The 107,092-nt window shown below is 40.1% G+C and overlaps 5 protein-coding genes across 12 annotated transcripts in view; 2 read left to right on the top strand and 3 right to left on the bottom strand.

Annotated features, from left to right (window-relative positions):
• Positions 1-2,289: 2,289 nt before the first annotated feature.
• On the bottom strand, positions 2,290-15,917 carry LOC144520578 (protein-glutamine gamma-glutamyltransferase 5-like). 2 transcript variants are annotated; one of them, XM_078254375.1, is made up of 16 exons: positions 15,810-15,917; positions 12,941-13,135; positions 11,923-12,159; positions 11,706-11,824; positions 11,476-11,604; positions 10,604-10,781; positions 9,008-9,146; positions 8,512-8,636; positions 8,066-8,305; positions 7,903-7,959; positions 7,456-7,512; positions 7,288-7,314; positions 5,620-5,832; positions 5,249-5,409; positions 4,056-4,195; positions 2,290-2,659 (listed from the first exon to the last, which is right to left on the bottom strand). In XM_078254375.1, exons 1-16 carry the CDS (start codon positions 15,835-15,837, stop codon positions 2,503-2,505), a joined length of 2,202 nt encoding a protein of 733 aa, XP_078110501.1. In that variant the 5' UTR covers positions 15,838-15,917; the 3' UTR covers positions 2,290-2,502. The 2 variants fall into 2 exon arrangements, with proteins under 2 accessions (XP_078110501.1, XP_078110502.1); XM_078254376.1 differs by having other exon boundaries at positions 8,533-8,636.
• A 2,999-nt stretch (positions 15,918-18,916) lies between these two features.
• On the bottom strand, positions 18,917-31,842 carry e2f1 (E2F transcription factor 1). Its single transcript, XM_078254373.1, has 7 exons — positions 30,411-31,842; positions 29,990-30,089; positions 28,654-28,873; positions 28,242-28,392; positions 27,969-28,085; positions 27,590-27,872; positions 18,917-22,775 (listed from the first exon to the last, which is right to left on the bottom strand). The coding sequence occupies exons 1-7, from the start codon at positions 30,660-30,662 to the stop codon at positions 22,534-22,536; spliced, it is 1,365 nt and encodes a 454-aa protein (XP_078110499.1). The 5' UTR covers positions 30,663-31,842; the 3' UTR covers positions 18,917-22,533.
• Positions 31,843-32,406: 564 nt separating this feature from the next.
• znf341 (zinc finger protein 341) lies at positions 32,407-47,466 on the top strand. 3 transcript variants are annotated; one of them, XM_078254368.1, is made up of 16 exons: positions 32,407-32,495; positions 33,705-33,833; positions 35,060-35,250; positions 35,816-35,965; positions 36,627-37,073; positions 37,811-37,994; positions 38,395-38,485; positions 38,595-38,685; positions 40,577-40,766; positions 41,533-41,765; positions 42,552-42,760; positions 43,008-43,104; positions 44,331-44,463; positions 45,510-45,621; positions 45,856-45,926; positions 46,610-47,466. In XM_078254368.1, the coding sequence occupies exons 1-16, from the start codon at positions 32,465-32,467 to the stop codon at positions 47,188-47,190; spliced, it is 2,940 nt and encodes a 979-aa protein (XP_078110494.1). In that variant the 5' UTR covers positions 32,407-32,464; the 3' UTR covers positions 47,191-47,466. The 3 variants fall into 3 exon arrangements, with proteins under 3 accessions (XP_078110494.1, XP_078110495.1, XP_078110493.1); XM_078254369.1 differs by having other exon boundaries at positions 32,408-32,495; positions 33,705-33,815; positions 38,392-38,485; XM_078254367.1 differs by having other exon boundaries at positions 32,408-32,495; positions 38,392-38,485.
• A 585-nt stretch (positions 47,467-48,051) lies between these two features.
• On the bottom strand, positions 48,052-81,150 carry itchb (itchy E3 ubiquitin protein ligase b). 3 transcript variants are annotated; one of them, XM_078254370.1, is made up of 24 exons: positions 81,010-81,150; positions 77,285-77,376; positions 75,533-75,674; positions 73,214-73,338; positions 70,375-70,509; positions 69,979-70,027; positions 69,675-69,856; positions 67,441-67,687; positions 66,578-66,673; positions 64,658-64,832; positions 62,884-62,953; positions 61,726-61,810; positions 61,451-61,579; positions 60,363-60,435; positions 60,167-60,238; positions 59,420-59,508; positions 58,758-58,917; positions 58,507-58,640; positions 56,464-56,604; positions 55,413-55,533; positions 55,160-55,264; positions 54,038-54,134; positions 53,682-53,754; positions 48,052-53,210 (listed from the first exon to the last, which is right to left on the bottom strand). In XM_078254370.1, exons 2-24 carry the CDS (start codon positions 77,352-77,354, stop codon positions 53,111-53,113), a joined length of 2,670 nt encoding a protein of 889 aa, XP_078110496.1. In that variant the 5' UTR covers positions 77,355-77,376; positions 81,010-81,150; the 3' UTR covers positions 48,052-53,110. The 3 variants fall into 3 exon arrangements, with proteins under 3 accessions (XP_078110496.1, XP_078110497.1, XP_078110498.1); XM_078254371.1 differs by lacking the exon at positions 66,578-66,673; XM_078254372.1 differs by lacking the exons at positions 75,533-75,674; positions 81,010-81,150 and having other exon boundaries at positions 77,285-77,368.
• Positions 81,151-83,571: 2,421 nt separating this feature from the next.
• Positions 83,572-107,092, top strand: part of calcrl2 (calcitonin receptor-like 2) — a 35,703-nt gene continuing 12,182 nt past the window's right edge. The window contains exons 1-3 of one of the 3 annotated variants that reach the window (XM_078254365.1): positions 83,572-83,701; positions 106,265-106,322; positions 106,639-106,813. In XM_078254365.1, coding sequence (XP_078110491.1) covers positions 106,269-106,322; positions 106,639-106,813 — 229 coding nt within the window. In that variant the 5' untranslated portion in view covers positions 83,572-83,701; positions 106,265-106,268. Of the gene's footprint in view, positions 83,702-106,264; positions 106,323-106,620; positions 106,814-107,092 lie in introns of those variants that run through there. The other 2 variants (XM_078254364.1, XM_078254366.1) reach the window with 2 other exon arrangements.

Below are 107,092 nucleotides of genomic sequence, written 5' to 3'. Positions count from 1 at the left end.
AAAACGTGCTTTAAACCAGTTTAAACCTAGCTGTCTCAATTTATAATGCAGAGATCTGAGGAGCAGCTAACCATAGTCTTCATAAATCCACCAGAGTTTAAAATTCCAACACAAAGAAAGCAGAAGGTTTCAGACATTCGGCGGAAAAGAGTGACATCTGGCGGAATTTCAGGCGGCAACAGAGAAATCCCATAAGTGGAACGTCATGGATATAGACTGGTTTCTTTTATTAATGAACTGAACCATCAACCCCGAATTTTCATTTTGTGTTTAATTTTCATTATTATACAGGAAAAGATTGAAAGTAACATTGAATAGGTTACATTTAAACTAAACTGACTTAGTTAAAACTGTTTTACAGCAAGATGGTTAAATCAGTGGTTGCAGGTCCCTTCTTCCATCAAATAGTGTCTATATGCCTGTTTGAAATGGGTAATTGAGGTTATTGCTCTAATGTAATGTGGGATATGTCAAATGATAAGGTAGCAAATAAACTAAAACATTACACTGAAATTAAGGTTTAAGCAGACGCAATTTTTTCCTATTTTGTTGTTATTTTATATTTTACTATTTAAATGTTCAATTTTGTTATTTTATATTTCAGTATATAAATTTGATATTTCTGTTTGTCTGTGATTTAACTGTCTAATATATTGAGAGCTGCTGAACTGCGTTTCGTTGTTGAAAACAATGACGATAAAGATCTATTCTACACAAAACTTTTTGGGAACAGAGGCTAGTGAAAAGCGAGAAAGGCAGCCTCCTCTCTCTCTCTCTCTCTCACACATTTCCGTCATGACCCCCAAAAGAAACAACTATAACTTATCTTAATATGTGTTAAAGAAACATCAAGTTCCCATTCTATATGCGTTTGCTTTAAACTACAAAACAAAAGGGGTCTCTGGAGAGTTTAACTCTCAAACAATGCTAATATGCTGATCATGTTTCTTCCTAATTTAGTTTACTGATTAATTCATCTCATCATTTCAAGTTAAAAGACTTCAAGTCAGAAGAACTTATGTTTATATATAATTTATATAATGTATAACTTATGTTAATAATTTGAAGTTGAATTAACTTGAAATGAATAAAAACATATGTATTTTGTTCATGACAAAAGCTAAGTGATCCCACTAAATTCCTGCATGATTTTGCATCTTGGGCTGTTGAAGTTTTTCTGTCCACTTCTAACGTTTACATCCTTACTTGTGTCTACATTTTTTTAATGGCAAGTAAACATTGTGTTCATTTGACAAATTACAAGACCGGTGTCTTGACATCAACAATGCATACAGCAACTTTTTGAGGTTGCACTTTGTCCCCGCTTCTCTGACAGCAATTACGGAGTTTAAAAAAAAGGGCCAAAAGGACTATATGTACATTTAGTTCACACTGCATGAGAGAAAATGCTTAACTTTTGTTTAAATTGAGCCTGAGACTAAACAAGTCTAGTCTTATATCCATATTACGATCACAGAACCCAGGCAGTGCCAAATAAAAAGTGATGAAAAGAACCACAGCAGAAACATTGACATATTAAAACAGAATCATTTTCTTGGTCTCAACAGTGAGACAGCCAGAGGGAATTTCAGAGAGATAACAGACACTCCAATGCTGCCACCTAGTAGCGTAATTGAGTTACAGCAATCTAGGACAGTCCATCCTGAGCTATAAAGGGGCGATTCACAAATTGTACACGTTAAAGTCAATTTACAAATTCTGTGGAGCCTGTGAAACAATGCCTGTGCATGTTTTTTTTTAGAAAAAAAATACTCAATTGACATCAATGACTTGGAGAATACAAATTTCGAAAAGAAAGTCTGAAAACTGAGGGCACAGAGTTTGAAAGACCAGTAATTTAATAGGCATGAAGGGTCCAACAAAAGATGCTATGGTGTTACATTATGGTCAAATGTAGGATTGAAGGTTTTTGAAGCGACTCATATCAGGAAGTAAACCCAGCATATATGTGCTCTCTGGCTCAACTCTGGCTTGACTATTGTAACTTAAGGTCACAGCTGTCAATACATTGAGCCCAAATTGGCTATTTGTCAGATAACCTTCTCTAGTCCCGCCCATAGCTGTGGTTACAACCAACCAGATAAGAGACATTTAGTTTCGTGTGTAAAAGTTCTTGACCTTGGAAATAGTAGCTTGAAAAAAAAATTTACCACTTACTATCTTTTCCAGCGCTTTTCAACCTCATCTAACAGAGATGTATCATGTTTTGTATATAGTATAATATGCAGCAAGTATAAGTATAATATTTTATTAAATCTGTTTAAAAAAAAAAAGGATGTATGGTAAAATACAGGAATATTGTATGATTTTACAAAGTATATACAGTACATTCTTTTAATGTAATGTATCATCGGAGATGTGTTCTTAAAAATAAATATCAAAATACAATATTGAAAGAATGAAAACGCTTATTTCCTGCATGTCTCAGTGCAAAGAAACTTCTTGTTGCTAAAACTTCTTGGGATGACAGACTCTTCAGTGTCAGGCAGTAATGACAGAGACTTTGTGGAAGCTCCTGGAAACCATGTTGGCGCTGTTGCTGTGTGATAAAGTGGCCATCAGCAGTTTAGTGCCAGGTGAAGTTGCCATGATGGACACCGTCTTCTCTATCTTCTCGTCTGGCTGCAGGGAAATCATTCTGGGAAAGAGAGAAGAAAAACACATCATCTTTCCTTATTTCAGCTCTCACAAAGACCCACGCAGGATATTTCCAGAGCAGCCCTGAAACAGTCTGGAATTCCATTGATGGCACAAGAGTCTGTAATACTATTGGACAATGAATAAAAGGGACAATTGGCAAGATATTTGATGTTTCACAGCACAAACTACACAATCATAATATATTGTGTGTGTGTGTGTGTGTGTGTGTGTGTGTGTGTGTGTGTGTGTGTGTGTGTGCTTGTTTTACCATATTCGTGGGGTCCAAAAACCAGGGAATACAGTATACTTGTGGGGTCTGCACAGCCTTGTGGGGCCCAAAATGCTGGACCCCACAAGGTTAAAGGTCTGTTTGAGGGTTAAGACTTGGTTTTAGGATTAGGGTTAGAATGAGGTTCTGGTTAGGGAGAGGGTAAGGGTTAAGGTTAGGCATTTAGTTGTGATGGTTAAGGTTAGGGTAAGGGGTTAGGGAATGCATTATGTCAATGACAGGTCCCCACAAAGATAGTGAAACAAACGTGAGTGTGTGTGTGTGTGTGTGTGTGTGTGTGTGTGTGTGTGTGTGTGTGTGTGTGTGTGTGTGTGTGTGTGTGTGTGTGTGTGTGTGTGTGTGAGGAGCGTTGATTAATATCACCAATTATTTTACAAATCCTTTGCCAAATACAGATATTTGTCTAGCTCCCAGAACTAAAGTTCTGCCCCTTTTCAAGCCAAAAAGCAGTTTTATTGTTCCAGTACTTAGCATGGTGATGTATTAGGCTACCTCTTACAGTAACTAGATTTTTCTGCTGAATCTTTTCTCCTAATTAGCAAGCTTAGTCCTCTCTTGGGTGAAACTTGTTCTTCATTGTCTGTGCCAATAAAACGCCACCATGGCTCCAGGGGACGCAAATGAGAAAGAAATAAGACCAAACCAGGAAAAGATAATTATGAACTTTTTGTAAAATTCCATTGACAAAGGTTGTCCGGTTATAGCCATAATGGAGGTAAAGGAAGGAAACAGGAGATTAAGTCTTAACATCACAAAGGAGTGTGGGAGTAGTGTGGGAGTAACGTTAGCCAATGTCATGAGAACGTTTCCTGCTGGCTGGGTTTCTCTACCCCACAGAGTAACACAACCGCATTCGATGTAACGACATTCCTGACAGCATTCCCAAACCGCATTACTCAGAAACTTGGAATGTCATGTCAACTGGAATGGTTACACAGGTAAACCTATTGTGTCTTTTTGTTGTTAATGTTTTTACCAACAACACTTCCGTTGTCCTATGGAGCCATGAATAACCCAGAGTATCAATTGAGAATGATTATTATTATTATTATTATTATTATTATCATTGTAGTATATCTTAAGGTCCAACTGTAAATAGGCTTACCTGGCTTCCTGTTTGCCCTGTAACAAGCCAGATCCCTCTACAGTCAGCACAACTCCATTCAGAGTTTTGGAAAGTTTGTTGATGAAGGACACCTGGGCTTTGTGCTCCGTCTTTATCAGGATGCTGTCCCCTCCTTTGATCTGGGGAAAAGCCACAGTTACATGATGAGACGCTAGAAAACAAAATCCTCTATTTAGTTGATTATGAGCTCTGGTGCTCAACACTAACAATTTAGTCCACGTTGGGTTGATTGGTTTTCAATAGAGTTTAAAATGTATGTAGGTAGGTATGATACAAAATAGGGCTGCAACTAACGATTATTTTCATAGTCGATTAATCTGTTGATTTTTTTCTCGATTAATCGATTAGTTGTTTGGTCTCTAAAATGTCAAAAAAATGGTGAAAAATGTGGATCAGTGTTTCCCAAAAGCCCAAGATGACGTCCTCAAATGTCTTGTTTTGTCCACAACTCAAAGATATTCAGTTTACTGTCACAGAGGAGAGAAGAAACTAGAAAATATTCACATTTAAGAAGCTGGAATCAAAGAATTTTACTCAAACCGACTTATCGATTATCAAAATAGTTGCCGATTAATTTAAGAGTTGACAACCAATCGATTAATCTTTGCAGCTCTAATAGAAAACCTATTGTTTTGGATGAGAGGAAACTCAACTGACTGCAGTGAACAGAGCAGCCAGATAAGTGCTTTACTGTTCATTCCATGCAAATGTGTGTAAGACGCAGAAATGATTATCATGGCTAATTATTATGATTAGAATTTGATAGAGATCAGTGATGTTCTTTAGAACACAAACCAAACATTTTTTTTTTACACAGTACAATGGTTATTGAGACCTCCTCGACTGTAAGATTTAGTGTGAGGGGGGTAAGTAAATTGACTAAACGTTGTATATGACAAATTCTGTGCATCTTAAATGAAGTCATTTAAACATCGTGATATGATTAAGTGAGTGTGAAAAGTTTTAGGTCGACAAACTAAAGAGAGGGGGGATGTGAATGACATGAATTTCTGTCTCTGCTCTTTGTTAAAATGATGTTGTCTTGTCATGTACGACTGACATGAGACAGAAGATCAAAGTGAACAATGACGATAAAGAAGAAAGAGAAAGGAAGAAAAGGCTACATCGTTTTTTTGGGAGCTGAAGAAAAGATAGGCTGGATACTGCTGTACCTCTATGGTTATGTTTAGGGATCTTAAGTTGAACTCCTGCATCGCCAGGGCTCTTTCTTTGGTCCTCACGTCCTTTATCACCACTGCCATGTTCACAATGTCATCCGCTGCCAGGACCGACTCGTACTCAGAGGGGAGGATGGTGTGTTGGAGCAACAGAACTGCAGAGAATGTAAAGGATGTGGACAAATGAACATGAGGGGAAACAATAGAAGCTGCAAACAATCTCTCGTGTTTGTTTAATGTTTCAGTAGAGGTTTCAGTAATATAATTGTGACCAAGCCAATGTGTACTAAAATGAAATACTATTGAATAAGGTAATCCAACAATCATGCCAGAGACTGTACACATTTATACTGTCCTCTCCTCACCTTCACCCGGCTGTATGTGCACTTCATTGCTTGTGTTCCAGAAGCTCTCCTGTGGGTTGCTGTTGTACTCCTTAAGCTGAGCGTTGAGGTGTTCCAACAGGACCCTGGGCCTGCTTGACTGGTTTTTGACCGTCACACACATGGCGATGCTCTTCCCCACTGACGGCACCCCATCTATCCTTAGGGATACCTCCAAACCGGGTGACATTCCTCCTGCGTGGAGATTAAGGGGAGAGATGCGTACAAGTTGTTTCAAATAGCTACCGGATAAACCGATGAAGAAAAGACAAAGATTGGAAAAGGATAAGCTTGCTTTTGTTACATGTGCAACAATTAACTACTGCTATTGGTGCAAACTGGCATGTTTACATGTCAGTTTTAGTCCTTGAACACGGTGCTTTTTGTGTTCATTCAAACACTATATGGCCAAAGTATGTAAACATGCCTTTAGTGGGATCGGCTGCCTCAATTACAGGTGAGGAAAAAAGAAAAATGATGAAAATGCTTTAATCCAAAGGTCCTTATTTGCGCACACTAATATTACTGCTAATAGGCATATTTCATACATACACTACATGTTAGCATATCTTTTTAAGTAGAAATGGTGCCAGTGGGAATTGACCCTCCGACTAACAAACATCCAAAACACAAGATTCACTCTCAGTGGTTTCTGTGACACAAGAAGTACTTTCAAAATACTAATGTTTAAACGTACAAAGAGGGCGAAAAAACACAGAGCTACCTATAGCTCAGTTGTGGTGGACTAAGCCAGTGAATGATTAGGCTACGTAGTTCTGCTCACAGTTGAGTAGGTGGTCCTTAATGTGGCTCAGGACACATACTTGTACACAAGAAGGTTGCATTCCCACCTATACTTCGAGCTGTCCACTTGTGATCAGATCACTCAGATCTGATTTCAACAACAGGTGAAAACTGGGCTACAGAGCTGCTAGCAAAGCCATTGGGGTGGCATGTACACACACACACCTCTCCTTAATTACAAACAATTAAAACAATTGACTTATGTATAGGCCTAGTATAGATAGAAAGAAATATAGATAGAAATGTCTATAAAAATACAACAATTACTGCAATAAAGGCAGTCTGTTATTAATGGGTAACGTTAGTGTGCTCAAAGCGTCCTGTGTACATTCACATCTATACTTAGAGCTGTCCACTTCAAACACTTTATTGTCATTGTGTAGCACAACGAGATTACTTTGTGACAGCCCAAGGGTGCGCTAAAAAGTGATAAAATGCATGTTCGGTAGTACGGAACAATTTAAAAAGATATAAATAAATCTGTAAGTCTATCTAGAATACTATAAAATAACAACATAAGATAATAATCTAAAAATAAAATAAGCTAAAAATGTAAGTAAAAGTTAAGTAATAAAATATATAAATTTATATAAGATTTATAAATGAATAAGAGCTAAACTTATATAAATAGGAGCTAACCATAAGTGCACAAGTTGTGTTATAGCATCAGGGTTTCTTATTACCACATGGTTATGTTGCACAGTAGTATTACAGTAGTGTGATCCGAATTGGGATCGGATCGGAGGACAGATTTTAAAACCAGGTCTGAACGGGGCCTCAGACAGTGTTGTCAGTAGCAAACATCTAAATATACCCTGCGACAGTATGAGTAGAATAAAATCTTACGTGCTTCACCAACCACTTGGCACCTGGCTGTAAAAGTGTAAAAGAGGGATTTTGTCAAACAACTAAATATACACAGTTGCATAGTGAAAATGAAGGCCAAATAGGAACGTATGTAGCTGAGTGACATATGTTCTGTGATAGAATGAGTAGTAGTATTAAAAAGTGTACCTGTTCCATTTACCAATGGAGTGGACTGCAATGAAGAACCTACACAAGTGACCTCAGCTGTAAAAGTGAGAGAGATCTTGTTATGAAAAAAGCAACGGTATCAAATGTATGCTCTCACCAGACCATAAGAAGCAAACAGAAAATAAAGCAATGGCTTTTCTGGCTAACAGAAACCCCCAGTGATAATTTGCATCAAAATGTTCCCACATTGACTTTAGTTTTTATCTTCCCAGTCTTGGGACATTACCGCCACCTGTAGATTGGCATTTTGGCATGTTTGCACAAGGCAAACAGAAAAGCCCACTTGTATAAAAATGGCTCCATACTAGAGGTCAAAAACTCCACAGGGGACATTTAAGTTTCAAAATAACGTCCATTTTAAAGTATTTGTGTGCACAGATGTATGTATGTTTGCATGTGGAAAGAAGGGTGAAGATGCTTTATTACACAACCGCTGATGATCACTGCTCGCTGAGTGTCTTTGAATGGCTTTTGGTTGTCCCCCTAAAAAGGGAAAGAAAAACTTTATCACACATGTGGAGAGCAAAGACAGAAAACACCCTACTTCTACTGTCTCTACATTGTGCATTTGCATAATGCTGATTCTTACTGTTCTTGCTCTTATAAGTGAGCGTCAGATTCTCTGGACTGTCTGAGCCAATTCTCTTTGTGCAGATCAGCTGTCCCACGCACTCAGTGTCCACCATCCTCTCCACCACCAGTCCATTGCGCACAATCATCCGTATGACGTCAGCGTCAACAGAGGCATAGACGAACGAGGTGTCATAAGGGGCGCGGAGGCAACGTTGCTGGATGGCAGCTACTGGGCAGGGGCCACAGCAGAATATCCCTGCAGAGAAATATGTGTTTATTGTTGCATACTAATTAGTTATCCTTCGAAAATAAATCACATTATCCATTATGTTCCAATTCCTGTGACATTTACTCAAGAAGGAAGCTCTCACATTAAGCTTCGAACAAGCTCAATATTCCTGTCCAAATTTGAAAACGTTAAATTGAAAAATTAAAATCCAAATGACAGCTATGCAAACAAACCCACTTGGGGCAGGGCCCCACCTGCACTTCTCTCCTGGGGGGTCGGGTCCACTACCTGCCAGCCATCAAACCCTGCACCGAGGTCTGGTCTCCTCATCCAGCACTCCACCCATACATGGAAGTTCCTGCAAGAGGACACACAGGTACTGTATGGATGCACAAACACTCTCAACAAATGAGTATGCATAAACCAATAAACATGGACATGCATGCACAGAGGAATATTATACATGATCACAGGCAAATGCACTAAGGTGACTAAGGTGTTGATATCGATAATGTAGGCCCCACTTCTCTGGATTTATATGTTCATATAAAACAGTCATTAGGCAAATGTTAAAACAGACACCAATATACTGAATTATAATTTTAACAAAATTCAATACAGTGCCTCTTAAAAAATTCAGTTTGAATGTAAATTGTCAAATCGTCCTGATGGCTAAACAAGTAAAAGACCAACTGTTATCTTTGTAGTTTAACAGCAAGAAACACCAACCAAATGCTGTCGTTATTGTTGAGGTTGAGCTTTTCTCCTGTGCTGGAGTAATATTCATCAATGTTTAGGTTGCCATCTCCATCATGGGCTGCATTAAAAACTGTCACCACCCTGGAGGGAATTCCCAGCACTCTCATCACTGGGGAAAAAAAGTCAGTCGTAAGCACTAAACGAACCAAGATTCTGAAATCATTTGTACTGACAAATTAAGGCCTGAAATGTTAAGTCTGTTTAGTAAAAAAAAAAAAATGAAGTGATGATGATTGTTATGGGTCGGCATCCTCGTGTGTGTTCAATGTGTGTGTTTATTTGAGTGATTTGTGAGATGCAAAGCAGGCTGTGCCATCCCGTGCTGCAGATTGGATGGTCAAAGGAAGTCCCGCCCAGTTCCTGGAGGAGAAAGCTGATTGGTGTGGCATGCTGACCAGCCAATTGAGGAAGGCTGCCTCCAAGTTAAAAAGCCTGATTGATTGCAGCTGCCAGACTAGATTCATTTGTGAAAATTTTTGTGAGTGTGAGGAAGTGGGCCAAGGCTTGAGTTTTAAAAACTGATTCCATCTTTGCATTTAACAGGTTGATTGTTTAGTCACATTAAAGATGATGATGATGATGATGATGATGATGATTATGATTATGATGATATAATAAAGGTCAGTTCATCCAAAATAATAACAATAAAAACACATTTTCTCTGTAAAACTGTTTACATCAAGGTTTATCTGAGGTGAGTGAGAAAATAGATTTGTCTATAATTGAAGTAAACCATCCGTCCCTTTAATGGAAAAAAATATATATGCTTTAATAACACAGTTCAAATTGAGCAAGCAATATCACTATGCATCCCACAAGAAAGAGTAAAGAGAAAGAGTTAACATAATTTAAATTACCGGATGACCAGCCAGTTCACAGAAAATCAGCAGGTAATTGCCACTGTAATTATTAGGGGGGGTGAAGGTGAAAATCTATCTTCCAAACTATATTACATATTCTCATTTGTCTCCTTTAGGTGTTCAATTAGATTGACATTTGGTGACTGTGAGGACCATAGCAGATGATTCACATATTTTCCATACTCCACTTCAGTGACCCTTCATGCCCTCTATGGAATCATCGGCATTCATTACATATTGTATGTATGTATTTAGTTTTGTTGAAAATTGTAATTTTATAGTATTGTTTAATCATCCTCCTCTCCATACTTTGTTATTTTTATTAATTTAAAGTCATATTATTGTTTCTCTGGATAATTATTTTGAGTCTGTGTCTGAAATGTTGTATATTAGGATGTATTTTGTCAATAAAGTTGTGAAAAAAAATTGATTTCTGGAAGAATGAGCGATTATTAAAAAATGAGATGAAACTGATAAATAACAGACCATTGCAAGTATCAATCTTCTAGTTTAAAACATGTTTAGGTGAGTTTAGCTTATCTTATCAGCAACATTGTAAGAAACGGAAACCTTTGATAACTTTTTGACTCCAATTCCAATTCAATGAGATGTAGTACAACTGCTCGGTGTTGGAGATAGCTCAGTAACACTTGAATGTCATGGTTTTAGCATAAATACACTCGTGGGTCCTAATTGTTCAAAGTACCTGTGCAGAGGACAGCTGCAAAGACCCAACACTGTCCATAGCGCACGGGGCTGTAGTTGGACGAGACCCATTGGTGAAGGATGTCGGCGCTGCCACTCCACTCTGTAGGCACGATACCATCTTTGTAGCTGCCCTGCCACTTCCCCTCCAAGATACCCAGGTCATCATTACAGTTTACCTTGGACAGCAGGAGACACATTACTGACCTTTTTTTTCTTCATTGTGAATCTGCACAGACAATTGCTCTTCAATAAATCCCAGCCATGTAATTGATATTAGTAAAGGATGATGATGATGAATCATTTTATCTCGGTTAACACACATGAAAAAAACAATTATTTGCCACCGTAGCTAACCGAAAAAGGAATAGGCTGAAGCCAAGGCTTTTTTTTTTTTTTTTGTCTATCCTATAATCACCCAGAAATCCAACAAAGCTAAATTAAACTAAATACTTGAGTACAATAATAATATTAAATTAAAGTAGTTTTACATTTTAATCAAATTACTTCATAACCCTTCATTATTTTAGATTTTAAAGCTTTTTTGAAACTCAACAGAGATGTACACACTCTCAACTCATCATTAAGTTCATTCCATAATGTAACCCCCAAAACTGAAAGTAATCTAAATTTGACATTAGTCCTCACTTTACCAGTTTCAAAGATCGATGATCGTCTAAAATTATGACCTTCTCTTAATAAAAAAATAAAAAATGAATACAGACAGGAAGGCCATTTTTTTCACAACTCGAAAAAGTATTTCTAAAGTTTTTAAATATACAAGATCTGGAAGGATGTGGCATGAGTGGGAATGCATGTGCATGTTTTTACATATTCATCGCACGCACAGTGTTTGTGAGTGTTGTATCTTACCATAGCACAGATCACCCTACTGAGGTAAACAGGGTCTGCTCGTAGACTGTAGTCATTGTCTTTGTTCTTGAGGTGCTGTGGGCTGACCTGTAGGAGCGCCAGACATGCCTCTAAGACCCCAGGCTCATACTGCACACATGGAAACAACAAATTTAGCTGTGCTGTATTCCTATCTGCAAATAATGCTGTGATTACACATGATCCATTCACGACAGCTGAGCGTCACATACCTGACCAAAGGACCAGGGCCGCTGTCGAACGTTTAGATGGGTGCCCATAAAAACCAGCCCGTAATCACTCTTGACATACTCTTTTATTTGGGCATCCAGTGGCATGTACACTGGATCATCTGAAAGGCAAAAGCAGTGGTGTGGAATGACTTCTACAACAAGTTAAGAGCAAAAACTGTAGACAACAACAGGAAGGAGTGTTACTACATGGACCCACCTTTTAGCCAAGGGTTGCAGAGCAGCACAAATGTTCCCACTGCATAGCTACTTCTGTTCTGTATGGTCTCTATGTGGACCATAAGGTTATACAGAGCCACTGCGGATTGAACAGGGGAGCAGATGTGGATGGTGACTGACTGAGGCTGTATGTCGCCTGGGTAGACTTTGGCTGACCAGCTTTTTGGGTCGGATCGCTCGTCAGAGAACTTAACTGGGAAGCTCTCTGACAGATGGCCTGTATGGTGAAAGAAAACACTTGCAGTTTACTTAAAGTTAGATGATACTTAATGAAGTAATAACATAATAACAGTTGAATTCATGAGAAACAATTCCAAATTCAATACATTGCTATACAGCCTTACTTGGTGTGGTATGACCTTCTTTTTACAGTCACTGGGTATGACCAGCAGCTTATGGTGGCTAATGCATCATAGACATTACAGAGACAGCTGACTTGATGAATGACTGACTCTAACTGCTATTGCTACACTGTTTTAGCATTTACCTTTATAACATAATAGTCAATTTTGGCCACAGTGGCCGGTGAGTTTAAGCAAAAATTACATAGTTTCACTTTAAGCCTAATGGCATGTAAGGTAAAGTTTTGCCACTAAGCTACTGGGTCATACCAGACCAAGTAAGGCTGTAGCAACAACACCTTGTGTGTATTGGATTGAGCAAGCATGCTTTGTATTGCCTATGAATGTAATAATAATAATAATAAACTTTATTCCAGACAAAAGTCCATATAACACATCATACAGTATAAATAGTATAAAAAATGAGATAGAAGAATACATAAAAAATGTAATATTAGCCTATAGGATATACAGGCTATTACACCAATGCCGTCTTAACCTAGAAGTGTATCTATAGCAGCTTTTCAGAGGGCTGACTAGGGCTTCAATTATGTGGTTCTCTGACTTGTCCATGTGACACATGAAACTTAACATCAGTTGTCTTAAGAGTGCCTCACTGTGTTTTCATTTGTAAGATTAAAAAAAAATCTTTGATACCTATCGAAACATCCAGCACCAGCTTCTCTGAGCAAGGGTCCAATGACCGGCTGCGAAACAGCAGAGTCAGTTTGAAAGGTTTCCCTCGTCGCACCACCAGGTGCTCTTTGCTGAGCCCCTGTGTCTCATGGGAAATGTGGTTTTCATTAGCCTTAAAGTCGACTAACTTCAGTTGGCAGTGGCTATAGTGAGTGCCTGGAAAAACAGATGACGTGTTATAAAAACCACATTCATCTGAAGAGTGTAGAAACAACAATCAGTTCAATGACAGACAAACAAACTGCAGGTGTGCATCAGAAAAAGTGGACGTGCCCCATTTAATTATCACTACAACAAAGAGTAGGCTAGACTGATGTGCACCTCCACAAAATGTATCCATCCATTACTCTCCTTATAGGCTTGCCTACAACATAGCCATAAAACAATATAAAAAGATATTTAGAGGAAGTTCAAGGATGTCATAGTCCCTGTTGCAACAAATGCCCCCAGTCTATCGGTAACATCAATGTTAAAGTAGCGGGAAGTTTGCCAAAATACAGCGTTCATTTTGCTGAACTCTAGCGAACCGTTGTTAACATTCTTTCCACTGACTGTTTTGGTGACTGGGAAAACCCGTAATGTGAGCTAGCAGGTTGGTCTACTAACTACTACTGGGCTAGGCCTTGTGTCCAGCTGATCATCAATCTAAAAAAAAAAAGGCCTAAGAGTTCATGAATAATTATTTATTTGAAATGTAAACAAAACATTAAATATATTAACACAACTCTGACTACCTTACCAATTTATCTTATTTCCCTTTCGCAATTGTTTAATATATTTAATAAATACTCAACAAAATAATCAGTTCACACAGATACTTCAGGTTAATCACAAACAGCAAAGGAAACTGCCACGATGTGCATGTTTTCTATGCTACTATCCAGCTAACAATTTATGGTTCCCAGAATGTTCTGGTTTTGGTTGCGGTAACCTTTAGGGAACGTTTCCCTAACGTTGCTTTTTTACATTCCCTAACCTTTAAAAAACTTTACAACCATGGTACCAAAAATTTAAAAAGAAATATAATAATCAGAATCAGTTTTATTGGCCATATAGACACATACTGTACAATAGAGACAACAATATACATATAGGCACATATCAACACAATATACAAAAAATACAACTATACAAATAAGACATAATATCAATACAAGTACACATGGAGTGGGATATAAAGTGCAAAGTAATAGTGCAAATGTAGTGTGTGCAAGATGCATATTGGAATGATAAAGTATGTAATGTGTAGGTGAATGGCCAAAGTGGGGATGACCCCACTTATCAGCAGTTCAGGAGAGTGATGGCAGTGGGAAAGCTATAGTTTCAAGTATATATTTAGAATAAGTGACTGCACCCAGGAGAGGGAAATAGTTTTGTTTATTTTGCAAATGGCAATAAATAATTTGAAATATTTTAGTGTTTTAAAACACTGTTATTATTAGATGAGGAGCCTACGATCATAGTGATGAAGTTACTGTTTAATGCAGGACACTTTTTACATGTTGTGGTCAATTTAGAGATTTTGGTCTATTTTGCTTCCATGTCTTCTTTTACTCTAATGGATATAAAACTTCCAAAATACACATTTAGATGGTATTTGTTTTAGGCTGCATCTGTAGATTTATTCTAAATTAATCTACATATTTACACCTAACATTTAAGGGGGGTCAGTTCTGTGGTGATACGTTTTAGTTATTTTGTTTATCCTGTTCACCTGCAGTGCCTTGACAAATGAATCCTCAGCCAAACCTTAGCTAACTTATTATTACATAAGCAAGTAGCTCATGCATGTTAGCAAGACAGAAGTTAACTATTTGTTTTGTCTTTAGGCTAATTAGCTGTAAACTCGAGGCACTGGCTGCTCAGCCTTTTGTTCATCACCACTCACCTCCACACAAACCAAGAAAAATGTTCTGGGGTAGAGCTGGAAGAGAGACTGCTGTCTGCCTGCCTGTCTGCCTCTCTCTCTCTCTGTGTATGTGTGTGTGTGTGTGTGGCGCGAGGAGACTCATCGCGGAGAGAGAGAGAGAGAGAGAGAGAGAGAGAGAGAGAGAGAGAGAGAGAGAGAGAGAGATCGACAAAGTCTAATCTCCCGATCTGATATTTAGATTTTTTAATTCAAGAAATGTATTTGTTTGACAGGAAGCTGTGTGCAAACCGGAATATGTAGGCTATATTTATTGATTAAAAAATAAAAAAATAAAATAAAAAAGGCACTTTCTCTCGAGGAAGAAAAAGGACAGGTGCTCAAGCCCCTTTTGATGTCTATGTGTGCAGGTATGGCAAGCAGTTTTAACATTTAATAAAACCACATTCCCATCTGTAATTACATTTGAGATATCCATAATAGCATTTCTACTGGATAAAATTGTATTGTCACTACTACAAATGGTAATTAAAGAACTCCACAATAACATTTTTACTAGTAGAAATTGTATTTCAAGATATATACAACTTTGATTGTACTGGTCAAAACTAAATAAAAGATATCAAAAATCGTTTTAAAATTTGAATTGGCAGTTTAAACATTTAATAGCTAGACTGGATATTTATTGCAGATATCCATAATTCAACTCTTCCTAGTCAAAAAGAACAATTCAGATATCCACAATGACATTCTTCCTATCTACAATTGTCATGTCAGATATCCACAACGTCATTCTTACTAGTACATAGACGTCATGTTTCCCATTCATTCCAGATACCAAAAAGATAATAATGAATGCCAAAAGGGCTCACTTTAGTTTTGCTGAAATCTACACAAACAAAGTTACAAACAGCCAATTTAATTAAAAGTTAATTAAAAACATGATTTGCAGAGTGAACTCACCCCACATGGTGTATGTCGTCTGTTGCATGATGTCCAAGGTGTGACAACAGGTGACTGAAGCAAGTGAAGGAATGACAAGCAGGCTCCACCTTGCCACTGATAAGCGCCTCTCTCTCTCTCTCTCTCTCTCTCTCTCTCTCTCTCTCTCTCTCTCTCGTTGTGGCCATCTACCATTGGATTACTTTATATATATGGGCTGTCAATCGATTAAAAAATGTAATTTAATTAATTACATACTCTGTAATTAATTAATCAAAATTAATCGCATACATAATTAACGGTGCCTTAACCGATACTTTTTAATAAAGTAAAAAAAGAAAAGAAAAAAAAAGGGTACTAAACAACAGTTGGTGACATTAAAGAACGGCTTGTTTATTGCTAAGGCCATATGGTAAAAATGAAATGATTTAATAATAATGTATAACAATAGCAATAACTAATTTCAGTAGTAAATTGCTGTTGAACCATCAGATGGGAAAAGGACATTTACAATAACTTCAAATGCACCACGAGGCTGTAGTTTACCAGTTTCATTGAACTAGATGTTGTGTCTGTGTTGTTTCTCCGACAGCAGCTGCAGATTGTTACATACCGGTGTTGAATCCTCTACAGTAAAACACAGTCACACTTTACACCGTTTAGCGTTAGCTGTCAGCATTTTAACTGTGTTTAATCCAACTACTAGCTAGCGGTAGGCTAACGTTAGCTGCTGTCGAGTATAGTGTTAACTAGCGTCATGTGCAGCGGTGTTTGTGTTTCAGAGCATCAGAGAGAAGCGCAGACATATCAGTGGCACCAGATTTCGGTAGCCAGGGTTGGCAGGAAGAAGATTTTTACAAGTAAATGTTCCAATTAATAATCCAGGCAGAACATTCTTGTCTCCCTCCTTCATTTTACAGTCCAATGGTGGCTAGAATGGCTCCGGGTCAAAGGTCAATATGGAATGGATTAATCTGCGTTATTTATTTTAACGCGTTATTTTTTCTCAGATTAATTAATCAAAATTAACACGTTATTTTGACAGCCCTTATATATACACTCACCTAAAGGATTATTAGGAACACCTGTTAAATTTCACGTTAATGAAATTATCTAATCAACCAATCACATGGCAGCTGCTTCAATGCATTTAGGGGTGTGAGCCAGGTCTAGGCAATCTCCTGAACTCCAAACTGAACGTCAGAATGGGAAAAAATAGTGATCTAAACAACTTTGAGCAACCATATTGATAGGATAGGATAGGGTCAAACACGGTATAAATATGGTGTTCCCAGTAATCCTTTAGGTGAGTGTACACACACACACACACACACACCTATTCCAGTAATGAAATAGGTGTAAAGTCACTGCTAGGAAATTAATAACAAATGTACCCCCCCCTTGCTAAAATCAATGTGGTTGCCAAAGGCAAACACTCCTTTTCACCCCTGAAGGACACATTTATCAACAAATGATTTGCTTGGATTTACCAAGTAAAAGCAAAGAGGTTATAATAGTAAGAGGCGACACTCCAAGAACGTGAGGGTTGCCTGACAAATAAATGTATTCCTGAATTGTTTTTGTTGCATCATAAGCCAACGCAAAGGCTGCAGAAGCACAACAGGTAAGACGGGGAAATATATTCTGTATAAGGGAAATAAAAATTAAAAAAATCTCTCAATATAAATGTGCTACTGACAAAAAGCTCATTTACAAATGAAACACTCCTTTTCACCACTGAAGGACACATTTATCAACAAATGATTTGCTTGGATTTACCAAGTAAAAGCAAAGAGGTTATAATAGTAAGAGGCGACACTCCAAGAACGTGAGGGTTGCCTCTTATTATTAGTATTATCACAACCTCTTTGGTAATGGAATAGGTGGAAAGTCACTCCCAGGAAATGAATGACAAGTGTACCATTTTTTCTATTGAACCCCATTTTTTCTGAAATATATGAAATTCAACAAAACTATTTGTATTTTCAACACACATGCAACCCCCCCCCCCTCTTGCTAAAATCAATGTGGTTGCCAAAGGCAGTCTGGCACTTTCTTAGGAAACATCCCATGCACACCCAGTCCACATTAACCGGTGCCCTTTTTTCAAGAAAGATGCCGGTGGGTGTGGGCATTTTTCTAGAGAAAGATGTGGCAAGTGACTAAGAGAATGACAACCAGGATCCGTTGACTCACTGAAAAGAGAGTCAGAGATGAGAAGATGAGGAAATCGATACCACCCTAACAACAGGTGAAAGTTACATGTTACAAATTTTTGTTTTGCTTAACCAAACGCTGTAACATATTGACAATTAAAGAGTTTTCAAGGACTTTAAGGTGACTTAAGTACAACGTTCTACTGTGTTAGCTCTTTTTACCCACCAAAATTCAACAGAACGACATTTGAATTCCTTAGGATTTATAAGCCAAAAAATACACTGAGTGACTGGAAAAATAGAAACACTTGTAAAATGTGATTTTAGAGAGACTCTTTATACTACTACATGTTATGAACTACTGTCTGGTTTGCTCCACTTGTTTTCTGGCCTCTCTGTGCAGTCTTGGATGAAGGGCTCCCTCTAGCTGCACAGGTGAGATTGTACTAACTAGTATATGATGAATACCACTGGAAAATTAGTTTCTGACCTCTAAATGCATTTTTGTTCTGGTTATTTCGTTAAATTATAATCTCAGTCTCAGCCATTCATTTTTTCAAATAATGATTATTATAAGTTAGTGTGTAGTATAGGTCCTCAAATACAATTATTTTTAACTATAGGAGTGAGGTGGTGCAATAATGTTCAAAGTCAGTAAAACAAAATAAATCATTACTGACTGCTGGACAACCAATCCGCACCCTGATGCTAACGGTTCCTGGTGGTTTCTTTGCAGACAACAATAAACTTGGAACATGAACTGTAAAAATCCCTTTTGTGCGTTTACACGGCAAACCTTTCTTACAATTGTAGTACACTGCTGTGAAAATGCCTGTAAGTCCCTACAGTATTTAATTACAAACATCATTCCTACGTTATGACAAATGAATGCAAATGACTAAATGGGATACTACATTTTTGATGTTGGATTCACTTTTGTAAAACAGAAAGACAAGATGTGGTGCAAATGGGTCAAATCAAAATAGTTAATTTTTAATTTTTGTCAAAGAAAATTTGATACAAAAGGGCATATTGGGACTCATTAATTCACAAGTACAAATCTGTATTTGTTTTACCCAGTATATGTAGAGACAAACATTTCTTTTGTAGAAAACACACAAAAAACTGATTGATTGTTAAGTTGCTGGATAAGCTACAGTTTCTCTTAAAAGCACTTTGAACAGCGACTGAATCAGGGTTGAAGTCAATTCACCTTAGGTCTGTTAAACCACGATTCTGTAGCAGATTGCACTTGTAAACCTTTTGTGTACCCCGCAGTGACGTCAACACACGAAAAGTCAAAACTGAACTCGTTCGTGCATTGATTCCTACAATTCTCAATCGTATATAGTTTTCTTATAACGAGTTTAAAAATAAAATAAAAAAATTAACTGAAGGTGATTTGATTTCAACCCTGGTGCTCATCTTCTCTTAAAACTCCACAGACCACACAAAACACCTGAAAACACTGCATTCTTTCACCATGGCTGCACATAAAACAAAATCCTGATTTGACATTTAATTAATAATTAAGATTCTACCTTAACAAGGCATTGCATTTGTCCTGCAGAGAACAGAAACACGATGCAACATATGACAGGTTGACAACATGAACTCCTGACATTCAACAACAATGTCGCTCAGTTTGGAAGTTAAACGCAGAGAAAAACAAAAGAAAAAAATGTCATATACATTCTAAGGGTGACTAAAGGAGCCTAACATTTTAGTGGCTTGTAACACCGCTGTCAGTTGAAAAATGTTCAGAAGCTGTTGAAATTATGCATTATGTTATGGTTTCCACAGACCTGAAGATAAAGGAAATAAAAGATGGCTGTAGTTATAAGGTTTTCACACACTCACACGACAGTTTGAGGCACCCGAAGGCTACACTACAATACACGTCCAACCTTAGATTAGCTAGGTTGCCTGCAACATGGAGATATCTGTCATCTAAACTGATTGTAGTCGGTTCAGTCAAAATGACAAATAAATGTATTCCTGAATTGTTTTAGTTGCATCATAAGCCAACGCAAAGGCTGCAGAAGCACAACAGGTAAGACGGGGAAATATATTCTGTATAAGGGAAATAAAAATTAAAAAAATCTCTCAATATAAATGTGCTACTGACAAAAAGCTCATTTACAAATGAAACACTCCTTTTCACCACTGAAGGACACATTTATCAACAAATGATTTGCTTGGATTTACCAAGTAAAAGCAAAGAGGTTATAATAGTAAGAGGCGACACTCCAAGAACGTGAGGGTTGCCTCTTATTATTAGTATTATCACAACCTCTTTGGTAATGGAATAGGTGGAAAGTCACTCCCAGGAAATGAATGACAAGTGTACCATTTCTTCTATTGAACCCCATTTTTTCTTAAATAAATTTGAAATTCAACAAAACTATTTGTATTTTCAACACACACACACACACACACACACACACACACATCAAAACCCAATACTTTAGCTTACATAACTTAGAACAAGAAAAAAAAGTTGGATGCAGACAGTGCTAACTAAGACACTACATGACACGTAGCAGGACAGTTTTTCATCTCATACTCTGAGTGCATGATGTAAAAATGTCTTTGTTATTGCTGCTTATTTAAACTGAAAATCAATGTAGTTCCCAAAGGACCAAGACATGTACGTTTGTAGTACGTGAAGACAGCGCCTGATGTGACTATCATAGAAAAACAAGAAGGAATTGATCCTTTTGGGGCTGAGATAACATATCCCAGGTACCTCCCTTTACCTGGTAGAGGTCATTGATTTAAGGCATGAACATTAACTTTCTCAACTGATCTGAAGTGCATATAATGAAAAACAACAGCATGTCCCTGTTTTGAATTCCTATCAAAAAGTCCATCACTTCCACTTAACCCTTTCTAAAGTCATCAATGCTCTACACCGTTTAGACTGCTAAAAGAAGAGATGTAGCTTTAAAAAAAATTTAAAAAAAACACACTGAATGCTTTTTAAAAACATGCAATTAAGAGTGTATGGTCGTGAGGATCTACTGAACTTCTTTAACTGTGTGTCTGGGCTTCGGACCTGCTTGGAGCTTCTCCGCATGACAATATCAGTCGGGTGGTTTTGGGAGCATTAGTCCACGGGCATCTGGTGAACTTTTCTCACTTGAACCCTTGGCTAAAAACAAAAACCAAAAAGCATGCACTGTCTTTGACAATTTTCTGAACCTGTAAATACCTATTACCAAACCTACACAAGACCCACGAAATGCATCCAAAACAGTTACACTCTCATACATGTTTGCATCAAAAACATTGATTTAAGACTTTACTCTGCTCCGAACACCTGAGACTATGGCTAAACGCCTAGCTAACTAATAGAGAACATATTCAGTATTAGTTTTTCATCACTAGCAAACCTGTAGCAGACTATCATCACCTGGTTTCCTGCACACCGACAAAACCCATCTGGACCTTTCAGATTTCAATTGCTTATTTTTTTTCCTTCAAACCCACATTATTGGTCACACCGTGGAGTCTCTACCTCCTTTGGAAATGTCTTTCGAAAAACAGTTATGAAAATTCTAAATGTCATGGTAACCCTTTATGCTACCATTTATTTGAAGAAAGATATCAAGAGAAGTCAAGCTCTCCAAAAGCATCCAAGTTCTTGTTTGTATTCATTTTTCACATAAATATTTACAGCCTTGTAAAGACCGCCCATCTGTTGGTCAGTGGGTTTCGAGAGCAATTAAAAATTGCTAATTAGCATTTTATTACAAATCCTTGTTCATCAACTGTCGGAGACTGTAAAACGTGCAAATCTACAAATCTAGTCATTAAAAGTTGGGGGGGGGGGGCAATGATACCTTGAGTGTCACTGTCAGACACAGAGACATTAGAGGAACCATTCTGTTAGGATTCCAGTGTTTTAGATCAAACGGATTATTAATGGAGAAGCCTTTACTTTTGTGCTTATAATGACCTCTGTCATTGTGGGAAAAAAACTATTTAAAGTATGAAACTGCGCCGCAGCTCCAAGACGCTTTTGGACAGCTCAGCCGGTTTTATTGACGCAGCACAGCAGTGGGATGCAAACCTTTCCCCTTTGGAGAAAACACTGCAGACTGAGGTGTCTAAAAACCAGCATTATGAATTAGTAGCATGTAAGCTAATCAGTGTTAAGGAAACCAGCCCCATGAGTCCATACTCTACACACAAACACCTGCACAATCCACTTGGATAAAACATTATCAAAAGCAACAAAAAAAACGCACTTCGTACAAAATATCAAAATAACATTCATATAAATAATTTAAATAGCTATACTAAAGCTAAAGTCTGGATCTAAAACTTAAATGGCCAAAGAGAAGTGCTGATAATGTGCTGTACAATTTGGGGGACTGAGATGTAGTTAGGGTGGCATTTTGAGCATCACAGGCAATTACTACACAAAACATTTTCCCACACTGCACAAGTAAAACATTCAAATTGTTTTTTTTGCCCATAAAATGTTGATTTCAAGGCCTCTTTTAGAAGCGCCAGGGAACAGAGGAAAAGTCCGAAATTTAGACGCCCACACATGCTTCTCGTCTCCCCCTCGTCTTCTTCATCTAACTGTCCCCCAAAACATGCGATAGGTCACCAAAGTCACAATCAAACAGTTCACTGATGCCTTCATGGTCCTCCAGTCCAAAGTGGTAGTCGTGACTGTGGGGGGGGGACAGATTGATAAAACCGTCCAATGGAAGAGAAAGGCCATCTCCACTCAGGAAGTCCGCTGAGGAGAGGGGTGAGAGGTCAAAATCGGGCATGTCTCCGAGGTTGGAGAAGGGGTCGCCTCCCAGGAGCGATTCTGTTTTAGAAAGTAAAATTAGTGGTATTAGTATTTGTTGTTGCTGGATTTTGATCAATAACTGATCAGCAAATGAAACACACAAATATCAGCAGGCTTGTGCACCATCCATTTTGCGTTTGGGACAGTACCAATCATGTATGTACCACAGCAATACCGTTTTTTTTTTTTTTTTTTTTGTTTGTTTTTTAAAGATGATTTTTTTGGGGCATTTTAGGCCTTTATTTTTGACAGGACAGCCGAAGACATGAAAGGGGAGAGAGGGGGAACGACATGCAGCAAAGGGCCGCAGGTAGGAGACGAACCCGCGACCGCTGCATCGAGGAGTAAACCTCTATATATGGGCGCGCGCTACCAACTGAGCTACCCGGGCGCCCAGCAACACATTTTTGACATGTCATAGCAGGAAAAGCATGAGTATAACTAAAAACATCCACGATGGCTGCATGCTATTCAGGTGTGTCTGTTCCATAGGGGTTCCCAGGTATTCAGGCGCGGATTAATACACAGGCTTGCGTAGGCTGCCGCCTACGGGCCCCACGTGTGCAGGGCCCCGGGATTGGCCAGACTGTTTTTTATTATTTTAAATGTACTTCAGCGCAAACAAAATAAAGACCCTAATTGGCCCATAAGAAACGTAATAAACGTAAAAAAATAATGGCATAGTGGCAGAAAGTATGAAAGTGGAGCACAAAAACGCAAACTACAAAAGGTTAAAAGAACAACGTGACCAAGATATCCAGAAGAAAAAAAAAACCTAAATTGACTGGATACTTCAAGGCTGCTGAATCTTCCTCCAGTCGAAGACGAGGTCCACAGCAGCTAGCATCGGCTAACATCGGAGCTGGGGTTGAAACACCTGCAGCGAGATCCTTAGCTGTTGCAGCAGCTAGCTCATCATGTCATCGGTAATATTTCAGGGAATTTGGGGGTTATTCCACACACATATTACACAGGTCGGTTTTTAAAGGCTAGTTAAAAAAAAATTTCACGTTATCAGTGATAGATGTAAAGACACCAGTCAAGATGACCTCCGCGACAAAGCCGCAGCCTCACAACCATCTCACTAAGATAGGAGGGAGTCTGAGACAGAGGGACCGAGTCAGAGACTTCAGCCACCTGGGATGGGATCCCCTCGATTTTTACGAGCTGCCGCTGCCCAAATAGCCCCTTACATCTCCCATACTTTTAACCTGTCTGTTGAATCTGGTGTTTTCCCCAATGACCTCAAAAGGGCCAAGGTAGTTCCCCTTTTTAAAAAGGGAAACAGCTATGATCCTGGTAACTACAGACCGGTCTCTATTTTGTGCACAGTCTCAAAAAATGTGGTAAATGAGCAATTTAACGAATACATGAATAAAAACAACTTCATGTTCAAATTCCAATCCGGTTTCAGGAAGTCACATTCTACCGAATCATGCCTACTCTATTTATCCGACATCATACGCAGGGAAATTGATAATGGTAATCTCTGCGGAATTGTGTTATTGGATCTTCAAAAAGGCATTTGATACGGTGAATCATGACAGACTGATTGCCAAACTTGAGGCCTTGGGGGCAGACAGCTCCACCTGTAGGTAGTTTAAGTCTTACCTGTCAGGGAGGGAACAATTGGTGGTCTTAGGGGGAGTGCTGTCTTACCCTAGTGTAGTTGAATGCGGCGTTCCACAAGGAAGCATTCTCGGACCGTCCTTATTTTTAACATACATTAATGATATGGCAGTCTCCTGTTGTGAACTATTTCTGTACGATGATGACTCTGCACTTTTAATGTCTCATAAACAACAATCCATTCTAGAGAGTACCCTGAGCTCTGAGCTATCCTCTGTAAACAACTGTCTGATTGACAATATGCTGTCTCTACATTTTGACAGAGGCCATCTTGTTCGGTTCAAAATACAGATTGAATAGATGCTCGGAATTTAGGGTCATTTTGAATAATGTTGTGGTCAGTGCAAAAGCGTCCGTAAAATACCTGGGTGGCATCCTAGAAAACAACTTGGATGGCAGGAATATGGCCAACAATGTTCTGAGTAAAGTCACTGGGCTCACAAAGTTTTTAGCCAGAAATTCTAAATTTCTAGATTGGTCAACAATGATCATCTTAGCAAACGCCTTAATTTTAAATCATTTTGAATTTGCATGTACTTCCTGGTTTGAAGGCCTAACAAACCGACTTAAAGGGAGGCTGCAAACAGCACAGAATACATTAATAAGAGTAATTCTGAACTTGGGCCATAGGTCTCATATAGGTAGGTCACAATTTTTTGAGCTCAACTGGCTCTGTGTTTACTCTCGTGTTACTATGTCAAGACTGATCATGGTCCATAAAATATAGTTTGGTAGTGTCCCAATTTTTTTGTTGTGTCTTATAACTAAGGTAAAGGACACACACAATATTTACACTCGTAGCAGTATATCTGACCTGTGTCCTTATACATTTAAGACAGTGTTAGGGAAAGGAACCTTTGCCTATATAGGGGCAGTTCAGTGAAACAAGTTAGATTGGCAAATCAAAGTCCATTCCAGCCTGAATTCTTTTAAAAAGAGTATCAAGTCCTGGTTATTAAAGAGGGTTGCGGAATAGAACTAAAGGCAAGTTACCGTTTTTATTTTTATTTATTTTAGAAAATTGTTTTTATGTTTCATTATCACACACGCTGTAAGTTGTCTTGTCCTGATGTTATGTGTTGAGGACCACAATGGAAATAAGTCCTGGACTTTATTGTGTTTTTATCCTTGATTGTATTTGATGTCTTTTTTCTCATGTGTAAGGCATTCTTGATGCTATGTTTTGTCTGTAATGTTCCAATTTTTAATTTTACCTATGTGGTGTGGTGGTAATTTTCCTACTGTTGTGGTCCACCACTTGAAGGAATGTAAAGAAAACTCTGTAGTGTTGGCTGTCTCAATGTGTGTGTATGCCAGTTCACCTTATTTGCGTGTGGACCATGTATGGCACTAAAGACATTTTTCCAGTAAAGCACAATGATTAAGGGGGCTCACACAAAGAGCAGCCTAGGGGCCCCTGGCCACCTTAATCCGCCCCTGTATTGTATTGTGCAAGCTCACTCACTGGTGTGGCTTACTGGGAAACGGTGTTGTGAATCACTGGGTAAGGTACAAAGTGCTGAGGTTACAGGACAACCTGTTGCTGAGGTTACAGGACAAGCTGTTGCTGATATGAGTTTTGGCCATCGGGTCATTTGCCGTCACCACAAAATTAGACCCACGAAACAAAAAGACAGCAAATGCTTACTAGTCCCGCTCCTTCGTACAATGTGGGACAAACAACACTGAGGGTACAGGAGCTGTACAAAACTCAGCGGGTGTTTAAATAACACCAACGAAAAATGTGTGTGTTTGAAAGGGTTAACCCGGGTTGACTTGGCTTTGCGACCCATGTTGAGAAATGGGTCGGACGCATCAGTGATCAGGGTCGCCAACAACTGGGGAAGGAAAACTATGTCACTGTTGGAGTAGTTGGGAGACTTGCGGAGACCCTTGATAAGCCTTTTAGGCTTTTGGCCTCCCTTGCATATACTGCTATTATTAATATTGCTCTGTTAATGTACTTTTTTATGTGCTCTGAGATAAATGAAATCGGTCGTCGCACACTTTTGTAAATAATCTCTCTGTCCCTCTCAATTCAATGGGGCTTTATTGGCATGAAAGTTTCAATAACAAGGGTGCCAAAGCATCAAAATACAATTTGTCTAAATATTCATCAAAATTTCCGAGTGCACGTGAAGGCAGCATGTGAAGGCAGTGGAGAAAAACTAAAGAGAAAGCGAGAGTTGAAGCGACTTTGCTTTGTTGTTGCAAGACACAGTCCCCTATTGTTACACAAACTCCCCGGCGGTTTAGTGCTTGTGTTTCGTTTTACCTTCATAGTGTTTAAAACTTTGTTGCAGCGATAGAGGCAGTGATGTTTTCTGTTTACAGTAATGTTAACGGGAAGCGCACGCCGCGATACGGACAGAGGCGTCTGATCTCCGGTTACATGATTGTCCACCACAGGTTGACGTCGGATTGCTTTTCTCCAAAAGTTGAATAGGACTTAACTTTTTGCTGCAGGCATTCAAAATAAATAGAAAGACCTGCATTTTTGCCGGACTGTCTGACAAGTGATGACCGACTTAGTGTGTGTGACTTAGCCAGCGGTTCACTAGAGCATTAGCGTTCATCAAATAACCTGAAAAACGACACCACCATTAATACACCAGCAGCTAGCAGCTTAATACTGACAAAACACCACAGTAAATTTCAGCCTGCATGCACGCTTAAAAAAAAAAATTCCAAAATTGAAAATCGATTACCCACCCATTGAACAAATATTCGAATATTCGGACCCAGACCTAAATACAAACTTAACAGCACAATGGGTCATCCCAAATGACAAACGTTAAATTTACTAACTGTACATAACCAACACTATGTGAGCTTGTTGAAAAACAGGGCCAGTCTCTCATTTTTCGTTTGTTGCCGTTTTTGGCCTGTACCAAACTGGGCTTCAATGTGCACACTATCTACCTCCTTTTAGCTTTTAGTATTATGGAATTTCACTCAGGGCTGCATTGCTCCCATTACTGCAGAAGACTGTCAACTCTTTCATGTTTTTAAGTGTATTTAGCTGCATTCTGGTAAAGCTATGAATGTTTTGAGCATACTGAGCACATGGAAGTGGACTATGCAGCAGAAGTGGCTTAAGAAGTCTCTATTGATACTTTTTAATAATAATAATAATAATAATAATAATAATAATAATAATGAAGGAATTTTAAATATGATTACTGACTAATGTGAGCACTCACCTGTGTCCCCACCTAACACCAACGATGAGGGGTCCTGCTGGGAGGTTGCTGTCACTGTGGATGACGTGGACGCTGGCGATGATAAACCCACTTCCAGGGCTGTTGTGGATGTTCTGGCCTGTGATTGGTCCGTGGGTTTTGTGGGAGGCGGCACCAGGGAGGGGTCAGCATTGGGTTTAGAGGGACTATTTCCTGTCACGGGGCTGCAGACGCCAGAGTTGTCCTCTGGACAGAGGAAGACGTCAATTGGACCCCGCGTGCTCTTCAACGACACCTGGTAACTCTGGGAGATGCAGATAGATACAAACCGTCAGGTGAAAACCTCACAACGTTGCAATAAACACGTTTCAAAAACGCTGATAAAATTCAAGGCCCATACCTGGCTGGGTTCCGAAACTTGCATCTGGGTCTCTGGTGGCGCTCGGATCACCATGACCAGCTGGTCCGGGGAATCAAACGAATTTCTTAAGTCCTGGCAGCGCACGTAGCCCAACTTGATGGACACAACCATTAAGGAATTCAAAACAGCAGCAAGTGGTGTCATTCTAAGACTGGCAGAGTCCAGGACTGCAACACTGTCTTACAAAAGCTTTGCTGTCTATGCCAGCTGGCAAAATTTAACAAGTTACTCAAACGGGTCAAAAGGATATTTCTTGTTCTGTGGGTCCTCTGTGAGCAGTCTGAGCTGTAGGTTGCATTTGGAAATGAGCTCGTCCAGCTGCTCCTCCGCCTCTGTGAGGTCACACACCTCCCTCTGCAACTCCTTATGGCGGGCAACCAATGCCGCATCAACTCGGTTACCACTGCAGGGGGAAGACAGCACGGAAACATTAAATAAAGAGGTTTATGGACTCCAAACACAACATTGCAGCCACTTTTTATATTTGACTGCTGTAATAAGGCACATCCTGAGTATGGACTGTAATTCAGGTACTACAGCTACGGTTTATATTATATTTATTCTTTATCTATACTCTTCTGCTTTGCTGCTGCAACCATTCACCAGTTTCCTCACAATAGTACCATTCAGTCTGGTAACACATTCTAGGTTTTCTTATACACACAGCCATTGGATGTTGTTCTTGGACTTCTTGGAGATGAGCTGGATTCCCTCCAGGACGTTGGTTATGTCGTAGATGCGTCTCTTCTGGACATCCAGGACCTGCGAAGCCCAGTTCAGATCCACCACGCCGTCAGCCGACTGGGACAACAGGTCCAGAAAGCGCTTGGTGGTCAGGTTCAAGGAAGTGTCATACCGTGACTTCTCCGTCGTGGTTCGAGGAACTGTAGAGAAAGGGAAAAGGGAACAAATGGGTTTAAATATTCTGCTTTTAACCACACTGGATAGTTTATTTCCTTGTAAAACTACACCCTTGCTGGCCTACAGCAAAGACTGAGGCAGCAGTGAAAAAGAGCATCACATCTCTCCTAACTTAAGGATTATTGATTTGTCCTCTTTACCCAATGGAATTCTTTAATACTTCAAACCAGTTTATTCCAACATGATTTAACAATCCCACTCACCCAACAAAAACAATTCCCTTTCTCTCTCAAACCAACATGTCACAACATTCTCCTGTGTCCTGTACCATCCTGTTTTGAATTACTCAAGCCTGATACTCATTTACTCATGACTTAAACCAAATGCCCTAGTTTTGCGTTGGGGTGTCACTGTAATGTAATTTAGACTTTTTTTTAAATGTTATTATGGGACAAATAATGTGAGCTCTGATGCCAGTTTATGGCTTAATTAAACATGTTATTTTTTTCTGCTGCCAAAGCATAATGGACATATAACTTCAGACTGGAGTGTCATTTAAGACCTGACATTTGTAGTTTGTTGCACAGCGAAAGTACAATGACTACAACAAGAGTGTTTAGTCAATTAAGAACTACAAAACATGTGACCCTGTCCATCTTTAACACACACAAGTACATTTTATTTTCTGTTTGTTGTACATGTAGTGACTCCCATAAGCAACCATTCAAAGCTTTTCCTTATGTTTGAAGCCCAACGATTGATCAAGTACAATAGGAGTGAGAACACAAAATAAATCAATCAATAAATAAATAACAACAGCCATTGTCTTCCCATATGAATCTTTTTGTCATTTTAGCAGAACAATAGTTTTAATTTTATTCTGATACTAGTCCACCTGGTAAAGACAAAGACAGGTTGGCAGGCTGTTGTCTGTGCTTATAAAAGGACAGCTGTTTTTAGGACAATGATGGCTATAGTAAAAGTCAGAGTTTGTATGGATTGGATGGATGTAGTGACCATGTGCAGCTGACGTGTTGCTTCTGCTGTGAATTTTGGGTAACAATAAAAGAAAAATCAGCAGAATGAGCTGTTTGTGTGTGTGTGTGTGTGTGTGTGTGTGTGTGTGTGTGAGTGTATACCTCTGGGTGGGGCAGGTGTGGAGGGTGGTGCTTGGCCTATGGACGGTCGAGTGGTGCTGACATACTGATGGTCACTATCCAGGTCCAACTTTCTCTTTACCTGAAGGAATGGTCGTAGAAAAACACACACATTGTCAAAACTACCATAATTATACACTACATGTTGTTACAGTTGTGTACCAATTATGTATTAAGAAGAGGAAAGTAAAGGCTACTGAATGAAAAGCAAAATGTTCGTAAAGCAACAGGTGGATGGGCTTATACAGTTTTGTCACACAGGCAGAAGCATGTGTATGTAAACATTTCAACATAATATGCTGAAGGTGAACTCTTTTGCTAACCACTTCTTATTGCTTTTGTTCCCCTTTTCTTTCTTTGACCCCCGTCTCTCCCCACACCTCCCCCCCCCCCGTCTCCTCACCGGAGGTCTTCCCAGAGCCGGTCTTCTCTTATCCTGGACCCCCACATCAACAGGGCCCTGTGGCGTGGCAAACAGCAGGATTTCCCCTGTGCTGGTGGGGGCCGCGGCCGGGTGGAGTCCCTCATTGCTGGGGCTGGTGATGATCACTATCTGATGGTCCCCACCCAGTTCAATAGTCCCAGAGTTAAGCAAGGTCTCAAAGTCAGCCAACAGATCCTCCGATGTCTGCCCTGTTATCAGAGTCTCTGACATTGCAGTGTATCACTGAGTACCCCTTCACTGGACTTTAGGGGTCGCAAACTAGTTTTTGCAATTTGAATATCAACACTCACTTGGATTTTCTGTACTGTAATTTAAGGAACAATAATGAAACCTTCTTAAAGTTTGCTTGTAGGTGTTTATAGGCAGCTTGAACATTTCTTTAAAAAGTTCCCCTTTCTCTATTGCCCATCTTATTGCTTATAAACAATCTACTACAAATGCATTATGACTAACGACATTACTTAAACATATATGATAACCTATTGTTAGCTAACTACTGGAACATTATTTTAAGCTGGTGGACAAACAGCAAGACAGGCTGTTCTGTCAAACAGCAAATTTGGCAGAGAAAACAATATTGCTAAACGCATACCAACTCTGCGCCTTGAGGCGCAGCCGCTGATATATTATCCAATAAGAGTCGCAAATTGGCCGTGGCAGCAATAAACGCTGTTGGTTAGCGAGCTAGCAAGGGAGCAAGCTAATCTTTTGTTTTCATCTCTCCTGGTAGTACAGTACAGCCGCGAGGCCTGGCCACACTGCCCTTAACACAACTACCGAGACTGCTAACGTGCTAGCTTATGTCCTGACAACAAAGACAGACACAAGTTAACAAACAACCCGGCGCAGCCGAGAAACTAGCTATTTAAGTGTATAAAACAATATTATTTCTATTTACACCCAAGACGGGGCTCAGATAAATGGCTATCAAAACTTTATAGCAGCATTTCCAGAAGTGAGCTATCGAAATAAAATATCCACAATGCAAAATACATTACCATAACTTAAAAGCATTTTTGAGAGTACACGTAATAAAGCGACGGTTAGTTCAGCGGAGTATAAAGCGATATCGTTAAATTTAAAAATATAGAACAGATTAGCATGCTAGCTGAGTTATTAGCCGCAATTCTTCAACCCCCTCGTTTTGTTGGGGCACGCAGGAAGCACTCTGACAAAACTGGAAATGTAAGGAAATAAACCGGTGAAATCAAGCGAATCCTTTAAAACAGCAGTTGCTGGTCCGTCAGTTGCTCTCACCGGGCGCGGTCCATTTATAAAAGTCCCCTGCGACCCCGTCCGACCCCGTTATCGGCTATTATTGTTGTTATTGTCCCAGCTGATCTACATCTAAACAAGGCTCGGACGGTTTTCGCGCGAAATCTTTTTTGCCGCGAAACCGGCACGTGCTTCAAACCGACTGTCACCATTGGTCGAAAAGCTGCACTTTCCGGGGGCGGGACCGGACGGTCTCTGATTGGTGTAAACCATCGTCTGTCATTTTATCGAACGCAGATTCATCGCCCTGAAGGTGCGTTCAGGTTCCACAAATAAAAGGTACCAGCATCACGTTCGTTTTGTTATCTTAACATTACATGAAATTAACCTAATATTTACAGTCTATGAAATTAACGTAGGCTACCCTTGCTTACACTTTATATCAAGTTGTTCCCCATTAAAACTATTGGGCGTGACATTGCTTTACTCGAAACTCAAGTGCGTCACGTACTATGTTTAATTTTGTGTCAAGTGGGAAAATGTTGTTTGGAGCAACGAAAAACCTCAACCGTAATGTTTTGATGGCTTCAGACAAACAAACAAACTGTACTTCCAGTCTATACAAAATGTTTACCCCCCTCCACCGTCAGTCTTATTGTGAACATCAATAAGGCAATGTTTGTCTCCAAATTCTAGGTTTTAAGGTTTTCCTTGTACTTTCCTGAGTTGAGGGGAGCGTACCTCAACAGGCAGCCCCGGCGAGTCGAGCGCCTATTGCGCAACAGAGGAGCTACAAGATGGCGCAAGCAATATTTGAAGTGCTTGAAGGTATGAATTATGTGTTAATAACCACGTAATTGCAACTAGAATAAAACGTGAATGCGTATTTTAAACAACGTCAATATACTAGGACCATTTGATGTGCAGAAAACTCTAAAGCGATGGAAATTCGTCTATTTTTCTTATAACAATCAAAACATCCCATACAGGGAAGAGTGACTATGACTGTAAACAAACAGATTGATTATTGTTCAGACCTTATAGACAGCTTACGACTGTTAGTATTTTTCATCATATTGCAGTCAGGCAATAACATTATATGCTTCCCTTTTCCTGTTCAGACTGCATTTGACATTTTTGCAGCAGACTGAATTGTTGCTATAGTACTCTGGTCAAGTCAGCTTTATTGTCAATTTCTTCACATATACTAGACATGCAGAGGAATCGGAAGTTCGTTTCTCACCATCCCACCGTGAAGAAGAACAAATGCACAACAGATAAGACAAGACATTCCTACCACAAGAGTAAAAAAAAAGTGCTCAACAGACATTTTTCCTACCACTAAAACAAGAAACGGCAACAATATCACAAGACAAGATCACAAGACAAAAACACAAGAATGTCACAAGCAGCACAAATGTTTATATGATGTGTTGTGGTAGAGCAGAAAGATGTGCAAAAATGCAACAGCAGCAACTTCAGAGTCCAGAGGGTTTTTTTTTGGGGTGGGGGGGCAGAGAGAGGGGGTAGAGAGGGGAGAGAGTTCAGTTTCCTGACAGCCTGGTGGATAAAGCTGTTTGCTACTCTAAGGGCTAATAGTAGTCTGCGTTGGTCGGTAGTCCATTTACAGCGACTCTTGTGTAGTTTCCTGAGGTATCAATCTGTTGATTTGTGTACATTCTTCCCCAAAAAATAATTCTAAAATCAATATAGGGCAAGTAGAGCTGAAGAGCTGAATATACCACGATATAAAGCTGCTGATGCCTTGCCTTAAAGCATGCACCATTTTTTTATTTTTCATCTGAAGGTTTACCAGACTGTGAGTGTTTCTTTTAAAATGTATTTGAACAAAACACAGGTTCCCTTCCATCTTCAGGGCCAGACACACTTCCCTTTCAGCTTATTACCTAGACCCTTTAACATTCATACTTTCAGATCTTAGTGAAACATACAGCCATTGAGTGCCTGGAATACAATAAAGCTTTATATCATGTGACTTATTACATGTTTTTCCACCCTTCTCTTCTTCCTCTTAAGGCATGGACAACCAGACAGTTTTGGCGGTCCAGTCTCTGCTGGATGGCCAAGGTGGAGTTCCTGACCCGAACAACCAGAATGTCTCTGGGACGTCCGCTATCCAGTCTATGGGTATATACAGCAAATACAGTAAATACCAGCTGAGTGATATCCAAACAAACAGAAATAATAAAAAGCCTACGGTCAGACGCAGTACCACAAAATCAGAAAGCCACCATTATGAAGCCAGTGACCCTCTGTTATTTGTAATTGCCTTATTTATATATAGATATAGGAATACTGTCTTTATATATATGTGTGTATGTGTGTGTATATATATATATATATATATATAGGAATACTGTCTTTATATATATATGTGTATGTGTGTGTATATATATATATATACATATATATATATATATATATATATATATATAGGAATACTGTCTTTAACACAGTATCAGCTTAATTCAAAAATATAACTTCAATATGGCTTCAACAATAGCCCCACTCAGAATCAGAATCAGAATCAGAAAGGGTTTTATTGCCAAGTACGTTTTTTAACACATACAAGGAATTTGTTTTGGTGTTGTTGGTGCACGTCACACATTCTTTAGATGGAATATTAAACAATATAAGTATAGGTACAAACAATATAAGCATATGTGACATGTAAATATGTGACATTTGCTTTGTGAAATAGTGCCAGTTTGGATTCATTTATTTTATACTAGCAGCATTTACTTGTATCTCCCTGATGTTACGGCATTGCAACTTGTGCTTGTGCTAAATCAAAAAATGAATAGCTGTTTTACTGCACAAAATTAGGACAGTCCCTTTATAATTGCCACCTCTTGTGGTGAAAGGGTTTGTGTCTCCATGTGACCGTGGGAGCTGTGCATCAGGTCCATGTAGGATCTCATAAGGCAAACTGGTCCCATGTGAGTGGCAAGATTAGCGAGTGATTCAAAGACCTCTATGGAGCTCAAGGCCCTCCAGGAGCCATGTCAGTAAGGGGAGATAACAGGTGAGAGCCTAGTTGCAGAGCCTGGACCCATCAGGTCTGGTCAGGCCCAGTCTGAGAGTAACACTGGCCAGTCGCCATGTGGGCTCACTGCTGGAAAGTTTCGGTGTAGTGGGGGTCTGGTGCAGTGTCACTCAGGCTTCTTCGATGATTCAGTCACGGAGGCTTCCCCCCCCCCCCTTCTCACGATAATGACCTTGTTTGCTACTGCTTGAACTGTAAAATGCACCATCACCACATGCTGTATGGCCAAAGTGCTCTTTTGATTAGTTGTATTAATACATTAACATTTACTGCAGTTTAAAGCCCTGTAGGTGCTTGAAACCTCTTATGTTTGTCCTTCCTACAGACGACGAAGATGTGTTCCTGTGTGGGAAGTGTAAGAAACAGTTCAATTCTCTGCCAGCCTTCATGACGCACAAGAGGGAGCAGTGCGCATCTAGCGTCCCCTCCCTGTCCACAGTGTCCTTGGCCTCCACCAATGGCTACACACCAGTCCCCTCAATAAGCTCTGGACCACAGACTCCTGCCAACAGACAGGTGAAGTTAGTTAGGGTGTTTTTATGGGGTGAACGATAAAGTGTTTGTTCCATATTTTGTTGTTTTCATCTGTAACAACCAGTATATACTGTAAAAGTTGTAAAAAGAAGACTACAAATGTACCCTGTAAGCTTGTAAATCTAGATGGCAGAAAGAAGGAAGTGACTGATGTTCAAATAATAAGTACATGAATGTGTATGTTAGGACAAAGGAGCAGCAGAATACAAAAAGGGAAACTGTAAATATAACAAACAGAATAAAGATGTTTTTAGAATAGAATGTTATTTGAATTGTTGTAAAAGAGGAACAGTGAGAGCAGGACTACGAAGAGAAAAAAAAGAAAATGCTAGAATTTCTAGATCTATGTTAAGATAAAACGTGCAGTAACTTTCATTTTGTCTTCTGATACGAAGACAAATATTTATTATTTCCCATTGTGATGACGGTATTAAGCAAAGTAGTTAAAAGGGATACATTTTTACACAATTGTGCATGCTTTCCTCACTTGTGTTTGTTTATATTACTCATATTATGTTTTGTGTATTACTCCCCACTTCTACATCAGGTATCCACCTACATCACAGTCCCTCCCTCCCCTTTGACACACACTCTGGTCCAAGGCAACGTGCTGGTCAGTGACGATGTCCTCATGTCGGCTATCTCAGCCTTCACCTCCATCGACCAGCCTATGGCCACGATGCAGACGCCTATACAGGTAACACAGCACAACATTACACAGTAGATGTTTGGCCTCCTGTCACTTTTGTGTGCCTTGTGTACGAAGCATCACATCCTTGCCAGTCACTGTGTGTAATGCTTTCTGTTTAAAGCCACCAAAAGTGTGAGATGATTCGGAGAACATCAGCTAAAAAAATGTCCATTTTGAGTAGGGCTGCACGATATGAGAACAAATATGCAATAACGTTGTTGAATATTGCTTTAAAACAAAATTACTTGCGAGAAATAAACAGAACAGTTCTGCCTTTCTGCTGCTTTCAGTATTCTGCTAAAATACAACTAATTGCTTATTGAATTTAAAACAAATGAAATCATTTCCAACATTCTTTTATTGAACAAATTGAACCTTACATTGAATATAAAAGGCACCGCCAAAAAAAGAGTGACGGTTACATTTTAAAGTGCAGTTTTCTACTGATATTTTCTTTCGACATAAAAAATCACTAAGTGTCTTTTGCGATATGTTGCCACCTTTCACGATGTGATTATTGTGCCAGTTGGTATCATGATGACGATTAAAAAAAAGATATATTGTGCAGCCCTAATTTTGAGTCATTCTGAGCGTACAAATATATATATTAAAACATTTTTAAGCTGCACTATTAACGAATCAATCTGCTACCTTTGTTGTGTTGCAGAGTAACCTGAGCATGCACACAGCTGGTGTATCTTACCTGCAGCACCATCACCACCACCACCATCATCATCATCACCATCACCAACAGCAGCAGCAGCAGCAACAGCAACAGCAGCAGCAACAACAGCAACAGCAACAGCAACAGCAGCACCAACAACAGCAGCACCAACAGCAACAGCAACAGCAGCACCAACAGCAGCAGCACCAGCATCAGCATCAGCATCAGCAGCATCAGCAGCAGCAGTCCTCCCACCCGCTGCCATCTGACCAGACACCGGCCCACCCTCTGCCAGCTGGACAGCCCACCCAGCAGCCGCTCTCCTCACAGGTTCCAGTGAGCCACAGCAACTCAGTAGTCCAGGTGTACAGCACACTGCCCCATATGGCTGGGGGTGGTGGTGGTGCAGAGATCCACATGTTGGGTTTGCACCCTTTCCATCCTGTACAAGTGAGTAAAGCTGCCTGTGTGGTTACTATCTCAGTATTACATATGCTATGCACCATTTAAATCTAGACATTCTGGTATTGCACGTAAAAAAACATTTAAACAATTTCTGTCCGTAATGGCTGAAGTAAAAATATTAAAGCTATAGTGCGCCATTATTTGATATTAATGGACATCCGTTACATTCAAGCCATTGCCAAATGAGTTGATGCAATACTAGTCTCCGCTGCGGAGGAGAGTCTGGCTAGTCCACACAACATTCGGGGATGGGAGAAAAACGTGCTCTGGTTTATTGGCATTTCTTTAAACCAATCACAATCGTCTTGGGCGGTGCTAAGCGCCGGACGGAGCCATGGTGCCGCTGCAAAACAGCCAGGGGAGGGAACTTGTTTTGGTTGAACATGTGTACGCTCAAACGGTTGTTTTAGTCATGCAAAAGAAAACTCAGATCGGACAGGTAGTCTAGCTAGCTGTCTGGATTTACCCTGCAGAGATCTGAGGAGCAGTTAACCACATGCGCGATCACCGAAGGCTTGCGGCATGTGGATGCAACGACAGTGTTGTTGTCATTACTTACAATTCCTCATGGGGGAGACAGAAACTACGCACTATGGCTTTAAAGAAAACTCCAAATGAATGAATGAATATCTTGATCAGATAAGGCGTGTACTTGTATGCACAGAAGACTGAAACTGAAAAGCAGTTTAAGACAAAGCACTGAGCCCGTGTGTCTCCCTCAGGTGCCCAGTCAGTGTGTGGAGAGCCAGTCATTCAACACCCCTCCTGTCTACAGCCCCGGGAAGCAGTGCACCAAAACAAAGACCTGCAGCATCACCACCAACCTGACAGAGCTGGGCGACTTTGAAAAGGTTATCATTCCCAAACGATCAAGGAGTAGCAAAAAAAGCTCTGATGGAGCCGCAGGTATGTGAGGGGAAAACATCAAGGGACATTGCAAGTTTGACTTTTTTCGCACCATTCATAGGTGATATTCTGTGCTCTTTACATTTCACTAACTTCATACCGAATGGAAAAAAAACGACATGAAGGAAAATTCTCTGAACCAACATTTAGATCAGAGACACTTCACATCTCAATTGAAAGTTCTAGTACTACTACTGCCACTGTAACAGCTTCCACCACTGAAAAAAATGTATTCCTACATACTACTACTGCTAAATCCATTCAAAGCCAGTCAGTTATAAAACGTATAGGCTGCAGTTAATAATTAATGAAATGGCACATCATGACCCTGGATATGAACGTATGTACGATGATGACCGCAGGATAAATATTCATGCACTTAATTTCTCCACCTTAGCAGAGCAGCTGAAGGGGAAAGTTCCAAAGTTGAAGTGTAATTTCTGTGACAAAATCTTCTCGAAAAACTTTGATCTTCAGCAGCACATTCGAAGGTGAGTTACTGTGTCAGCATGGTAGACTGTCCCCATCTAAAAATAGACTTTAAGAAATGGACTCAATTTCCCTTTCTAGTAATGGCCTCTAACCTTTTTCTTTCTACAGTCACACAGGAGAGAAACCATTTCAGTGCATCGTCTGTGGCCGAGCTTTTGCCCAAAAGTCCAACGTGAAGAAACACATGCAGACACACAAGGTTCTGAATAGTTTGTGATAAATCCATACTTTTTTTCAAAAGAACTCCCCACAGAAAAACATCCTCACTAGTCATCACAATGGGGTCGATGTAATATGCTTAAAAGTCTGGATAAAATTAAGCATACAAATTCTTACAAACAACGCTAGCCCAAATATTTTCTAATTGACCATTGGCTAAGCCCGGCCACCCTTAATAACTCAAGCTACGCCTGTCAAGCTTTTCGCTCTTGTCACAGCACATACAGTATGCAGTTTACAATAAGACAGATTTACCTTGTGGAATTCCTAGCCATTTTTGAAACAACAAGTGCTTGATTTCAGACAGAGGTTGACAAAAGCAGGCTTCTCATTTCTAGCCGGTGACCCTTTATTTAGCAGACTGAAATGACAACAGCCACCAGCAGAATTTATCTGGTGTAGCTATAGTTGGCTAATTAAGCTGATGCTAGCATTAGCTCCATGAGTTAATGTAAAACGCAGTCTCCGACTGACCCACTGTATGTTTCAAGCTGACTCATTTAAAACGAGAACCGTGTAAAAGGGTCATCCATATGCAGTTGATGCAATTGATACATGCTATCATGCTAAAGAAAACTGTGGTTAAAGCTGCATGTCCAAGGCAAAAAGTAAGCATCCATGTAGAAGTCATGGAAATAAAGAAACAGCATTGTTCTTGTATTGCAGTTTAGAACTAATTAGTCCTACTATTGTAAGTACGATAAGGAAAAAAATGTAAGATCAGATAAACCCTGTTAGGACTTTTCAAGAGAAAAGGTATTCAGGATGAGGACTAACCAATGTGTTTGGTGAACGTAACATTTTGATCCGACAATGAGGAGGACAGAGCAGCTACATTAGTCTAAACTCTGATACAGTGGCATATTGGACCTCACAGGGGGGAAATACTTTCGAGAATAGACCTTTTTTCACGGACATTTTTGACATGTGACATGTCAACATTTTTCATGTTGACATGTCATAGTAGGAAAAGCACAGGTGTATTCAAAACCATTAATGATGGCTGCATTCCACTTAGGAGAGGCCCTGGTATTGTGCATGCTGACTCACTGAAATAGCTTACTGGGACACTTGATGGAATTGAGCCTTCGTTAAGGTCATCAATTTCAGCTGTGCTTCTCCTACTATGACAAGACAAAATGTCTACTGTGAAAAAAGGTGTGACCTTTAACCCCACAGAGTATGACATGCTCCCTGGCTTTAAAAGTAATGCTGGGTTACTACTGTAGGTAGTAAGCTAGTTAGCCAAACATGCTAACGTTTTAAGCTTACATTAATTAAAGGCCCTGGACACCCACACAGGTGTTTTCAGTTATTCTGGCTGATTAGCCCTCTTCCCAGGACTGTGTGGGTGTGTTTAGACTGATTGATTGACATCTTCCTGAGCCTCCTGTTAGCTTTGTTGCACCTGTTAGGACAGAACAAATAACACCTTTATCATTCGTACTGGTAGATGAAACATAGTCCATCAAAGTTCCAGCCCACCTTCGACCTGAGCAGATGTCTAATCAGCCAGAATAACTTAAAACACCTGTGGGTGTTCAGAGGCTTTAAAGGCACAGAAACGCAACGTTTGACTTTTGCACTTGCATTTTGCTCTTGTAAAGCCCACGCTCCAAACTCTCCGTAAACTGTATGTACACGTGGTAAAATCCAAAAGGTTGACAGACCTGCTGTGTCTAGTTACAGTTGCTTAGCTATGATTGGACAAAAACAATGACTGTTTGGGGGAAGGGTGTAGCGTAAAATAGTAAATTAACCAATGCCAGTAAAATGTATCGTAAAGCACATCCTTTGATTATTCCCATAAGATGTGAATGCAGCACAGTGCCAACAACACAGTCAAAATAATAACTTTCTTTATCTTAAAGGTGTGGCCTATGGGCGTGGCCAGCACAGTGTCCAGATTACCAATCACAGTAAAGGTGGTTCCAGTGTCATCCAATGAGGTTGAGGGAGTCGGGGAGCAGCAGCAGCAGCAGCAGCAGCAGGGTGAACCAGAGGAGGAGGGGTCACAGCAGCAGAACTGTCAAACACAAACAGAAGAGGGAGTTCAAACAGGTAATATCTGTTTACATCCTACTGATACATTCCAATAATCATGCATTGTATGTAAATTATATTAAAGAACACATAGACTTGGTCGTCTGTTCATTAGGTACACCTTAGTCTATATCTGTTCCACTTCCAGGATTGCTCCTAGACCCTCCTCAGCAGCGCTGTGGAGGAAGGTCTGGCAATGTGAGACAAAGTACACCTATGCTAAAAATAACATCTATATTTTATTGAGTTGTAGGTTACTTTCACTTGTGTCTTACATATTAATAACCGCTACTGATCTTTCATCAGATTTACATTTCCAGCCTTTACAGTAAATACTTCACTTCACACATTCGCTCATGGACACAGACACATTTTATAATCGAACCGCAAAAATTATTTGCTATATAACATCACATATCCATGATCGGAAAGGAGCTGAATGAAGACATCTTATTTTTCCAGCCCCTTTCTCAGATAATACAACAAACAGAAATAGATAGACTGTCGGTCAGTTAACAGTTAATTTTACATAGGAAAGCGAGAGAGAGAGAGAGAAGACCAAAAACAAAAAGAAAATAATAATAATGATAACAATAAAGAAAATAAATGTATCTGGCAACTTTAATTGTCTAATTTTTTTTTTTGTCTTATACATTTTCTTGAACTGAATGATATTGATTGACTACGCTCGAAATCATTATCCGATGAATGCCACAGTTTGACACCACATACCGAAATACACATTAGCTTTAAAGTTGTTTGTGAATACAATGCTTGATTCCAGAAGCTCCAGGAGAGTTGGAGGAGAGTGCGCCTGAGGCTGATCCGGAGGTCAGCCGAGGGGAAGCCGAGCAGAACGGGCTTCCTCAGTTACAGTCCAACCAGGAACAACAGTGCCAAGCTCCGAGCCAACAGATAGTTGTAATAGACAGCTCCTACCAGTGCCAGTTCTGCGCCAGCAAGTTTAAGACCTACTTCCAGCTCAAGTCTCACATGACCCAGCACAAAGGGGAGCAGGTGAGTACAGGGTCCATGTTTGCTTACTTTTTGTCTCATGGGATTGATTATCTAACAGAAGAGCTCCTGGCCTCTTCCAACAGTAGCAGACGTTTTAAAGCAGTTTTGACAAGAAATATCAAGTATGATCAAGTACAGTATCGTGGTGTGAATCTTCACTGGTCTCACGATTGCATTCGGGTTTTCGATTATCCTTTCAACGATTCAAATCGTTTCGATATCACGAAGCATCACAATGCGCCACCTCCTCAATATTAATACATATTGCTACACATGGTTTTCATCAACAAATTCAAGCAGTCATATATATATATATGTATATATATATATATATATATGTATATATATATATATATATATATGTATATGTGTATATATATGTATGTATATATATATATATATATATATATATATATATATATATATATATATATATTAACTCCCCTTTTTATTGTATCTGCTCTTAAAAAAGACACTTCCTGAATGTAGTGGAGTCTGAACACAGCAAACAGGCAAAAGGCAAAAACAAAAAAAGCAGCCACTGTAAAATCGACAAGTAACATCAGTAGGCAATAATCGATTATGGTCTGTCACTGCATCGATGCAGAATCATCCAGGTCCGCATCACTCATGCAAAAATACATGTAAGGGTATGCTTTAGAAAATGGTGGGCAGTAATAATGTATACGTGATTTGGATTAAATGGGATAAAACATTGAAAAAACACTGGATGATTTTAATTTATTTCTTACATGACAAGATTAATTAACCATGTTTACTTCCCAGGTTTACAAGTGTGTGTTGAAGTCCTGCTCCCAGACCTTCCAGAAGTTGGACCAGTTCCTGGAGCATATCAGGACGCACCAGGAGCAGCTGACCTACCGCTGCCACCTCTGTAACAAGGTGTTCCCATCACTGTTTGAACTGGGAGTCCACCAGTACTCCCACTGCTTCTGCCCACAACAGAGCACACACAAGGAAACCACCATCTACAGGTCAGCTCAGTCACTCTTACTTGTGCGTTGATTACATCGTAATGATAGCAGAACAGAGGGAAGAACACTGGCATCCCAAAGTCAGCTGAAATGGCCTCAGCGTCTTTGAGGTGGGGCAGGTGAGAGAAAGTCTCTCTCATAGATGAAGCTCTTGAAGAAGAGGAGACAACTGATATGTTACTGTAGTTGGGTGGTACGTTATTTTAACAAAAACATGACTTTTTTTTGTTCTTGTGTTTCATCTCAGGTGTGTGAAGTGTCAAAGCCGATATTCTACCCAGGAGGCATTGGACCAACATCTGCTGACTGCCACGCACAACTTTCCCTGCCCACACTGTCAAAAGGTAACATACTGTACACACTGCTTTGTACACATTCAAACTATACACCTTTGGAATCTGTTAAGCTGTCCTCACGTAAAGAGCCAGCATGGTTAGCTATTATTGTAATGATATTTGGACTCTAAAAGTTACAGTAGTCATACAGTAGTCCCTCTGCACTCAGTCAGCCTCACCAACAGAGCCCCGAACCCCCACTGACACTGACTACGTTTACATGCACGTAATATTCTGACTAAGCTGTTTACATGGCTAATGAAAGTGAATATTCCACTAATATTCCTGTTTACATGTAGCCGTGCAAAATACGATTATTTCACAGTTTTCCACCGGTGGCGGACTTGTTGGACCGTGCAAACACGGCGTCCCTCTTTCATTCCCTTAACCAGCTTCTTGAAAAGGTCGGCGAAGCGATATGTGCGCATGTCCAAAAACCTGTTGATATCCAAGTCTTTTGGTAATGTTTAAAAGTTTCTCCTTCTTATCGGGTCTGCAGCCTTGCATACTGTTGGCTGGTTGGTTTGTGTACAGCAACCATAGCAACGCACAAAGCTGACCATAAGCCGTAAACAGGACAAGACGCCGTAAACTGCGGTAAAAACCCAGATTGAGACGCATATTCCGAATGCGCTGTATACATGTCAAAAGAATGCTTCTAAAACCCGAATAATACCAGAATATCCCACGTCTCGGAAAATGCTATATTCGGAAAAAGGCCCTATTATAAATATCCAACCGGAATATGCTGTTTACATGACCTGTATCAAATTTGTAATATTGTCATATTCGGAATAATAGTATGATATTGGTGTGCATGTAAACCCCCCCCCATACGAAGTCACTACAATTGTCATTAACCTTCATCCTTAACTTTACATCTGCCCATTGCACATACTATATATTCTTTGCAAATTGTGCACTCAAACCATTCAGCCTCTTATGCGACAGTTTCTGTATTTATTGTTTATTTCATATTCATGTTTAATGTTTGTTTGTCTGTTTATGTATGCACCTTTCACCAAGGCATATTCCACAAAACACAAGTGTACTTAATGTAGCAGTACAACCTTTTCTGATTCTGATTTTGATAAGTCTACCATGCTTTATATCTTTGCCTTAAAATGTACAGTTCACTAGTTCAGGTTTGAGACGTTCAGGGCTTTTGTTTTTCATGTCACATTTTTAAGACCTCGGTGCCTGAGTGTCTCATCTGTTCTCTTGCTTGCCATCAGGTTTTCCCGTGTGAAAGGTACTTCAGACGCCACCTCCCCACTCATGGCGTTGGAGGGAGGTTCAAGTGTCAGATCTGCAAGAAAGCCTTCAAGACAGAGCACTACCTCAAACTGCACACACGTATTCACTCAGGTCTGAAAGACTTCCACAAAGCAGTCTCCTTGTCCATCTGACATTTATTATTTATTATTTATTTTCATATTAAGAAGACTTTAAGCCAAGCCACTAGACCAGTGGTTCTCAACCTGGGGGTCGCGAGAAACTTTTCTTGGGGTCGCCAGATGGTTGGGGAGAAAATAATGAAATAGCATATTCTAGACTTTTTTTACATTACTGTGTGAGTTTGGTACATTCCGTGTGTTATATTCAGAGCTTCACTTGTGAATCAGGAGGCCCTGGAACACAGAGGGGGAGAGGAAAAAGTCACAAACGCATCACAAGCCCACAGAGCCTGAAGCACATTGGACAAGGCTAGGTACTAGGTACTAAAACTAAACTGTCATTAAAGCAAAGCATTATTTGTTTACATGTATTAATCAGAGCATTCACAAAACTCATTCAAAACCAGCTTGGTGGAGGTCTGTAGAAACAGCTGTTTACACTGGTTTGTAGCGCTCTTTCGAGGGTGTGTGTGTGTGTGTGTGGGGGGGGGGCTGTTGAGATCCGGTGCACTAGACAATTGTGCATTATGTTGCGTAACTAAGTCAAGGGCTGATGTGTTGATATTTTTCCTGTCTCATTGCTGGAAATGCTCTATGATGTTGATGTTTGAGTTTCCTTAGGTAGCACTATTTTTAGTGTCTGCTTAGCCACTAAGGTGGCTGTCACTTCTCAGGGTCACAATCCAGTTTATTAGTTTTTATTCCTATCACACCAGAAAGCGACAGACGGAAGAACCTATTAAACCTTAAAAATTGAACCTTAACCTGTTAAAATAAACCCTTAACAATGTCTGGGTAAACTACTGATTGAACAAGTTGATGTTGATGTATCTCTGGCTAAAATGTTTGCATTTAAATGCCTTGGTAGGCTATAGAATTGGAAGAATTTTGCCAGGGCAAAGATTTAGTTTGACTTAGAGTTACGTTCACCCCTACTTGGACATGACATAATCAAAGCGAGAACTGCACATTAATGACGATCAAAGGTGTGAGTTTGATGCCGATTCCATTTTCCAGGTGAAAAGCCATACAAATGTTCCCTCTGTGAGGCGACGTTCAACAGGAAGGACAAAGTGAAGCGACACATGCTCATCCATGAACCCTTCAAGAAATACAAGTGTCCCTTTAGGTGAGGCTCTCAAATGGAAAAGCCATATTTGCTTATTTAAATCATTCTTCCCTCCTTCCCTACTTGATTCTTTCATTTTACTTTATCATTAAAGCCTTTTCAACTTTTCTTACGTCTATCTTTCTTTTCCTCCTCACTTGTGCTTTTCTGTCCCTTTTTTTTGTCTTTTTGATTCTTACTTTCCAAGTTATTTAATGTAATGCTCTCTGTAATGCTTTCTGTTTTTGTCATCAGGACACATGTAGGCTGCACCAAAGAATTCAACAGACCAGACAAACTCAAGGCCCACATTCTGTCACATTCTGGTGAGTGAATGATAGCAATAATACTTTTCATTCAAACAAAGATGACGGAATATTGTTTGTAATGTTCTGTTGTAGCAATAATGAAACGTCCTTTCCCACGTGATCTATTTCTTTACTTCTTAAACTGAACAGATTTACACGAAAACCAGTGAACTCATAATGTGGAAATATTGTTGTTGGATGAATGACTGTTTTCTAGACATACCTGAGACTTGACTGCCAAACTTAAGGGTATGTTTGCAGGGCCAAGTGATTAATTAAAATGATACAAAAAAAACATCTTTTGGCATATAAGCCAGTAGGGCTGGGATGATATGCTTTTGTCCCGATTAGATTCTCGAGTATTATGATTTTCTTTTCCTTCTTTAACAAAAACTAAAGTTGAATAATACACTTCTAGGGACAATATATCATGAGACATTTCTGAAAACTAATTGTTTTCTAAAAAGAATGCACATCACATGTCAGTCAGTCAGTCTGATCTTTATTTAATTTGTAAAGAACATACATACAATTTCTTGTTCAGAATTGTTTGTATCACTGAAACTTCATACTGTACATTTAACAAAAGACATGAACTGAAAGCGGGTAAACCCTTCTTTGGTATCTAAAACGACAAATTATTACATTATTAATTATTCTATATTATTACATTGATTCTTATAAACTCCTCTTTCCTCTAGGTATCAAACCCTACAAGTGTCTTTTTTGCCAGAAGGCGTTCAGCCGCAGGGCCCACATGCTCGAGCATCAGCAGTCTCACACAGATAACTACCGCTTCAGATGCTCCGCCTGCAACAAGGGATTCACCAGACAGAGCTATTACAGAGGTCACAAATGTCCCGCGGCAGGGAACGGAACAGGAAGTGAAGGAGGGACTGGAGAGGCAGAGGGAGACCAGGTGGGGGGAGTGCCCATGGCAGAGGAGAAGGACGGAGGGGAGGACGGAAGAAGAAGGAGGTTCCTGAGTAAAGAAAAAAGGCCAGGGGCCGGTGGAGATGACGAAGAGAATGATGACAGCTCAAAGGGCAGCCAAGAGCAGGTGGAAACACACGGGCAGGAGGAAGAGGAGGAGGAGATGGGAGAGGAGGAGGAGGAGGAGGAGGGAGATGGGAGGAATGACGAGGGTAGTCAGGCTGCTAGGACTATCAGCACCATTGAAGGGCAGACGGACAGAGAAGAGGACGGGATAGAACATGGTGGCGTAGCACTGGAGCAGATTCAGAGCAATGACCAAAACTGTTTGCAGCAGCCATGTTTGTAGTTTTAAGCATCATCTTTGTAGGAACGTTTCCTGGACATGGACCAAACAAACTATCCAATATTTTTTTTCCAAGTCTGGGGAAATAATTATTTGTTTTAAATTAAAACGTTATTTAAAATCATACACACTGCTTTTACTGTCAAGTAATAACAGTTACCTAGTAGTATATATTTTGCCAAAATAACCAAGGGACCATTTCTATGTTCTTGTTTACACATTTTGTGCAAGTTAAGCCACAGTGGTTCATTAAAAATGTCATGTCAAAAGCAATGCCAACATTGTCTTTACATTTGCTTTTATGGAGCAAAAACTGAATTATTTTGAGTTAACCCGTCTCGAAGTATATTTGTGTCCATATAAATGCTCAGTAACGCTGTACTTGAAGGTATCTACATAAGAGTGACATGACACAGTCATGACAGAAACTGAATGACACTGACAGAAGCGTTATGTCATAAACGTTTATGACATGTTAATTATGTAAATACTGTCAAGTCAAGTGTAACAAAATGTTTTTGCATTTTAAGTAAAATGCCACCCTCCGATAGTCTTTTTCTCCGTTTGCCATCGTTCGTCCCTCAAATTTCCTTGTGTACTTCTACTTCAGTTGGAGATTTAAGATTTTTGAGACTACCTAGTGGGAGCACAAGGAAAATGGCCATCTTCAAATGTAGATATAGTAATGTAGACATCAACAGGTGCAAAGTGGTTTGGGCTGCCCAATTCTACCATCTATCAAGTCCACAAAGGGGCTCTCGCAGATGTTGCTGGAATCACCCAAATTTAGAAATAATAAACACATGGTAAAATAGTCAAATGCTTTCATTCATCAAGGCACAAACACACTTTTTTTTTTTTAAATTTAATTTATTAAGGTGACAATTTCTATATTACACATCTTTCATGTACATCAGCAATTTAAACGGAAAAGAAAATATAGTGTTACCATAAACCTCTTATTAAAACCTCTCTTTTACAAAAGAAAATTTGTTATTGACACCATTTACAACTTGTTTTCATATACAGGAGAGTGACAGTGGTTTAGTTGTACATGAAGGATTCTGAAGAACAAAACTAAAAAGAAGCGGTGAATTATGATATTCACATATTTGCTTAACTGCGATATCCCTGGGATTTTAATATGTAGTTGACCCAGAACAAGATTAAAACACTGCATTCGGGATAACAATCTGAGGCAAAGATGTAAATAGGCAACTTTATCAATCAACGTTTTCATTATGATACATTCGTAATATTACACTGACTTTGTCTCAGTAGTTGTTATCCCAGCTGAAGTCACAATTAGCCACCGAAACAGGGCATGTGTCATCAGCTCAAGTCTTATAGCTTTTCCAAACTAGTGCAGTTTCTTGAAAAAGAACTTCTCAAACTCCTCTGGTTAATTCTCCACAGCAGGGTCAAGAAGGACTGATCAGTGCCAGAGTCCAGACTATTGATTTGACCGTAAAGCCTATGTGGTCAATAATTCCTGCTGGCATCAAGGTGCTTAAAAGTCTCGCATTGCCAGACCTGCCTCCACAGCGCTGTGGAGGAGGGTCTGGCTAGTCCACACAGCATTCCAGGATGGGAGAAACACGTGCTCTGGTTTATTGGCATTTCTTTAAACCAATCACAATCGTCTTGGGCGGGGCTAAGCACCGGGAAAAGCCACGGTGCCGCTGCAAAATAGCCTCGGGAAGGAACTTGTTTTGGTGGAACGTGTACGTTCAAAAGGTTGTTTTAGTCGTGCAACAGAAAACTCAGATTGGACTACGATAGTCTAGCTAGCTGTCTGGATTTAACCTGCAGAGATCTGAGGAGCAGTTAACCATAGTCCTCATAAATCCACTGGAGTTTAAAATTACAACACAAAGAAGGCGGAAGGTAACGGACATCCGGCTGAAAAAAAAAGTAAAATCTGGCGGAATTTCCGACGGCAACGGAGCAATCCTGGAAGTGGAACGTCATTGATATAGACTACTAAAAAGGATACCTGATGCCTGAGAGTGGGGAAAAAAAGGGCTAGCTGGAGGCTAATGGCAAACACCATCTCACCATGCATGTGGAAACAGGGAGCCTAGAGCAACTAACAACCAGGACTGGATGCCCTACTGAGGAAAAGAACGTGGAGGGTTGTTTTTAGGAAAAAAGTTAATGTGCTATGTCAGAACACCCGAATCCAATGATCCTCAGTAACCACACCTGTCTTTTCAGTGTTAGGACACTCGAACATGAGCAACTGTACTATGTGGCGAGGTTTTTTTTTTCTCCATAAAATGAGATTAAACATCTTTTATAACTCCGTCACTGATCAGATATTGTGTGACATCAACCAAACCAAAAACGTGTTTGCAGTTATAATACAATAACACACTCAATGTTAGATTCTACATTGGTAAAGCATCTGGAGGTTTCTTTGTGCACACACATCTGTAATCAATGAACGGTAATCTACCAAAATTGGCTGTTCTCCATAATCAACTTACCTGAAATCATATCTTAAAGGGGTGATAGAAGGCAAAACCGATTTTACCTTGTCATAGTTGAATAACGACAGTTCGGTGGGTAAATAATACATACATAGAAGCTCAAAATCCCATTGATACCCCTTTACTATGCAAATCTCACATTTTGAAACTGCCGCTGAAAACGGGCGAATCTGAACAAAGCTAAAAGTTGACGTAAGCATCCCAACTCCTACTCTTTGTCACACCCCAACATTTGCATAGGCTACACCACTGACCTGAGGTCCGCTTAGTCTTCTGAATCTAGCTAGGTCATGCAGATCTCCAGAGGTCCGCTATTTAATTACTAAATTCACTTCTGAGACTTTTTTTATGCGAGAAATCAACTATGTAGAGGTCAAATATGGGCCGTTTTATGAAAATTGATGGCTAATTGCAAATTTTGTCCGACTGTGCGTCGCAGTTCAGCAGGAGCTCAGCAGGCTACGTGACAGCGGCCGGTGCTGCCTCGCCGCCCGGCATGTCCTACTTCATAGACTCCGGCTCGCTGTGAGCTAGCTGGATCTCCGTCACGAAGGGAAGCCAGCGGCGCCCCATACCCGCGCAAAGTCACCATTTCTGGGTTACTGGACTACAAAATGCCAAGGCCCTGATGGAGCTCCAGGGCCTGCAGCTAGCCGCGATCTTTACCCATAGGATTGAAGGGACAGTAGCAGCTAACGAAATCCCTAGCTAATGTTCACAAAAATGCATTAAATTGAAATCGGACACCATTGTTAGCTTTATAAGACCTTGGGGTAGATGTTATATAAGTGGCGTGACAAAATTCAAACTGTAAATATACTCTTGTTATGCCGGCAGAAAAAAACGGTAGTCCAGTAACCGAGAAACTGTGACTTTCACTGGGTATGGAGGTTGCCGTTTTCTCCTGAGTGTGGCGCTCCTAAAGTCTGACACGTCTTACCAAATTTGCAATTAGCCGTAAAACGGCCCATATTTGAGCTTTATATAGTTGATTTCTCGCATAAAAAAAGTCTCAGAAGTGAATTTAATAACAAATTAGCCCGACAAACAATGTATAACTTTGCAGTGTCTGAAATATGAGACCTGCTGTCTTGTCTCCAATGTGTTTCTATGTGGTTCGCTCAAACCAATCAGTGCGCAGCTCATCTAACTATTCATGAGCATACCATATTTGGAAGAAAAGCTCTTGTTCCAAATAGAGCCATATTCACAGGGTAGTTAAGGGCCTAATAAGAGAGCATTCTGGCTATTTTCAGCCCAACCAATGTTACATACCCTATTAGGAGACCTTAAGGAACAGTGTGAAATACCCTGTATAATCATTCTATCACCCCTTTAAAAAGGTGCTGTAGGTAGGATTGGAAGATCCAGGACTTAGCCAAAAAATTTGAACTTCTCAGTCCCTCCCCCTTTTCTGCTAAAGCCCAAAACATTCTCCTAAGCCCCTCCCCCCACAAGAGAGACTTAATGTGTGTGCATGAGCAGTGATTGACACGCAGTTATACACCCCCTCTGCCCATGATTGGAGCATCTGAACAGGGAGCTGTGGACTTTTGCAAATCGCACTACAGGCTGTTGGTGGTGTCAGAGGAGCCGGATTTCTTTTTAAATGACCTGCTTCATGTAGTTCTACTTGAACAAAGGGTCAGTTTCAGAAAATATGACAGAAAGTTAGTTTTATAAGTCTTACCTACTGCACCTTTAAACAAATCCTTAAAATTTAACACCTATCCAAACACAGTTTCACTGTGTTTCAGACCTTAATTTTGAAGCAGTTTCTTTGTAAAACAAAATGACATAAGAGGAATTTCGACTGCTACGAGGTTAAAATACTCCAAAGTAAAATGCTCCTTTAAGTGTAAAAGGGAAGACACAACTTTTAAATACCACACTGCATCTTTTTGAAAGCGATTTTTAGAAGGTTATTTATTTTTCCCCATTCACTTTATGGATGGCTGTGGGGCAAGAAGAGTTCAAATAAGGTAATTACCATAACTCACCGTTAAATGCTACATGCGTATTAGGAGCTACAAGCAATTTTTTTTGCAAAGTATGCATTCAAAGTGTTATTAAAACATTTTAACTAAACTTAAAAAAAGATTTAGTTTGACTTGCATTTGGTGTTTTTCACTTGTCTTTTGCGTGTTGTCGTTTTTTTTAAGGTCTGACACATTAAGTCAAGTACATCTTAAGTACTAAATAATAACAAATATCTTAAAATACTTACTTCATCCCACATGGATTTCTTCAGATCGCCCAATGAATTCAAATTAAGGAAGGTGTAAAATGTTTCTGAAGCTGATATTAAGATGAATAATTTAAGAAATACTCCCAGAATACTCAAATCCAAGATGTCCCATACCCCATCACAGCGTGAACTACGGCCCTATAAAACTAGGGTCAGTCTTCCACATTTGCCACCACTATAAATAATGGAGGCTACAACACTTTTCACAATTATTAAGCAATTCGTAGATCACATACTATAGAAGTGGGAACACAAAACACTTTCTTTCTTGTGTTTTATATTAGGCATGATGCCCAAATCTCTTTGCAGCACCAAGAGTGTCTGTTAGTTAAGCATTATTTTGGGGCACTCTTTATAAATTTACTATGACATAGCGATCATCTTATATTGTCACACGTTTCTTAAAAAAAGAAGGAATAAAAACAAGATCCACTTTAGTCATGAGTAGATATGCAGATGAAAGTGTGAGAGATTTGAGGATATGATGGGGAATGACAATGTGGATGATGCTAAAAGTGGATGCAACAAACCTTAGAGCAACAAAGTTAGCTTTTTGGTGAAACTTAACCCTTAGAAAAAAAAAAGCACACCCTCTTAATCTTGCCTTAAAATAAATACTTCGACATTTACCAGATGCTTTAATGCAGAGCAACTTAATAAGAATAAATCAGCTAGTCAAAGACACTTTGAGAAGACGCTACTGTTAGAACCTGTGACCCTTCTGGTTATGAGATTTCGACTGTAGCCCCAAGGCCACCCTGTTGCCTGCCATTGCATGATGATCATGTGCGGGGAGGAAAAACTACTGCAGTCCCATTAAAACAGATGTCACGGAGGGTGAGTTTTCAGGATCCCATGCATAATTTGCCACACATTCTGAGAGATTCGGAGCACCTTCTGTGTTTTGGTTTCAAAGAATACAAAATTTCCACGTACCAATCAAGCATTGAGAGGCCTGCTGCGAGCATGACGTAGACGCAAATCCCAGCTCCTGTGCAACAACATGCAGGCAACAGTCTCACACACACACCCATAGAAGTACCATACAGGTGTGTGCATGCATGCATGAGCAGAAACACATAAAACACCCGCTTTTTTCTGAAGGGGCTCCCTGATTTGAACTCTGGTGGTCTATATTCCTTCAGACTCCTGCACCCACTATTCAAACTTCTCCTGGTTTCTCTCACTCCTGTCCGAAGCCTTCTGTCTCCTCGATGGCAAACATCAGCTTCTCCTTCAGTTGTTCGTAGCTCTTGTAGGGTGGCAAGTCCAGTCTGTTGAAGCTGGGAAAGTAAAAATAAGAAAATAAATACTGCATTTCAGCTTAGCATATTCTTCTCTGGTCTTTATTCAAGGCAAGACCTCTTTTAGAATGAGCTGAATGAGCATCATACAAGACCCATAAAGAACTAAATTCCCCTTATACCCATAAATCCTTGCTGCTATGAGGGCTTTTCTTGTACCTGCATGGGATTATGTCCCCACGTATAACAACTAATCAAGCAAACAAACCAAACCAAACTAAACTAGGAAACACTATCGCTTCCTACAATGAACTGCTACAAACTTGGTCGGATCAAAGCTTAGTTAAGTAACAATGTCAACTTTAGGCGGTTGATCCACTGAGTCAATCTGCTGTAGTTTGCATGAACTCACCACTAGAGGATGGATACCCGGACATAAATATATTAATGCCTGTCGGGCTCGGGCCGGGCACGGACAGAAAAATTCAGCCCGATCCGCACTCTACTCACCACGTGTGACTTCTGGGAAGCCAGTTCTCTTTCCCCACCTTCTCAAGGCAGAACTTCTGGGGACCATTGCTTCCTGTAAAGAGAAGCACAGGTCAATAGGAGCTCGAATGATCATGGTTAATTTAACACACCATCACCAGTATGACAGTTAAAAGAAAGTGGGACAAACATAATCAGATCCCACAGATACATAGCCTTACAATCCAAGTTAGAAACGGCTGCTTCCAGCTCAGTCTGCTCCGTTTTTAAAACTGACCATTTTTACTGTCCTAAGTATCAAAACAAATGTATCTATTTCACAGTCACGGTAGTAAATAAACAGAAGACAGGCAAATGACGTATGATGTAATTATTACCCATTAGGTCGGCAAAGCCTCCTACAGGTAGGCGACAGGTACCGGTGACAAACTGCAGCAGCCTCATCCTCTTCTCATTGTCCATCTCCTTTATAAACTGCAGGACAGAGTGGCATTCTGTTTAAAACACTGAAATGTCACCAGACAAATGATACAAATATGCATTATACATACATGAATTATGCATAATATTAACAAAATCATAAATAAAGGACTGAGCAGGGAAAGATGGGTTAAGGGAATTAGCTAATAGCAGTGAGGGTTGGAAGTTGCTACATCCCTAGACCGCTGATTGCGGTTCACCAGCTCTGCTACCAACGGAGAGCCTACGAGAGAGTGCGTCTTCTTTGTAGAAGAGAAACGCCTTTATTGTATTGTAGAGAGCGAGGTCTTTCTCTGTGTGATCATTTTACAAGTAAACAAAGCCAAACTCACAGCACTGCTGTTGTCATTAACTTGTGTGTTTGGTGATTTTGTCAGATGATGTCACGGTTATGAAATCATGATTTTAGCAGTGAAAAAAAACAGAAACATACTGGGAACCAACTAATCAGCCTGCGCTCCAAAAGGGCACTGCACTAGTATAGCAATAATAAACAGACATATTAAACGTATACACAAAAAGTGGAAAACTGGTATTTGCTTATGGAATTCAATGCAGAAGCAACAACTTGTGATGTGCCTACAAATGTCTATTTTATGGGGGCATTTAAGGACTTATTTATATAGGACAGCTGAAGACATGAAAGGGGAGAGATAGGGGGAATGACATGCAGCAAAGGGTCGCAGGCCAGAATCGAACCCGCGGTCGCTGCGTTGACGAGTAAACCTCTATATATGGGCGCCTGCTCCACCAGGTGGGCTACCCAGGTGCCCACAAATGTCTATTTTTAACACAGTCCAAAAAATGTTGCCACATTTTCTTGAATTTGTCAGAGGAACCACAAAGTATGCATTTTAGCTTCTCTATTTGAAGGTGCTGCATTACGCAATTCACACATTTAAATTGGAAAATATTAAGGCACAACACATTAGATTCATTTGGACTTGTATTCATCATATCCTTACTGTACATTACAGTAAAATAAGTTAAATCGGTGACTGCTGCTGATGCACACCGACCTGCCAGAACCAGACGATCTGTTTGCTGCTTCGAGCGTAGTGTCTGTAGATAGTGTTTCTCTGCCAGTCTGCAAGGTCGATCTCCTGCATACCACACAGCATCACCTGGACACAGAGATTATTAATATTAAAATGTTCTACAACACAAATTCAATTGACAGAGCAGTATGTGCATTCCAGATGTCCGTCTCTTTTGTGCATCCTGTAGCACATTGGGTATCACGTAAATGATGAGTTTCCAGCTCATCCATACCTCAAGCTCTTTAGCATCAAAGTACTGCAGGTACTGCTGAGGGAGGACTTCGTTGAAGCCTTCAAAGAAAGCCTGTGTCTGCTCTTCCACTCCTCTGGACATCCTCCACTCTGCAACCAGTCTACGGGGCGAGACACAGCACACACACACACACACACACACACACACACACACACACACACACACACCATCTCATTAACCTCACAACACAAAAACGACATTAAAGCTATAGTGCGTAGTTTCTGTCTCTCCCCATGAGGAATTCTAAGTAATGCCTTCGCAAGCCTTCGGTGGTCGCACACGACCCCCACCCCCACCCCCTCCTGCACGCTGTTGCTAGTAGCCAAGGAGAACACGGAGGATTAAGAAAACATAATAGACTCTTCAGAAGAGGTAATGATCTTCAAGATTCAAGATTGTGCACACAACAAACAGTCCTGGCACATAGGAATTCTTGTGCAGGCTCTCTAAGTCAAGTAAACAGAGTTAAGGGCAAAGAAAAGCACACAGACTAAAATAGAAAAAGATTATACAAGGTAAATAAAACGAGACAAAACTTAGATAAAAAGAGGGCGAAAAATATAATAAATAATTATCAAATCATCTTTTCCAACATCGCTGTGTGTGTATTGTGTCCATGGAAGTAGGCTTAGTCCCAATAATGCTCTCTTCACTCAAGCTTCTGCACACGAAGTCGCTGGACTACAACTTTTTGTAAATACAGCCATACCGAGAAATACAAAGAGAGTTTTGTTGGGCTGATAGGCTTAATTAGCTTTGTATAAATTAGTTTTGTATCAACTCATATGGCAATGGCTTGAATGTAACAGATTATTATTATTATTATTATTAACTGATTGTAACAGATTGTAACAGATAAAATAGTCGCGCACTATAGCTTTAACACGGAGGTTCACTATGTGTTTAATTTTCAGAAGAAAAAAAAACTGCATTCTAGCCTATGAACGTGTGGAAAGAATTAAAACCAACGTGACATTTAAATTATTATATACCAAATTAAAAAGGCTGAATGAAAATGACAATAATCCACCTGATGTACTCCTCCTTGTTCTCCTCAGTGACTGGGAGGTCTCCTCCGTCTGGTTTCAGCTCGTGGGTGGAGACTTCCCCCAGGATCTCTTTGTCAACAGAGAAGTACATCTCCAGCCCACACTCCTCGATGTTGTTATCCCTAAAGAGTCACACATACGTTTACAGCACAACGGTTCCAACACTGAACGTCATCCATTCATACGTCTAACACTAAAAAAATGGTTTGAAAAGACATGGCAGACTCGCAGCATGTCGGTCAAAATTAAACAAGTTGCAGAAATGTGAAGAATAGTAGCAGAGGGGGCAACCAAACTGAGGACATCGCTAGTGTTTAGTGGTGCTCTACATACTACTGTAACAGGATCTGCTATAGAAGTGATTGGAATAGGGTTGTGCCGATGGACGATATCATCGTCCATAGTGATGGCTGACCGACATCACGATGGAGAGCCACCATCGAGATGCCACGCCCCCCACCCTGTCAGACACACTAATCCTAGTCGCGGGCGCTGGATGGGAAATTGACAACTGCGTCGGTCTTACCCTACAGTCACATTAGCTACAAGAGACAGAGACAAAGCGACAGGCTACCATTCATTTTCAATGGGGGTGGCTGTTTGCCAGCGACAAGCGACGAGCTTGCTGCTGCCACCAGCAAAGCGACAAAGCGACTGCCAATCGGAGTGAAGGCAGCGTGAGGGCAGCGTGACGTATGTCAGTGGCTCGAGTCGAAGAAAATAATTAAAGATGGCGGAAAACGCTTCAGGACATCGTATTTATGTATATATCTGATATGTAGCATTTTATCTCATATATTGTTACTTTTATCGAGTAATAAATACTTTTAAATCCAAAACCATCGTTCTTGTGACTTGACAATACCTCTGAAGTGACTTGTAAGACGTGGTTGCACTGGAGAATTTCTGTTTAATGTTGCCAAGCAACCAGGAGTAGGCTAGGCACGCCCAGGAGCGCCCACAAGCGAGTGCATGTCGCTCTCTTTTGTAGCAAATGTGACTGTAGGGTTAAACTAGCAAGGACACTTGCGTCGGGCTTTGCGCTGTGCTGCGCAGGGTGCAAGGTAGGGCCCCTTAAGTGGAAGCTACTTTTTTCATTTCCCTTATGTGCAACCTATTTATGAAAAAGACCATCGCTTTGAGCAGACTGAATTGGCTGTAGTGCTCTCTCTCTCTCCCTGTCAGCAGTAGCTCGCTCTACCTGGACTAGTAACGTATCAGCATGCGGTAAGGTCATGCTCTGCGCCTCGGCTTGGACACAGCGGTCTCGACCGAGAGAGAAAAGGCGTTAACGTGGAACGCTATCACACTTTCCTTTCTCCCCTCATTTGGACTAAGTCTGTGAATACTACTGTGTGCGTGCATCAATAAGTAAGTCTGATCTCCTGTAGGTATGGGACGATGTTCTACAGGATTTATGAATGTACGCTGGCAACAGTAGGCTAATTCACAAGGGTGCTATTTTATGTGTGAGCTAATATTGCGCATCTGTTCATTTATTGAATGCGTCATTCAGTGCAAATATAACCGAGAATGTAGTTTAAGCTCAGTAATGATGGTATATTAGGTTATTACTGTCGCTCTGTTAAAGGCAAACGTTCCACTGTACTGTCTTACGCAGATCACGGACATCTGATTGAGTATAGACCTTACGGCACCGTAGTTAAGTGAAAGTGGGTCAAGTTGTAATGTACTACCCCTACCAGCAGCATAGCCATGTAATACTGTCTATTTACAGAGGGCCTCTAAATGTATGTCTGATTGTTTCTATGTTAACTGTTAGCCCATAGTAGTAGAAAAAAATATTTATGTAAAGAGATATAGTAAAATAAAAAGTGCTTCCCTCATAAATCGACCGGAGTTTAAAATGCCAACACAAAAGGAAGCCCAAGGCAACGGCTATCCGGCCTAAAAGAGTGAAATCCGGCGAAACGTCAAGGATATAGACTAATCTAATGTAACTTGCTCTAAAAGTAGACCACCACCTCTCTCAAACTGCTGTCCACATGGCTCTGTGTACTCACTTGATCCACATGAGGGAGTTGTAGAACTCCTCGTCTACCGACTCCAGATCTTTGAGGGCCAGTGGCTTGTTTAGGATGCGCTTGTAAAATGGCAGTGAGAAACCAGTGTCGATGAACTTGCCGTGGAAAAGAGCCTGAGGGACAGAAACAAAAGCCGCTTAGTTGTTGTACTCTGTACAGTACAAAACCCTAAAACTACTCTTACAATTAGCTTTCTGGGCATACTAATTGATATAAACAAAACAACTAACCATGGCAATGAAGCGTCCTATGAACTTAAAATACTTGAGGTGGTCCGGGTTGATGTAAGAGGCAGGGTTGATCTGGAGACAGTAGTTATCTTTACCGGCATATTCAAACAGGCAGTACATGGGGTTTAGAACTTCATGGGACAACAGGAAGAACCACTCCCTGTAAAAGAGGAAACCACAGAAATGAGACAAGAGCCACATAGCTAACCAACCATCATCTTGCTACATACATACATACATACATACAAAAAAGTAGGGAGCATTTCATTTAGTGTAGATTTACATAAACAGTGTGAACTTATACAAGAAATACTGCAAATGGATCAGGTAATCTGCCAATATCCACAGACATCAGGAACACATACAACAAAAGTCCCCTAATGAGCCAAAAGTAGGAACACATTTCAGAAAAATTATGTTACAAAATCGAAGAAAAATCATCCTTTCAAAAAAATATCTAATGGAGACTTCTGCTGTAGAGGTTGTGGTTAAGACAAACATTGTAGAAGAAGAATTTAGTAGCAAAAAACTCTGGTTACAAAATATCAAAATAATTAATGAGGACCAAAGCAACTACAATAAACATAAAATTATTGAAACACCATAACACTACGTGCGCGTACACATTTACAACCATGTATGCTGAGCCACTTTTTAACTACCTGGCCACGCCTCCGTAGTCAAGGCCTTCTTCTCCTGGGAAGATTATCCATAGTCTCCTCCGCAGATCCTGAGCGTTGAAGCTCATTATCTAAAATGGAAACAATGTATTGATAAATTGGTGGTACTATCACTGTAATACACAACAGTAAAAACGGGGTTTATGTGGTCAGCCCGGTCGGATTGCCGCGAATCGTCTGGTCAGAGCAGCGGTCAGAGCGGCTCCAAGAACGGAGTTCCTCTCTTATTTAGCCAATCATCGCAACACGGAGTCCGTGTTGTTACAAAATCTTGGAGGTGCACGGCCGTCCAGGCTGATTGGGAATCATCATTTTCAAAAAAAAAAAAAAAAAAAATCAATCTGCTTCTTAATCACTCCCTGCACTTATCCTGTGTCATTGTGACAATGACAGATGTAGTCCTCTATTAGTTATGTTCAAGTACAGAAAAACTAACTGACTTTGAAAATAGTTTACAACTGCACCCCCATCCCTGTGGCATTAAAAATGTACCATTCTAAAATGCAGTGTTATTAACGGAGGTTAAAACATTGACATAATTAAATGTTTTTGGAGGTAATTACATAGATTATAAATTCCACTATGAAAGTATATCGACAAAGACAACACCACTTTAGCTAGAGGTAGATAGGCACATTCTCTAAATACCAGGCAAGGCAATGATCGGAGTGGTAAAGCAAATTTTCCCAGAGTTCAGTGAGCTCTGTGTGACTGCGTGGGCCACTTTACCTGCTGAAACGAGTCCTCAAACAGGGTTTTTCTGGTTACGGTGATCTTGATGTGTTGAGGCAATGACAGTTGCTGGAGAAAAGGGGAAATGTCAAACATTTAGAGGTCAAATGTGCTTTCAGCCGTGACATGAAAACACATATTGTTAGCGCACAGGCACCATAATTGGACTGGATTTGTGTGCCACAACTCTTACCTGGCACCAGAATCTGAAGTACTGTACTTTGGCTTTAAAGTCTCGAACGTAGGTGATCTGAGGTCCGTTTTCACTATGAAGGGAAAGAAGCACAGACTGTTAAGAGAGATACACACACACAGACACACACACACACACCTCAAGTATGTTATGCACAAATGATATTATCATGACTCGACTAAGGGTGTTACACCTGTGGGAATGTCAAACGAAAAGTATAAGAGACTAGTCATATCAGGATACTGCGTCACAAGTTCTAAACAGAGGGATTTCAGAGACAGTGACTCATTCTGCGTAAATAGAATTACCTGGGAGAAGAGCGCTAGCTGGTGCTGTATGTTCAATAAGGTTAGTGTCAAATAGAAACTAATACAAGCAAAATACTTTGGGTTGATAAAAAAATAACCTGAAAGAGAATTAGATCCCTATTTGCATCAAGTAAATATTTTTGTCTTAACACCAGCTTTCAGTTCGTTTTAAGAAGTTCATTCTTAACGTAATGGCTCAAGCACTCTGTGGTTTTCTCTGGTTGGAAACACACATCACTCATTCATCTCTGGCATGCAGAAGTGCTGGAAAGACTAAAGCCAGAATGTTATAGACGCTCTGCCCCGACAAGATGTTTTCAAGGTCTAATAGTTACATAGTAAGGAGCTAGCGGTACAAGTGTTTTACGATGTTTTTCTATCACCTAAAAAGAAAACTCCAGTAATAATCAATTAAATGTATTCAATCATCCCAGTTATTTAGTGACACGGTTATAATTTAACTTTTTGTTTATGTACCCACTTCCTCTAAACCTTCTTTGTTTCAAACATGTCAGTGATTTCCTAATTTCTCAGAATGTCTTTGGAAAGCAGGACACGTTTATAAAAGCTAGCTTGCTTGTGTCCGATTATTCCAAATCCAGTGGTTGGAAGCTGTGCTAGAATGTGGTTCATTTTTTTTCTAATAGATGCTGGTTATTGACAAATGGTCCGCAAAGCTTACTTGATGCTCCTTTAAGTTACAAAGTAATACTGCTGCGTGATTCTCAAGTCTCAACATTTTAAGGGAGGTAGAAAACTAAATGGTGTATGAGGACATACAGTGAGGATTTTCCAGTGCGAGGGTCGATGTAGGTGGTTGTTCTCCTGTTGTGGTCTACGAAGTAGGGTATGCCATCTACAGTGAACCTCATCTCCCAGCCCTCTGGAAGTGGCTTCTCATTCAGCACACTAAAAAAAATAGATAAGATTAACATTTAGTGTTTCAGGAGAACCTAAAATCATAAAGCAAACAAATGACTGCAATATGCAAGTGTAGTGCTAAATGCCAATACGCAGGTGATCTGAAAAGACAGCTGTGCAACATGCAAACTAACCCCTGCGTTCGTGGGTCCTCCCACTGCGTTGTCCGCGTAGAATGATGTACAAAATAAACTCTGCCATTAGTGTCTGTTCTCTTCTCTGAAAAGACAGTAACAAAACAAAAAACAGAACAATTAGTCCATTATTCAACTTAGAAAAAAAGTTTCAATTTAGGGTGCCCACTAAGTCATTTAACTTAATAATTTTTGAGACATTGGAGGTATTCAATAATTTCCCCCACGCCCTCTGTAGTAGCCTTAATTTATGTACTTAAGCCTCTATGCAAAATCATCCCATCATGTGTACTGAAACGCAATAGTTCCTGTTGCACATTTGTTATATTTTACCATTTGAAGTGAGACGCAACACCTACTAAACTACTTTATTTGTAACACATGGTACATTCTCCTGCGTTGCGTGTTATTATGAATATTCAAATAAACAGTCCGTCATAACCAAAGATAAGGACTCATACATACACCTAGAGTTTAACAGAATGATATTCAACGATTCAAATGAGTCCCGTGGCAAACATCTGGAGGTATCATTGTGTATTAACAGGGCTGTAAGAGAAGGAGCCAGCTCAGAAGCAAATGGCTAGAAGGTTGGAGAGCAAATCCCCGAGGTAGATCAAGGTCCAGTCTCAGCCAAAAGGCCCCAGATGAGGACAATTAAATTGTGTAATGGTCAGATTAGTCCACAGATCAAGCAATAAATGCAGAAACAGTTGAGTGTTTTGTTTATTGGCTTGTTTTTGGTGAACAGGAAGTAATGCAACACATAGCTTTCCTGTTGAGTACACAGACATGCAATTTCACAACTACAGTATTAAAGTATTGTATTTAATCATCTTGTATATGGCATTTACGTGAAAATGTGTAGGATCCCAGGTTTGTTTTCACAATTACAGAAGTTTAATGAAGTGGGCCACCGTGTCTAAAAGGAATTTAGCTGCAATTCTGAGTTACACAGGTGCTGGAACTCATTGTTGAAAGCTACTTATCTTAAACAAACAACAAACTCCTTGATTAAGTTCTTAAAGGAAAAGTAATATGGTGTAATTTGACACATTAGTACATTGGAATAAAATCTCAGTGAAGTCTCAGCAATGAAATAAATGGTGAATGTTTACTGTAGGTTACATGATGCCTGTGTATTTAAAACAGTCTTACCCCATCCATGTGGCAGAGGCCCAAGAGGATCAAAATCCTTATTCTGAGTGGCTGAGCCCTGGTCTTGTAGCTGCACAGCAGAGAATCAGAATCAGTCATATGAATACAAAAAGTATTTAAAAAGGACAACTATAATGTTTTGTGAGTTAATGCACAAACAAATAAAATTGAGTTACTTTGGTTATAAGAACATATGAGGGAGAAGTCCGATTTAATAACAAATATCAGCTTGAACCAAAGTAACACCTTTAAAGCGTAACTTTCGCCAAAATGCAACCTAGGGTCTTTTTGTGAATGTACCCGAGTCAAACTTTCGTTTAAAAGCATAATTAGGACGGAAGCGCCACTTTTAAGATTTACCGTATCTTCGTTTTTCGGTCAAATGGCCTTTTGAATGGGAGTGCTAGGGGCACTTAGTGCACATAGTTGCTCAAAACCTCTTTTTAGTAAACTCTGTGTACACAAACAATGTTCTCAACACTTTCGTTCATGTGTAGAGCCCCTGGCGATACTTTGAGCAAAGTTTCATGTTGTGTCGAGCCTTCTTAGTGTTTTAAAAATAGCTATTTTGAGGCTAGCATAAAAGTGCCCCTAGCACTCCCATTCAAAAGGCCATTTGACCGAAAAACGATAATACAGTAAATCTTGTGTGTGACGCTTCTGTCCTAAATATGCTTTTAAACGAAAGTTTGACTCGGGTACATTCACAAAAAGATCCTAGGTTGCATTTTGGCGAGAGTTACGCTTTAAGCTAGTTGTTTGACAATCAGTAGTGTTTGTCATTAACAGTAATGTCACACACAAACAAACACGTTACTGCAGACTATGTAAATACAAACATATATGGGTAGGCTGGCATGGGGGTGTGGTGGAACGGTGTGGGGTGGCATATTGAGGGGTGGGGGGGGGTACAGATGGATGTGTCTAGGGCAGTGCAATTAATCGATTTTTAATCATGATTACGATTTCTGCTCCCAACGATCCCAAAAAACGGAGTAATCAAGAAAAACGATTATTTTGGACATTAGGTTTTGCAAGTCAACTCTTATTTTGTCCTGTGTTCTGAGTGGAGAAAGAAAAGCTCAAACGGGAAAAGTATTAGAGGGAACTTTCAAAGTTCAAGGTGTTTTCACTGTTAATTTGTTTTTTCAAATTCAATAACTACAACGTCTTTCCAATAGTCAACGAGTAACCCTGTAAAATAATGATTGATTTCAATATTGACCAAAATAATCGTGATTATGATTCTTTCCATAATCGAGCAGCCCTAGATGTGTCTTGTATGTTTATGTGATTTATGTATTTTAATGTGGCAATGTTTAATGTTTGTTTTTATGACTGTTTAAAAGCCCTTCTGGGGACGGGCATTGCAAAATAGCTATAGCTATAAATGCTGTGACGCTGTACATTGGAGATGTGTAGCACAAATGTCTACGTCGTAGCATCTGTCCCTATTCAAATAAACATGAAATGAAAACAATAAATACTTTACCTAAACTATAACCTTGTTCTGCCTAAATAATTAACAGTTACTGGGTTACAGTGTGCATTGATACCAGTAAATGTATTAAAGTATCAGCCCGAGGTGAAGATTTCTAGCCTGCAAAGCTAGAAATTCTCAGCTAAAACCTTTTCAAACACTTTATCTCATGAACTGATGGAGCGGACGCACTACTGTGTAATTACAGGACATCCGGAAGGCTGTGTCGCCGTATTCCAGTTTATTAACGCCCACATAAACACACAGTATCTCATAACAAAGAGGAAGTCTCACCCCGAATATGAACCTCTGGTTGAACTGCTGCATGGCGCCCTGTAGCTGGCTGCGCTGGTGCTGCCACTGCTCGTAGTTACGCACCGTCTCCATTGTGGGACGCTGCCACGTGGTGGTTCGCGTCATGTGATCGACAAAGTAGACCCGCCCCATCTGGTCAACACGACGTTCCCAGCTAAAAACAAATGACACAAGGAGAGGAAACGGCGGGAGAAAGGAAAGAGTGAGTTAAGGGTAGACTGGCTACAAACATAAGAATCTCAAAACCATTATGAAATATTTAAACCAATTATTCTAGCTCAGTGATTTTAAATGTAAATTGTTACTGGAGTTTAAGAATCTAAACTTTCTATACAACTAGTACAATACATACAACTAATATATTTGATAAGCAGTCATGTCAAGAAAGACTGAAAAAAAAGAGCAAACATGTTAAAATATGGTGCTATGGTAAACACAATCCATTGGATCCACATTACCCAACTGGTTCAAATGGGGGAGAATAAAACAAAGTAAATTATCAACGTGGTAGATGAACAGGGCACAGGATCAAGCCGTATGCTGCTCTCCGCAAATTACACAAGACAGTCCAGCCAAAGAGAGAAAAATACAGAGGCCCTAGTGATGGGACTTTTGCAGCATTTTAATATCTGCAGGATGTGTACCTCAATTCTCTGTAGAATTTGAAGGGAGACTGTCCTAACAGGATAAACTGCCTGTATTTTTAAGGTAGTTAAAAAGGTACCCTGTGGCGTTAATGTTTCTTGGCATGTTACTGCCACCAACTGCAGCATGAACCCATCACCCTCATGACGTGTACATCCTTGTGCTTGGGCAAGTAGAGCACAAGATGCAAACAAGACTCCACAGGTAGTTACTGATCAAATGCAATGCGGTCTTTCTGCCAGCATCTTTGCCAATTAATTCGGATGATGAGGTGTGGCGAGCAAAACTGCTAGTTAGAGGATTTGTGTGAGAAAATAGCCAAGTTGGTGGATACAGGAACGGTGGACAGCAGTTACTGTAATTCATAAATACATGTAATTGGATGGAGAGATCCTCTTATTTGATCTAAAAATAGATTCTATCCTATAAATAGAATCCAAATACCTTCAAACCTTCAACAGCGGGTCCTCAGAGTTCCTACAGGGTTGGGCCACAAAATTATTGTATGATAATCTTGATAATGGTTTTCCCTCCCAATTTAAAAAAACAAAACAAAATGTCTGAAAATCTCCATTGGTATGAATCCTACATATTATTAGCTAAAGATAGAAATGGCCTATTCGTGGAAAAAAACTAACATTCAATTGACACAACATTGAGGATAGGCTAGAGGTAAGGTAGCCACCCACAGATACAGTTAAGCTTAAGGATTCACTGTGCCTTCCACATACACGTACGTATGTTTAACATTAAAACATGATTTATAAATAATATACATCATAAATATACAATATATGTAGTAGGGGGTCGCCTCTCTCTCTTAAAGCTAAAGGGGTACTAGGCCTAAAAAAGGGTTGAAGACCCCCGCTTTAAAAGGTGCTGTAGGTAGGATTGCGAAAAGCCCAAAACGGTCTCCTAAGCCCCTCCTCCCACAAGGGAGAATGAATGCGTGTGCATGAGCAGCGATTGACACGCAGTTAGAGACACCCCCCCTGGCCCTGATTGGTGCATGTGAACAGGGAGCTGTGGATTTTTGCAAATCACACTACAGGCTGTCGGTGGTGCCAGAGGAGCCAGATTTTTTTTTTTTTTTTTTAAATGACCCGTTTCATGTAGTTCTACTCGAACATAGGGTCAGTTTCAGCAAATATGACAGAAAGTTAGTTTTATAAGTCTTACCTACTGCACCTTTAAACTAAAGTACTACTGTATCGGTGTCTTATGAAAAAAGATCAAAAGGGAAGCACTTTTTACCCCGGGGGCAGTGGTTCAGGGCGTTCCCACGTTGTTCTCTTTTCCACGTGATCGACAAAATACAACCTGCCGTTCTGATCCACCCTCTGCTCCCACCTAGATAAAACAATGGCAATAAAAATTGAGGGCATTAGGTAATGGTGCTCGGCCCCAGCCATTTAGATGATGGATGGATTTAAAACAGCTATCACAGCATGAGTCATGCCACTACAAGAGCTATTGAATAGCCAGGGAAGGTCATGATGTTGTCACAATGACGTCCCTAAAACAGCTCAAAAGGGATATTTAAGGAATAATAGCCTTAATGAAACCAAAGAGACAACAAGAAAAGACAGTGATAGGAATGGAGTGAATTAGTCACAACCGCAGTAATGTTCAATGTTCAGACACATCGGTGTTGTTTTCTACAGACAAAAAGGTAACATGTCGCCTTTATCTATTAATAATAATGCTCCTAATATGCACACTTCCATTTATCCATACATGGCTTCTATTTTTCTATTTTTGCTCAAAGACGACTCATTTCTTTGCAACACACTAATCCTCCTGAGAGATTAATACATTTTTTCTCTTTTTGAACTTCCTGTTGATGAAGTTTGTGTTTTTGGAGCTTGCACTCTTGTCTTTCTCCTGTGTTTCTTTGTCTCTACAAGGCAGCAAAACATATAATCAATTGTTTGGCTTGGGCACCGTAATACTACTATTGCCCAGTGGGACATTGGGAGATCAAATAATACTGGTCACTCATTCATGTTAATGACAATATTCTTGCATACGTGACATTTGTGTCAAACATTTTGAGTATTCTTTATCTAAAACAATCCCCTCAGTTCTTCTGCAAATATCGCAAAAATAGAGCTAACCCAGGGGGCAATGGCACAGCGTTGACAGCGGGGACTCTTGGGATGACAGCAGGGGTGATGCTGCTGGCCGGCTGTCTGGTTGCAGCAGCTCCAGAGCTGGAGGCCGGTGTGGAGTTTGTGTCTGAGCCTGTCGATGGACTTGATTCTGGGGCTGGTGAGGGTCCTGAGGCAGGTGTACGCACTGGTGTATCAGAACCAGACTGACCATCGCTGCCATCAGCTGGCGCAGAGCCATTACTGGAAGGTGCTGAGAAAATACGACATCACTGAGAGTTAAATCGTAGTTCTTCAGACTAGGACAGCAATTACAGAAAAACAAACAGTAGGACATGCCAAAACATTATAGTTTATCATTGTTTTTCCCTTCACAGACTTAACCACTAAAACGTGCGGTATACTCGTCGTTCCTGACCGGTCGCGCGACAGTGTGACGTCATGAGAGCACCGTAACTATTTATACTTGCGTGTGGTGGTCGCGACACTAGTTACAGTCTTCTCTTGAACAGAGGTGTCGCAACTGAGGAAAGGCTACCGACTTTGCCATTTCTACGGACTAGAAGAAAAAGGTAAACAACGGCGAAGAGAAGCACTTTGAATACTTCAGAATGTTTGCACAACGATTCAGTGACCTACTTCGTCGGATCAAGCCTTTCATTCATCATAACTGTACGTACACACCGCCGCCGACTTGACCTTCTAAAGTTACAGGAAGTCATTAATTTTCAATGGAAGCTGGTTTCTGTCAGCTGCAAGGAGCGGCAAATCTGTCGGCGTCGCGTTTTGGGTGTTTTGAGCGACCAGAGCGTCAATCACAAAGTTGAAAGTAGGTCAACTTTATGGTAATGAGCTATGACGCTGTTCAGCGGCAAACGCCAGCAACCAATCGGAATATAGACGTCCTTTGCGCTGGCCGATTCCGGAGAAACATACAATGTAAACTTTTGTTCCTACCAAAACATTAGTTCTGAGAATATGGAGGAAAAGCTCATCATCGCTGATGCTGGGTTCCCTATCATTTATGATATGACTTTGTTTGCGTATAGTGACCAGTTAACGTTACCTGCTGGTCACATCGTCTCTAAACAGTCACAGTAAAGTCCTGCATGGATCAACAGCTGGTGGCTGCTCGCTCTGCCTGCATTCTGCTGCGGTTCAGCGGCTAACCAGCGAGTTAACTGCTAACAGACACCGCTGCGACCAACAAAAATACAAATGCTGTCATTATATATGTAATTTATAAAAGGTTTCTAGTGTCGATGTATTGGCCGTGCAATGGCTGCTTGTGCTTTTTCCTTCAATCGTGTGTTGAACATGATCGAACATGCTGCCACATCAGAGCGGCCAAAGTGTCAAAAAGCTTCCCCGTACTTTTTGACAAGCGTCCTTGACAGGGCGGGCAGAGCTTCTTTTGCAGCTCAAGTCGGTGGCGGTGTGTACGTACAGTAAAAGAGCTCATCTTAACCCAGTAAGTTTACAAGAGAGACTTGCAGTCACTCTGAAAGTCCTGGCATCCGGTTGCCCTCAAACTCGTCCATGCTGAAAAAAAAAATACCTCTGGCCTCTGGTCGCGCACTTAAAATCCTGGCACGCCAGTGAGATCTACGTCATTTTGACGTCACATTGGCGCACAAATGTAAAGAGGCCCTGACACATTTTGGCCTAATTATTTGTCCTTAAGCTTAGCTCTGTGGGAATGAGGCTCATATAAAACTGGTCGTACAAAAAAAAAAATTTCATTCAGAGTGGGTGTGTGAGTTGACTGTTGGCCCAACCCCAATTAAGCCTTAGGGTAAATGTTTGACATCGATTAGATTGCGAGAGAGTACACAGTCAGGGGGGTGGGGGGGGGGGAAAGCACTTGAAGGTGAAAAGTAGGCTTGTTCGAGATAAACCAGGCCTGCACATAATCAATCACCAGCGATCGCCTGCAGAGCATTTTAACAGCTACTCATAATAAAAACAACTGGAGACTGTGTGCAAGCTGATATATGGGTTTGATAACATTTTAATAAACCGGACCTTACAGGACGCAAGTGTTTCTGTGACTTCCTGTTCAGACTGAAGGCTGATGGAAACGGCTGTAAACTGTCCGACTTGACCGTGCCTTTTTGTCACCGCCCCCAGCTGCCGCCGCCTGCTCTCGTCCACTTTACAAGTGAGGCGCAGTTCACCTCGAACGAGCCTAGTCTCTAGAACGGATCTAAAAAGGAACCTTCCTGCAGTAAATGTCTGACCTGGTGAAGAGGTGGGTCTGCGTGGGGTTGGAGGAGGAGGCCTGGAGGGCCTGGGTGGTCGGAGAGGCCTCGAGCCCCCTGATGACACCGAAGGAGACCCTGTGCTGTTGGCTGCCTTCCGGCCACTGGGAGAAGACCTGTGCTCTACAGCGTCCACAGCTGGGGAGCTGTCCCGACTCCGCCTGTGAGGAGGAAGGGTCGACAGAGATAAAGCACAACAAAAGTCAGAAACTAGTAATGTGACATTAGTGAAACTCAATAAAGAAAAAAAATATATATATATATATTTAAAAATCTAGTGTACCTTATGACATGATCCCCATTGGGTTGCGATGACTCCCCATTTGATGTACCTAAAGTAAAAACACACAACATAAATGAAGCAGAAATAGGAGCTCCTGTTTACACACATAACAAAACCAGTCAAACAAACAAAAACATATTTTTTATGTGATGGCACTAAACCCCGTTCATACGAATACAAAAGGTTTTGCTTGATTATTCCCCATCCTTGAACTTCAAGCAACTAAGACATGATACTGACCGAATGAAAGACATTTATAAAATGTGCTTGTTTCATGTTTTACAGGGAATAACTGTATTTCTTACAGTTGAAATGACAAGTAAACCACAACTTGAAAATACTCAAAGATGGTTATGATGTAAACTCAGTTCAGCTTGTGGCTCTTCCGAGACTCACTGTGATGGTCGGCCTCGGCCGCCGCGAACATCTCGGCGTCGACCGTCATTCCGTCCAGGCAGACGGACAGGTCTCCAACCACATCTGACAGGTCTCTGTCTGCACACAGCTGTAAGGTCTGCACCACCTCCGAGACTACATTGAGATGACAAAAATATAAGATGGTCCGAGTAAGACCATGACAACTGAAATACATCGTCTGCCAATAATGACGCAGGCATAGCTTGAGCCAATCGGTGACAAGATGCATTACCCTCTTTAAAACTTCAAAGTCAAACCAGCAAAATACAGTGGCAGTTCAAAAACAGTTGTTTCCTTTAGGAAACCAAATGGGGCCTCCGCCTAGGCCATACCCTATTTCGCAATGTCAACAAACATGAAAAATACTGTTTGTATCTGCCCCATGATTCCGATCTGCTCCAAATGTCAAGGGTTCTTCCTTGGCCAATGCTCCACCCTTCCACCAAGTATCTTTAATTTGGGCTAGTTTTTACATACTTCTGCTGACAAACAGACAAACCAAACCGAAAACATAACCTCCTTAGCAGAGGTAAGGATAACTTAAAGTGGCTATATGTAACTTTCAGTATGTGTTGATTCTAGCAGCCGCTTTGGACAAAAGCGGTAGTGTTTTTACCACACCTGCTGTCGTAAAGGTCTTTTCTTTATGGTGCTTTATTGCCCACTGTAGATTACTGAGTTAGCGTTACCGGGAGGTCATATAGAATGTTTTGCTCAGACAGAAAATCATTCATTTACAATAAGAGAGTACGTTACAGATGCATTGTTGCATTTCAAGTGTTGCAAACCGTAACTTAAGAGCTAAACCAGGTATCACACAAACACGGACTAAAAGGAATAAAACGCCTGCGCTAAATGGAAGGGGGGGGCGTAATTTAATGTTGGCTACTGACGTACAACCACATCGCGCAATCTAACGTTTGTTTTTTATGAATGAAATACATACCCAAGGGCCAATTCGGGGACGTTTTTGAATGACTTACAATCCCGTAATTGTTTCCATCTGTTCAAAGCCCGACCAAGTGTGACTCGGATTTCGCCCGTTGTCTTTCACTTTCCCTTTTAGCTTTTTAGTTGTTCTTCGTTTAATTTCCTTCTTTTCTGTGATGGCCCTGCCACAGTATCAGCCATAACTACAGCAGATAACTTCTAAAATAAAATTTAAATACAATTACTACTTTTACATACTCACTAACACAGGCTTTTCCGGTGTTCAGCCGAAATCTGTGACCCGTTAGAATGTGTACTCTGTTGCGCCGTCTACCTGCCGTAAATCATTTTGTGACTTTATGGGGGAAAATAAAAAAAATAAAAAAAATCGGACCAGGGCAGAGGCATTAATAAAAACTATTTCAAAATAGCGTTCCTTTTAATGTTAGTCTAGTTTGCTATTACAGGTCATTTATGATCATCAGATGGAACATTACACAGTTTCAGAAACGTGTAAAAGTTACATATAGTCACCTATCAGTTGCCTATGATGTGTCACATTCAACTTAAGGATCACTTAAATAAAAATAAAAAGTTAATTGTATATTTTCCGTGTTACCAATGTACAACAATACCAATAGTATTTTACTTGGCTCAGTGTTGGGACGGTTTAAATTATGAAAATAAAGGAACACCACAACATTGTAAGATCTGCCGTTTCTGTTCAGGCTGAATGTTGTTCTTGCTGGGATAATCATGGGCTCATTTGTAACAGAAACATTTCAGATCTAAAAGTAATTATAATAGAATACAATAATGATCAGGCAGAGGACTGAATGGAGTCTTTGGAACAAACCAAAGATAAAACAGCCCAAAAATCTCAAAAGGGCAAAAAGGGGATGACAAAAAACAGCAGCCTCTTTCAGGAATGATAAGTGGGGTGCCTTATTGATTCATTTTCTTATTACTCTGAAAACATCAGATAAACCACATCTGTAAATGATTTGAAATACTTTTTTTAGGTTTGCAGGTTTGAAATACTACATTTTAGGTTTGCCCGATTTTTAAAAGAGGCCTCGACAGCCCCAAACTGTTTTATTATAATAAATCTTTTTCATCTGGCAGTTGCGACGGCAGTTTGAAATAAATGAAAAAAAGAAGTGGGTAGCTGGTCCTTTCCTTTAAAGAGGAAAACCACGGAAACCCCCTTACAGTGTCACATGGCACTCCAGCTCTGAGTACTAATCTACCTACACCATTTCATCATGACACATGATGTCTTTGTACACAATGCAGGCCTCTGTGATCAAACAGAGGTTGGCCTTGTACCATTTATCTTAGTTTAGTTTGAAGTGGAGAAGAGTCAGCATGGGTTTGGTTAGTCTTAACAACTGTACACGTCCTCCGGACAAAGATTGTTAGTTGAAACTGGCCCACACTCATCCAGGAGGATTTAAAATAAACATGCATTTCTAAAACAATGCTTGTATAATGACGACCCAGGTTGAAAATGTATCTCAATAGCATAAACAAGAGAGGAATGTTTGTGGTGCTGTTTATTCATGAAATATGTACACATATTTGTACACTGGAAATGAATCGGCTACCCACATTGCAGACTGCAGGTAACCAAATATTTCTGAAATAGTTTTTGAATGAATTTCATCTGGGACCACTCTGTGCCTTATTACACATCTCTAAAACATACAGTAACACAGAGTGTGCATGTTAATGAAATGTTAATGAGTGTTTTCCAGCACAGATGCACACACATACAGGACATCCTGAGGAAGTTTGCTCATATTGTTGTGAAAGAAAACAGTGAAGACAATGGTACGGAGTGGGCCAGAAAGGAAAAAAAAAGAACATGTGTGTGTCATGCACTCACTTGTCATGTTGTTAGACTTGAGCGTGTCACTGACGTCCAGCGTGGCCATGCCTAGCAACACGTCTGACTTCAGGGTCTGGTGGCTCCAGACGCGAAACACCAGTTTGCTGAATGGAGTCACAATCCTGTTGATACAAACAATTCAGTCGATACGTGCAACGCATTGATACTTTTGAAAAGACAGATGTCCACTAAGGATCTGATAACAGAAAGCCCTCCAGGGTCTTACTATCAGAATCACAGTTTCAAGCTCAGTGGGCTTTCAGTGAGCACAATTTCCTCTTTTTCAGCAGGAAACTTTTTAATCTGGTATTCTCTTAACAATTTACAAAACGTAAACAAAAAAGGTATTAGCTTGATATCACGACTCCCACTACCATCCAAATGTATAAGCATTTTCTTTAAATGATATTGTGAAACAAAGCGGTACTACGGATAGCAACAAGGATAAACAATGAACTTCGGCAGGTTTTGTCTAACGTATCAATCATTTTAGTGGGTGACACACCACAGGTTCTTTTTGCAGGCAAAAAAGTGAAAGCAGCTGGTAGTTTGTAATCCATCAGCCACCGTGGCTGTGTGAGCAGCAAAAGTCTTTGTCCTGTCGTGAAAGAAACCCGCAGACAATAAAGTTCAGAAGCTATTCAGGGACAACAAGTGTCTTTAACCATCACTACGGCCGTTGTTTAGCTAACACCCAGGAAAAAAAACATTTGTGGACATATGGGCTCAGGTTCGATTATATCCCATAGTACATGCTCGTTACATAATAACTAGGCCCCCATGGGTTCAAGAGAAACTGTAGGAGAGCTCTATATTAAAAAAGGTCACTGTGCACAGCAGACGATCCTGTATAAGCTAAAGTGAAGAGGACATCTGATGTGTTAATATGTTGGACTGCAGGAAGTCACGTTGTGCCAGTGCACTGAATGTACAGTATACTTAGTATATTTAGAAACAGGATTCATGTAAATGAACCGGACACACTCTCACCACTGTGTGTCATTTTCCTTTTAAGTGCCAATCACTTGGAGATCACACACACACAATCTGGCTCAAGATCGTTACACCAGCAATTTTATACAATTATAAGGAAGTCTATTTTGCATGCTTTGGAAAAACTTCAATGTCTGCACAGTTTTCTTAGGAAATGATGATGTGCAATGCCATTTCAAGATAGGCTTCTTCCTTAAAGCCAAACCCCAACTAACTACACTGGTTTCATTAATCCCTTAATTCAAACTCTGTGGAATATTAGCAATCTCATGAACAGACACCATGGTTTATTACGCCAAAACCATCAACAGACTTGTTCAAGTGTTAGTACATTTCGGCTGAACTGTACCTCACCCAGCTGCACAGATATTGATTGGCACAGTATGTGTTTCCTTTACAAGCTTCATAGTAAAATAATAAGGGTAAGATGTCTATCAAAGATAAATAAATTGCCTCCAAGATATTTTCTGTGAACAATCAAACATTCACTCTGTGTCCTACAGTCATGTGAAAAAATTAGGACACCCATGCTAAAGTTGACTAAAAAGAGGAATCAAAAAATCATCTTTTGGAAATTGATCTTCATGCCTAATTGTAAAACCAGGATACTATGCATCCTGATAGTTCCTTGACGCTTTGGAATTACCAATAGCTCACATCATCACATCCCCTTCACCATACCTAGGAGACTGGCATGGGGTACTTTCCATAAAATCATCTCTCAATGCAAATCAAACCAGCTATTAGGCTAACTGAAATAAAACCGTGCCAATCTCTAGGTATGGTGAAGGGTATGTGATGATGTGGAGCTATTTTAATTCCAAAGGCCAAGGGCACTTTATCAGGATGCGTAGTATCCTGGATCCATGAAATAACTGGCCTTTAAAAATAAACATCTGCCTGCATCTATGGGAATTAAACATAGGGGTGTACTGACTTATGCCCCCTGTATTTTAAGGAAGAACATTTATTTATTTACGATACATTATTCATTCACAAAGAAAATTGGTGTCCTTAAAGGTTGGATTTTTCCTCATTTTTTTAATTAAGGCATTAAGATCAATTTCCAAAAGATGATTTTTTTTATTCCTCTTTTTAGTCAACTTTAGCATGGGTGTCCTAATTTTTTCACATGACTATGTCTATATGTTAAATTCCAGCACAACAGACCGAACATTTGCATTTTAAATACTATTTGAACACAGGTCTGGCTGGAGTAAAAACTCTCTTATGAGTAGCAACAGAACAATAAAGTTCTGATCATCAGAAATATGTGATCACATGTCATATGGGGCTGGTAATCCCGGCAAGACTTTGACTCACACAGTGAGCGGCTGCTTCCATTTGGGGCTGTGGGTGTTGTTGCATTTCTCTGTTTTCTTGGACTGGCCGTCGACTGTCACTTCCACATAAGGACTGGGACCAAACCAGTTTTTCTTGTTCTCTTTTAGTTTTGCTGATAGCACTGAAACAGGGAGACAGGGAGAAGGAACCGTGCAGTGGACAGTCAGACAGCAGTGTTGGTGCAGAAAGAAACAGAAAAGGGAAAACAATAATTCAGGAACAGCGCACACTTTTAAATAAAAAGCAGAACAGGGGATCATGACGGCAATGAAATCTGGATTTTACCAGTGCAACATTTTTTTCTTTAGCTGGTGAGGCAGTGTCAGTGACTATATCAAGATGTCACTTGGGCAATGCAGTGATGGACAAACATCGCCACACAATTAAAACGCACAAGGCAGAAAGGCAAAGTTTAGGTTCTCACAATAGGTCGTAGTCACAGCAGACATTTTGACTTGTCATAGTAGGAAAAGCACAGGTGTTACTGACAACGTTAACGATGGCTCCGTCATATTTAGGTGTCCCAGTAAGCCATGACAGTGTGAAAGTGAGCCAGCATGCACAATAGCAGGACCCTGGAATTGAAGCAGCTAAATAGAATTCAGCCATCACCAATTGTTTTATTAACCCTTGTGTTGTCTTCCTGTCGACCATGAAGTTGATGTCCTTCCGGGTCAATATTGAATTTGGAAAACTTTTTTTGGCGCTTTCTTTCCCTGCTGTTTTTGTCGCTTTCTTTGATGCTTTTGTAAACGTTTTTGTGACTTTTTTCAGCGCTTTTTAAAAATTGTATCCATGGTCAATAAACCTAATGTACATGACATTATACCTATTGTTTTAATAAATAAAAAAGCAGAAACTATGAATTATTTTGAGTAATTGTTAAGATCAGAGGATGTCGAGTGAATCACAGACTGTTTGTATCAAAACTTGTCGAAGTCAGGATGCTGTTTTGAAACCATTTAAACATTTTTTTTTCAAATGCTATGAAATTGTAGCCTGACAAGCCAGACCCACATCAAGATGTTGGGTCTGGGAACTCACCATTGGCAGGGCTCAATCCGAGGGGCGGGATAAACGGTTGTCTTTCAAATTCCCTCTGCACTCATAGCCAACCAGAGCAACGCTAGTTGATAGATTAAACTTTTGCCGTATCCGGTCGGCAAAACTCTGAACACAAACACATCGTCCTTTTTTAAGAATGACTTCAGTGCTTAACTCCAAGTCTTCCAGAGTCGCGGCCAAAGCCGATTCCAAAGACCGCTGTTCGCCAGCAGCAGCAGCCATCTTCTTTGTTTTCAGGTAGCAGGGAATTCACGCGGAACCGTCGCAACTCTGCCGTCCTTATATTAAGCCCGCCCACCGACTCTATACACGACGTGATTGGCCTGACCAGAATTTGAAGAGTTGCTAGACCGACCCAACGGTGCGTCTCGATTTCTAGGCTAATGAAATTGAATAAAAACACCCAGAATGCAAAATTAAATGAAAATAATTACTGATTTTTACCTGCAAAGAACGTACATCCATGTTGTTTTGGGGGCAATTTGGTTATTGCTGATATATAAAGAAAACTTTGAAAAATGGGTCAAATTTGACCCGAGGACAACACAAGGGTTTACACCTGTGCTATTCCTTGAAGAAGAAGAAAAATAAATAAATACATACGAGAAATAAAATTTGAAAACATGTTTTTAACCTGGACCTCTGTTCCTTTTGACAAAGACTTACCAATGATTTGTAGCTGTGCCTTCATAGGTAAACCGTTGGAAGTGCTTGACTTGGTGACTCCACTTGCCATGACATAGGGCTGGGGTGAAGGCCTGCAGCATAGACAGCACATCATTAGGGTGGTGACAAATCACTTCCACACTGCTGCAAATTTGCAGCGTACAGATGAGATCATTTAGATCAAGTATATTAAGACGAAAATGTGAAACACTAGGGCTGCACAATATCTCGTTTTTTTTAAATCGTCATTGCAATATAAACTGGGGCAATAAACACATTGCGAAATGCTGCGACTTATCGCGAAAGACACTCAGAGATGTTTTGTGTCAATTGAAAAAAAAAAATATATATAAAAATAAAAATCTGTAGAAAACTACACTTTAACATGTAACTGTTTTTTTTTTTTTTAGTGGTGCCTTTTATATTCTATTCAATTTTATATTTGTTCAATAAAAGAATGTTGGGAATAAAGCAAATATATTACATATTGGACCTTTAAGTATTAGTATCAAGTATGGTTTAACATTCAGACACATAATGACTGCATAACAATCAGTCAGTCACCATTAGAGACCGGTAATGTAGACTTTCAGACAAGAGGCATACAGCAAATTACTGTTGCCAATATGAATAACACACAATTATGGTCTTCTTGAGACCTCTAAATTACCTTGTGTGCACATCCCATACTGTTAGGTGCACTTGTTTTTGCATGTATTCATGTCATTTGTCGGTTTTCTGCTTGAACCATGATCCAATATTGAGCCATAAAGTCAAACGTAGCTCACCGAGCCTTCCTAGTACACCATGTAGCCCTCAGCTACTTGAAAAACTACAGATGCACTAACTGCAAGTCCCTTTTTGGACAAAAGGGTCTGCAGATGAAATGTAATGTAATAACACTCATCTGGAGCATCAAACTTAATAAATGGGGAGGCAACATTTAGAAATTGTCTTCCTGGAATCCATCCTCAACACGCAAAACAGTATTATCAACTGTTGTTGACATTTGCATTCAATACAGCAATAAAACTGTGAACTCAAAAATATATAAGTAATGTGTAGTCAAACAAGCCTGCCACTCTCTTGGAGTCAAATTGTTGCACCATCATGGAAAGTAATAAAAGGAGACAAAGGTCAAGCCTGCAGTCCGTGAAATACTGCCTGCATTAACCAGACTTAACCAGACCAGAATACTGCCTGTGCCTATGCTCCTGCTCTGTCTATGCTTTTGAGGGCCAAATTCACTGGACTGCAACCTGAGCCACAAAAGCGTACAACTGAATGCATAAAGATTACCTAGATGCCGTTCTGAACAAAGATTTACTTTATACTGCAACTTGAAGTTCTACACATCCGTCCACGGTTATCTAGGTATACCAGGTTACCACATCGGGCTACTATTTCCCCTACATTTCCCAGCCTTTTAGCAACACACTTTCAAAAGGACCACAAATTAGCTGCTATGGTGTTCTAACCAAATCCTTGCTAAACAGTAAGAGCCTTAAGGAACGGACACCAACACCTAATGTTTATGCTTTCAGTTTTAGATCACTTTTGTTTTTGTTTTTCACAAAATCCACTGTAGCTGTAATGGAACTATTATTACAAGACACACAGACAACAAGGTTACTTGGTTTTGGGGATAATAGTGCCTTTAAAAATAGTGAAGACCAGTCATAGAATGTTTGCTCGACAGCAAACAGATATGAACTCCTGCTAAGCTGCACCACTGACAAATGTGTCAAAGAGAAAGAGAAAAAAAGGGAAACAATGGCACAGGAATTAGGTCCTGTAATCTTTCCTAGATCCTGGTCTGTGCGTCACTGAATAATGCATGTTCCTCAGTCTGTCTCGTCCAGTATGCACATGGCAGAGCAGAAGAAAGTCAGGAGCTCCTGGGTAAACTTTCACTTTGCCTACTGCTTTAGGCTCTGTCAATAATTCATTGCAATTGCTGACTTTGCAGCCTTGTGAGCAGGCAGACTGCGTTTGGTAGATGAGGGTAATAATTCGCTGAATATTAAACTCTACAATGGCTTGCCTTGACTTGGATTTTTTTAAACCAGCTAAATAGCATCATCCACAGGCCAGTTAATTATGTTTGGGGAGTCTGTGACGCATTATAAATTGAATTTGAGCTCAAATTGCACCATTTCCTTGTTTATAAAGCTCCAAGTAGGGGGTCTTATAGGGTTTTGTGCACTTGAACAGCACACTTTGAACAATATCACCTGAACTCCTCTAAAAGATCAGAAACAGCCCTAAAACTTGTCCAGGCTACAATTCTCAAGACACTTAGCTCCTCGGACTGGTTAACTCAAACTGTTACACCATGACTACGCACACAAAACAGGTGGTGCATATTTCCAAAACATGCCTTCATGATGACCCACTTTATCATACGATAAAGAGACAAACAGGTTCTTCTGTTATAATGCTTCAAGGAAACAGCACTCAGGAGTTTCGGGTCTATTTGATATTCTTCACCGTCCATACTTAGACCAGTAACAGATTGTCATCTTTGATTTTTCAATCGAGGTAATTCATGGGTTGTTTGTTATGTTCTGAAGTACACCACGATAGCATATAAAAACCTGATCACAAACAAGGTCTCAGATGGAAATCGAACATGACTTATGTCATTCAGGTCAGGAGATGTTGTGATGATTATTTATAGTGAAAACATTTCCCATAACACCAGAGCCCCAGCCCAAGAAAACAGACAGGAACACAGCAGCCAGCTTTCCTGTTTGGTCACCAGATGACTAAACATTCCATACTGCCTGTATATAAAAAAAAAAAAAAAAACAGTGGCAGAGGACACAAATCAACACAACCAACCTTGCCAAGTTGCTGACGCCTAATAACCATGACAATAAAATCATTGTCTCTTTCCTTATTTGCTTTATCTGTTTTCCCCCACATAACTAGAATTATCCAATATGATACGATCCGATACGAAACTCTGCAGTCAGAACTGATGCTTAAACTTCAATAATGAAGTTCAAGGTTTATCTTCAATAATTAAGTTTATTAAGCAGTTTTGCTTAGCAGCTTGATGTAGCTATCGAATGTCACATATGTCGTACTGAGTGGCTCCTAACATTTTCTTAAAATCTCGGATTTTGTGTACAAACATGTCATTTTACTGAAGAGCGCAGCCAGACCACACTAACGTTAACGTTGCCAGATATTAAATTGAGTTTGGCGTACTGTTCTCGCCATGTGAAGACACGTAATTTAGCTAAGGGGAAAAGTCGATAACTGACAACGGCCACCTATTTGTAATCATTATCCCTCCACATATTGCCTTTTTTGTACGCTAAACTATGCTGGTAGAAATGACATAATTTAACGTTAATCCAACTCCAAGGAATAACGTTAGATAACGAGCTAACGCTAACTCAGTTAACGTTAGCCGTACAGTGAGGAACAGTATGTCCTGGTTAGCTATTAGACTGCACTGACGCTAAACAGTGTGAGTATTTACAATGGCGGTGTGGTTACAGGAGTTGCTGAGTAGCTAGCTAGCTACATGTTGAATGTCAACTGGTCACCAGTTCTGACAGCCTGCAGCCATGTCAGCCTGGCTAACTGCTAGCCTACTAGCTCGTGTCACGTCACATCATGGCTGGATGGTAATCCCAAAGTCCAACGGCTATAAAAAAAAAACAACAACCAAATACGACCGGTGAGAAATCTAGTCATTTCTAAGCACTTACCCAGATCGGAAGGGAGGCTGTAAAACCAAACTGGTAACGCTGCAGTGAACCCCCTGCCCTAGGTGTGCAGGATGTTGAGGTTTCAGTCGGGGCTTCACTTCAAGGAAGAGGAAACTTCCACCATCTTCGTAAGAACACGTCACGTGATCGAAACAAGGTGGGGCGCACGCTTCTCCCCTTTGCGCTGTGATTGGACCAGAGTTGGAGCAGGATTGACCAATGGGCGGTCAGTAAACATGCTGATGCATTTAGGGTCCTTGTTGGCAACATGTTGGCACCTTAAATGCAACAAGTTGTTACAATATTTTTTTTTTCAGTCTATGGTTGAAACTAATTTTTCTTTTTTCGTTTGTTGCAACCAAGAACCAGAAAACGGAATGGATTATGCATCAAATTTATTTTTCAAGTGCCATTGAAGTATTTTTCGTTGTAGTGTTAAAAGTGAACGAAATAAAATGCAGCATTAGCGTGAGCATGTGTGGTGGCCTAAAGCAGACAAAAAACAAAATAAATAATGTATTGATAGATTCAAACATTGGTTTAATGAGACACACAAGGATATGGATATTCTAACAATCGCTTCATTCATTAAGTTGAGGTGTAGTAAGATAAGACAGTCAGGATGGGAAGGAGGATTGTCTCAAGGTCTCTTCACACAGATAGGAAAACAGTGTTGCACTGTATGGATGAGAACAACTTTCTTCAAACTTCTCACAGAATGGAATGTAACATTATTCACAACAATCTTAAAATGTGCAATGCATCAATGCACTCTTGTTTATTGTAGAGTATGCACAGCCCATGGTCTTTTGAAGTGCAAATGCATTCTTACCGATTTACAAAGTAACACAAAAGTCACAACTTTTTCCTCTCGGGTTACATCTGTGTTATCTGCTACATTCCTGCTGCCCACTGATAAGACGTTTCCCGGCAGCACATTAAACCTGTAGTAGCCTATCATTTAGTAATATTAGACTCCTCAATTGACACGAATCGTATTGAACTTACTATTACATGATGTTAATTGAATTCTACATTCCCGATATGTTCTCCTGTTTTTAGATTTGTCCAGATTTACTGTGTCGTTAGACACTAACGGTCCAACTAATAACAGCAGATGGCATTGTTGTACTTCACAGCAACTGCTGCTGCAGACCATAGTGTAAATCAGTCATTTTTTTTCTCTTCAGTCGGGACATTGAACGCTTACTATTTAATCTAATGATTATACATTTTCTCTGTTTGTTTTATAATTTATAAAATATTATATCACACTAGCCTACAATTAACTGAAAAAGCAGTGTTTTGCTGTGATGAAAGTAGGGATATCATTTTGTTTTGTTTTGCTTTTTGTTGGAACTTATAGTGGCATGTTTTATTATTACTAGCCTATTATTATTATGATTATTATTTTTTATTATTATTATTAGTCTATTATTATAATTATTATTAGTCTATTATTATTATTAATAATATTTACGTCCTATATAGTTTATGGATATTGTGTGACACAGCTAGGATCTTTCAAAATGTCTTGATTAAGATATTTTTCCGTTATGGAGTTGAATAAAACAAATTCAGCACATATCTTTCTAACCTCTGATATATTGTCTGTACCAGCTGGTTTTTGAAACGACTGCGCTCAAGTGTCAAAATATTAAACGGAGGAGAGCACGATCATACCGGAAGTTGTTCTTTACCTTCAAAATAAAGGCTTCGAATTTGTCACTCGAGCTCGAGATATAGATACACTTATATCATCATTTCATTAGCCCACATCACCTATCATGTTCTCTCTTGCCTTCAACAAATGATCGTGAATCCAATTCATGCTGCTGTTCATGTCCGACCTCCCCTCCCCTCTGGACATCTACAGAACCCGCCTCACCCGCAATGCAACCAGCATTGTGGGTGACCCCCAGCCCCCACTCACACAGCCCTCCTGCCATCTAGGAGAAGGTACCAGAGCCTCCGGGCCTGTTCCACCAGACTGGCAGACAGTTTCATTCCCCAGGCTGTCAGGAAGCTCAACACCCTACCCCCCTCCTTTTGGCACCGTGGGTCGGAAAGAAACGTATTTTAGATTACTCTGTATGTCTGGCACATATTGCAGAAATTGACAATGAAGTTGACTTGACTTGAATTGACTTGATGTAGGCCTGCATCAGAATGATGTGAAAATCATCGTTAGCCATCAAGTTACTACATTTCCTGTTTTTCTTGCTTCCTTAGTGTCTGAAAAGGCTTCTGGCTATTGTAAATACTTTGAATTAGACTATTGGCGTGAATATATATTTATGAAAAATGCTTCTACAGTGTGATAGATATGATCTGACTAAAGTAGAAAATACTTTTCCATCGGTCACTCTAACTGTGTTACCAAAGCTGAATTTGTGTGCTCAATAATGACTTTCAGAACAGTACTTCAAAGTCATGGAATGTAGTTGTAAACTAATGCCTAAACATCCCTTTGGTTCTTTTTCTTTTGACGTTTCCCAGTTAGTGTTTTATTTTGAAAGTAATAACAGGATTTTATGTATTTGCTACTGTGCCTAGCTTGACTGCTGTAGCTGGGTGGTCGAGGTTGGTCAGTGTTGTCAGAAAGGCAGCATGAGACCCTTCTTTGCTCAGACCATGCAAGCATTGGAATATTTCAAGGCGAAGACAGTTTGACAGCTCACTCAAAGAAAAGGTAAGCATCAAGTCTCTCCTTTTCACTCAAAAGCCAGGCTGCCAGATAAAGAAACAGTCCAGGCGTCACTTATTGCAGTGGTTTTGTGAGGCTTCACTTGAATGTGGTCGTGTAAAATGTGTCCAAAAAAGTCAGGATGTGATGTTTTACCCTCTTGAAAAAGAACTATGGCTTTGCGATAGTCATTTATAATAACGATTCTCAATAAATGAATACTAATATTAAACAACTTAACTTTTATATAACAAGCAAAGTTAAGTGACTTTAGGAACATTGTGGGGATAGAAGTATAGAAAAAAGTGCAATACAACAAACAAAGATTACATTAAGATATCTATACATTCTGAATTTAAAATAAGATATGGAATGTTAGTTCCCATAAGGAACTTGTAGGAATATTATAGGAATGTGTTTATTATCAAAGACTAAATTAAGGTCACAATAAGATTTTAACTTGTATTGTCATTATACTGTTGTGCAAGACAACAACAAAATGAAATTGCCATGGCACTCCTTGATATAAAAAACAATATAAAATATTAAAAACAATATAAATGGAAGTCAAAATAGAGCAGTACTCAATGTGCAAATAAACAATAGCAACATAAAAGTGTAAGAAATGAATATAAACACGTATGGGCAAAAGTGTAAGAAAAGACCCACTGACTGCCACAGACACTAGACGTTATAGTAATATTAAAGAAATGTAACTGTTTGTTTTCTGTACAGGGTCATAAAGTATATCATTGAGGATGAATGCAGGTTGAAGGAAGGTCACACCCTGAGTTGGCTTGTTGCCTGCTTCTACAGTTGCAATTCTAAGTACCATATGAATAGAAATAGAATAGAGTTGAATACAGTGTTGCTGTGATTATCTCCACTAATATGAAACACAACATGTGGCCTATGAGCAGGGTTCAAAATTAACTTTTTCGTCCGTCAGCCAAATGGCTATTGAATGTTCAGATTTTACCAGCCACTCAATAGATTACCATTGTTTTTTGGCAAATCTACCAGCCACTGGTAAATTGTGCTAATTGTGTACCCTGCATATACGTCCTTGATCAACATACAGTGAGTCAACACAGTTAAAAGGGAATTATGCGACAGTAAAGATGGGCAATATTGCAGTGATTTGGTTATTTACTGGAAGCTGGTAGAGTCTCCTGTCATTAGCAGAGTTCTGAGACTTAATCAAGCTATAATTCAATTCAATTTTATGTATAGTATCAAATCATAACAAGAGTTATCTCGAGACACTTTACAGATAGAGTAGGTCTAGACCACATTCTATAATTTACAAAGCCCCAACAATGCCAGTAATTCCCCCAAGAGCAAGCATTAGCAGTGGCTAATGCGACAGTGGCGAGGAAAAACTCCCTTTCGGGAAGAAACCTCGGCAGACCCAGGCTCTTGGTAGGCGGTGTCTGACGGTGCCGGTTCGGGATGTGATGAACAGTGGCAATAATAGTCACAAAGATAATGGAACAGTGACTACAAATGGTAGTCGTAGTAGTTCATGTCATAGCAGGGCACTGAAGGGCGTTACAGGATGTAGTGTGGCACAGCAGAGCATGGGTGGACGCAGTAGGATGCAGCAGGACGCAGCCGGACACTGCAGGGCATCGCAGAGCGTAGGGCCACAGCTCCAACCAACAAATTGATGCCACCCTAATCCAAGGGAATATTCTGGGCGATAAAGAAACATATGGACTTTGGGGAGTAAACTCCCCAGAGCTAGGTTAGTAACAATCATTTCTGGGACAAGGATGGAAATGGAAACAAATGGAAAGAGAGAGGAGAGAGCAGCTCAGTGTGTCACAGGAAGGAAGGAACTTTCCCGGCAGTCTAGAATTATAACCTCTTAACTAAGAGCGACAGGTTAAGGAGAGGAGCCTGGTCGGGCTAGAACTCTCCCCAACCGGATCGGGCTGTACTGGCCTGCCTCCCTCTACTCTACTCGCTCCCTAACTATAAGCTTTGTCAAAGAAGAGTGTTTTCAGTTTATTCTTAAATATGGTGATGGTGTCTGCCCTCCGGACCCAGACTGGGAGCTGGTTCCACAGGAGAGGAGCTTGATAGCTGAAGGCTCTGGCTCCCATTCTACTTTTAGAGACTCTAGGAACCACAAGTAGCTCTGAGTTCTGGGAGCGTAGTGCTCTAGTGGGACAATAAGGTACTATGAGCTCTTCAAGATATGAAGGTGCTTGACCGTTTAGAGCTTTGTAGGTCAGGAGAAGGATTTTAAATTCAATCCTGGATTTTACAGGAAGCCAATGCAGAGAAGCTAATACAGGAGAAATATGATCTCTTTTCTTAGTTCTTGTCAGAACACGCGCTGCAGCATTCTGGATCAGCTGGAGAGTCTTAAGGGACTTATTTGAGCATCCTGATAGTAAGGAATTACAGTAGTCCATCCTGGAAGTAACGAATGCATGGACTAGTTATATACACAGCAGCTTTTAAAAGTCATGTTAGAATCTCTGAGCTTTTGTGTAACCTGGGGTGCAGTGGTGTTGTAAATACAAATAAGTGATACCTAAAGTTTAATGACTGAGCGTTTCAGCTTTCATTGATACAATTAAAGATTATGCACAATGAAAATTAAGCTAAAACCTATCTTACAGACTTGTGCAGTTTGATAAACTAAAAAGAACAGTGTAAATTAAACAACAGAGATGGATTCCAGTGACTGAGTATCTTTTCCATTTAACATTTAGCCCACTTCCAGATCAGCAACATAGAGTATAACAATGTAGGTTACATGGCGATATAGATACACAAGGCTACCTTGTTGCTGCTCCCAGCAGACTGGATACGCTGACAAGTGCTTCGTTTTTTTCTCTCAGAATTTGCATTTCTCCTGGCTGATTTTCATTTAATTTGACATGCATTAGCAATCACAAGTAAACCCGACAGACTTGCAAGGGTTGCTCTCTTCGTAGAAGTCATTTGATGTCGCTTGCTGTGCCTGACCCACATAGAAAAGGAGACCTGTGTACTTTATAAATGTATATGTAGTCTTGTTCAGTTCAGTTTTATTCATAGTATCAAATCATAACAAGTAATCTCAAGACACTTTACAGATAGAGTATGTCTAAACCCTACTCTCTAATTTACAAAGACCGAACAATTTCCCACAAGAAAGCATTTGGTGCAACATTGGCGAGGAAAAACCTCTGACAGACCGGCATCTGTTGCTGCCGGTTTGGACACAGTAATGGGGTGTTGCGGGGCATAATAGGGCATAGCAGGGCGTAGCGGGGCATAGTAGGGCATAGCAGGACATTGCGGGGCATAGTAGGGCATAGCGGGGCGTTGCGGGGCATAGTAGGGCATAGTGGGGCGTTGCGGGGCATAGTAGGGCGTAGCGGGGCGTTGCGGGGCATAGTAGGGCATAGCGGGGCGTTGCGGGGCATAGTAGGGCGTAGTGGGGCGTTGCGGAGCGTAGTAGGGCACAGCAGGGCATCGAGCAAGACCACGGCAGCTGCCACCATGATTTAGGTGCAACCCCAACCCGGGCTGGAAAACTGCGAGGCGAGAAAACATAAGGACTCCGGGGAAGAAGCTCCCCAGACATACGTTTTCCTTACTTGTCACTCTCTGTAAGTGTGACACTCACTCATATTATTTTAATACCATCCTCAGCCTCGTACTTGCCTCTGCAAAATAAGCAAGGCAGCTTTTATCTCACCAGCAGAGGCTATTTCCATGGTTGCTTTGTGTGTTTCTATCTATAATTGGCTCCATTTCAGTGGAGTGTCTTCAGGAATACCCTCTACCCCCTCTGCCTAGTGATGCCAAGTTGTAATCCTCAAACCCAAAACATCGATCTCAGACCTCAGATCCAAGTTGACTTTTGGATGCCTCCGAATGATTCCTCAACTCTACAGTCCAGTCTGACCGCGTGTCTGTCCGTGGGAAACTTTCTCCCCACATGGGCCCCAGTGTGTCTTTGACTGGAACAGCCTGCTCTTGCCAGGCAGCCATGAGTTTATTAATAAGTGTTTGGCAGTTACTTTGGTCCCAACCCCCAACTCAATCTCCAGTCGCCCCCCTTCATAACACAAACAAGCCAGAAAAGCCCCCCCTCCAAGTACCTGAAATAACATGTGCTTATTTTAGGCTCAGGGAAGATAACTGACACGTCAGGGTTGCATACTAATAGTGGCAGGGGTTGTAGTTAGAGTGGCAAAAATGTCCTGTCATTTTGCACAATAGGAAATAAAAAGGACTCATCACATGCTTGATTGCTCTATTGTGATTATTTTATGCTACAAAACTATAGAAAATACTTTATGCTCCTTTAAGGGATTCAGGAACCATCTTGTTGATTAAAAAATGTAATTGCATCCTAATTTTTACAAAGAGCAAATGTGTGAGGGGAAGTCAGGAAAGTGCGATAAAGACGGAGCAGGACAAGGCTTGCTTGTTCTCAGGGAAACTAAGGAAAGACCTCAGTGAGATGAAATGAGAAATGGGATGAAAAAAAATGCTTTGGTGATGAACGTGGTATCAGGCTGACCATATCAGAGAACTGTGTCAGGATGTGCTGGCTCCCACACTGATTGATAGGTGGGAGAGACTTGTATTGGTGCGGATCTTCTGCTGTCTGGTGGAAGAGCTCCCACAGCGATGTGGAGTTAAGGAGATGTGGTTGGGATCATATCATGGTTTGACCAACGTGTCTTGGGAGCAATGCCTCTATTCTCTGTTCTGCACTCTGTTTTGCTTTTATAGCCCCAGGGACAAAAAAAAAATACAAAAACACACCACATGGCATAGCTCCAAGCTGGAGAGGCTATTTTTGGATCCAGCTATGGGAAAATAACCAAATCCGTAATCACTCATACATCTACAGCTCAGTTTCTGTGAATCCCAGTGTTGCTGATGTGCTGGTTCTTGTAAGTGTTTTACAGGATCAGACAGTGTAAAGAGCCCACTTTCCACAGAACTAAAGGTCAGTAACACTGGACTTTAACACTGGGGACAGTAGATGTGCGCTCATTCATTATGGAAAATGGATAAAGAGCCCCAGAACCAAAACATAACACTATATCCTGTGCAGATCTACTCGTTTTCCAGACAAGTACGTCTCTTTAATGTTCAACTGGGAGAGACTGCATCCAAAACATTTGTTCTTTGAAGGCACAGTGCATCCTGTTGTATTCAAGTACCTTGTTTGACCTGTAATTGAACATCCTTGTGGTCATTGGTTGCATCACAAGATTTTGTGTGTTGACTGGTTTTTGACTCTTATTGTGCTACATACTTGGTTAGCACAACCAGTTTTTTTTTTTTTATGTGTGTATTGCATTTTTAAGTAGCTGCCCTTAAAGATGCATTATGACATGTGTTATTATGAACATTGAATCAGTTACGAATGTGTATACTGTGAAATGTTTTGACCTGAAGAACCTAGGGAGAATTAGTATCCAACTCTAAAGGTCAGTACTGTTTAACCTCTTTTAGCGAATTGTTTTGGTTTTGCTGCACGTTTAACTAATGTGTGAGTCTCATGGCTCTCAGCAATCTCATTTCCATGAAAATGTCATGTTCACACAGCTTTGCTCTGCTGAATGATTGTTAACTTTCTCACAGCAGACTTTTTTAATTTGTCAAATACCATGGTAACTAATAATATAAAGATGGCTGAATTCCATTTAGGGGTTCCAGTTCCAGGGTCCTGGTATTGTGCACGCTGGATGTCTGGCTTACTGGGATACCTAAATGTAACAAAGCCAATGTCAGTTTCATTCTTATTGTTTAGAAAAGATTTCACTCACTTAGGCCGGATATCCGTTGCCTTGGGCTTCCTTTGTGTTGGCATTTTAAACTCCGGTTGATTTATGAGGACTATGGTTAACCTTTTCTTAGATCTGTGCAGGGTAAATCCAGACAGCTAGCTAGACTATCTGTCCAATCTGAGTTTTCTGTTGCACGACTAAAACAACTTTTAAACGTCCACCAAAACAAGTTCCTTCCGAGCCTATTTTTCAGCGGCATCTTCAGAATAGAGCTGCAATGATTAGTCCATTAATATCATAAATATTAGGGGTGGGAATCTTCAATGGTCTCACGATTACGATTATCCTGTCAACGATTCAAATCGATTCGATATCACGATGCATTACGATGCGTCACCCCCTCAATATTATATATTGCTACACATGGTTTTCCATCGACAAATTAAAGCAGTCAGATATATATAAACTATATATAGATAAAAACTCCCCTTTGTATTGTATCTACTCTTAAAAAAAGACACTTCCTGAATGTAGCAGAGTCTAAACACAACAGACAAAAGGCAAAAAAAAAAAAAGCAGCAACCGGAAAATCAACAAGTACCATCAGTAGGCAATAATCGATTATGGTCTGTCACTGCATCGATGCAGAATCGTCCAGGTCCGCATTGCGATGCATCGATATGTTGATTGTCAGAAAATTTAAAATAATAGTTTTTTTTTAATTGCATTTTGTCTATGCATATTTTTACGCAAACATGGTAAAAATGAACTGGTTCCTGCTCTTTTAATGTGAAAGTGTTCTTGTTGTATTACTCTTCTATGATAGTAAACTGAATATCTTTGGGTTTGGGGCTGTTGTTCAGACAAAAAAAGAAGTTTGAACATGTCAATTGTTAAATGTTAATTGATCAATTGAGAAAATAATCGATAATGAAAATAATCTTTAATTGCAGCCCTGTTTCAGATAGTATAAGATTTTTAACTTAATACCGTAATAATGAGCGTCTTCTTGTCAATGTCTAACAGAGACTTTGTGTTTTCATATTCAAAGGTTATAGAGATGTTAGCTGTGTCCCCTGACTATGAAAGTCCATTCCATGTCCCTTTGTGTATGTTTAACAATGGCTTATTTTTAACCTGTTGGGCTGTTAAGAAATGCAGAGGGGAGAGAAGGGAGGAAGTAGTTGCAGGATGACAGAGGAAGATAATAGCATCCTCCTCAACCATCATCCTTCCTCCACCTTCCCTATACATACATACAGACATACAGACATACATACATATATACATACAGACATACACACTCTTGAGGTTTGTGGTTCTCTGGATCTCCCACTAGAATACCAATAAATAGGAATAATGTGTGACATGCACCAAGAGACACACGCACATTTCTCTGGTCCCTGGATAGCTACAAGAAAAACGGCTTGTTAGAGGGAATGTGAGAAAGCTCTAGAGTTATGAATTCACTAAACTAAATACTGATAGGTCTTATTGAACATATGAGAAGATGCAGCTGTATAAGCCAACATCACTTTATTTAGTTAGCTTTCTCATCTGAAATGTAACATGTACACTGAGAGATGTATGGAAGTGAAGTGAACTGAAATAGCTCTTATACATAGTGCCACCTTTTAAAGCGAATAAGGTAAATTCATAGTATACAGTAGAAACAACAAAATACATTTACTCAACTACTGTACTCAGTGTTTTGAAGTGTTTGTAGGCCTACTTAACTATTATTTTTCAGATTAAGATTTGACATAAAAAAAAACATATGATACCTTTATGAAATACCATATTAATAATAATTAATACTTCACACACATGCTCAGTACCTATACATGCACTAATGGAGAGATGTCAGAGTGAGCGGGCTGCAGCTGTCAATGGACAGGCGCCCTGAGCAGTTGGGGGTTCGGTGCCTTGCTCAGGTCTGGCGGTCTGGCGATAGGCTGAGGTAAACTGGCCCCTCTCCAGCTACCAGTCCACCACCATACTTTGAGCTGTATGGGGACTTGAACCAACGACCCTCCGGTTCCCAACCCAACTCCCTACAGACTGCTACTACTTTTTTACTTAATTAATCGATTAGTTGTTTGGTCTATAAAATGTTAGACAATGGTGAAAAATGTCAATCAATGTTTTCCAAAGCCCAAGATGATGTCGAAAAAATTTCTTGTTTTGTCCGCAACTCAAATATATTCAGTTTACTGTCAAAGAGGAGTGAAGAAACTAGAAAATATTCAAATTTAAGAAGCTGGAATTGGAGAATTTTAATCTTTTTTTCCAAAACAAAACTACATACTCAAACTGATTAATTGATTATCAAAATAGCATTAATTTAATAATTGCCAACTATTGATTAATTGATTAATCTTTGCAGCTCTAAACTGTATATCAAGTAGATAAACTAGCTCCAAACTAGCTTATGTCTGGTGGATCTTTGTTCAGCAGAACCAGAACTTGTACTTTTGATACTGTAAATACATGTTGCTGATAATAATTCAATACAAGTAATGCAGGACTTTTAGTTGTAATGTTTTAACATTGTTGTATTGGTACTTTCACTAAAGTAAAGGATATGGACACTTAATCCACCCCTGCTGGTATACACCGTAGTTTGAAGAGCTTAGTAGGTAGTCAAAATACAGTAAATGTATTTTTTTAATCAGGTTGCAAACTACGGGGGTGCTAGGGGGAGCTCGGCTCCCCTTAGTAAGACATTGGCTCCCCTGAAAATGTGATTTGTGATATTTTGGGGGGTCTCTAAAAAATATTGACAATGTGTCATTTTGACGTGCAATTTCAGTTTTGTGTAATGTGATCATCGAGGACTATTATGTGTAAAATTGCAATATCATTCATTCATGCATGACGGCGATTTAAACCTAATTCACTTAAAGATAACTATACATGCTAGTCTTGTCATGAGCATCAAGGTGTGGCGGCGCTGCGGTGCAAATTCGTAGAAAAAATATAAACGGAGGCCATTAATCGGCGCGCAAAGTCCTTGAAATCCATTCTGCAGTTAGCATCATATAGCCATGGCAAAAAGAAAACAAGGCAGTTTAGTTCATTTTGGTTTTAACTAAGAAATTGTCTAGCGGTGACGTTAATAGCACGACCGATTCACTTGCTGCAAGCCCTGTTAGCACACCTCCCGCCGGGGTGACAACGCAAGAAGAAGCTGAAGAAATAATGTCCTCTCTGGCCGAAGATGGTGGTGGTTACAGCTCGTCAGAGGCTGGTCATGATCCTAACCCCTCTTGCTCTTCTCTCCCGTTAAATTGGAACAACCAGGAGAGACTGGAAGAGCCGATATATAGAGATGCACCGATTGACCGGCCGGTGACCGGAATTGGCCGATTTTCACGTCATCGGCCATGACCGGCGACCTACCGGTCAGACTGACATATGCCGATTTTATGCCGGTCAAATGCACTCGGGCGCCGCATGATTTACATCGCGCAAGAGCAACATCACACGTGCACATGCAGGGTTTTCGCTGTATGCATGTAGCAGCGGCGTACTGCCGCTCCATCAGCTGTTTATGAAATGTCATACACTCGTAATTATACACGGCTCGAACAGTCAGCCGCTCTCTCTCTCCCCTTTGAGGCTGAAAAACTGGAACATGAAAACCGCACTCACGCGGGTCCCGTGAAATATGACAGCTACAGTTTATCGGAAAATAGCGTTGGGCACCCTGACTTTGATGATTTTATCAGACCCCAGATGAGACAAGAGGCTAACGTTAGCAAACGCTGTGTGGTCTCTCTGACGCCCCGCTGGCCACTGTAGGAGACGCTGTAAACAAAAAAACAAAAACGATGAGACGCTGTATTCCTCCGACACGCTGTATTAACGTTAGGCTACTGTTTAAAATGCTTTCCAGGTTAGTGGGGGTGCATACCGCTTAAAACCAACATTAAAAACATAGTAATCTTTAAAGAGTTTAGTTTTGTTGTTAAACTGTGTGTAAAATGAGCGGTGACGTTAAATCATCCGTTTCAGGTAACGGCACTCTAGGGTACTGTCTATTTGCTGGATTGTTCCGAGGTAACCGTCGGTAACTAACGTTAGCAGATAAGCCTGTTGACAGCAACGGCATTGTTCCCATGTTTTCAGGTAACGTTACTGTTGACGTTCAAACAGGCCTGTGTGTGTGTTTTGAGAAATATCTTTATAATTTTATTGCCATTACCTGTTTTCCCTGTTTTCATACATACAGAAGTTTAGTTTGCTAAATATATCACATTTGTTTAGTTGGATATTGGATGTGAAAAGAAGGAAATGAAGGAAATTAGATGTGTGTTAATTTCCCACACCAGGAGTCATTTATATAGTTGTATTTTATAGCGATCAATTATCTATTTAAAAAATGTTCTATGTTCTATGCAAAATGTAACATTTTCTATTAAAGAAAAGACAGAAAATAAATATTTGTGTGTGCTGTAAAGTGGTTAGAAAAAATGAAATCGGAATCGGCTAAAATCGGTATCGGCTGGCCTAACTCAAAGAAAATCGGAAATCGGAATCGGCCTAGAAAGTTGTAATCGGTGCATCTCTACCGATATACGTGGCTTTTTGTTAAGGATGGAAGATTGGGGTGCATCGCTTAGGCCTAATTGAACGGAGGAATTATGGTATTCTTCGGTAGCCTGAGTACCTTTAACCGTTATTCGTGTGTAATCTCAAAGACAGCCGGATGCTTTGTTTCATAGACTATTTGTGGGTGGCTGTTTGCTGTTTGACCTATCAATTCCTGTCGATAAAGTATAATAGGGTAAATCCTACACTTGTAACGGTTATGAATCTTTCTAAGTCATTGTAAGTCGCAAGCGCACGATGAAACATGATGAACTCTTTAGAAGATGTAATTATCTTTACTTGAGTTTTTGCGCGCGAAAGTCGCTGGACGACACCATTTTCTAAACACAGCCATGCTGAGAAATACAGAAAGAGTTTTGTGGAGCTGATAGTCTTAAAGGAGAATTCCGGCCAATTTTTACGTTAATCTTGATCGCTATAGCTACGCGAGTACTTTTGATAGAAAAAACCCCCGACCCGAATCAGTGCAGGTAACACGGAGAAGCTGCAGCTACGTACTACAAGCGTCCCCTGAGCTAAAACGGCAGTGGTCGGGGCAAGTTTTAGAGTGCCTTTGTGCCTCTTAACAGACACAAAATGCAATTAATATGTCTCTGCCACATGAACAGGGACCTTACGTGTCAACAAGATGCGTTTTCAACTCAGACATTGTTTAAATTCACCTACCCTGGTCCCTGTCTCGATCCTGCCAGTAGCTAGCTTGCCCTGCTAGCTCCGTAGCTGCAGCTTCTCCGTGTTACCTGCACTGATTCGGGTCGGGGGTTTTTCTATCGAAAGTACTCGTGTAGCTATAGCGATCAAGATTAACGTAAAAATTGGCCGGAATTCTCCTTTAATTAGCTTTGTAGCAACTCATTTGACAATGGCCTGAATGTAAAGGACGTTCATTATTATAAAAAAAACTATTTTAATTTTAATTATAACAATTCTGGTTCTAGCTTCCCAAATGTGAATATTTGCGGGGTTAATTTGAAGACCTCCCCTTGGAATTAATATCAGCAAATTAATTGATAGTGAAAATACAGTAATACTTAGTTGCAGCCCTAGTTTGTGCTATTGGGTCTGCAGAGGGTTGAAATGTAAGGTGAAGCCCATTGTTTCTCATTCTTGGTCAGATCTAAAGTGATGGCTGTGTATTGTTGGTCCCTTTGGTTCTCCCTGGTGTTGTGTTTCTGGTATTTTATTCTATCTCTGCCAAACACTCCTGCAGCACAACACTCAACTGTTCCTTTGAGTCAGACTTGTTTTAGATATCTTAAAAAAAAGTACATAATTAATTATGAAATGTTATTTTCTCCTTTGTTGTTGCCAGCACAGTCTCTTGTTATTTTAGACCAAAACATGTTTTCTCCAGGCTTTTGTCCTGTTCTTAAGCATATGTTATATCTGTGTGTCTGGATCTTCTCAAATTAAGTTCAGTACTTCCCAAAGGCAACTGCATCCAATTACAGCATTTTTAAGGCAAGTGTACATTTTCCTGCAGCTAATATCAAAGTGTTTCCACCCAGCAAAAAATAAATAAAAAAATGCAAGCATGGAAATGGTGAGAATTTTACGGATGAAACACATGCCTTATCTTTTAAATCACTGATACTCATACTGTACCTTAGGCAATTATGACTTATGGGTCGGGTCAAAATCCTGTTTTACGTCACAGCAGCATCTGCAGTCCATTTCACTGGGTGCAATGGCCATTAAAGCTAAATCTGGTGTAACAAAACAGCAATGTTTGGATTTCCCATCATTCCCTGTGAAGACCCGTGACCCCATGATATCCAGGGTTCGAATTACATGGGAGCCAGTGGGAGCTGAGCTCCCATAGAGAGAGGATGAACTCCCATGAAAGCAGTAAAATCATACACCTGTGGGGGTCTCTAAAAATCATCAGCACCATTATTTAAATCACAAATAAAGCACTTTTCCCAAACACACGGAGCTCCGAAGCAGACCTGTGCGTCGCTTAGTGTCCACTCTCGCTGTAAAAAAATAGAGATGAGCAGCGCGCCCTCCGTCTGTAGTCTGTGCAGCTTCAGGTTTAATGGACGCGGTCTGCTGTCGACATGCTGTGGCAGATGTGTCACGTTTGTGCTCCGTGTATTTCTGTCGTAGTTTCGGTTTCCCACCTCCGATGTAGAGGAGTGTACAGCCACTTCCCTAAACTTTGTCTCATTCAGAGACCAGACCTCAAACGGGGCTCTGTGTCTGTCAGGAGGTCTGAGACCTACCATATCAGCAGAGCAATCACGTAATGCACAGCAGGCTATGGTGCAGGTGGATTCTTTTCTGAAATATAGTGACTTTATTCTTGTAATAGTCTATTATCACTTTATTTTTCTCAAAATATCACGACTCCTCCAAATAACACAGCACAAATGGGATATATTTTGAATGTGCACAAAGTTTTGAACATGAGCAGTAATCTTGCTCAAACACATCTGAAATATTACAGTCCAGGGTTTATTAATCCATTAAAATGAATAATGTATCATTGAGGTGAATAATTGTCATGTGCACATTTAAAAGGAGGTTACTTCCTCAACAAAAGACGCAAAAAAAAGCTACGTGTGCTGACTCATAATTAGAACCGTCGACCTACAGGAGAATAAATAGCAATACAGAATGCCTGAGAGCCTTATTGTAATATATTCCATTATGTTTTTATATTTGGATTGTAATCTAGGTTTCCCTTTACATAAAGATATTTCCAGCATACATTGATTCAGAAAAAGGTAAATAGGTGCATAAATATTCACCAGAATGCAGGAAATGAAATGTTTAATGCTAAATTTGCTGCTCATAGACTTTTTAAATAAAGAGACCCCCACAAAGATGAAATCATAATTCGAACCCTGATGAGATCAGTATGACTCTCACCGTGAGGTATAAGGATGTGGAGTGCTGGCCATTCTCTAAAAGAATTGGGATCAAGAAGAACAGGATTCAAAGATTACAGACACTAAGAGTCCTTCTATAGAAATTAACTCTAAAACCCCTTAAAACACCTGGGCTTTTTACATTCTGGTGGATACTAACCAAACAGAGACATTAGATATTTTTAGCAGCTACAATGAAGTTTGATAAATGTTGTTTCTATGATCTAAAACAGGTTTGTCAGTAGCTTTATTTTGCGCAGAAAATGTAACAATCACATTGGAAGTAATCCACCGCAGAAGAAGCATAGATCCCAGTTTTTAACAGCTCTGCTGTTAAAACTACTTCTGCTTCAACTTTCAACTTTATTTTGTCCCCGGAGGGCAATTGGTTTTGCAGCAAGGTATACAATACATGAAAAACAACATAGTCGTACAATACAGAAGGAGATGGGGGGGGGTGTGTGTGACCTGAATTCCAGTGGTCTAGAAGACCAATAATAGTCACTGGTGACCGACTTTGACATTTCCAAGTGTACAAAGCACAGCATCATTAACACCTAAAAAAAAGCAGTAGAATGATGAAAAAGCTACAAATACAAAGTGACCAGGCATCTTTCATCATCATAAATTTTCCACATCAGCAGCATAGACGACATCATCATAATCATCATCACCACCACCATGAACCACATCATACACACTTTTGCCAATTGAGTTGGGAGTTACTATTTGTACCTCCTCCCCCGGCCTGAGTTCACTATGGCTGTGGGGATGAAGGAGTGATTGTACCTGTTACTCTTAATCACAGGGAAACTGAACCTAGAAAAAAAAAATCTGAAAATCAGAGTACTGTGGGCGTACATAAAATGACAGCTGTTCATTAGTAAATAAATTCAAGAATGGATAAAGTGGCAATATTTAAACATTAGTATAGTAAGTATGAAAGAGTGGAAGACTGTCCAAAACAACACTTGTTTTAATGAGATATCTCAAAGCCAGGAAAGCTTTTTCTAAATTATATTATCTTTGTTGTCTGTTGCCAGGAGTGGCAAGACTACGTCCTTGTTAGCCTCAGAATGAGTCATTGAGAAGTGATGTTCATATTTTATTAGATGAAACGTATGTTTATATGCACGTTATGGCCAAAAATACACTTATTGTATATTCATGTTCTACCTTCCAGCAGGAACACGTTGTACAAAAGGATAGGGGAAATTATTGGAGCCACTCTTTATTTTGAAAATCTGGCTTATCAACAAATCCTAAGAAACATTTGTTTTAGCAGGGGAATGCCATAATACCGCTGACATTGACTTGTCCTATGATCGTGAGGCATCATGTGAATTCTTGACTCAGGAGATGTGTGTTTAATTTCCTCAGTTGAGGTTTGTCTCCTTCGGAATGCTTCTAAATATAAAGTGAAGGACCCTGAGGCTCAAACACGGCCCTCTCCTTGTTCTAATCAAAACCAGTCAAGATGCACAGATGTACTGTGCAAAGGATATTAAGCCTCCCTCTTTCCATTAAATAGACAGATGTTTAATTTTGTCAGAATGTCCGCGTCTTTGCCTTAAACCCTTGTGAAATAGCAGTTTACCCCAATCACAGGAAGCTGTTTGAATGTTGTACACATCTTAGCATTTTTTAGTTCATTGAGTTTGCTTTCAAACCCAATATGACCGCTTTATCATTGTGATCGGTGGGTGAGTTCTGCATACAAAAGACACATTCATAAGAAACATCACTTACCACTGCTGCAGCTCTTTCAGCCCTCCTCATTCCTCAGCAGTTGGTTTCAGCACCTGGCAGTAGACTTGACAGCAGATTGAATTACACAGATGACTGGCATTATAGGGTCTGATGTGGATGTTTTAAGGCTGACACTTGTGTTAATATTTTTATAATTAAAGCTGCCAATAGCATATGACTTTCTTCTGTATTCTGATGTGTTATTATGCATTTAAGGTTCCTAGGCATGGTGTACTCGTGGCTCAGTGTTGTTTCTACAGCTGTTAGCAGACAAGCATTCCTGTTTGACAATGACTGCTTTCAGACCATCTAAACATCACACTGGAGAAAGAAATCAGGACTTAAAGGAATGCGCTGAGATATAATTGGGAGATTAATCAACTACCAGAGACACCAACAATTACTCATGATTTACTTGCAGATCATTGGCTGTGGTGGTGTTCATACTGAAGCAGACACTATTGACTTATAATTAGAAAGTCAGGAGGTTTGCAAGATATGCAACTCAATATGGCTGTTTGAAAAATAATACACAGAAAATACAACAGAAAAATACTAAGGCTAACTACTAACTTAGTACTAACTATTACCATACTTGTAAACATTCAAACAGGAGGAAATAGGGCATTTGTTAGGAACTTTCTTTTAAGATTATTCTTTGGGCACTTCGGCCTTTAATTGATACATGACAGTTGTAGACAGAGAGGACGAAGGTAAGGACTGAGACTTAGTACATTGGGGCGTATGCCGTACCAGGTGAGCTACAATGGCACACCTTCAGATCTATATTTGGTGCATTTCTGAGTGTTTACGGCAGCAGAATGGTGTATGTGGGATTGACTCAAAATAAACTACATGTTCAATGTGCTTTTGTAGTGAAGTAGAATGTCATCCATTGTGGCTCAGTTAGGGCTGGGCGATATGGAGAAAATCAAATATCACGAGATTTTTGACCAAATACCTCAATATCGATACCGCAACGATATTGTACTGCTGACTATTGGTGCTTTCACAAAATATTTAAACAATGAGATTTTTGATAAATAATCATCAATAATGTGGATATAATGACTAAATGGGAAAATGCAAATAGAACAGCTAGAACAGTCTGGTAAGTTCAGAAAATGACATCACTTTACTGTAATGCAGCCTTTAAAACCAGGAAAAGACAACACTTAAGCCATATTACGATATCTAAAATCTAAGACGATATCTAGTCTCATATCACGATGCCGATATAATATCGATATATTGCCCAGTTCTAGTAGTAGTCATAACACAGAGGAATAAGCTATATCAGGCTTTGCATACCCAGGCAATAATTGTTGCTGGTTTTGGTTTTCATAGGATTTGTTGATAGTGATATTGAAAAATATCAAATAGCCCTAGACTTAACCCTTTAAAGTAAATTACATCAGCTGAAATTTCACCTTTTAAATGTAGCTTTCTCTAGGCTACAGGAGAAAGACAGAAACAGCATTCGTAAAAATGTACTCCACCCATTTAGCATTCCTAAAACATTGTTGGACTCACAACAGAGGGTATAAAAGTTTTATCTAAATCGTTGCAGCAGAGTCTGACTTCACACAGCTCCCTCTGGAGCCACAAAAGGCTTTATACAACTATTGTCATATATAGGCAGTAGTACTCCCCAAGACAGACTTTGATGTGTAAAATTGGGTTCCCTTTTAATGGTCATTGGCATGTGTTGGTGATTTTGGTGTTTATGTCCTTATAAAACTTTCCAGAATTGAGCTAACCAACAGGACATAAAAATTAAATGAAAACCAGAGGGGCTGGGCAGCGTTAGGGACACACAGACTCAACATAAGGTAGAGTGAGATAAATGTTGACAGATGACAGTGTAGGAGAGAAAAAAACTGAGGTTGAGTTGAAAGGCTGTCAAAGAATAGCAAAGAGAGGAAAACAAGAGAGCAGTGGCGAACCGTGGCCCTGCACCTTCAATAGGAGCATGGGACCACACATATTAAACAAACAAATCAATAAAAAAAATAAATAAAGAATCACCAGAGCCCTATGTCACTGCCTAGTCATTGAGGTGATCTGGCGAGTCCACACAGCATTCCGGGATGGGAGAAAAACGTGCTCTTGTTTATTGGCATTTCTTTAAACCAATCACAATCGTCTTGGGTGGTGCTAAGTGCTGGACAGAGCTACGGTGCCGCTGCAAAATAGCCTTGGGAAGGAACTTGTTTTGGTGGAACGTGTACGTTCAAAAGTTGTTTTAGTCGTGCAACAAAAAACTCAGATTGGACAGATAGTCTAGCTAGCTGTCTGGATTTACCCTGCAGAGATCTGAGGAGCAGTTAACCATAGTCCTCCTAAATCCGGCCTAAATGAGGGACATTCGGCTGAATTTTCTGAGGCACCTGAGCAATCCCATAAGTGGAACGTCGAAGATATAGACCACTATTGCCCTGAATGGCTTCACAACACACAATGGCCATTCCGGACAACCAGGCACACAAAGCTGGCTATATGCTGTATTTAAAGGTGCTGTAGGTAGGATTGTGAAGATCCAGGACTTAGCCAAAAAATTTGAACATCGACAACTTCTCACTCCCTCCCCCCCTTTCTGCTAAAGCTCAAAACGGTCTTCTAAGCCCCTCCCCCCACAAGGGAGAATGAATGCATGAGCAGTGATTGACACGCAGTTAGACTATTTATGTAAACGTTGCAATGTTTATAGCTATATCACTCTCTGAGCAGATAGAAGCTGGTAGGATAGATAGATGGATAGATATATGTAAAACTCCTGTTTTCCTCATGTCTCCCTACAGGGAAAGACACAAAAAAGTAGTTTATCCAGACGATGAAAACAGACACGCAACATGGAGAAGAGTTTAGACACAAATCAAACACACTGTCATATACACAGACCCGTACAAATCATCAACATGCGCAAATATGTGCACAGATTTAGTCTGTAAAGTGGGCTTTGTATGATTGACATTCAAAGCTCAAATATTAACCTAATTCAAACTGTTTGCAAGACATGTTTTGATTTTGCTGGGATTTCTGTGTCTCTGCACCTTCCTCAGTTGCTATGGACCTTTTTCATGGCAGACATTTTGACTTATAGTAGGAAAAGCACAGCTGAAATTGATAACCTCAACGATGGCTCAATTCCATCAATTGTCCCAGTGAGCTATTTCAGTGAGTCAGCATGCACAATACCAGGGCCTCTCCTAAGTGGAATGCAGGTAGAGCTGGGCGATATGGAGAAAATCAAATAAACGATATTGTACTGTTGACTATTGGCGCTTTCACAAAATATTCACAGATTTTTGATAATCAGTAATGTGGATATAATAAGTGGGTAAAGGCAAATAATAGAACAGTTACCACAGTCTGGTAAGTTCAGAAAAGGACATAACTTTACTGTAATGCAGCCTTTAAAACCCAGAAAAGACAACACTCATGCCATATTACGATATCCAAAATCTAAGACGATATCTAGTCTATCACAATATTTTTGAACAAATACCTCGATGTCGATATAGCAATATATTGCCCAGCTCTAAATGCAGCCATTAATAATGGTTTTGAATACACCTGTGCTTTTCCTACTATGACATGTCAACATGTCTGCCGTGAAAAAGGTCTATTGTCAGTGTACTTGCTTAGTTTTTTTAATATTACTTAGTATTTCATTCAATCTGATGCTCTCGATCACTGATTAGAGGTGATGACCCTGAACAAAATAAGGGACAAAGGAAGTGACAAATGTAGCAACGTTTCCATTTGCATTGTTCCCAGAAAAAGACAAACCAAACTACTTGGCTGCAGTTCACAGATAGATTGTGCGCTATATATGCTCGTTGGTGAGAAAGGCACACAGCGAGCACTGCCAAGGTATTATGTGTGTGTCCTTGGATTTACAATGTCCTGACGGAGCACAATACATTGCTAGAGGCAACTGTGTACACAATAGATAGAAAGGCATTCATTGTTTAGTTCTCATTGAATGGAATTGTGATTATAAATAAATGTCTGTTTCTAGGTGTTTGTGAGTCTGTGTATGGTTGTCTTAGCCAACAAAAACTCAAACTGCAGGCCAAGGGAAAAGATGTCACAGTATTGTGTGAAATGCGCAATGAGTGGCCAGCACCAAGGATGGGAACACATTTACAAGACGGTTAGCTTAGCTTTGCACACAAAGACTGGAAATAGGAGGAAACGGCTGTTCTGTCCAAAGATAACAAAACCCACTTAACAGCACCTCGTAAGCTCACAAATTAAAGTGTTCCTGCTACGCTTTTTAGGGTTTTCCCTTTCCTTTATTGTGTCATACATCTTTTTTGTGCATGTAATAGGTTTACAAAGTGAAAAATCCCAAAGTCCACCCCAAAGGGTGTTACCATCTCCCACAGAAAACACTGTTCACAAACTGCTCAAAACAGCTCTGTTGTAGTCCAGCCTTTACTTGCGTCACTTTGTAACACACATAATGCTCGCCTAGCTGCTAGTGTGGCACACCCTCAAACCAGGAGACATTGAGTGCAGAATTAAAACGTTCCATATAAAAGACTAATTTGCAACATTTAAATAACTTACCACTCTGAAACGTCTTACTCCAGTCTAGGTTGCGAAGCTGGTTCGGGTTGTTCTGCCTGTGTTTTGGGATCAGATTCAAACATGTATGGCTGAGCCAAAGCGGGTGTGTTTTGGATCACACTAGCTTGCTTGTCAGGGCCCACCCTACTCTGCTTCTGACTGGCTAGTAGTCCTTCCCTAGTTACTGCACATGTGTGACCCCCATCAAAGATGGAACAGAAGTGAGATAGCTAAAACAAAGAGCTCAGAGTGAAAAGAGGAGCCGCAGCAATGTGCAGTACGACAAATGTTTTTTTGAAAATTATGAACCTGAAAATTAGCATTATGAGGTCTTTAACACATATCGTTTGTCTTATGTACAAAAGCCAATGTGTACATAGGGGTATATAGGTTTTGTGTAGACTAAACAAACAAAATACATGTTAATTAGAAAGCTTTAGAGGTGCATATTTTGTTATCTTCGGACCGAGGCAGGCTAGTTATGTTATGCTATAAAATTGGGGTGAAACTTCATGATTGACAGCTGTGATTGACTCACAATGGGTTGGGTGGCTGTATGGGCGGGACTTTGATACCGCGACTCCGATACCTGGCAGCGTGCGTATCCGGGATATTTTGGCTTCACTTTTGTACAGTGGGAAGTGGAGACGCGTACTTCATCTTTATATTCAGTCTATGCTTCAGACCCATTTTCGCTGTAATTTGTGCAACATTGTGTACCTTTCCAGCATTAAAACATGAGTCACTGCAGACAATTACCGAAAGGTTAGCTAAATACTAAATTCTTAAACACTAAGTTATCAACTGCAAATGTTTTATTAATTACCTTTGTGTCTTGGGGTGAGTCAAAAGAGCCCTCTTCTGTACAACCTTTGCACACAAACATTAAAATGCTGTTTCAGGGCTATGTCTTGGTTTTCCCTTCCAGGTGCTTGTCAACAATCATGACACTCACTCGCATCTCTTGCTCTATTTGAGCATGTAGATAGAAAGAAAGTCCAAATAAAGAATGATTATTACTGTTTAAAGCCCTGGTTCTCGAAATCCCCTGACAAAAGATTTCCCATTTTTCTCTCTCCTTTATTTCTCCATCTGTATTCCCTGTACTCAACTGTCAAAATGTTTTCGTTACTCTGGCCTCAAAAAAAAAAAAAAAACTTTCTGGCATGACTTTGAACTGCATCTACTTTTTACGTAGAAACTGGGCTTTAAGCTCTTGAACCATAATCTTTCCAATATTAAATTGAAATTTCTCTGTTTTTGAGATAAAACATTCTGACCATGTCAAACCACAAACCATTTTTGTACATGTGCTGTTGTGTGGGGCAAGGGATAGTGGACCCAAAATGCAGAGAAAAGACAGGCAGGCAGGCAGCAGGTTTGAGCTCGAGGATTTAACAACAAAAAAAATGGCAGCACAGAGACTGGAAAAAAACACAAGGAAAAACTCACAGGAACAGAAGAACGCAGGGAAAACTCCAAACAAAGGCACATGGCTGAGACACGCTGACGGGGTACAAACTGACCAGGCAAAAACCACAAAACACACACTAACTGACAGGGCAAGGACACAAAACGATCTGAAAACAGACAAAGGAAACACAGAGGCTAAATAAACTAGGTAACGAGCAAACACGGGACAGGTGACACCAGGGCTGGGGAACAGGTGGAGCACATTAGACAATCACACAGGCAGGAAAACACAGGAAGCAAAACTAGACATGACAAGACAGAAAACAGACTATCAAAATAAAACAGGAAACAGAAATATACACAATCCAGAATACACAAAACAGGATAAATCTACACAACAGGGAACAGAAATATACAGAATAAATATACAAAACAAGAAACAGACAGAATTATGAAAACAGGCAACAGAAATATAAACAACCCCAACAGAATTGTCCATAAGCACAACATGTGCACTTTTAGTTTAACTAAAAGTAACTAAACTAAACTCAATGTGCAATCATTTAATACATTTTGCTTGTAATTCAGTGGAGATGTTTACATGTATCTTGATTTAAATAGATTTTACAGTTCTCTCTTTTGCTTATATTTTTTATAATCACGGGGACAGAGGTTCACATAAATACTGCCGTGGAGTCAAATTCAGCTCTTCTCATTATTTTGAATCAATTCCAAAGAGAAGGCCTGGTTTACTACTGCCCATGTGAAGCTGATCGACTCCTATGCCTTCATTTCCAAGGCCAGCACATGCAGCACAGAGCAACAACACAAAGACCACTTTCTATTGCAATTACAAGGCGGTCCAAACACAATGTAGCCAGTTTCCTCCATCATACATAAACAAAGCCCAATATGTTTTCCCACCAAAGAGACACTGTGTGCATAATGTGTTAGTTTTCAGAAGCTCTGTCATCCATCTTATGAGTCCCTATGCTGAGTATGTATGTCATCCTATGGCTCATAAAAGAGAAAACACTAAGATGAACTTGCTGCACTTTCGCCCCCCAAAATAATAACACACGTGTTTCTCTGACCCTGAGTGGGCAGTGGAAAACATGGACTTCCTGTCTGATAGATGAGAAAATATACTGTAAATAAACGTGCATACAGTAAGCACACTTGTGAGACCATTTGCACTGACGGAAACTATTTGAATTTAAACAGGTGTTTGCAAGTTTCTTCATTTCGGGGACTCTCAAACAGATACATTAGGGTCATGGACTTGGCCCTTGATCTGCTTAGCATCAGCATGTTAGCATTGTTGTTGTGAGCATGTTAGCATGCTGACATTAGCATTAAGCTCAAAGCACAACTGTGCTGAAATACAGTCTCAGAGAGCTGCTAGCATGGCTGTAGACTATTAATACCATTAGTCTTGTATGTGTAATACTGTATATTGTTTATTGTAAGAAGCACAGTTTTGGAATAAATAACAGTTCATCACATGTAGTAATACATGTGTACTTGGTAAACTGGTAGGAAAATGTCTAATAATTGCATTGTCCTCGTTGTTCTTGTTTCCCTTTTAGAAACATGTGGAGGACTCTAACACTTTCACTGATAGTTGCACTGACATTGGCCACAGAGGTGAGTGTGATCATGCGTGTGTGTGTGTGTGTGTGTGTTCATGTTATGCAAATATCGGCTAATTACTGTTGACACACTAATTGCCCTGTTCATGAAAACCTTTTTTGTTTGCTCTGTTCTTAGATATACCTCATTCTTTTTTTAATTTACCCTTCACTTAATATTAATGGCACAATTTCCTCCTGTGCACTGTTCGTAGTAGTTTCTAATGTAGCCTAACAGAAAGTTTGATTTTAGTCTAACAAGAAAGATAATGTCATGATGAGGCATTCATCATTCTGACATCTCTAATATACAGTAGGTGAATTTTACCCAGGTGTCCCAATCTGAGGATGTCGGGCCCATGGTGGCTGAGGAGAAGGCGGTGGAGAAGCAGCAGGAGAACTTCAGCGACATCTCCAACGTGCTAGGAAAGTCTCAACACCAGATCCTGGCTGCTCAATTTGAGTGCTACCTGAAGATAATCCATGATCCACCACGTCAAGAAGAAGGTGATAAGGCTGTACCTGTTGTTCAGTTTTGACGTAAAACAAAAAAAAAAAATGTATCCACTGATTTACAGACATTTCTTACGCCATGTAAGTCTATGGGGGGGGGGAAGTCTTTTTGGGCCAGGGGACATCATGTGATTTAATTAGCTTCAAAACCCAGCGCACCTCCTGGGGGGCCAGTATAAAGCAGACACAGCCTGTCCCTTCAGCTTACTTCCATCAGTCAGGTTCAAAGTATAGTGCAGATGTGTATGTAAGTGTATATAGACTGCATTTATA

The sequence above is a fragment of the Sander vitreus genome, chromosome 7 (assembly GCF_031162955.1).
Source record: "Sander vitreus isolate 19-12246 chromosome 7, sanVit1, whole genome shotgun sequence".
Taxonomy (NCBI): Eukaryota; Metazoa; Chordata; class Actinopteri; order Perciformes; family Percidae; genus Sander; species Sander vitreus.
This window is presented reverse-complemented; position numbering and strand designations above follow the sequence as displayed.

Bases quoted from the DNA above. Each gene is read 5' to 3' on its own strand.
- itchb (XM_078254370.1), bottom strand. From the start codon at position 77,354: ATGGCAAGTGGAGTCACCAAGTCAAGCACTTCCAACGGTTTACCTATG. The intron at 59,509-60,166 runs GTAAAGTGGCCC...TTTCCATTTTAG, and splicing joins TTGAGGACTCGTTTCAGCAG to ATAATGAGCTTCAACGCTCA. The intron at 55,265-55,412 runs GTATGGATGAGC...CTCTGTGTCCAG, and splicing joins TTGATGCTAAAGAGCTTGAG to GTGATGCTGTGTGGTATGCA.
- LOC144520578 (XM_078254375.1), bottom strand. From the start codon at position 15,837: ATGCAACAGACGACATACACCATGTGGG. The intron at 9,147-10,603 runs GTACTTTGAACA...TTTTTTCCCCAG, and splicing joins TGCAGCTGTCCTCTGCACAG to TGATGAGAGTGCTGGGAATT. The intron at 8,637-9,007 runs GTTGGTGTTTCT...GTCCTCTTGCAG, and splicing joins AACAATAACGACAGCATTTG to GAACTTCCATGTATGGGTGG.
- e2f1 (XM_078254373.1), bottom strand. From the start codon at position 30,662: ATGTCAGAGACTCTGATAACAGGGCAGACATCGGAGGATCTGTTGGCT. The intron at 28,086-28,241 runs AAATATCCTTTT...GTTGTGTCCATC, and splicing joins CAGAGGACCCACAGAACAAG to AAGTTGGGCTACGTGCGCTG. The intron at 22,776-27,589 runs GTGAGTGCTCAC...TTTCTAAAACAG, and splicing joins GGTGTTAGGTGGGGACACAG to AATCGCTCCTGGGAGGCGAC.
- znf341 (XM_078254367.1), top strand. From the start codon at position 32,465: ATGGCGCAAGCAATATTTGAAGTGCTTGAAG. The intron at 33,834-35,059 runs GTAAATACCAGC...TCCTTCCTACAG, and splicing joins GGGTATATACAGCAAATACA to ACGACGAAGATGTGTTCCTG. The intron at 41,766-42,551 runs GTGAGTACAGGG...TTTACTTCCCAG, and splicing joins CCCAGCACAAAGGGGAGCAG to GTTTACAAGTGTGTGTTGAA.